We start from the raw sequence: 144,179 nt of genomic DNA, 5'->3' as shown, positions 1-144,179 counted from the left end.
TGTGCCTGAACTGGGACCTGCCCCAACTCACTTCTGACAATAGGAAATGGCTGGCTGAGAAGATTCTCATCCATGCAGTAGGTTTCAGTATTTGCCGTTGAATCAATTGCCCTTTGGAGATTGCTGTTGTAATCAGGTTAGGCTCATGCCTTAACCAAGGCATTGGCCATAGAAGTGGATTCTTCTTCTAATAACTATTATAAATATTTTTCTTCTAATAACTATTATTGTAGGTCCTTGGCCGGAGAAGGGAGCAGGTGAAACAGCTGAGGAAGGGGCTGAAGGAGTGTCAGGTCCTTCACCTTTTAAAGGAAAGACCGGAGGCAGTGGAGGTTCTTCTTCCAAGATCGTCAAGCGTTAATGTGGTCCCAGAGGTATTAAAATACAGTGAGCACTCGATGCCTCACACCAGTCAATACCTGGCCTTGTCACTCCTTGCATGTCCAAGAGTACAGTATACTCACTATGTCCCATGTTATGGAAGTGTACATGACAGTTTTAACTGGTCCTATAATCCAAATATTTTGAGTAAAATCGTCTTATTTTCATAGATGATTCTAGGGCGAATTGTGTGGCCAACAGAAGAGAGCGAAGACTCGGACGACGACTACTCACCCAATATCTCGCTACTTGAAATCCAGTGTCGTGTGACTGGGTTCTTGAGGGAATATATTGAGAAAGGTAAGAAATTGATTTGTATTGCTATTTATTCTAGACCGTTGTGTACGTGAATGTTCTGTTGTCTGACTTGCAGGTAAATTGAAATGTCCAATTGTATTCGACAGAACATTTCAGGGAATGTAGTTACATTTTACAGCACTGTGGATGTCCAGTTGTCAAATAGTCAGTTTGTTAAACGCGTGTCTTTTTTTCTGCAGCCACATCAGAAGAACTGAACCAGCTTTTGAAGTTCTGGGTAGGGTGGAGTGTTCTGCCAGAACAACTTCATGTTGAAGTTTGCTCGGTCCAGATGCCCACTTCAGCCACATGCTCAGAACTGTTAAAGCTACCTGGTCGCTACACATCCTTCCAGGATTTTGCAAATGATCTTGTGGCTTCTGTGTCCACAACTGACACTGGATTTGGACTTCTCTAGTCACTCCACCTGCCTGACCCCCAGCCTGTCACATTGCCACTGTGTAGATGTTAATAGGTAGGGTAGTGGTGGTCTAGTGGATAGTGAGTTGGACTTGTGATCGGAAGGTTGTGAGTTCAAATCCCGCCTGAAGCCACACCACTACTAGTGTGCCCTTGGGTAAGGCACTTAGCCCTCAGTTACTCCAGGGGGAATGTCCCTGTAATTCGTAATTGTAAGTCGCTTTGGATAAAAGCGTCTGCTAAATGGCAAAAAAAAATAAAAAATAGAACTGTCTGTAACATTGCCACTGTTTAGATTCAAATGGCAGCTTGCCCTGATGTACCCTCATGTATGCTGTCCAAATGCGCTCACATGCACAACGATGTTTACTGCTTGAAGGATTAACGAGGGGGCACAGAAACCACAGTACTTTTCTGACCAAGTAGTGTGTATAAAGTAACTATCTGACCAGACAGGCCATTTCAGGACATCTCTTACCTCCTAGACCTAGGACAAATCTACTGTAATTCACAGAGCCATAACAGGATGGAACTCTTAACCATGTTCGCAAGGACAAACAGACTGAAGCTCAGCTTCTACCCCAGGGCCATTCAGGCCCTGAACACAGCAAAGACCTAGGTTCTAGGCCCTGGACAATCTAGACATTTGATGGCAGCTACTAGATTGAAATCAAGTGCAATACTGAAACACAACTGTGAACATTTCAAACCTGCAAACTGCGACACTTTAAATGAATGTGCAATAACACTATGTGCAATATGACAACCCTCGGGTACATAAGGTTCAGAGATAGGAAATGTTAGAATAGGTATAGCATAGAGTACAGCACAGTGTTTATTTGTATAGTATAGTATAGTGGACAGTGTACATAGCCTTTATTTATGTAAACCAGCTCTTTTCCCTTCTTGTTTTTAGTTTTCTTTCCTAGCACCAGGGGAGCCCCCCCTCCCAAATGTCGTTATTTGGTACTATATCAATGACAATAAAGACCATTCATTCATTCATTAACCCAAGCATGTTAGTAAAACTAATTCTAGATGCACTTTCAAGAAAACAATAAAAGAGCACTTGATACAATTAACTCTGAATGAACAGTAGATTATTTATCTCGTTTGCTGATCTGTTGTATTTCATTATTTTATTTTTATTAAAATGTATAAATGTATTTATTCTTATTAATTTATTGTTATTATGATGTATGTTTACAATTTTTTACAAAAAAATAAATAAAATTCTCTGTTGCAGTCCTTTGTCTTCAAGTGCTCCTTTGTTCCACACGACTATCTATACTTTAGATCAGGCCTATTCAAATAGCCGCCCGTGGACAGGTGTAGGTGTGATAGAGTTGATATGGAGGGTTAGGGTCTGATAGTGTTGATATGGAGGTCTGATAGAGTTGATATGATTGATTGATTGATTGATTGTACTTTATTGTCCCCGAGGGGAAATTTGTCTTGGGCATGGTACTTTCATGCTTCAAGTGCAACAGTGACGATACATACAACATACAGTAGACAAAGTAAACAACAGGACAGCAACAAACATTGAGTGACATTGGCAGCAGTTTCCACCTGGACATGGCATCATTTGGTATAAATATATATTGCACATAACCCTTCAAGTGGTGTTTTCGAATATTGCACATGGCCCTTCAAGTGGTGTCTAAGATAAAGTGCAGGTGCTGGTGATCATGTCCTAATCATCGTTTCTGCTTGAGAGAATTGATTAGTTTAATGGAGAATGGGACAAATGATAGTTTTAAGAGCTTATAGTTACATCTTGGCATGCGAAGCCTTCTACCTAGGGGGAGAACTTCGTATTCTGTGGAGAGCGGATGTTGGGGGTCTGCGATTATCTTGTTAGCCTTGTCCAGGACAGCTTTTTCATATAGTTTATTTAGGATCACATAGTCTCTTTCACCTACAATTTTCATGGCTGTTTTGTGAATGCTGACTAGTCTGTTTTTTTGTTGTACAGTTAAGTTGCCAAACCACACAATTATTCCATATCTGATTACACTTTCAACAATGGACTGATAGAAAATTCTCATGATCTGCTTTCTCACCCCATAAAGTCTGAGTCGCCTCAGGTGATAAAGCCTCTGCTGTAGTTTGTTACATAAGCTGTCTAAGTGTGTATTCCAGCAGAGATGGTTGACTAATTGAATACCTAAGTACTTATAAGAGGGCACCTGGATGATTGTTTGGTCTTTAACGACCACAGGCTCATGGTCAGTTACCTGCCTTGGGTCTAACACAACCTCCTGAGTTTTGGTGGGGTTTAAGATGAGATGGTTGCTGTCGCACCATTTGGAGGTCTGATATGGAGGTCTGATAGAGTTGATATGGAGGGTTAGGGTCTGATAGTGTTGATATGGAGGTCTGATAGAGTTGATATGGAGGGTTACTGTGGGGAACATGGCGCGTTCCGACCTGCAGGGGGAGCCACAGGACGGTTGGTGAAGGGATGGGGGCGCAATTGGCACCGGCTGATCACCAACCGTCCTGTGGCTCCCCCTGCAGGTCGGAACGCGCCATGTTCCCCACAGTTACGGTCTGATAGAGTTGATATGGAGGTCAGATCCTGGTGGACGTAACAGTTAGTCACTGGGTCAGATAGCTATAGCTAACATTATTACCTAGCAAGGTATTACCTAAGCTAATTAGCCAGCTTATCATTATGGAGGCTTTATGGTTGTTGTAACTATTATTCTTTTAATGATACAAAAAAGTCTTGAATCAGAAAGAGAATTTATTTTAATAACATGCTGTGCAAACACAAGTAAACAAGTAATGATAAGTAATAACGTTTTGCCAGTCGTAGCATTGAACAAGCACGGTGCCATTCTCCAGGCCTACAAGCTGGGGGATGTTGCCGTGTTTCACTGGAGAGCTGTCCCTCACGACTCTAGCAATGTCATCCAAAGTCTAGCTCAACAGGGTAGTCAAGACTTCCAGTGTTTGCAAATACAAGTGCACCCCATAATCTTTCACTGTGTTATCAGGATGAGGGAGCTGGTCTAGCTCTGCCTGAGAAAGTTGCTGTGACAGTTGAATCTCAGGCACTTGAATTCCAGCAGCGTCTTCTCCAGGGTCACTGGGTCCAATCCAGTCAATGCCGTAGTTAATGTCCACCTAAACATCAGGTTAAACAGAATGGATAGGGTTATTGGTTTTGAGAGGTATCTGTATGACAGATGACGTCACAATCTCATGCTACAACCGGACACACACAGACGGACACATGTCATGTATAGAAGTGGCTGCACCACTTAAAAAGACGGTTACATTTTTAACAGCAATGTAATATGAGAATGTCAGCCTATTTCAGCATGAGTTGAAGGATCTTCCATTAGTGATCTACTGTTTCCAATAAACTCCAATGACAACAACTGTCTATTTTGGTATGATTTTAAAGGTATATAAAAACAGTGTATCCGCTCACTGTTTCTGTTGCTTGTTGGTTGTTATTTTATGTTGTATGTTGTATGTTTTTATAGTATAAATAAATAATAACAACATCTTTTTTTAATTAAGTGCTGCTTTTCTTGGCCAGGGCTCATTTGAAAAAGAGGCTACTGTCTCGATATGACTACCCTGGTTAAATAAAGGATTAATAAAAAAGTATAGAAACCTGCTGTAGATCTGGAGCGCCTGGGCTGTTTCAGAACCTGTGCCATAGCTGCATGGGTGACTGATTTCGGGCAGTGCGGATTCCATGGTGGTTCCACCCCTGGACAAAGAAGTCCAGGTGCATCTGAATCCTGGGCAGGAACACCCATTGAAGAGCAAAGAGGTGTGTCTCATCGTCTGGACACAAGAGTCCTTCACACTCCAAGTGCCAAAAGAGTGAGTGGAAGAGCTCTGTCACACCGATGAAGACATCCCTCCAGAGTCTCTCTATTCTGTTGGGGGATAAAATATACACCATATGTATGGTGTAAACCACAAAGAGGGATGCATATATCAAAATATACTGCATGGGTAGGCTGCTCATTAACCCTACCCATGAAATATATACAAACGCCTCAGAGTGCTTCATACCATGGTCACCATTACAATAATATGGGTAATAGGTGTTGAACAATTGTAATTGGTGTAAGGTGTTACAGAGTATTGTTACAGAAATATGACTACTTGTGAAAGAAATACCTCTGGTTATGCACACTTCTCCCAGCAATGTGGGAGTGTCTGTCGATACCTCTGTTGGCCACCATGTAGCTTGCTACATCCCAGTTCTCGCCCCCTTTATCGCTGCGAACCCTGGATGGCAAGCCGTGTGCATGGACAGCCTCAAGAAAATGGGAACAGACTGTCTCGGCACGGTTGTTGTTGGATGCTTTCAGAAACACAACCATTCTGCTGAAACCATCTATCCCTCCATGGATAATGATGCGCCACCTTCAGAAAACATAAGAAATGAGACACATTTATGATGAATATGATTTTGTTTTTCTCAATTACTTGTTATTCATCACTTCTGACCAATATTATCTATGGATACCTGATAAGCTTATGATTCCCATCAATGTGCCACAAGCAGTTTGGTGCGGGGACACTGTACACCCTTCTTCTTATTGTGTTCAGACGTAATGTACGCTCCAATACTCCCTCTGGGTCAATGCGTCTCATTGCTTGTTGGACTCGGAGACCTATGATCATAATATCCAATAACAGTGATCATTAATACAATTTAAAAGGACAATATGGTTACAAAATACATCACATAACCTTGTTTTGTGGGATTTGGAGCTTTGTATACTGTTCTGCACTAACACCACAAGCTACTTTCCAAATCCCCCTCCCTCAATACACTGTATACAGTCATGCTTGAAAGTCGTCATCAGACTATGGGACTCATATGAAGATCAAATAAAAGCATAAAATGTGTGGAAATTCCAACAGGGTTCACAAGCGTTCAAGCATGATATACGGATCCTGCTGTGGACTCATTTTCACCATCGACCTTTTTCAATGATTGTCCATTGGATGTAAACATGATTTAAACTTTCTTGATGGCAAATGTATTCATGTGATAAAACCTTTGGTGCCAAGATAGCTGTAGGTTTGCCAAACTCTGAATCAGACTACATACTCTGAACCCTGATGCCTCTCCCTTGAAGATGTCCTCGCACCATCTTGTACCCACAGTTGGGAAACATACTGGATATCAGAAATAATGGTGTCCAGGTGCTCATCTTCCACATCAGAATAGAAATCTGATACCCTATTGTGAAAAAAAGATATATTGTAATATTTATGACATACTTATATGACGTTACATACAGTTTACAGTGATGTCTGTGTGTGTCCGTTCGTAGGATTGATTGGACAAGAGGCATTCCATGACTGCTGATCAGATTTCCAGAGGGAATTTACGAACGCAGCCGAGTACCCAAGTACCCACTTGATATAATAAACAGCAGTTTAACGATCACAAAATACTCATACTTTGTGGATACGTTCGTTTGGGGCTGTGTGATCATCTAATTATGTGTAGTTATGTGTTTCTAGCATGTCGATGTTCTATCAGAATGTTGTGATGTTATCAAAATTAAGAAGATGAATGGCTGAAATGGCGCAAAGCGGGGAAAAACAGATACGACATCTAAAGTCTGGATGGAACGATTATATTTCAAAACAAACTTTAACTCCCCGAGGGCTCCGACTACTGCCAAGTCTATCTGGGTTTATTTGCAAGGACCTTCGCCTGTAGGCCTACAGTGTTATGGAAAACGAAGGTTTCTGCCGAATGCTGCAACACTGGAACCACGATATTACATACCAGTTAACACAGATATCTGCAAAATCATGCAATGCCTACCAAATACTGACATGTCAATCCGGACGGTAATATAATTATCAGAGTTTGGTTTTAGTTTTAGTATTCAGTTCAATGTGTGACTGACCTCATGTCGTTTTGCTCCATTCTTCTTCTGATCGTCCTCAGCGAAACATTGAGTATACCGGCAACATCTGTCGCTGATATGCCCAAGCTGACGTAGAACTCAATTAAACTGAACGGGACGTCCAATTTTGGACGGCCCGGTCGGCCAGTGGTGATGATCCCAGTCTCGGGTGCTGTTGCGTTTGGCATCGTTAATGTCAACAAATGTTCCTGTTGAATGGTCATCAAGGCGGTTACCGTTACTTGAGGAAATTCTACACCCATAGCAGCAGAGATTTGCCCCATTCTATCCAACAGCCACTCTACGCGGTAGAACACAAAATCGTTAGACACTGTGTTTTGCTCCGTCTGAAGTTGGAGGCCACGGATTTCTCGTCGTACAATCTCAAATGCGTCCATGTTGTTAACCTTATGATATGATAAAGGCTAGGCTAATACTATAAGGCTATTATAAGGAAAAGGCTCGTGGAAAGGCTGGAGACACACAACAGGCAACACGTGCAGCAATTGATGAAAGGGCAAACTCTACAGATGTCACAGTTTTTATACTCTCTTGAAGCTCCCATAGCGAATCACAGCGCCACTTATGGCCGGAAAGGGCAGAACCTATGGCTGGAACCGGAAGGTTGTATTCCATTCCGATGTAGGTGCCATAATACCTACATCGGAATGGAATACAATGCAAATTAGATCGGATTTACATAGGATATCGAAAAGCAATGCAAATGAGTAACCGGATATCGAAAAGCAATGCAAATGAGTACCCAGAACCTATGGGCGGATACTAATTTGCATATGGGCGGATACTAATTTGCATTGTATTTGCAAGTGCCTATTTGCAAGTGCCATAATACCTACAGCGCTCAAATGTAATACACATGCAGAATGGAATACACTCGTGACCAAATACAATACACATGCTAGAATGGAATACGCTGCGCTCAAATGTAATACACATTGCTTTTATTTTGGCACAAACATTCCGTATTTTTGCATTGTATTTGGTGTTACACGTGTATTCCATTCCGATGTGTGTATTGCATTCCGATGTTTGTATTGTATTTAAATACGGCATGATACACCCTCCATAACTATGGTGGACTAGTTCACTTGCTATAGTAGGATTGACCAGGGTAAGAGGGTCAAATACTATTTCAATTCCCTTAGTGCCTTAGTTTCACTTGAAGTGAAGGTTCAGTTCATAAATGGACAAATCCTCATGGAGCCCATTAGGCAATGTATTTTCAGTTCATGAAAGGGAATTTCAATTGAATTACAATTCAAATTCATCCCAACCCTGCCAGGAAAAGGGTGTTTCCTTTGACACAATTCCCCTCTCTTCACTGTAGTGTGAGGCCCAACATCTTCCTGGCCGTTGGGGAGGACTCGGCCCAGTACAGGAGGTGGTACTATGAGCTGGCTGTGGATCAGTCTGGACGGATTGTATGGCAGCTGCTGGACTGAAAAAATCAGGTGTAGTGCTGAGGCACAAACATGTACATTTCAAGCCTGCAAACTGTGACACTTTAAATAACGTGAAACAATACTATTGTGCAATATGACAACCCTAGTCGTCTATCTGTACAGTATAGTACAGTGGATTGTGTACATAGCCTTTATTTATGTAAACCAGCTCCTTCCCTTCTTGTGATTTTTTTTTTTAAAGTTTTTTTTCTTTTCCTTTCCTAACACCAGGGGAGCCACCCCTCCTAAATTTCGTTGTTTGGTACCTGTACTGTAGCAATGACAATAAAGTCCATTCATTCATCAGGTGGAGCCCTTCATCACAGCTGAACCCACACACCTGCGTGTGGGCTGGGCCGGCACTGAGGGCTACCAACCCTGCCCCGCTGGCGGAGAGGGCTGGGGGGGCACCGGGGTGGGAGATGACCTCTGCTCATACGGCTTTGATGGGCTGCATCTGTGGTCAGGTGAGGGGTGACCAGGTGGAGTGGGGGGGTGGGGGGGGAACTCTGCACTGACTGTTATGGACCATAACTCAACTTTTAAAGGCACATTCTGTAACTTTTGTTTTCAGTTAAAAGTGGTGCACATGCCGTTGTAGTAGTAGTTGTAAACTATTCGTTTATTTTTGCTTCTTGGGCAAATATATTTGTAATCCATAGAGTTACTATCCAAAGAATTTAATTATATAAAAGTTAAAGGAATGCAACTTTACCTCTCGTATACAATCTACAGTATTTACATCAGGGGAGGCTGGTGGAAGTAGACATCGGAGGACGAGCTCATTGTAATGTATGGAACGGAAATACGACTGGTATCAGATACCACTCCTCATTCCATTCCATGCACTACAATGAGCCCGTCCTCCGATGTATACCTCCACCAGCCTCCCCAGGTATATGAAAGTGTACATCCACTGTGGTGTTTGTGTGATGCTGCCCCTCACCTCAGGCTCTGTGGGGAGGAGAGTGAGCTCTCCCTACCACCACCTGCTGAGGGAGGAGGACGTGGTCAGCTGCTGCCTCGACCTCTGTGCCTCCTGCATCTCCTTCCGGGTCAACGGCATGCCCGTCCAGGGCATGTTGGAGAACTTCAACCCAGACGGACTCCTCTACCCAGTGGTCAGCTTCTCTGCTGGTGTCAAGTGAGGCTCTGGTCTATATGGTTCTATCTGGCTAACATGAATTTCTTGAACTTATCTAGTCTGTGCCCCTGTGGAGGTAGAAATCGGAGGACAGGCTCATTGTAATGCATGGAACAGGATGAGGAATGGTATCAAACCAGGGTTTGACGCTTACCTTTTCCCCAGGTAGCACAGTGCTACCATGTCAAAAAATGTAGTAGCACACCAAGAATTTCAGTAGCACAATGAAAATTGCGCAATTTTCGTATGACGACAACAAATTATCATAATCATAACATATCAGAATTATCATAACCGGCTTTTGGCCGTAATAAAAATGGAGACTCACACAATGTAAAGGGGAAGTAAGAATATTCATTTATTAATAAATGATTCATGAATAAATAAATAATTAAGCCCAGGCTTTCATATAAAATTCATAAATTCTGAGCAATTAAATGCAAAGAATGTCTGTGGTCCAGCAGTCTTGATAATCTGGTCGCCTGGCCCGCTTAGAGCTATCAAGCCATCTTTCAACCGCTGGACTTGGATCAAACTGCTCAAGCGGAGGCCCCTCCAAACTGATTCGCATTAGGTCTTCTGTGGTAGAAACGGCCAGCCTACTTCTGGTTGCACTTTTAATGCGGTTCTGGGCTGAAAACCCCCTCTCACATTGGGCAGCCGAGATTGGGAGCACCAACATAATTTGGACCAGTTCCAGTATGTTCTAAGGGGAGAACAATTTTCATTTTTAATTAATTTTTAACCCTCACCTCTCACTATTCAAAAACAACATACATACAATAAACATGAATGTGTTTAAGTGTAGGGCTATCTGGATCTACTTTGCCTTACTTGGTAGTCTTTCTTATAGGGGTCCTTTGTGAGGAGAACCTCCCACAGCTCAGCATAGCTTTTGTCGCTGAAGTTCTCGCTTACGAGTAAGGGTACCCCTACCTCCCCTGACACACTTTCTGACCGGGCGCTCTCCTCCTCGCTTTCCCCGTCTCTGTTTTCTTCGTCACTCTCGTCTCCAGCTGTAATGTTGACTCCACTACCCCCCTCTACCTCCTCTCTGTCTGGAACGGTGCTAACATTAGCCTTGCTAAAGTATGCCGTAATCGGATTCATTTTAACAGCGGTCTTTTTCTGACAGTTTTTTCAAATGTAAATGCGCGCTTGTTGTGCTTGCGGGTCACGTGTCTGTTTTTTTTTTCTTCTGTTTTCAAAGGATTGCATTGGTTTAGATGCGCTGTGATCTTATTAACGAACATAAGATTGACTGCGCATGACAGTAGTTCAGCTTTTTTTTTTTTTTTTTTGTCGCACTGGTGCGATTGAATGTATTTCCAAGTCGCACAGAAATATATTCACTCGCAAATGCGACCAAAACAGTCGCACTGTCGAACCCTGTATCAAACATGTGTTACCATTCCTCATTCCATTCCATGCATTACAATGAGCCTGTCCTCCGATTTCTACCTCCACCAGCTTTCACTGCTGGGTGGGACCCTGTCTGATCTGGATGTCTTTGTGCTTCCTGTGAACCCAGGGTGCGTTTCCTCTTGGGGGGGCAACATGGAGAGTTCCACTTCCTGCCTCCCCCCGGGTTCGCCCCCTGTTCCGAGGCTCTCCTCCCTGGAGTGATGCTGAGGGTGGAGCCCTGTCAGAGTTTCACTCGGGTCCAGAGGACTGGAACACAAGTGCTCTTGGGACCAACTGTACCCCTCACACCACCAACCTTCACCCCCATGCCAGTGGACATCAGCCAGGTACTGAACACTCAACCTAGCTCGCTCCCCCCCCCAGTAATAAGTAATTGATGTTACTAGCTTTTGGTTGTGGTACCCTGGCAAACACAGCTCAGTAGCACCACCTGCTGGACGGTGCAGCTTGTTGCTACAGAAGCCATTGGGTTTCTAGAAAGAGGTTGTGTACTTTGTAGATGCGGGTGTCTGTATAGTACATCTGGAATTCCTTTCCTGTTCATCTACAAGTTTCAGTAACATAGAGCAGCATGACCCCCATGTTCTCACAGCACAGTGGCCAGACAGATGCAGAGTGTGACCTCTGACCCCACTCTGTGGTTGGTTAGGTGGTGTTACCCCCACAGCTGGAGCACATCCGCGAGAGACTGGCGGAGAACCTTCATGAGCTGAGGATGATGGAGGAGATTGATCTGGGCTGGACGCACGGCACGGTGAGTAGGACTGCCCACGCAGTCAATTTCTACAGCAGGGGAGGCCGGTGAAGGTTGAAATTGGAGGACGGGCTCATTGTAATGCATGGAACCTGCCTCCACTGTTGTCCAAAACAATGAGTGTCAGTTACAGCCGTGTTTATCGTTGTTCAGTGAATGTCAGTGACTGCGGTCACATAGTGTTAGTTCAGTAGCTTGTCTTGACAGTGGCCAGTGTTGTCATGCAGGTGAGAGATGAGAGTAAGAGGCAGGATCCCTGTCTGGTGGAGTTCTCCAAGCTGACGGAGCACGAGAGGAAACACAACCTCCAGATGTCCCAGGACGCGTCCTAACGATTCCCACCCGAGTTGGGGTAGACCACGCCCTCCGCCACGCCCGCCGCGCGCCCAGCGGGCTCGACTCGCCGCCCCCAGGCTTTCCTCGCTGCAAGATGTCGATGCAAGACTGCCATACTTATGCTGCGCCCGCGTAGGTTTCATTTATCAACGTTTCTAAAGTTAAAATATGAACTCCATGTGCATTGTGAATGAACCTATCCTAGTTGGAGTCCAAAGTACATATTTGGATCTTTCATTCATGATTTTGGTTATTTGATTAGATGCCTTGATGACTGAACGAGCCAGCTCGCTGTTGGTGAAGTTTAACGTTCGTTTACCTAAGGTCCGTTTTCCACAAATTACAAAATAGATCAGTCGTTCAAAGTGTAACTTAGGTTATAGGCTCCTACGTTTTGAACACTTCTTCTTGGTAATTTACAGACCATCAGTGAACCCTGTCACTGTCAGTAGCACTGGCCCTGGAGTCAGTACACCAAGGTAAAAATGTGACTTAATCTCACAAGATTGTGAGATTGATGTGTCATTAATGATTATTCATAACTGTCGCCTTTCAACTTTGTACTTATTACTTATTTGTACTTATTTCAGCCAGGTCAGTGTGTGCTCAGATGTCAGGGAAAACGTGGAGGAATATCCTCAATTGAAGGTATAACGTTAAAGTTTAGCAGGGCTTTTTCATGTACTGTAGCCTACTTGTCCTTCAGACAAGTGAACTCATCACAAGGAAAAAGTAATGTGTTCACACATAATGTAGGCTACAAAGTCAAGCCCTTCAAATTACATTGCTGTTAGCATGTAAATATGAAATATGATGACAGTTATGACCAGAGAAGACCGGATTGCTTATTGTTGAGTACTAGCTTGTTATTGACAGATTGAGCCCTAAAGTGTTTATTTATGAACCTAGCAACTGGAAGAAGGGAACTGATGAGAATCGCAATAAGTCATCATTGTAGGATAAGGTTATGAGATAAAAGTCCCAATGTATATCCGTCCATACTAATTGTATTTTCTTCCTCTGTGGCTTCCATCTGCAGAGTTGGCTACCCCCTGATCACACATACCATGTGTGCAAATACATGGACCTGCCATCACCAGGGGATCATGCTTCATTTGAGGCACAAATTAGAGTCCAGGTCAGGACAGAGGACGAGGCAAGGGAGTGGGTGAAGGCAGCAAAACACTCCGGGGTAACATGGAGGGTCCAAAGAACCATTCCATGTCTGGCAAAGCGCGTTCTTTTCAAGGTAACAGTTAAAATGTCTTGTGCCTGCTCCAAACAGTCACGTATCAGGCGGATGGCATTCACATAGGTTCTCAACTCCTTCCACTTTACGTTTATATAGTGAATACAATGTTTTGTTTAGGTGGACTACAAGTGTCAGCACCATGTTGATGTGAGGTCTATGACGGCCAATTCGAGACCTTCATCTAAAAACACATGCTGTCCAGCCACAATGTCTCTCACCCTGAAACAGTGCCAGCCTCTAAGTGGGCGGATTAGCCGGTGAGTTGAGAGATGTATGCAGGTCTACTGTACGCTGATAATCATGTTGTTATATTCATCCTTGGCTTAAACTTAACATCCTCGTTAGCAGAGTATTTTTTTCCATTTTAAACTGTCCTGTATCAGCTTCTCTCACTCCAACCATCTGCAGGTCCACCCTCACCACACCATATACCTTCTTTTAGGCCTCCGCCTTTTCCTTCAGCTCTATCTCCAGCATCCTTACCCCTACCAGCTTGTCTCCTATCTGCCATGTCCAAAACCAAGCTCTGCCTCTTGTTTAGTTCTTTGTCAGACAATGCCACCACGTGTAAACTTTCCTTTTCACTATTGGTGGTAGAATTCTGGTAGCATTCTGTCACAAATCATTCTTAAGACACTTCTCCACCCACTCCACCCAGCTTGCACTATCTTCTTCACCTCTATTTTACGCTCTCCATTACTTTGGATAGTTGACGCCAAGTATTTCAACTCATCCACATCCTCCTTGTTACCTCACCAATCCACTGATTCCCTCATTCACTGGCTCAAACTTAACATAATGTTGATATGATTCTGTCAACAGCTGCAAGGACAGACACATGCCTGACTTCCCATTGGAAGTCATGGTAAAGAACACCCACAACCACAACCTGTTTGTGGCCGAGGCCCTTGGGCACGTCCATGTATTGTCAAAAGACCCCTCACATGATTGGGGTTGAGACTGTATAATACTATGTTGATGATGGTTGTGTATGTGTCACACATTTGAACACATATGAGCAGTGGAGTGGGATGTATAGTTTGAAACGGTATACAGCATGCATATTATAACTTTATTGGCTAACATTTTTTTGTTCAGACTCTTCCAAAAGGTGTGCAGGGGAGAGTATGGTGCACAGCATCTGCTGGAGGGAACGCCACATCAGTCACTTCTGGGTAGGTGATCACAGTCAGGTTAGGTCACACAATACACTGTGTCAAAGTAGCAACAGGTTCTAGTAGAAGAATACATTTTCGACTACAGCTGTGTTTGCTCTGTGTTCCCTAGTAGTGCACCATATAGTTTGTTTGCCATTCTGTGTGAAGCTGCAGGAGGTCCAGACCAGGATGTTCCCCCAGAGAGCGGAGGTGCAGAGGGGACTGCTGGACAATGGAACCCTGCTTTTGAGGAAACAGGTGTCCTTGTTAAACGGTGTGTGTGTGTGTGGGGGGGCAAATCCGCTCAATCATGTGTGTTGGGTATTCTTTGTGTTGAACCCTCACCTCAGAAATGAATAAAATGTTTTTGGATGTTTAAAAAAAAAAAAAAAAAAAAAAAAATCATGTGGGTGGGACTGACAGTAATACTTATGCACCTTTTTAAAAGCAGTGTGTGCAGACGTGAATGTCCTGCTGATGAGGGAGATTCTTTTGGTCCAATGGAAGAGGACCCTGAAGTACATGTTCCTCTGCCTGGTCCGTATCATCCTGTATCATCATCATTGTTAACAGTGTTTGTTAATAGTGGTGAATGTGGTTCAGTGTGACTGCCATACAGACAGAGCACTGTAGTATTCAACGATTCTGCTGAGATTGGGATAGCATTGCGGATAATGGACATTTTTAGAACTGTTCCTTCACTGTATGTAAATTAATTCAAACCTATTTTCTTCTTGGATATCACAGATTCTGGTGGTGCCTCCATCGTGGAAAACATGATGGAGGATCTGAAAAGAAGAGGCCAAGAGGATCCCCTCTTCCTCGCTGGGTTGGTGAAGATGGCCAAACAGCATCAGCTGCTGAAGAACAACCCAGCTGCACTACTGTCAGCTGTCCACACCTTTGGAAGGAGCAGTACTCTGACCAGCAGACGGGCAGTCACTTTGAGGCGGGCCGCCAAACGGCCAGGCCCAATGATTGGCTGCCAGCCCACAGCTGTGGCACGGAGGAAGCAGAGCTGCGGCTCAAAAAGGCGCTTGTCTGCTGGGCGACCAGTCAAGCGGCACAACTTGACTTCTGCAGTGGCCTCAAACACCAGCCTGGCCAAAAAGCACTGAGGAACTGCCCCTCATCCACTACAGAGGCAGGACGCTACCGTACAGTGCCCCTCATCCACTACAGAGGCAGGACGCTACCGTACAGTGCCCCATATCCACTACAGAGGCAGGACGCTACCGTACAGTGCCCCTCATCCACTACAGAGGCAGGACGCTACCGTACAGTGCCCCTCATCCACTACAGAGGCAGGACGCTACCGTATAGTGCCCCTCATCCACTACAGAGGCAGGACGCTACCGTACAGTGCCCCTCATCCACTACAGAGGCAGGACGCTACCGTACAGTGCCCCTCATCCACTACAGAGGCGCGACACAGTGGATTACAGTGCCCCTCTCTCATCGTTCCTTCGAGGCAGGACATAATATTTTGGTGCTCCTCTACCCCTTTGTATATATTGAAGACCCAAAGGCGGCTCAAAAGGACAGTTTTGACTGCCATTGTATTTAATAGGCCTGCTATTGAATGAATGAATGGACTTTATTGTCATTGCTACAGTACAGGTACCAAACAACGAAATTTAGGAGGGGTGGCTCCCCTGGTGTTAGGAAAGGGAAAAAAAAAAAACTTTTAGAAAAAGAAAAAAATCACAAGAAGGTAAGGAGCTGGTTTACATAAATAAAGGCTATGTACACAATCCACTGTACTATACTGCACAGATAGTCGACTAGGGTTGTCATATTGCACAATAGTATTTTTTCACGTTATTTAAAGTGTCACAGTTTGCAGGCTTGAAATGTACATGTTTGTGCCTCAGCACTACACCTGATTTTTTCAGTCCAGCAGCTGCCATACGATCCGTCCAGACTGTCCAGGGCCCAGAACTTAGGTCTTTGCTGTGTTCAGGGCCTGGACGGCCCTGTGGTAGAAGCAGTTCTTCAGTCTGTTTGTCTTAGCGGCCAGGGTCCTGAACCTCCTTTTCGAGGGCAGCCTGGTAAAGTGTACGTGCCCAGGGTGGGTCGGGTCCCTGGAGATCTTTGAGGCCTTCCTGAGACAGCGTGTGTTGTACAGCTCTTCCAGAGAGGGGAGGGGGGCGCCGGTGATCTTCTGTGCTGTTCTCACTACTCTCTGTAGCGCATTTCTCTCCGCTGTTGTGCAGCTGGAGAACCAGTTGCAGATGCCGTAGGTGAGGATGCTCTCCACTGCGCCGCGGTAGAAGGCCACCAGTATCTCCTGCTTGTTGTGTTCCTTCCTGAGGCATCTCAGGGTGTATAGCCGCTGTTGTGCCCTCTTGATGGTGCCTTTTGTGTTGTCCTTCCAGGTCAGGTCATCCCGCATGTGATGTCCCAGGAATCGGAGGGTTGAGACTCTCTCCACGCTCTCTCCGTCGATGAGCAGGGGCTGGATCTCGGACTTTTTCCTCCTGAAGTCTACGATGAATTCCTGGGTCTTTGACTTGTTCAGCAGCAGGTTGTTAACCTTGCACAGCTTGCTCAGTTGCTCTACCTCATCCCTGTACGCCGCCTCGTCCCCCCCCGAGATACATCCCACCACGGTGGTGTCGTCTGCAAACTTTACGATGTAGTTGCTGGGGTGGACGGGGGTGAAGTCGTGGGTGTAGAGGTTGTAGAGGATGGGGCTTAGCACGCAGCCCTGGGGGGACCCAGTGCTGAGGCTGAGGGCTGTGGAGGTGTGGGGGCCCACCCGCACCCTCTGGGGGCGGTCGGTCAGGAAGTCCTTGATCCACGCACATATAGAGTGTGATAGACCCAGGTCTAGTAGTTTGGTCACTAGCCTGTCTGGAAGGATGGTGTTGAAGGCGGAGCTGAAGTCCACGAAGAGCAGTCTCGCGTAGCTGTTTCCCCTCTCCAGGTGGGATAGAGTGGCGTGGAGAGTCGTCGCGATGGCGTCCTCTGTGGACCTGTGGGCTCTGTAGTCGAACTGGTATGGATCCAGGTTGGGCGGGAAGCGTTTGAGTATGTGGGCCCGGACTAGTTTCTCGAAGCACTTCATGATGATTGGTGTGAGTGCCACCGGGCGGTAGTCGTTTAGGCAGCTCACCGTGCTTTTCTTCGGGACTGGGATGATAGTTGAGGTTTTCAGGCAGGGTGGGACGGTGGCCTGGGACAGGGACTGGTTAAAGATGTTGGTGAAAACCCCGGCCAGCTGGTCGGCGCAGTCTCTCAGCACCCGTCCCAGGACGCCATCCAGCCCTGAGGCTTTTCTGGGGTCCACCGCCTTCAGCACGCGTCTCACTTCATGCTCTGTGAGGGTGAGGCTGCTGAGAGCTGGAGAGAGTGGTGTTTGTGTTGTGGTTACCTCCGTTCGCCCCTCGTCGAACCGGGCGTAGAAGGAGTTCAGCTCTTCCGCCAGCAGGGGGTCGTCCTCAGCGGCTGTGAGCCTGTTGGCTCTGAAGTTTGTCATGTGCTGAACCCCCTGCCACACCCGCCTGGAGTCGTTGCTCAGGAAGCATTCCTCAATCTTCTCTCTGTGGTCTGCCTTGGCCTCCCGGATGCCACGGTTTAGGTTAGCCCTGGTGGTGCTGTACAGCAGTGTGTCCTTCGCTGAGAAGGCGTTGTCCCTCTCCTTGAGCAGTTTTCGGACCTTCTCAGTCATCCATGGCTTCGTGTTGGGGTAGACCCGGACACGTTTGTCCACGGTGGCTGAGTTGGTGCAGTTCACTATGTGGTTCAGAACCGACGACGTGAACTGTTCCAGGTCCTCATGCTCATATTCCTGCCATGAGGTGTCATTCAGGCAGATCTGCAGTGGAGCGGACCCTGCTGGCCAGGTTCTGACAGTCTTAGTGGTGATGGGGGCACTTTTCCTCATGGGAGTGTAGGCTGGGATCAGGAGGATGAACACGTGGTCAGACATGCCTAGATTAGCTAGCGGTCTAGCCTTGTAGGCAAGCTTGATGTTGGTGTATACCTTGTCCAGTGTGTTCCTCTTGTTGCACATTTAACATGCTGATAGAACTTGGGTAGTACTACCTTCAGGTCAGCATGATTGAAATCCCCCGCGATTATATGTACTGCTTGAGGATCTGTGCTCTGTCCACCACTGATGACGTCATGTAGCCGGGCTAATGCTAAGCTAGCATCTGCGCTAGGTGCTATGTAAACAGCTGTTATGTACACCGCGTTGAATTCCCTCGGGAGGTATGTGGGTCGGCATTTAACAGTCAAGTATTCCAGGTCTGGGGAGCAGTGGCTACTTACAGTTTTTGTGTTTAAGCACCAGCTGTCCTTCGTAGATATGATCAGGCCGCCTCCGCGCGTCTTCTCGCTAAGCAATGTCCTGTCCACCCGGTGTAAAGTGCGGCCTTGTAACGCGACCGCGGAGTCAACAATGGAAGCGCTGAGCCAGGTTTCTGTGAGAATAATCACACAGCTATCCCCCACGGTGTTGTTGGAAGCAACCTGCAGTCTCAGTTCGTCCATCTTGTTAGCTAGGGATCTTACGTTAGAGAGGAATATACTCGGCAAAGCTGGTTTGTCCGGGCGCTTCCTCAGCCTAGCTAGCAGGCCTCCTCTGCAGCCTCGTCGTTGCTTACGGTCCCGACGCCGTCGTTTGCGCCTCAGGGTTAGGATTGTGTACCATTGTACCAACGTACGGAGCTCCCCCAGCCTCGCGTGTGAACGCGCCGCCATCTTGGAGTACATGCTCACATCCAGTCATCCGCTCACTGCTCTCCATCAAAAATGGCACATCCATCAATAATATTACATAATAACAACTGTTCTGATTAGATTGCTTAGATTGTTTAATACATCAACGGGGGGGAAAGCGAGATGAACTCTGAGCGAATATTATGCTTCCTCCATTGAACGGAAAGTCCTATCTATTCCATTCAAAGTGTTTTAGCCTTCCCCCTTTCCACTGGTAATAAGGAATTGGCAAGAATAGATCGATATAAATAGATCAACATAATGCAGCACTATCATGCACAGATCAGCCTTAAAACACGTTAGATATATAACGGAGACATTTATTTCTACGGAAAGGCTGACTGACGCGGGGCTCATACAATCTCCGCGTTTCTTATAGATAGATAGATCTTGCTGGTAGTCAAATATATTTATTTATATATACAGCATATGGATGTTACGTGCCTGTTACCTGCCGCTTTCAGTTCTAGTAGTTTAGATATCGCAACCAGGGAAACGCCGACATGTGTTAAAGGGAGCAAGACGCGAATCTACCGGCATTTGACTCATGAGTGAACGGCGAAAATGGCTGGACGGCACAGCTTGGGATTCCATTGAAGTTACAGGGAACTATGTGTGAAAGAGGCTTAAATGTTGAAATAACTACATCGTAATGATTACAAAGATGCCACTTGAAATGCATGAAATCCAAGTTTATTACATATTCACCTAGTATTTTGACTGACTGTCAGTCACGAATGGTCCCAGTATTGTGTCTTCAGTTGGGTTGTAATTGTGCTTGCTGCAGAGCACGATGTTATTGCTGATATTTTTGTTTTAATCCTGTTCTTTTACCAACTGCTAAGACAACAATAAAGTAAACTAGTTACTTTAGCTAGCTAAAGATATTGGCCCCCCAAATCATTTTACAACTTGTTATAATTATGTTACGATGTTTCTCCGCATTGAAGGTATATAAGCAACGCAGGGTGTGCTCGAAATTCGCTCTGAGAGCGCCGGAGCGCACACTGGGTTCAACGTCATAAAGGGACCAGGTAATTTGATTGGACAAGAGGCATTCCATGAGTGCTGATCAGATTTCCAGGGCGAATTTACGAACGCAGCTAGCGAACAGAAGACGAAAAAACCGTCAGATCAGATATATAAACAGGTTATTTTGATAAACTGGACACATTTTGGGAATATATATGGTTACTTTCTCGCCTGAAAACATATTAAAACTTAATAAAATGGCATGTTAACACTTGTATTGCCAAAATTACAGCTTTTAGCCAATGGAGGTTTTAAATGGACGATTTAAATTGCCCGCTGCTAGCCGGTGCGAAATGCATTCTGGGAAAAAGGCGGTGAAGGCTGCGCTTTTTTCCCATGGGTTGTATGTAAAAAGGCGGTGAAAAGGCGCTGAAGGCTGCGCTTTTTTCTAAAAAAAAAAGTCATGTGTGAACACGGCCTAACTGCCTTTTTATAACATCACAACATGCTGAGAGAACATCGACACACTAAAAACACATAACTACACATAATTAGATGAACACACTGTCCTTGCTTTTGAACACGTCCTAAAATATATAGTATGTTTACAAGTCATTATCACTTACCGGTAGCCTACGGCATACGAGAACAGTGAATCCAATCCACAAATGTAGTGATCCTGTAGTGATCGTTAAACTGTTGTATATTATATCGAGTGGCTACTTTAAAACTTCAAGTTGCCTGTTATGAAAAAAAATAAAACCAGATGTTGTTGACACAATAAGTTTCACTTTTCGACCCCTTCTATTCTGCAACTGGTTTCTGGTCTCACCAGCGGGTATCACCAGGCTACACTTTATAAAAGGGTGCTATATTCCGTTGCCATTTGTAAGAGAAGATAAATAGAATAAAAACCTGAAGGCACTAAAACTAGAAATCAGAGAGTAACAAAAAAAAAATCTACAATGCTGAATGCTGCTAAATAGTTTTAACTTTAAAGCAGCTGGTCACTGAGTACTGCAGAGTACTTTTTTGTTACTTGAATAAAGGCTGGTAGTCTTTAATAGCCAACTGTTGTTGTGGACTATATACTGGGGAAGTATTTGTTATTATTCAGTTAAAAAAACTAAAAACAAATATCGGATCGGTATCGCAGATACCTGAAGCCCAGGGGCCTCATTTCTAAAGCTTGCGTACGCACACTAAGGTGCGTAAGCAAATTTTCCCGCAATTTTGGGATTTATAAAAACTGCACACCTCTAGGCTACACACACTGTGATCCATGCGTACGCATAGAAACTCGAGAAATGTCAACTGCGACTCCGCTGGCAGAAGGATGAAACAGGAGAAACGCTTTGAAATGGATACAATTTCCACCAACGTAAATCGAAATATTACCTCACATATTATGTGAGTGCACACAAAGAATATACGTGCACACTGCCCATATCTTGTTCTCCCTTGTCCTGTACCCATCACAATGTAGCCTACATATATCTTTGTTCGTATATAGATATTCATGCAAATATATTAACTTTTTATATTCATATTCATTGCACATACCGCGAGGCTGGACAAGTTGAGCACCGTTCCTGATTCACTGTTCCCGAGTGCTCAGTGGGTAACGTCCCGATAAGTCCAATGATCGCAATATCCATACATTGAAGAACATGAACAAGCCCACTGTAGACAATTGACTCATCCCCAAGCACACCTCATCTATACGGACTACAAACATTTTAAGCGCACAGACACTTTATTACTGAGCTATCTATTATTACTAATTGCACCACCAGTGTATCTTGTCTAACTTAATCTGTATTTGATTAAACAATACTTGGATGTTATGACATGTATTATCATGAATAGTAAGGTGAACAGTAGGACGAATCACGTTTAAACTGACTCCGTTGTTGAAGCAGTCTATATTATATAGACGAGAGAAGAGAGTTTCGTCGTCAGCAAAGCAAGAACATTTGGATTCTGATTTATAAAAGGCGCACCGCAAGCGCACCGCACGCAAGTGGAATTTGCAGGCCACTCTTCCCACACCTGCTTCCCTTTATCCCAATCAACCCTAAATGTTGCGCCCGGGAACGAGCGTCTCGCCCCACCCTTTTTAACACCCATGCTTTGCCTATTATTGGTCAGTGAAATGCCCGGAAGAAGAAGGCGGAAAAAGGCGGAAAAGAATGTCACCCACTCAATTTCTGCGCAGTAGTTCCGCTTAACGAACACATAACAATATGAAACTCTCGTATAATATCTATACCCTAACCCTATGTTTCAGACTGTATCGACAACGTGTTCACCTTATTATTTATGATAATACATTTCATAACATTCAAGTATTGTAGAATAATTACAGATTCAAATAAATATGATTCCCGATTAAACTGTACAACATATCTCCCTTTGTATTTATTATGTTAAATCATGTTTTTTCTTTTAGATTAGATTCATACTTATTGTCATTGACAAAGTACCAAGGTTGTCACAAGGAAATGCAGTTCGTCATCTAACCTGCATTGTAGAAAAGCCAAGCATGTTTCAAGTTTATTGTTACGTTACATTAAGAGTAAAATTCGACATTGCAGCACAAGACATAAGGCAATAGGCAGTGATCCAAGATGGCGATACGTTGCAAGTCTCGTCCATGTCTCGTCCATGTCAGTGTATGACATCTTAGTTTGTTTATCGTTTACTGTTTGTTTTATAGCAAATCAGTGCGCTGTCTGCTTAATCGTTCAGTTGTGCGTAGTACATGAAGTTAAGCTGCTGATAAACAGGATTTACAATCGTTACTCGCTAATAATTAAGCAGCCACTGTAGCCAAGACGCCAAGTCCACCAACTCCCTAAATTGACGGATTTCACCTCCCAGCAACAATCCAGCAAACCGGAGACCTCGGTTATCCCTAATATCACCGGCGCTCCCCCGCTACTCACCATCCCCAGCGCAGATCTCCGCTGCTTTTCCAGCGGCCTCCTGAACGCCTCGTCCCCCAGCTCCAGCTCTACCGGGCCGGCTAACCAGCTCCAGCTCTACCAGGCCGGCTGACCAATCGACAACGCACCCACGTTGTAGGACCACGTCAGCTGGACTCCAACGGGGCTATTCTCCATCTCCGTTTACATCTAATCATCGTAGCGCGTACAGTGCTGTACTCGGAAAAGTGGAACTCCGCGCACCCTGAAGGTACTCTATCCCAATGGGGTGTCATTATTTACTCTCTCTCCTGCTGTTATCTTGCGCTGTTTCTGTCAAAGACATGTCTCACCCTGAACTGCCTCCCGGGCTGTCATCGCCCCTTCATTGGGGTGAAACAATGCCTCCCCCTTATCAATGTAGGGACGTTACTTCATTTATGGTAACTCAGTTGCTCGGACTACCTATTTGGAATATTTTGTACATTGCCCCAATGCTTGCTTGTTTGCCATTGAGTCAACTATGTCATGTGTCACCCAGTGGCGGATACAGAAAGTGGCTGATGGGTAGGCCTGGAAAAATCTGGGTGGGCCTGAGTGAAACTCATCACCGCACGTTTTAGACCTATGTATGAGCAGCCAGATGGATGGAACACAACCGGGCTCGCGATCATAGGCGCCGATTTATGTTTCTGCCCGTGGGTGCTCGAAACATTTGGGTACGACCAACACGCATGCACACACACGCACACGCACGCACGCACACACGCAAAATATTCGCAGGGACTTGAGGAGATCACTATGCAGACCATGAAACGAACGGAAAATAAATAAAGTACCTGTCTACCCAGAGAATGCAACGGACAGCCAAACAAGTTATTATAATACACACACGCAAGGCATTCAAGCGCACGCAATAGTCAATGAATTAACCAATAACCATCAACTATGGAGGACCAAGTCTGACAGAATTAACAATAAATATATAGGTACATAAATGAATGTATGAACAAATAAATGAACGAATACACACAGTATAACGAAATACATAGTCCTACCAGTTAGCTCTTCACAAGCCGGTGGCAATGTCAGTCGCTTCGGTGGAGCTTTAGGGCCAATCCCAATTCACCCCTAGCCCTTCGTTTTCACCCCTTTGGCTCGATTTGCGCGTTCACGTTTAGGGCGAGGGCTGTCCCAATTCATATTTCATCGAGGGCTAGGGGTAAGGGGGAGGGCTAACTATTACTTCGTTTCGAGCGATTCCAGGACCACACTAGCTTCGAAGGGCTAGGTGTATGCTACCCCTTGATACCAGGATGCATTGCGAATCATCTACAGAAATCTTATGTCGCTCTATTCAATGCGGAAATGTCATTTTAATTCTCTGTAATTACTTATTAATAAAGATTTGAAAAATTATGATAACCATCTTATTGTCTTAGTTTAATGTCATTACAATGCATTATAGACCTTTTATTTATAACACGCATAACCCAAAAATCGCTTTTATGTCGGTGCTGTGTCTAACGTTACAGTAACGCAACGCTGCATGACAGTCGAGCATTTCAGAGATGTACAGTCATAAATCAATTATTACCTGTGGCGTTTGACAGCGGATGATGGTACACATATGTAAAGTTATCTATCAAACGTTCGGCTGACTTGTACATGATGCGCATTTTGACCTATTTCCACCCGCAATCTAATCCGAGCAGTTGTTATTATGTAATATTATTAATGGGTTGTATCATTCATTTCAATGCATTATAGACCTTTTCTTTATAACAAGCACAACAACAACAACAAAACGTTATCATGCCGATGTGCTGTGTGTCTAACGTTACAAGCTGATTTGTGCATGACAGCCGCGCATTGACATATTTCCATGTCTGATGTCTAATGTCTGATGTACTAATGTCATTTCAATGCATTATAGACCTTTTCTTTATAACAAGCACAACAACAACAAAACGTTATTATGCCGATGTGCTGTGTGCTGTGTGTCTAACGTTACAAGCTGATTTGTGCATGACAGCCGCGCATTGACATATTTCCATGTCTAATGGCATATGACACGCGAAATGTAACTACAGTTAAGGATACGCGTAAAGGATGATGATCTATCACCGTTCGACTCTACTGAGAAATGTTTCCGCTTATTTGTCATCTCTCCTTCACGGGCAAATGTGGCTGCGTCCCCAAGAGATCCTCTTTCTACGTTTTTGACCACCACTATGATGGATTGATTTTTGGATTCTAGACGACGAATTGTTCTGAGAAAGGCGCTTGGTAACGTGATTTTTGGACAACGTTTTATGACTACTGATGGACTGGTTGTTTTGGTTGGAGTCATTCATTGTCATTAAATTCATTGTCATTATTGCGATGTCCACAAAAAAGACATCGCTGACGGAAGAGACAAAAAAAGGAACGTCTAAACACTACAGTGTGTTGATAACAAACGAAAATAGATGCTTATAGCACACGCAACAGAAATAAACACAGCTGAAGAAGGCATTGCGAGATGTGAGAATTCGCCGGCAACACAACGCGTCAACCGTACCGCGTGACGTAGGCGCCGTGAAGGGCTGTCCCAATTCATAGGGCTTAGATTTCAAGGGGTAGGGCTTGTGACGTGTTCGAAGGCCTTGCCTTCGAATCGAGTGACACTCGAAAACGAGCCATAGGGGTAGAAAAGGGAATTGGGATTGGCCCTTAGCGTGTATGCTCAAGTTAGCATTAGATGTTGAAGCTGTGGCCGTTTCTCCTTCTTCATCCCCAGGGCCAGCACACATCTCATCACAATCCTCCTCTCTGTCTTTGGACAAGGCCTGGTCCAAACTTTCATTATTTTCACTGACTTCCAGACGTGGCTTTTTAAGAAAGCGGGACAATGTTAGCTGTTTAGCCATCGTAGCGCGCACACACACACTGAACACTTGACAGACACTTGACACTTGTCACTGGTCACGGTCAACTGAACAATCAGAGTAAACGTAAAAGAGGAAGCCATGTAAACGTAAGAGAGGAAGTTGAATATTATTAGTATTAATACATACTTTTAATCATTTCCAAGACAAAACTATTCACATTGCAGTTAGTTAGTGAAAATTAAACTTTAAAAATATTTTATTATAAAAAAATATGTATTTTTATGAATCTGACTGGGTGGGCCAGCTGTCAATCTGGGTGGGCCTAGATCCCACCCATAGATCCGCGCCTGGTGTCACCCTTCAAGTCGATTGTGCACGCTGTCTCCCGCGCACAACTTTCTAAACGCACCGTGTTCAGCCGTGGTTTTATTATTTTATTATTGATGACTTCTGGTAATGTGCATTTAAACCCTGGCCCTGGCGTTTCCCTTGGCAATAATTATATCTCCTTTTCTCAGTCCTCTGACGCTGGTGCGTTAACTTTTGACGGCTTTTGTAACCGCAAAAGTTTTGGTCTTATGCATTTAAATATCCGAAGCCTTCTCCCCAAACTTGATGAGCTGATAGCAATATGCATACATCAAATCCTGATGTTTTAGTCATCTCAGAGTCCTGGCTTAAGAAATCTGTCACTACCTCTGCTGTATCTATTCCTGGCTATAACATTTCCCGCCAGGACAGGCTCACTAAGGGAGGGGGGGTTGCTATTTACTGTAAGAACAGTTTGCAATGTTCTGTCAGTTTATCAAAATCTGTGTCCAAACAATTTGAGTTGTTGATTTTAAAGGTTAATCTATCTAAAAATGTATATCTCACTGTTGCTGGCTGTTATAGACCACCTTCTGCCCCTGCCTGCTCCCTGACAGCTCTCAGTGAATTAATTGCCCCTCATACTTCCTCTGAGTTTGTGCTGTTAGGTGACCTTAACTGGGACATGCTTAATCCTCCCCATTCTGTACAACTCCAGCTGGACGCTTTAAATCTCTCCCAGATTGTACAGACTCCTACCAGATTCAACACTACATCTATGGAAAACGGCACACTCATTGATGTCATTCTCACCAATACGCCGGCCAAGTATAACCCTGCGGTTTTTTGCCGAGACCTTAGTGACCATTGCTGCATTGCTTGTGTACGCAAAGGCTCCACTGCCAAACGGCCACCGTCTTGTATAAACGGTTGCTTAAAAACTTTAATGAGCAGGCCTTCTGAATGAATCTCATCCCCACTGTTGAGGATGGATGGTCCCTTTTCAAAAGTACTTTTTCCACCATTTTGAATAGACATGCCCCCTTTAAAAAATTCAGAACCAAGAATCGCTACAGCCCCTGGTTTTGCACCGAACTGTCTGAGCTGATCCGGCAAAAACACCTGCTATGGCGTAAAGCAAAGGCCTCCAAAAACACCTCTGACTGGCAATCCTTCAGGGAGCTAAGGAACAAATGCACCCAGTCGATCAGAAAAACAAAAGCAGATTTTTACAAACATCAATTCTCGACATGCGGATCCGACCCCAAACAGTTTTGGAAGACTGTCAAAACCATGGAAAATAAAAACACATCCTCTCAACTACCCACGGCAATCAAATCTGAGGACATTGTCATCTCAGATAAAGCCTCCATGGTGGACTGTTTTAACAAGCACTTTGTTAGGGCTGGTCATGCTTTTGCAACTGCTACATCCACTCCCACTGTCAACCATGCTGCCTCAACCCCTAGCACTGGTCCCCCCCCAAGCACTCCGTGCTTCTCCTTCCAGCCAGTAGAGGAGAGTGAGGTGCTTAGGGAGTTGCTTAAACTGGACCCTTATAAATCAGCTGGGCTGGATGATCTGGACCCTTTCTATCTGAAATTAGCAGCTCACATTGTCTCAGCCCCCATCACCTGTCTGTTCAACCTCTCCCTGCAAACCTCAGAATTCCCCATGGACTGGAAATCTGCTGCTGTCATCCCACTCTTCAAGGGAGGTGACAGGTTAGACCTAAACTGTTACAGGCCTATATCCATCCTACCCTGCCTCTCCAAAGTCTTAGAGAAACTAGTCAACAATCAGCTCACCCACCATCTGGAGTCCTATAGTATCTTCAGCACTACGCAATCCGGCTTTAGATCTGGCTACAGTTGTGTCTCTGCAACACTTAAAGTGCTAAACGACATCATATGCGCCTTTGACTCCAAGCACTACTGTGTAGCTGTATTTATTGACCTGGCTAAGGCCTTTGACTCCGTGGACCACTGCATCCTGCTTGACAGACTCAAGGATGTTGGACTCGCAGAGGAATGCCTGGCATGGTTTAACAACTACTTCTCTGGTCGTGTGCAGTCTGTGAGAGCTGAAGGCCTGCTGTCTGACCCAATGTCCCTGTCCATGGGTGTCCCCCAGGGCTCCATTCTGGGTCCAACACTATTTAATATAATAATAAATAACATTGCTCACGCGGCTGGAAACTCTTACATCCATCTGTACGCTGACGACACCATTCTTTACACGTCTGGCCCCTCTCTGAACACCGCCCTGACCGATCTCCAACACAGCTTTAATAGCATCCAATATGCCTTCTCCAACCTCCATCTTCTCCTAAACACAGATAAAACTAAATGCATGATCTTCAATCGGACCCTACCCCAAGCCTCCTGTCCCCCAAAAATCACCTCACTGGATGGGTCAGTACTAGAATTTGTCAACACATACAAATATCTAGGTATCTGGCTTGATAGTTCACTCTCCTTCCAAACCCACATCAATAACCTACTCACTAAAGTCAGAACAAGAATTGGTTTCCTGTACCGCAACAAAGCCTCCTTCACCCACTCTGCAAAACACACTCTGGTAAAAATGACCATCCTGCCAATTCTGGACTATGGAGATATCATTTACAGGATTGCCCCCAAAAACCTTCTCAATAAACTGGACATCATCCATCACACTGCCATCCGCTTTGTCACCGGTGCCCCTTTCAATACACATCACTGCGACCTGTACTCCCAAGTCAACTGGCCATCACTCCACACCAGGCGACTGACCCACTGGTATCAGTTCATCTATAAATCCATCATCGGCAAATCCCCTCCCTACCTCTGCTTACTACTGAACTTCTCATCCAGCACTCGCAATCTCCGCTCCAACAAATATATCACTCTGGTCCCCCCCAAAGTCCGCACCTCCTTTGGCCGTCATTCTTTTCAGTTTGCTGCCCCCACTGACTGGAATGCGTTGCAGTTGTCACTAAAACTCACCACTTTTATAGCATTACCCACTTTTAAACACTCACTTTCAGATGTTGTCTCGGATCACTGCACTTGCTTTTAAGATAACTTCCCCCTGCTGTAATGTATAGATATTTTTGATACTGTATTGCACTCATGTTTTATATTGTATATATCGTGTTTTGTATCGTATATACTGTGTTGTGTTCTGTGTACTGACTTGCCTCTGTTCTGCCAATTGGCCAGATCGTCGTTGCAAATGAGAATTTGTTCTCAACTGACCTATCTGGTTAAATAAAGGTTAAATAAAAAAATAAAAAATAAATAAAAGATAAAGGTGACAATATTACAGCTAAGACAGGATACACTAGTGATCATGCAACTAGTAATAATAGATAGTTCAGTAATAAAGTGTCTGTGCACTTAAAGTGTTCGTAGTCCGTATAGCCTACATGGGGATGGGGTGTACTTGGGGATGATAGTCAATTGTCTACAGTGGGCCTGTTCATGTTCTTCAATGTATGGATATTGCAATCATTGGATTTATCGTGACGTTACCCACTGAGCACTCGGGAACAGTGAATCGGGAACGGTGCTCAACTTGTCCAGCCTCGCGCTATGCCTCACACCCTTATGAAGAGGTACATTAAGCCCAATTACTGTGAAGCCAATGCGGACGGTGGTCAACCTCGCGCTACGTGCAATGAATATGAATGCAAAAAGTAAATATATTTGCATGAATATCAATATGAAATGTAGCCTACAGTAAAGATATATGTACAGTATATAGTGTGATGCGTACAGGACAAGGACGAATAAGATATGTGCAGTGTGCACGTATCCTTTGTGTGCACTCCTTCATAACACGTGAGAGGCAATATTTCTTATGTCGGTGGAAATGGTATCCATTTCAAAGCGTTTCTCCTCTTTCATCCTTCATCCTTTCATCCTTTCATCCCTTTGCAAGATTGTATACCTGCACAAGGCTGGAATGGGCTACAAGACCATCAGCAAGCAGCTTGTTGAGAAGGAGAAACAAATGACAAAGACACAAAATAACCATCAATCGCCCTCGGTCTGGGGCGATGATCATGAAATGCATCTGCATTTCCTTGTCTTAGTACTTCTCAATGACAGTAAGGTTGAATCTAATCTAATCTAAAAGATAAATGATTTAGTATAATAACTACAAAGCAGTAGTAGTGCTCCACAAACACTGTTCCACGGCTATAGAATCCCTATTCATCCTCTGCCGTCCATTCTATTCCCCCCGTGAGTTCAGCTCATTCATTCTCGCGTGTGTCTACATTCCACCTGATGCTGACGTCACCGCAGCAGTAGACACACTGGCAGAGCAATTGATGAGTGTGGAACGTAGCTACCCGGACAGTTTTGTTGTTGTTTTGGGGGATTTTAACCAGGCTAATCTTAGCCGGGCGCTCCCCAAATACAGGCAGCAAGTCACGTGTCCCACCAGGGGGGTGAACACTCTGGACCATTGCTACTGTACAGCTCGTCAAGCCTACCATTCTGTCCCCCGTGCTGCACTGGGCTACAGTGACCACATCCTCATACACCTGATCCCTCGCTACAGGCAGAGGTTAAAACTCTCTAAACCTGTTGTACGGCGATTCAGGGTGTGGTCCAGTGAGGCATGTGAGCGACTCTGCGCCTGGTTGGAGAGTGCAGGCTGTGACCAGGACTTGGTGGAGTGGGCGGGGCCAGAGGCTGGTAACAATCTGGATGTATACACAGACACTGTTACATCATTTATCAGCTTTGGCGAGGAGGTGTGTGTCCCCCTCCGCTCCAGGAAGTCCTTCAACAACGACAAGCCCTGGTTTTCATCCCAACTCAGGCGTCTGAGGTCAGAGAAGGAGGTGGCTAGGCGCAGTGGGGACGTGGACCGGGTCAAGCAGGCCAAGTACAGGTTCGCCAAAGCGGTGAAGGAGGCGAAGCATCGCTTTTCGGAGAAGCTGCAGCAACAGCTCTCTGAGGGGGATTCCGCCTCCGTCTGGAAAGGCCTAAAGACCATCACCAACTACAAACCCAGGTCCCCGCTGATGTCCGACAACCTCCCTCTCGCTAACGAGCTGAACGAGTTCTACTGTAGGTTTGAGAAAGAGAGGTTCCCGCCCACCCCCGCCCTCTCCCTCCATACCCCCCGGCTACAACCACCACCCCCGTCCCCCAGGGGGGCCAATGTCCCTCCTGCTACCCCCACCCTCCCCCCTCCCCCCCCCTCCCTCCCCCCTCCTCACCCGCCCCGCCCACCCCCACCCCCCTTTCCCCACCCCCTCTCTCTGTCACAGTGTGAGAGGTAAACAGACTGTTTAAGAGGCAGAATCCCCGGAAGGCAGCTGGTCCGGATTCCGTCTCTCCCTCTGTCCTGAAGCACTGCGCCGACCAGCTGGCCCCGGTGTTTACCCACATCTTCAACGCCTCGCTGGAGCTGTGTCACGTCCCAGCGTGCTTCAAGGCATCAACCATCATCCCCGTCCCCAAGAAGGCCAAGGTCACAGGCCTCAACGACTACAGACCCGTTGCTCTGACCTCTGTCGTCATGAAGGTCCTGGAGCGCCTTGTCCTGGCCTACCTGAAGCTCATCACGGATCCTGTGCTGGACCCCCTGCAGTTCGCGTACAGAGCCAATAGATCCACGGAGGACGCCGTGAACATGGCTCTGCACTACGTACTAGAACACCTAGACACTGCAGGCAACTACGCCAGGATCCTGTTCGTGGACTTCAGCTCGGCCTTCAACACGATCCTCCCACACATCCTGGAGCACCAGCTATCCCTGCCGCAGGTGCCGGTCTCCACCTGCAGGTGGATCACGGACTTCCTGACTGACAGGTCTCAGCGGGTGAAGCTGGGGAAGAGCATTTCCAGCTCCAGGTCCACCAGCACGGGCTCCCCGCAGGGCTGCGTCCTGTCTCCAGCACTATTCTCCCTTTACACCAACAGCTGTGTCTCCCGCCACCCCTCGGTCAAGCTCCTGAAGTTTGCAGACGACACCACCCTGGTGGGCCTCATCTCCGGGGGGGACGAATCTGCCTACAGGGGTGAGATCGAGGGGCTGCAGAGCTGGTGCAGTTTAAACAATCTGGAGCTAAATGCTCTGAAAACAGTGGAGATGGTGGTGGACTTCCGAAGGAAAGCAGCCCTGCCCCCTCCCATCACGCTGGGAGGTACCCCGGTGGCCTCCGTGGAGTCATGCCGCTTTCTAGGCATGACCATCTCCCGGGACCTAAAGTGGGAGCAGAACACCGAGGCCCTCACGAAGAAGGCCCAGAAGAGGATGTTCTTCCTCCGGCAGCTGAGGAAACTCAGGCTGCCGAGGTCCATGATGGTCCAGTTTTACACGGCCATCATAGAGTCCATCCTCACCCACTCCATCATCACCTGGTTCCCTGCTGCAACGGCCAAGGACAAGGCCAAGTTGCAGCGGGTGCTACGTTCAGCAGAGAGGGTGATCGGCTGTCCCTTGCCCTCCCTCAACTCCCTGCATGGCACCAGGGCTCTGAGGAGGGCAAGGAAGATCTTGGCAGACCCCTTCCACCCCGGCCACGGCCTCCTCACCCTGCTTCCCTCTGGAAGAAGGTTGCGGCTGCCTAAGGCACTGAAGGCCCGCCACAGGCTCAGTTTCTACCCCTCAGCCGCCAGGCTGATAAATGACTCTGGCTTCCCCCTCCCCCCCGCCCCCAAGTCCGCCCAGGACTGAATATGCACTGGACTCACTGTTAAAACTCTGCACTGCACTTTATACCGCACTATCCAATGCACTGTTGTCTGTCCTGTGTTGTTGTTGTTGTGTTGTCCTGTTTTGACACGTGAAAAAAAAAAGTATAAACGCACTTGCTGTGGTGACGAAGCAAATTCCTATATGTGTAATGCATAGTGGCAATAAACGTTATCTGAATCTGAATCTGAAGCAAGGTATCTGATTTTGCAAAACAACCTCTCAAATGTTGTAGTTTAATCGGGAATCATATTTAATTGGATCTGTAATTATTATACATATTATACCAATACTTGGATGTTATGACATTATCATAAATAATAAGGTAAACTGTAGGACGAATCAAGTTTAAACTGATTCCGTTGTTGATGCAGTCTGGAACATGTTATATATGGTCTGGCGAGAACGTTCGTTGCGCGGAAATTGACTGATTGGGTGAAAAGTATTTTTTTCCGCGTTCTGTCGAGCGTTTGACTGACCATTTATATGCAATGTTTGCAGGAAAAGTGCTATACAAATACAAAGTTATTATTATTATTATAGGCAACTATGGGCGTCAAAAAGGGTGGGACAAGACGCTCGTTCACATGTGCAACATTAGAGTTGATTATGATTCATAAAGGGAAGCAGGCGTGGAACTTGCAAATTCCACTGGCGTGCGCACCGTTTTATAAATCCGAATGTTGGTGACGTAAATATTCTTGCTTTGCAAAGGTGCGTAGGTACGCAAAGCTTTATAAATGAGGCCCCAGGTATCGGTAGTGAAAAAGTTGTAAAAACCTTATAATCTAACACTTCTATCAATGTATTTTTTATTCATTTATTTTATCTTATTCGTTATCTTATTAAATGTTTATACATATTCTTCATTCATTAATTTTGCTTTTTAAATCTGCTTACTATTCTCCTCTTGTATTCTGCAGACCCCAGAGATGTTGTTACATGGCACTGTGAAGCCTATGGAACCACTTTGTTGCTCTCATCTTGTTATAATCCTGCGTATGTTCCAAATTTTACAGGAGAGAGGCCATACTACTGCTCCCAGTGTGGGAAGAGTTTCACTACATCCATGAACCTGAAGGTCCATGAGAGAATACACACAGGAGAGAAGCCGTACACCTGCTCCCACTGTGGGAAGAGTTTCACTACGTCCATCAAACTGAAGGTCCATGAGAGAATACACACAGGAGAGAAGCCGTACACCTGCTCCCACTGTGGGAAGGGTTTCACTCAGTCAGGAAGCTTAAAGGACCATCAGAGAATACACACAGGAGAGAAGCCGTTGTGACGGCCCTGGCCCCATATATTGTCCTGGCCTGTACTAATATCTGTTTCCCTGTCTGCAGAGAGGCCTCCTGCTGGACAGGGTTACTAATCAGTAGAATGCAGGTCAGCTGGTGGACAGCTGATTGTGCCCCACCTGGTTCCAGGATCCAGGGCATAAGAGACCCATGCAGGCCTCAGTATGGAGGCCCCCTTCTAGGCACCATTATTTTCTATCTTATTTGTTTGTTCCTTGTTTCACACCATGCAACACTCACCTCACCACTTTCCACTACACTCACATTACACCACTGATTTACTGACTACCACACCTCATCTTATTATTGTTATTAGCCTCATTTAGTTTATAATAAAACATTTATTTTCATTACTTTAAGATCGTGTGTGTGTCTCCCGTCTTTTGTCATGGTCATGAGCCTGGCCGTGACACCGTATACCTGCTCCCACTGTGGGAAGAGTTTCACTACATCCATGAACCTGAAGGTCCATGAGAGAATACACACAGGAGAGAAGCCGTACACCTGCTCCCACTGTGGGAAGAGTTTCACTACGTCCATCAAACTGAAGGTCCATGAGAGAATACACACAGGAGAGAAGCCGTACACCTGCTCCCACTGTGGGAAGGGTTTCACTCAGTCAGGAAGCTTAAAGGACCATCAGAGAATACACACAGGAGAGAAGCCGTATACCTGCTCCCACTGTGGGAAGGGTTTCACTACGTCCATCAAACTGAAGGTCCATGAGAGAACACACACAGGAGAGAAGCCATACGTGTGCGCCCACTGTGGGAAGAGTTTCAATAGGCAAGACACTCTGAAGGTCCATGAGAGAATACACACAGGAGAGAAGCCGTACACCTGCTCCCACTGTGGGAAGGGTTTCACTCAGTCAGGAAGCTTAAAGGACCATCAGAGAATACACACAGGAGAGAAGCCGTATACCTGCTCCCACTGTGGGAAGGGTTTCACTACGTCCATCAAACTGAAGGTCCATGAGAGAACACACACAGGAGAGAAGCCATACGTGTGCGCCCACTGTGGGAAGAGTTTCAATAGGCAAGACACTCTGAAGGTCCATGAGAGAATACACACAGTAGAGAAGCTGTACACCTGCTCCCACTGTGGGAAGAGTTTCAATAGGCAAGACACTCTGAAGGTCCATGAGAGAATACACACAGGAGAGAAGCCATACACCTGCCCCCAGTGTGGGAAGAGTTTCGCTACGTCCATCAGTTTGAATGTCCATGAGAGAATACACATAGGCAAGAAGCCGTACACCTGCCCCCAGTGTGGGAAGAGTTTCATTAGGCAAGACAAGCTGAAGGACAATCAGATAATACACACAGGAGAGAAGCCATACGTGTGCGCCCACTGTGGGAAGAGTTTCAATAGGCAAGACAAGCTGAAGGTCCATGAGAGAATACACACAGTAGAGAAGCTGTACACCTGCTCCCACTGTGGGAAGGGTTTCTCTCGGTCAAGACACTTGAAGGTCCATGAGAGAATACACACAGGAGAAAAGCCATACACCTGCTCCCTGTGTGGGAAGGGTTTCACTCAGTCAGGACACTTTAAGGACCATGAGAGAATGCACACAGGAGAGAAGCTGTACACCTGCTCCCAGTGTGGGAAGAGTTTCACTACGTCCTTCAACCTGAAGGTCCATGAGAGAATACACACAGGAGATAGGCCGTACACAAAAAAAAATTCACCCAGTCAATTTCTGCGCAGTAGTTCCGCTTAACGAACACATAACAATATGAAACTCTCGTATAATATCTTTGTTCCAGACTGTATCGACAACGTGTTCACCTTATTATTTATGATAATACATTTCATAACATTCAAGTATTGTTTAATAATTACAGATTCAATTAAATACAGTGGTGTAGTCTACGTGATACGCAGGGCTACGCCGTATACCCACTAAGAAAGGCCAAGGATTTCCGTATACCCACTTAAAAATGTGCGAAGATACGTAACAGCGTTTTGTGACAGAACTTTCACACTTTCATTCAAATTCACCCCGTCTGTGTCACGAAGCACATGACTTTTGGAGCATTGGGACTGACTATAGCGTCATATACCATCAACGGGGGGAGATGCGACATGAAATATGTCAAAATGCAGCACTATACCATGCACAGATCAGCCTTATAACATGTAATGTTAGATATATAACGTCAGGCAGGGAACGCAGATGTATTTTTTATGGCGTTCCGAAATGAACGATATGAGGCTGGGAGGGAAAAATCACAGTATACCCACTAGAAAAAACTAGACTACACCACTGATTAAATATGATTCCCGATTAAACTGTACAACATATTTGAGGGGTTGTTTTGCAAAAACAGATATCTCCCTTTGTATTTATTATGTTAAATCATGTTTTTTTATTTTAGATTAGATTAGATTCAATCTTATTGTCATTGACAAGTACCAAGGTTGTCATAAGGAAATGCAGTTCGTCATCTAACCTGCATTGACAGTTTTAACTGCAAACAGAAATCCTTCTGGGAATTTTTATCATTTGAATATCTTTCAGTTGTTTTTAAATGTTCCACTCGAATTCTTTTTATAATTTTATACAGACCACCCCAATACTCTACTAGCTTCTTTAATGAACTTACAGAGCTTCTCTCCATCATTACTACTGAATTTAATGGTCTGATCATTGCTGGTGATTTCAATATTCATGTAGATAACTCAGAGGACAACAAATCCAAAGAACTCTCTGTTCTGTTAGATGTTTTTGAACTTCAACAACATGTGAACCTCCCTACTCATAATCGAGGTCACACTCTGGACCTCATCATCACCAAAGGCCTAGATATTTCAAATGTTGTTGTAACTGACATTGCCTGACACGATTTCAACTTAAAAATCACAAAAACCATTGATGATATTGCACCCATTAGATCCAAATGCATCTCTGGTAAGCAAAAAGCTCCCTGGAGAACTGCCCCATCCGTAAAGACCCAAAAAAGAGAATGTCGTAAAGCAGAGCGCAGATGGAGAAAAACAAACCTTCAAGTCCACTATGATATCTATAAAGAGAATCTTCAGAACTATAACTTAGAAATAAGAAGTGCCAGGCAATCATTTTTCTCTAAGATCATAAACAATAACATCAATAATGCCCGCATCCTTTTCAGAACTGTTGACAGACTAACGGCCAAGCTCCACCTGCTGCGTCGCGTCAACTCGCCATCGACGTTGCGTCAACTTCCCGTTGTCCAAGCTCCACCTGCTGCGTCGCGTCAACTACTTCTACTCTAGCTCCACTGGCATTTTTTGTATACGGGAGTAATTTCACCCTTGACTGCAATTATGTCCACAACAATAACAACATCATACAGAACATTTTCCAATCAGGGTAATATTTTATCTACATATTCCCAAATAGATAGTTGCTAGTTCAGTAGATGTTCAACTAACTGTCAACAACATTTCAACTAACTAACCACTAATCCTAAACCTTGCCCTAACCTTAAATCTAACCCTATCCTTAACCATAAATCTAGTTACATATCAACAGAGTTGCAGTTGATAGTTTGAGCAGCTGTGGATCATCTATAAGGGAATAAAGTGTGACCGCAGTCAAGTAGGAAATGTCATACTGTCATATGCTCCACCGAGCGCGAGGAGAGCTCAGAGCGCGAGGTTATTAACAAAGACGTTCATAGTGGGAATTTCTGGATCAGGAGAGCACCTACATTCTCTTACATCTCTTTCATCAATTATGGGTACGTATAGCTTAATTTATCCACATCTGCTAGCGGTTTTAATACACTTATTGAGGACACAAGTTGGGTTGTATTGACATAGAGCTGAATGTCGTACTTGGAGAGTTCACCACAGGTGCGGTGATTGACGCCCCACGTGGGGCGTCTCATTGTGACGTCTGCGTCCATCCACCGTCAAAAATCAAACTTTTTTGAAAGTCTACTTTGGACGCAGCCATCGGACGCAACGCTGACGCGACGTAACGCAGCAGGTGGAGCACCTTTCATTGATTACAATGCATTTGATCCCAATTTCGGCCGCAACGCACATTAGACGCAACGCTCGATGGCCATGGTGGAGCTTGGCCGTAACAAATCCCCCAACACCCATTGCTCAGGAATTTCACTCAACTAGTAAATGCAATGAGCTTGCATCCTTTTTTAACAATAAAATAGAAACCATTAGACAAGGCATTAGGTCTTCTGTGTCAGGCATGAAAAACATGTCCCCATTAACAACCCCAAATAGGGCGGACATAACAACCATGTCACAATTTAACACCATTGATTACAAGACCCTAGATAAAATCATGTCACGTCTTAAACCATCCACCTGTGCCCTTGATGTCCTGCCAACAAGCTTTTTTAAAAACATATTTAGCTGCACGGCAGGCGAACTAATACAAATAATTAACACATCCCTTTCATCAGGAATCTTCCCTGAAGCCCTGAAAACTGCAGTTATTAAGCCTCTACTAAAAAAGAACGGCCTAGACCCATTTGTACTAAACAACTACAGACCCATATCAAACCTTCCCTGTACAGGAAAATGAAATTTGAAATGTTTGCCCACGAACAACTTTGAAATGGTTGCCCACGAACAACTTAGCAATTATTTGACCCTAAATGATCTCTTTGATTACTTTCAATCAGGCTTTCGCCCCCTACATAGCACTGAAACGGCCCTTATTAAGGTCCTTAATGACATTCGCGTAAACACAGACTCCGGAAAAATCTCAGTTTTGGTCCTACTAGATCTTAGTGCTGCCTTTGACACTGTAGACCATGACATTCTAATAGATAGACTAAAAACCTGGGTAGGACTTTCGGGCACTGCCCTAAACTGGTTTAGATCCTACCTACAGGACAGAAGCTACTATGTCTCCATTGGCAACTTTGTATCTGACCAAATTAAAATGACATGTGGGGTTCCCCACCATCAAGAAGGCACAACAGCGGCTATACACCCTGAGAGTCCTCAGGAAGGAACACAGCAAGCAGGAGATACTGGTGACCTTCTACCGCGGCGCAGTGGAGAGCATCCTCACCTACGGCATCTGCAACTGGTTCTCCAGCTGCACAACAGCGGAGAGAAATGCGCTACAGAGAGTCGTGAGAACAGCACAGAAGATCACCGGCGCCCCCCTCCCCTCTCTGGAAGAGCTGTACAACACACGCTGTCTCAGGAAGGCCTCCAAGATCTCCAGGGACCCGACCCACCCTGGGTACGAACACTTTACCAGGCTGCCCTCGAAAAGGCGGTTCAGGACCTTGGCCGCAAGGACAAACAGACTGAAGAACAGCTTCTACCACAGGGCCGTCCAGGCCCTGAACACAGCAAAGACCTAGGTTCTGGGCCCTGGACAGTCTGGACGGATTGATGGCAGCTGCTGGACTGAAAAAATCAGGTGTAGTGCTGAGGCACAAATATGTACATTTCAAGCCTGCAAACTGCGACACTTTAAATAAATGTCAAATAACACTATTGTGCAATATGACAACCCTAGTCGTCTATCTGTACAGTATAGTATAGTGGATAGTGTACATAGCCTTTATTTATGTAAACCAGCTCCTTCCCTTCTTGTGATGTTTTTAAAAGTTTTTTTTTTTTCTTTCCTAACACCAGGGGAGCCACCCCTCCTAAATTTCGTTGTTTGGTAACTGTACTGTAGCAATGACAATAAAGACCATTCATTCATTCATTAGTTGTTGTTGTAGGCATGTGCTAACTAAAAATAAAGACAATTAAAATGATTGTTCACTCAAAAATAGATATTTTAATGAACTTTGCAGATTTATTTCTGGCATCACTTGCATGTAATGTAATGTAAAGAGTAGTAGAGAGTGCAAACTGCTGAGTAAAATGAGGTAGGCTAGGCACTAGGCAACCAAAAGAATACAAAAACAAAAATAAATACTTGTACAGAGTACAAAAGTTTTGTTTTGCTTCACTCATCTCTGGCATCAAACATACATTTTAAATGTATTGAATAGTGCTGCAAAATAAAATGAGGTAGGCACTAAGGCAACTAAAAAAGAGCAATTATCCACAAAAAGAAATGTTTGTAGAGAAAAGGTTCGTCAGCAACCATGGACAAGGGTCTCATATCCTTAACCAGCATGTTCAGGATTGATCCGGTCAGGACGGTGGCTTGCTGGGGTGTGCACGTTGGCATCTTGACAAGATAACTATCCATAGTAGAACGCGCCTTCTTAGCACTGTAACGTTAAGACAACATTTTTAGCTATTTGTATCGCTTTGATGACAACGTTACAGCACATAACGTGTGCTTGAATGTCTTGTCTCCCCGGCATGTTTGTGCTTGCTCCAATTATGCTTGATATGTTTGTATGTCCTGCTCCATTTATTTGTGTTTGCTGCAATTGTAATTTTTTAAACTAATGTATTTTATTTTAGGGAGCCTGTTGTCAACTGGCCCGGGGACTACAGCTGGAAATTAGCCATGTAGGCTAAAGCTGCTCCATTTACTGTTGTTACAGTTAATTAATGAGGACTGTAACGACATCGTTAGCCAATAACAAGCTCACTAGCTTACCGAGACGAGCCATCGTCTTCCTCGTCATCTGCCACAACGTGCTTCCTTTTGAGATGCTCGCGTATCATAGACGTGCTGCCATGATAAGCGAGTTCAGTTTTGCAAATTTTACATTTCACATTCTTTTTTTCAACGTTGTGGTTGAAATGCCCCCACACATTAGACGTAAGAGGACGGGAAGACATTTCTCTGTTTGTTTTTCCGGGGATGTCACGTGTGCCCCGGATGACCGACACTGCGCATGTACATCAAAGACACTGGGAGACGCTAGCCAGTGGCAGCTTCAGGGAAGAAAAACGAATGCTTATCGCTTATTTCAGCTACAAAAAAACATGCGACGACGTCGATTACCAAATATGTCGGCGACGATTTTGGTAATCGACGTCGTCGCGACTAGTCGACTAATCGTGGCAGCCCTAGTCCTAACAAAAATGAATACGTTTGAACACATTACACAAATCCTGAGATCCCTACACTGGCTACCAGTCTCTCACAGAAAATGGTCTTGGACCAAAATACATATCAGATCTCCTCCCACCCTATATTCCCGCAAGACCCCTAAGGTCAGCTGAGACTAATCAGCTAATAATTCCAAAAGTAAAAACAAAACACGGTGCAGCAGCTTTCAGTTGCTGCTGCATGCTCCTGGAACAAACTCCCTGAAGAAATCAACAGGCGCAAACCCTAAACATATTTAAATCTAAGCTGAAAACCTTCATGTTTTGCAGCAGTTATGATTAAACACTTCTATCAATGTCTTTTATCCATGAACTATTGTCTTATTAAATGTTTTATCTATTTACCTCTTATATTTGCTTTTATTCAGTCGTTTTTATTTTCTTGCTATGCTCCTCTTGCTGTATTTTAAATAATGCATGTAAAGTGTAAACTTTGAATTGCCGCTGTTGTATGAAATGTGCCATACAAATAAACTTGCCTTGCCACTGGCAGCATTGATTTTACAGCAGTGCAATGACCCTCACCACTATACAACAAAGACTTACCATCCGTGTCTTCAATCTCCACTTCTACTTCGCCCTCTTCTTTCACCATCCCTCCCTCCTCCCTCATTTCTTCTCCTCCATCTTCTTCTTTCACCATCACACCCTTCTGCATTACAGCTGCACCTCCATCTTCTTCTTTCACCATCACTCTCTTCTCCTCCACTTCTTCTTTCACCATCACTCTCTTCTCCTCCACTTCTTCTTTCACCATCACTCTCTTCTCCTCCACTTCTTCTTTCACCATCACACCATTCTCCTCTACATCTTCTTCCTCCAGCTTCACTGCCACCATCTCGGGACCCCACCATGTGATTTTCAGGGCTGGAAAACCACAGTCACACCCGGGGGACTCTGTGGACTCTGGTTCATACATGGTTACATGAGCTGAAGAGGACCTGCAGCTAGAAACAATGGAGGCACAAACAGTGCAGAGTCAATTATAAATGACAGCCAACCAGTTCACTGAAAGCCCATCTAGACTGACAGGACATGTCCTGCAAATGCAATAATCTATGGATTACTGATTGCATTTCTTTGTAATTAAAGGGTCTGGAAAATAGACATTAAACGGTTCCAATTGTATTTTGTGTCCCAGGCTCAACTTCCTGGTCAGACAGAGGGCTGTATGGGCATGGACTTCGCATGATTGACTGGCAGCTCCCTTTCAAGCAAGCTTGCTGCGTTATCATACATGACATTCATCTATTAGATGTGCTTATACAGTATATCTCAAAAGTGAGTACACCCTTTAGATTTTTGCAAATATTCTGTTATATCCTTTCAGGGGATAACATTATCCTACTGAAACTTTGATATAACTTAAAGTAGTCAGTGTGCTGCTTGAATAACAGTATAGATTTATTGTCCTTTGAAAATTACTCAGTACACAGCTGTTAATGTCTAAACAGCTGGCAACAAAAGTGAGTACACCCCATAGTGAACATGTCCTAATTGTGCCCAATGATGTTGTTTTCCCGCCCTGGTGTCATGTGACTCGTTAGTGTTACAAGGATTCAGGTGTAAATGATAAGCAGGGCTGTTAAATTTGGTGTTTTGGGCACAATTCTCTCTGAATGCTGGACAACATGGCACCTCATGGCAAGGAACTCTCTGAGCGGCTGAAAAAAAGGATTATTGCGCTTCACGAAGATGGCCTTGGCTATAAGAAGATTGCCAACACCCTGAAAATGAGTTGCAGCACAGTGGCTAAGATCATACAGCGGTTTTCCAGGACAGGTTCCACTCGGAACAGGCCTCGCCAGGGTCGACCAAATAAGTTGAGTCCACGTGCTCAGCGTCATATCCAGAGGTTGGTTTCCAAAAATAGACGTGCGAGTGCTTCCAGCATTGCTGCAGAGGTTGCAGAAGTGGGATGTCAGCCTGTCAGTGCCCAGACCATACGCCGCACACAGCATCAAATCGGTTTGTATGGCCGTCGCCCCAGACAGAAGCCTCTTCTGAAACCGATGCATAAGAAAGCCCGCAAACAGTTTGCTGAAGACAATGAATCCAAGAACATGAGTTACTGGAACCATGTCCTGTGGTCTGATGAGACCAAAATAAACCTGTTTGGGTCAGATGGTGTCCGGCGTGTGTGGCGGCACCCTGGTGAGGAGTACCAAGACAAATGTGTTTTGCCTACAGTTAAGCATGGTGGTGGCAGCATCATGGTCTGGGGCTGCATGAGTGCTGCCGGCACTGGGGAGCTGCATTTCATTGAGGGACACATGAATTCCAATATATACTGTGACATCCTGCAGCAGAGCATGATCCCCTCTCTTCGGAAACTGGGCCGTAGGGCAGTTTTCCAACATGATAATGACCCTAAACACACCTCCAAGATGACAACGGCCTTGCTGAAGAAGCTGAAGGTTAAGGTGATGGACTGGCCAAGTATGTCTCCAGACCTAAACCCAATTGAGCACATGTGGGGCATCCTCAAGAGGAAGGTGGAGGAGTGCAAGGTGTCCAACATCCGTGCGCTCCGTGATGTCGTCATGGAGGAGTGGAAGAAGATTCCAGAAGCAACCTGTGCAGCTCTGGTGAATTCCATGCCCAGGAGGGTTAAAGCAGTGCTAGATAACAATGGTGGTCACACAAAATATTGACACTTTGGGCACAATTTAGACATGTTCACTATGGGGTGTTAGGGATGCTCCGATTTATCGGCCACCGATTTAAATCGGCCGATTTCACTCCAAATGACTCGATCGGTGATCGGCAAAAATGGCCGATCGCAAAAACCGATTTTTTTATTATTTTTTTTTTCCCTGGGGAAGACAGATAACTGAACAGAAAACATAGGAGGACGTAACAGTATGTAAACCATGAAGGCCACGTTTATGATGTCTTTTATACAGCCATATCGACTGACTTGGGCTTCAGGCCCTAACTGGGTGATAGGCAAGACCTTTACTATGCCATAAAAATGGGTCTGCGTTTGCTTGGTGCCTAATGGATAAAAACTTTTGTCTAAAAAGCAAAAAATATGTAGGCTATCCAGTCAGTAGGCCTACAGTTATGTATTTTTTTTAAAATCGGTATCGGTATCGGTATCGGTTGATCTTTTGTCGATTGACTGAACATTTTCATTGTGTGAAGCGCATTGAGTTGCATCTTGTAAGAAATGCGCTATACAAATAAAATTTGATTTGATTTGATTTGATCTTGAGGAAAAAAATTGGTGATCGGTATCGGCCCCAAAAATCCAGATCGGAGCATCCCTATGGGGTGTACTCACTTTTGTTGCCAGCTGTTTAGACATTAACAGCTGTGTACTGAGTAATTTTCAATGGACAATAAATCTATACTGTTATTCAAGCAGCACACTGACTACTTTAAGTTATATCAAAGTTGAATTAAGATAGTCAGTGTTTCCTCTATATGCATTTATTGGTGGCGGGCCGCCACGAATGAATTTCCTCCGCCACTAATTGATTCAGTCCACAAAAAAAAAAAAAAATAAAAATCCACCTCTGAACATTTTAGCTGATTAAAATATATCTGATCCTAGATCAGCGCTATAATGGATGTTGACTAAAAGTGCACCTAAATCCACGCCCATCTCTCTCTAACCGCTGATCCAAAATCAGATTAATTACATTAAACATTCAGTTGACGACGTGACACAAGGGCTACTCCTGATTGGTCTAAATGTGAACCATCTAAAAGATACAAAAAGCTGATCTAGCTAGCTAGGTGCACAAATAAGATATCACGTTAAATAAATTAAACGAAAACAGCGACAGATGGATGGATTTTTCAAGAAAAAATATGTCCCAGACACTTCAAACATTGCTGAAGCTAGCAGTGGCTATGAGCGATCTGAAACTGCATGGCTGGCAGGAGCAAAGGAGCTAGGTGGTGGATCCGCTAACAACGTTTATGGCGGGGTACCACCACCACCAGCTACAACTACAGCGGGAGAACAAGCAGTGTTATGTACACCATACATACTTACATACATACCATACATACCATGCATACTGTGCGCTGTGGTATGTACACCAACATATATTACTTTCGTTTGTTATTTTTATTTGGACTTTGGATTTTAAGACCACTTTCATTCATGAAAAGGTCCAGAGTTTCTTGTTGCAAACGGAGGAAGGACAAACAACAGGTGCGTTGAAACCAACACCCAAGCATGCCAGGACGATGGCTCATTTGATAATTTTGACAGACATGATAGACATGATAGACATGATAGCCATCACATCTAGTTGAAAAACTGTCGCAAGTTGAAGAACTCGTGCAAGTTGGAAATGCTCTGAAACTTTCGCCAAGTTGGACACACTTTTCCTGTTGTGTTTGAGACGGAGCCAAGACTGCGAGGGGTAGTGGTGGTCTAGTGGATAGTGAGTTGGACTTGTGATCGGAAGGTTGTGAGTTCAAATCCCGCCTGAAGCCACACCACTACTAGTGTGCCCTTGGGTAAGGCACTTAGCCCTCAGTTACTCCAGGGGGAATGTCCCTGTAATTCGTAATTGTAAGTCGCTTTGGATAAAAGCGTCTGCTAAATGGCAAAATTAATTAAATTAAATTATTGCTCGTTCGGAAGGACATTGGATCCGTGAGTAACGTAAACCTTCAGAGCTGATGGATGGAAACCGGTATCACAAGTTTATATTCTGTATATATATATATTTTTTTGCCATCCTCCCTCTAGTTTTGGTTGAAATTAGGTCGTTGTTTTGAGTGCGCGTGCGCTGTGCGCACGGACAGGGCTCTCCGCCACTAATGTAAAAATTCCTGGAGGAAACACTATGCAACGCTACATGCAACCCTGCAATGCTACATGCAACCCTGCAACGCTACATGCAACCCTGCAATGCTACATGCAACCCTGCAACGCTACATGCAACCCTGCAATGCTACATGCAGTCCTGCAACGCTACATGCAACCCTGCAACGCTACATGCAACCCTGCAATGCTGTATGCTATACTGCAACACTACATGGAATCCTGCAACCCTGCAACGCTACATGCAGTCCTGCAACACTACATGCAGTCCTGCAACGCTACATGCAGTCCTGCAACACTACATGCAGTCCTGCAACACTACATGCAGTCCTGCAACGCTACATGCTATCATGCAAGACTACAAGCAATCCTGCAATGCTACATGCAATTCTGCAAAGCTACATGCAATACACAGCTACATGCAATAGTGTGGTAGTGGTGGTCTAGTGGGTAGTGAGTTGAGTTGGACCGGTGATCAGAAGGTCATGAGTTCTGGGAACACCTCCACTAGTGAGCCCTTGAGTAGCCCTGAGTTACTCGAGGGAAACTGTCCCTGTAATGTCTAACTGTAAGTCGGTATGGATAAAAGCGTCTGCTAAGTGGTTAAAATAGATAAATCAATAATCCACTATATGATAATGTCATATACAGGATTATTCTTGGAAATACTTGGAAATGATTTCTGAGTGGGGCAGTCCCATTCATACTATACATTCATTTATATTGGACAGATACAGTGAAGACAGACAGGAAAGTAAGGAGAAGAAGGGAGAGAGGGCATGTCAACTAGGGCTGCAACGATTAGTCGACATAATCGACGACGTCGATCATAAAAAGTCGTCGACGTGGAATTTTAGTGTCGACTAATCGTATTTTTTTTCTTTTTAAAAAAAGGCTTTTTATTTTTTAATTTTTTTATTTGTTTAAGCTTGTTATAAAAAAAGGTAACATTAACATGAAACATGAAATTATATTAAACTAAGATAATGCGACGGTTATCTTAATTTTTCAAACCTGCTCATTACAGAAAACGTAAACAACATTTCTATCATCGCTTGCGCATTCAGGCCGACGAGGCAGTCAGAAACATGTCAGAGTCACGTGCTACCAAGCGGACCAATCACGTGCAGTGCGGTCTGCGTTGTTCTGCGTAGCACTAGCCCCTTTTTGAGATTCTGGGGAAGGTACGCGTCGTGCGTCGCTCTGCGTCGGTGTGATGCAGAAGCATAAATCCGTTTATTATTTATTTTGTTTCATTGAAACAAAGATTGATTATTGTATGTATTAAATGTTTTGGAAGGTCCAAATTCAAATATTTCATGAGTCATTATTTGAATTTGCAATGGGAACGTATGTTAAGCCAGAGAGACTGGACAACAGGGTGACATTCACAGGTGTGCAGACTTGAGAAGGTGAGGTACAACATGCACTGGAGCCCGCGGCCACTGCCGCGGCCACACGACTAATCGAAAAAATAATCGACAGATTAGTCGACTACCAAAATAATCGTTAGTTGCAGCCCTAATGTCAACAGGGCATGGGTCGGACTCGAACGCATGCCGACATGGGCATAATATGTGTGCACTGTAGACCGCGGTGCTGGACCACTGGACCACCCCAGGCCACAATACTTCAACGATTTACCTCAAATTATTGAAAACATTGGGTTTTGTGCTGCAGAGATTAATATTCTGTACAGAGAACAAATTCCAATTCTATCTATCTATCTAGGCCTATCTACCTAGGCCTATCTACCTAGGCCTATCTATCTATCTATCTATCTATCTATCTATGTATCTATGTATCTGTGCAATATGACAACCCTCGTGCACATAAGGTTCAGAGATAGGAAATGTTAGGATATTTATAGCATAGCATAGAGTACAGCACAGTGTTTTATTTGTATAGTATAGTATAGTGGATAGTGTATATAGCCTTTATTTATGTAAACCAGCTCTTTTCCCTTCTTGTTTTTAGTATTTTTTTCTAGCACCAGGGGAGCCCCCCCTCCCAAATTTCGTTGTATGGTACCTGTACTATATTAATGACAATAAAGACCATTCATTCATTCATCTATCTATGTATCTATCTATCTTTCTATCTCACCTGATTCGCAGACGACCGAGCCGGGCTTCAGCTCCAGCATCATGGTGATGGTGGCGATGTTGGTGGTGTAGAGGATCTGTGTGCGGTGGGGCAGGTTCAGGGTCCACAGCTCCGGGGTGGGGTGAGAGACACTCCTACCACAGGGGTCTGTATGGGGGGGTGGGAGACACTCCTACCACAGGGGTCTGTATGGGGGGGTGGGAGACACTCCTACCACAGGTGTCTGTATGGGGGGGTGGGAGACACTCCTACCACAGGGGTCTGTATGGGGGGGTGGGAGACACTCCTACCACAGGTGTCTGTATGGGGGGGTGGGAGACACTCCTACCACAGGGGTCTGTATGGGGGGGTGGGAGACACTCCTACCACAGGGGTCTGTATGGGGGGGAACATAGGGAAGAGTTGTAGGTGACTACTTACATTGGAACAAACATGCATGAAGCTAACATGTGAGGAGACAGCACCAATGTGACGATAGATAGATAGATAGATAGATAGATAGAAAACAACAACAACAACCTAGAAATGATGACACTCAATTCTAACCCTTGACCTGCAGGCAGAAATCTCCTCTCTCAAAAATAAACATTCTACAAAATGTTGTTAATCATCAAATGCATGCGGACACGCGCCACACACGCCACGCGCCTTGTTTAGATTCAAACATTGTATCATTTAAAAGTGACAGTTTATCATCATAACTCTGATTAACTGGCAGTTTATTTTCACCTGACGGCTTCACCTGAAACAGCCACAACCACGGCAGAACATATGGAGAAACTGTAAGTATATAGAATATAGATATAGAATATATCCTATTTGAATATTATCCTATATAGATATAGAATATATCCCAGTGGAGTAAACTAACCCTAACTAAACTAAACTAAACTAAACTAAACTAAATTTTACCCTATTCACCTGCCTTAAAGGTTACAGGTATTTTGGATTTGGCCCTCTGGCAAAAAAAAACGGGATTTTTGGGAGGGACCTGGAGGCTACATTTTTCATAAAAGGTCCCTAGAAGTCAAATAAATCATCAAAACATGTTAGCCAGAGAGTGGTCACGGAATTTTGGTTTTGGACCCTACTATGTAGGACTGGAGGATGGCACAGCCCTCCACCAAAGTCCCACTAGATGCATTATGGACTACAATGATAAATGCATACACATGGACACAACATTATTCTTTTTTACTATTCTATTATTGTACCTTATTGTTTCCATACAAAATATTACCATTTTGTTTTCTCTTGCTGCTGCAATGTTGACTGGAACTGAAGCCATAAGAGTGAATGTACTTGTATAATGGGATGTAATTAACTTTTAGGGATGCACGATATGCATTTTTTCCAACCGATACCGATGTTTACCCGCTTCTCGTGGCCGATAACCGATATGATAACCGATATGAGAACAGATATAATTTCACAGCTGATAATCTGTAGTTCATGCACACCTGAAGGTAAGAAAGGCTATGTAGTGAGCAAAGATTGATTATTTAATAGTGATCTCACTAAATCTAACTTACATCACTATTGTTAACACAACAAAGGGAACACTTCTGACTCTTCAAATGTTCATTTATTATTTCCTCTAACAAACAGAATCTGTTATAGACAGTGCACAATGCTTTTTTTAGCCAAGATCTGGCCTCCTTTTATGAAAACAAAAAAGGCTCACCTTAAGGGCTCTGCACACAGCGTGCGATTTCTGTTGCGCGTCAACATTCCATTTTGAAGTTTGAATGGAAGTCTATGAGAACATCGCATCTCAACACACACGGCCCCGATTTTAATCGCACGGCGAAAATTCGATTCCATTCATTTTGAATGGGACAAAGCACACGGCGTGCGAGTTTTGTCGCACTGTCAAATTTAGCAAATGTTGTAAAAGTTTGTGGTGCGACGGATTATTGCATCACAATGGGACAATTGGGAAAACTTCAACTGGTCTATCTAAATTAATTGAGTCACTCATAACGGGGAGAGAGACTGGAGCATACATTTTTGACTGTCTCCTTTTTTGAAAGAAGTTAAAGGCTGAAGGTCTGACCCAAAAGGTCTGATACAGTACATACACCTACGGTACATGAAGGGTTTAGTAAAAGTTCGTGAATGTATTAGTTTTATTAAAAAACAAAGATGAACCGGAAATTGTGTTGTATGACAGTGGTCTAGTCTATTGCAAACTAAAACTGTTACGTTAAAAGTGTCACTGATGTCAACGGTTACAGCTCGAAGTCGTGAGTTTAGAATGATAAGGTTCTATCTCCGTTTAGAATGATAAGGTTCTATCTCCGTTTAGAATGATAGGGTTCTATCTCCGTTTAGAATGATAAGGTTATATCTCCGTTTAGGGCAGTTCAGAGATATCGAGCGTCAAAGTTTTTACATTCCATTATGTTTTGTGAGATGGAACCTTTGTTTTTTATGAATTACTAACTCAAAAATGTCAACATAAGACAAGTCTGCTGGAAGAATCACCCAAAGAAGGGGAATGATAACAACGACGTACCGACACTACTTCCGTTCCGTCCACTAAAGTCTTCCGTTCCTGTCTAACGATTTGGCTGTGTGTTTTGTGCGCTCCCTCTCCTGACATTTTACCAATACCCCTAAATCAGGGGACCCACATATTTTATCACAATATGTCCAGTTGTATCTTGTAGAAATTGTGGAAGCAAGGCAAGCAATATTGGTAGAGCCTATTGTAATCAGCCTGCCTGGTCCGACTACGTAACAATTGAGAATGGAATGTTGAGGTGCAACAGAAATTGCATCGCACGCCGTGTGCATTGGGATGCGATTTTTTATGATTTTCTCATAGACTTCAATGGTGTGAGTTGAAAATGGAATTTTGCGGCGCAACAAAAATCGCATCGCACGCCGTGTGCGTTGCAATGGAATGTTGTCGCGCAACAGAAATTGCACGCTGTGTGCATTGGCCTTAAGAGTAATTAGATGCGTTGTGCGACCCTCCCTCATCATTGTCCGAGTCTCTCTCATAGCAAGCAGCGGTAAAGCTGTCAATTCCCTTGTCACCCAGTACAGGGAAACCGATGTCAGGGCTATGTGGCACTAAGTCCGCCCAGCATGGTGTCGGTAAACCTGGAGACATGTCCGCGTTAGACTGTGATGGCAGCGTTTCGGCTGCCTTACACAGAAGCGGATCTTCTCCCGACAGGCTAGCCATGCGACTTAGCCGTCAGCGGAGAAGTTTCTTGGGGAACACTGCACAGTGGATACACTCATCGGTAGAGATAACAGCGGCCTGGGCGCGGGTTAATCCCAGACACGCTGCGCACTTAGAGTAAGTGTCCCAGCTAGCCATTGACTTGCTGCACGAGCAGGTCTTCCGGCTAGTCTCGGCTGTGCTAGGTCCGCTAGCCTCAACGTTAGCCATTGCTGGCTAGGGGTTGTAGGCTAGCTGCTAGCAGGCCTCGCTACTTCACCCGTTAGCTTGTCAGCTATCAAGGGAAAACAGAGGGGCCAGGGGAGGGATATTACTATCTACCCGCTACAAGATGTGTCGTTGTGTTGTAACTCGTAGACCTTTGCCCTCCTCTCCGAACTTTTGTCGAACATGTGTTGCAAATTGCAAACGCACTATCTGCCTCAGAAACTCTGCAGAATGTCAGACACACCGGGGAAGCTCTCATGTTTCGCTCTCGTCTGTACGCAGGCGCAGCAGCATGAGCGCGGAAACCGGAAGCAGAAATATTTCCGGCTTCATATTATCGGCTCTATATCGGCTAAAATGTTATAAAACCGATAAAAACCGATAAACATTAATTTCCCATTATCGGGCCGATAAATATCGGTGCCGATAATATCGTGCATCCCACATTATGTCAAGTTTGTTTCCTGAGGGTTAGCTGACAACCCCACTGACAGATGTGTAATGGGGGAGTGGTTGTCCTGGGGGAGTGGTTAGTTTTTTTTTTTTTTTAAGATTATGAAATTACCAAACAAATACTCACAATGTAAGAACTGGGCTCTGGTCTTGGGCTCTGGTGCATGTTTTTTCTGGTAGCAAAACACCCACTGCATTCACTACAGACACAACAAAACATTCAGAGAGAGAGAGACAGAATTCAGATCATACCATATTACACATGTATGTACTGTGAAGTGATGACTGGGACCTTGGATTTCTCTAATGTAAATTATATGAAGGGTAGAGTTTTTATCCCACCTGTAGTTGAGATCTTGGGCCATCCCTTTTTTAGGATGTGGTCTAGTTTCTCTCTCAGCTCAGACACAGCTTCACTCACATCTCCAAAGTACTGAAGAGGACGGACAATGATGATGGATAAGTCTGAAGATACACTGGGACTGGAGAGAGACTGATAACTCTGGAGAGAGAGAGAGAGAGAGAGAGAGAGAGAGAGAGAGAGAGAGAGAGAGAGAGAGAGAGAGAGACAGAGAGAGAGAGAGACAGAGAAGTGGGGGGTCAGGGTATAGATGGAAAATGAGAGGCAGAAAGACAGCCGGCAGAGAAAATAAGAGGATTAATTACATCGTAAATAGTAAATGGACTGCACTTACATAGCGCCATTATCCAAAGCGCTTTAAAATGGCCTCTCATTCACCCATTCACACACACATTCACACACCAATGGCGGCAAGCTACCATGCAAGGCGCGCTCACTGGGAGCAATTTTGGGTTCAGTGTCTTGCCCAAGGACACTTCGACATGTGGCCAGCCGGGGCTCGAACCGCCTATCTGCCAACCTTGCGATCATTAGACGGCGGCTCTACATCCTGCGCCACAGCCGCCCCAATTACATGAATTGGAAGCAGTTTCAGTATTCCAGATGGAGTGGTAATTGCAGTGTAGTGACCTGGAGGATACATGGAGAGGTAGTTGCAGTGTAGTGACCTGGAGGATACATGGAGAGGTAGTTGCAGTGTAGTGACCTGGAGGATACATGGAGTGGTAGTTGCAGTGTAGTTACCTGGAGGAAATGGATGTGATCCTCTGTGTGTGAAAGCTGCTCCAGCTCAGCGTCTCTCCTCCTCAGCTTTATCCTTTTAGATGACCTTGTATGTAATATGTACTTCCATGTACCTACTTCTGCAAATCTTCTAATAAAGTTTTCAATCAATCAATCAAAAAGCTCAGCGATCTCCTGCTCCAGTCGCTCCACGAGTACATGAGCCTGACTCACTGCTGCCTCCTGCTGGGCTATGATCAGCTGCTTCACCTCAGAGAGCCTTCTCTCAATGGAGCGGATCAGCTCAGTAAAGATCCTCTCACTGTCCTCCACTGCTGCTTGTGCAGAGCGCTGTTAGGACACACACAGAGAAAGAGAGAGAGAGAGAGAGAGAGAGAGAGAGAGAGAGAGAGAGAGAGAGACAGAGAGACAGACAGACACACAGACACACACATACACACACATACACCCACACACACCCACACACACCCACACACACACACACACACACACACACACACACACACACACACACACACACACACACACACACACACACACAGAGAGAGTGTGTGATTGGAGTGTGACCTGCTGACTAGAAGAGAGCAGTGAAATGGTGCGTCTCCTCTGGTCAATACTCACAGTGAGAGACTCCACAGCCTGTTGGAGCTCCCTCAGGTCCTTCTCTCTCTCCTGGACTCTCTGCTGGACTTTCTGCTGACTCATCCCCAGCTGCTTCTGTAGACAAACACACTTTATTACAGCAGGCTATTGCACGTGGTGTGTGGCTGATATCACACAAATCCAAAGAACACCTGAACAGTCAATTGCTTCAAATAAATATAAGCCATGTTGATAACAGTGATGATAGTCATCATCATATTGAAGGAAGACATTTTGTTTCCATTAAAAATGTTATAGACAGAGAGAATAGGAGTCTAGACAGGACATGCAGGGTGTCTTTAGTTAATCATTCTACCTGTGACAACCTGTGATAAGAACTAGATTGTAAAACAATAACACCATCAACCTTTACCCTCTCCATTCCAATACACCAACATAGTAGTGTGGAAGAGACTATGGATCTTTTGTCATGCAAGTTTATAATATGGTCCCATATCAGATCAAATCAGTTATCATTCTATGTTTTTAAATTTAAACAAGATTGAATAGCTTTACTAACTTCAGTTCTACATGTATCAGAGTCACCAGTGAGAAGCTCAGGTTCTTACCTGCTTCTCAGTCCTTTCTGCTGCAGCTGAGACGGTATCATGGCCTTTATGTTCATCCATGGAACACAGCACACAGATACACTGCTGATCAGTACGGCAGAAAACCTTCAGCACTTCTTCATGACGAGAGCAGATCTTCTCCTGCAGTTGTGTGGAGGCTTTGACCAGCTTGTGCTTCTTAAAGGCAGGAGATTCATAGTGAGGCTGGAGGTGAGTCTCATAGTAAGAGGCCAGACAAACCAGACAGGACATGAGGGCTTTCTGCTTTCTCCCAGTGCAGACATCACACACCACATCTCCAGGTCCAGCATCACAGTGAGCAGGAGGAGCAGCTTGGAGTCCTGACTTCTTTCGTTGTTTCTTTCTTTGGGAACGTGTCTTCTTTTCTTTCTTTTCCACCAATTCAGCCAACAGTGTGTTTTTCCTCAGAACAGGCCTAGAGACATAGCTTTCCTTGCACAGGGGGCAGCTGTAGATCCCCTTCTGGTCATCCTGGTCCCAGCAGCCCTTAATACAGCCCATACAGTAGCTGTGTCCACAGGGAATAGTCACCGGATCCTTCAGTAGATCCAGACAGATCGGACAACTGAAGGAGTCCGAACTCTCTGCCATTCTGCTGCACGCACTAACCAGACTGAGCAGTGAGTCCGTTTTTATTTCTGTGTTTGTGTCTGTGGGCGGGAACACTTCCTGGTCCTGTACCTGTAGGGGGTGTGGTGTGGGACAGAGGCCAGGAGGAGAGAGGTTGTGATTGGAGCAGACCACACTGAGGTGGGTGTGTGAGAGTCATTTAGACGACACTAGGGCCAGATTGACAAGGCGTCTGAGTGTCAGAGATAAGTTTCGTGGGCGGGACTACTTCCTGGAAATGTTTGTGTCTGCATGTGTGTCAGTGTGTGTGTGTGTGTCTGTGTCTGTGTGTGTGTGTGTGTGTGTCTGTGTATCTATGTGTGTGTGTGTGTGTGTGTATGTGTGTGCGTGCTTGCGTGTGTGTGTGTGTGTGTGCGTGCGTATGTGTGTGCATGCAAGTGTGTGTGTGTGTGTACTCTGTACCTGTAGGAGGTGTGGTGTTGGACAGAGGCCAGGAGGAGAGAGGTTGTGATTGGAGCAGACCACACTGAGGTGTGTGTGTGAGAGTCATTTAGACGACACTAGGGCCAGATTGACAAGGTGTCTGAGTGTCAGAGATAAGTTTTGTTTCTCTAGAATTGTTCGTGGGCGGGACTACTTCCTGGATATGTTTGTGTGTCTGCATGTGTCTGTGTGTCTGTGTCTGTGTGTGTGTGAGTCTGTGTGTGTGTGCTTGAATGAATGAATGAATGAATGAATCGTGTGTGTGTTTGTGTGTGTGTGTGCGTGCATGCGTGCGTGTGTGTGTGCATGCGAGTGTGTGTGTGTGTGTGTGTGTGCGTGTGTGTGCTTGCGTGTGTGTTTGTGTGTGTGCGTGCGTGTTTGTGTGTGTTTGCGTGCGTGCATGAGTGTGTGTGTGTATGTGTGTGTGAGAGTGTGTGTGTGTGTGTTGTATTTTAAATTCTATATGTTCAGTAGATAATTCATATTTCACCTGGCCAGGCTACCTGTGATTTACATAATCATCAGGAATGGATCATTTATTTTAATCCAATTGTGTCACAGTGTGTGTGTGTGTGTGTGTGTGTGTGTGTGTGTTCCTCCAGCTGCCCCAGGTGTGGTGTTGACCAGAGGGAGGTACCAGGAGGTCTCATCCACTGCTGTACAACAGCTCCCCCTGCTGGAGCAGAACAGCACTACGCCGGCTGTGCTCCCTGTCTCCCCTGCTGCTCAGACTGTGTCTGCAGGTCGCCCCTTGGTAGATGCTAAGTGGGATCCTTACTGAGTCCCAAACCCCCCCCCCCTCCCTAGCCCAGTGGTAGGTGGGATCCCTGGGACGCCCTATACACTGTATATGCGTGCGGTCCGTTAGGATGTCTACATGCAACATGAGGACACAGAGATCTGGACAGTGGTGTTATACAGTGCTGTGAAAAAGTATTTGCCCCCTTCCCAATTTCGTGTGTTTTTGCATGTTTGTCACACTTATATGTTTCAGATCATCAAACCATTTTTAATACTACACAAAGATAACCTGAGTAAATAGAAAATGCAGTTTTTAAATGATCATTCCATTTATTGAAGTCAAAGAGTTATTTAAAACATACCAAGGACGTGTCGTCCATATAAGCATAGTAAGCAGTGCTTACCCAACGAAAAAATAAAAAAGGACAGTGAAAATATTAAAATAAAAGTGCATGTAACCGTTTGTTTGTTTTCATTAAAAGAGTCGTATTTTAGGTCCCAGGGCAGCAGGAGTCATTCATTTTGGCGCCACCTGCAGGAGTAAGCACTCGCTATTCTGCTTGCTTGCATTGCGTTGCATTATAAGCACTTCTCTCTCTGCTTTCCCTCGCGTACATTCGAATGCGTGATTTTTTTTTTTTTTTTTTTCGATGCCTCAGCCCGCTGTTTAATGTGGCCAGGGTAAGCATGCTTACCAGCCAATCAGTAGTTCGTTCATTCCGATAAGAGCTACTGATTGGCTCTTATCACTTTCAAGTTCACTTAACATTTCACCTTACTTTCTCTCGCCCGGCAGAATAGCTTATGCCAGCTATCTCAAACGATCTAAATAATAATAATCAATAAGGATAACTTGCTTGATTTTGTGAATATGGACATTACTGTCAGCGACCTAAAGGGATTTCGTAGACTGGACTGGACTGGAAAAACACAACTACTGGCTAAAGGCCGCCCGAAGCCACCACTCACCGATCTTCACACCCAGAAAGGGAGAGTCGCTAGGGGTTACAGCAAGCCTGGTATCGTATGAGCGGTTTATATGATTCGCGAGGCTGGTGGCGATCTGTGCTTGTTTATATGGTTTGAGTACTGCTGTACTGCTGGCTATGGCTCCTTATTTAAGACTTCCTCTGCTTTTACCTTTGAATGTAGGCCTGTGCCGTTGTGTTTGGAGAGAGAGCTGCTTAATCAATCGCTGAGATAGGCCTAATGTCGCTGTCCGTGCCAGTGGTTCTGGACCAAAAGTGTTTGAGAGAGATAGAGAGGGAGGGTTTGTGATGTGATGTCAAGTGCCTGTGTGACAAAAGTGTGAAAAGAAAGTGTGTTGTGAGTTTACTATGGAGGATGGAAACGGTGTGTGTCTGTGTTGTGCGTGTGTACGTTTGCGATGTTGAAACTGGACTTGTAGATTTCAGCAGGTTGGCTACTTGAAAAGATCTTGGTTCAAAAAAGATTGAACAATGAGCACCCCTGATATAGTCGAAACTGGCAACTGTTTTTTTTGTTTTTGGTAATCTGATCACAAAGTGACCCTACAGTTTATTAGCGGGTTCTAGGGCATCAAAATTGCATTTCCTTGAAACTGCATTCACTGATAGCGTGTATGTGTAATTATGTGTATTTCTATATCTTATGCTTACCCAATCTAAAAGCTCACGGCACGTGCCTGGTGTGTGTGTGTGTGTGTGTATTTATGTATTTTATATAGTGTGTGAAAGTCTGGGCTTGACCCCTGTGAAAGTCTATGGGCTTGACCCTTGCGAAAGTCTATGGGCTTGACCCCTGTGAAAGTCTATGGGCTTGACGGCCCGCCTGTATTAATAGGATACAGCTTTTTGGCACGTTGCACCTGTCGTCATGATAACTGATGCTTCTTCAATCACAACGTGATGTCAACACCAGTCACTTGTGCAGCTGAAACAGCCTCACAGTCACCCGTGAACTCATAGTAATTATATTATAATTATATATATATATATATATATATATATACATAATCTCACATTCTCTTCCTTGTTTTTCATATTGTAGACATGGATGATAATATATATAATATTAGTGGCAAATCGAGGCGAAGTAAGAATAAGGGGATTGCCAACCTTATGCAGACATCTGACCGGTTACAGGCTGCTAAGCGGCTGACGGAGGACAGCCCTACTGTAAGTGTAACCATCACTATTAGCACACACGTCCCTGCAGTTATACCAGTGTTTTGTAACCATGCAGCCATGAATGATGCCACACCTCCCCTGTTCTGTCCTGCAGGTCTCCTGTGTGGGCACGGCCGCCCCCATCCCGGCTGCCCCCAGGGACAAAATCGCCCCCTGGAGCTACGACCAGGCCTGGACGACTGGTGCGTAAATTACCGGAGAGTCTTGAGTTAGAGATTTGCGCGTTAGAATTTTTCCTTGTCTAGTAAAAAAGTCTTTCCCGCAATCTCAATACCAGTCACTTTCGCAGCTGAAACAGCCTCACAGTAATCCGTGAACTCATAGGGGGACAAGTCGTTATATAATAAGAATATATGAATATACGTCATTTCACATTCGCTTCCTTGTTTTTCATATTGTAGCGGCGAACAGGAAGACTCCGAGGCAGGACGACTGGGAGGCCACGGCGAAGGACAACCCTGTTCCTGTGAGTGTAACCACTTTACATTTTTGGCATTTAGCAGACGCCTTATTCCAAAGTGACTTACAATCAGTACATTTGAGTAAGCAAGTGAGTCATCAATCCACCAGTCGTAGCAAACGTATTAATTAATAATAAAAAAAAAAAAATATATATATATACATGTATATATATATATATATATATACTGGAGAGACAGTACGGAGCCCCCCTGGTGTCACATGGTAGATTTTTTTTTTTGATGTGTGAATTCGTTCCCTCGGTTTAGTAATCCGTTCCCTCTGTTTAGTAATTCGTTCCCTCGGTTTAGTAATTCGTTAGGGTTAAAGTTAGGGTTAGGATTAGGCCCTACGAGCCAGAATGATCGCAAGGATTAGGGTTAGGGTTAGAATCCTTGCGATCGTTCTGGCTCGTAGGGCCTAACCCTAACCCTAACGAATTACTAAACCGAGGGAACAGATTTACTAAATCGAGGGAACGGATTCACACATCAAATATTTTTTTTCTAGTGTGTGTGTGTGTGTGTGTGTGATGGGGGGGACCTTTTTCCGGATGGAGGTCTTTGAAAGAGGTGGTGACCAGGGTGGGAAGGATCACCGATGATCTTTCCTGCTCTCTTATTAATTTTAGGGACAAATATTTGTGATAGTAACACATTAGCCTATAGTTACACATTAGTTTAACTCCAAAATATATGACTCATAATTGGTGACATCCACAGAAGAATTCTCACAGGCCAAATCAACAATTTCCGCTACTGCAATCAATGGGGTTACAAAAGGTTCAAAAGGTTCATAAAAAAAAAAAAAGTTCATCAAAAGGTTACATCACACATCAACTCTGCATGTAAAGACTAGTATGTTGGCATTTACTTACTTATCTCAGACTCCAACACCTCTATGGTCTAATCAGGAGTCTGTCTCCTACATACATACATACATATTAACCTTTTTACGGGTAGACTACATACAGGTTAATATAATTTGTTTCTTATTCTTCTTCTGTTGGATTTAATGGCAGCTTGCATTCTTTTTTTTTCTTTTAATTTGTTTTTCAGATTTTATCCCTTTTTCACCCAATTTGGTATCCAATTGAACCCAACCTAGCATCCAATTATCCCCTGCCTATTGCGTAGGATCCGCCGCACGACCCCGTGGCCGGCAGCCCCAGAGGAGATCGCCAGGCAGACTAGCTGACTGGCTCCTCGAGCCCGAAACCGTTATTCCGGCACCCCGGGGGCGCTGTTGCGCGACGGATCCTTGTCCGGAAATAGTCCTATACCGCCCTCGGGAGCGGCCGCTCAATATGCCGCTCCCTGTGTGCCTCGGCCATATCCGGGTCTGGCGAGACCGGGATTCGATCCCAGTCCCCGGTGGGCAGCTTGCACTAGTGGCTAGTGCTTAGACCGCTACGCCACCGCAGGGCATGGCAGCTTGCATTCTTAACGTTGCACTACTGCTATCTTCTGGATTTAGCTAACTCCTACATTGTCCGATTTGTCAACTTTTCCATATCAGTCCTGTTCTCTTGAGAAAGCTGACCTGACCCTTCCTGCCCTGTCCACCTCCACCACACTCCAAACCTTCTCGTCAGTCCCTATCTTTTCAGTCCCTCCATCATTTCCTTTCTTTCTGACGTATATTTCCTGCAGTTAACAAGTGCATGTTAAACTGTTTCTTTTACCTGACAATAAGTCATAGTCCAGATGGATGCTATCCTATAATGTAGAGTTCCGTTCAAGTTACTATGCCCTATTCTTAGTCTTGTCATTACTACCTCCTCTTTTATATTTCCTTTCCCCACCCATCCACACATCCACACACACACACACACACACACACACACACACACACACACACACGTTTCAAAATCTTAGTAAAACAACACTTGGCAAATAGAGAAATTGACATTCCCTAATGTATATTAAAGGTGTATGTAAATGAAAATGTTTGTTTTTAGTTTAGTTTTAAGTTTAGTTTTAGTTGAGTTTAGGTTAGTTTGACTTTAGTTTAGTTTTAGTTATTTTCTTCCATTTTCTTTTAATTTTCTTTTAATTACACTCTGTTCTCTGTTCTTTGTAATCATTTGTTTGTATTTGTGTTGTTATTGATTTCATTTGTATTGTTATTTTTGTGGACCCCAGGAAGACTAACTGTCACCATGGTGGCAGCTAATGGGGATCCTAATAATAAACAAATACACACACACACACACACACAGCCAGCGAAGCCGTGTCTGAGATGTGTCATGGTGTGCACATGGTATGAGGCAGGCAGCAGCTGCAGCAGGCGGCTTGTTGATGTGTTGAATACTTATTTCCCCCACTGTATATAGTCTGGCGTGAATCTGTACTCAGCTGGACAGACGTTAGCTATCGGGGGACTTTCAGAGGAAGTGCCAGTCGTCTTCATGCAGGAAGCTTGGCTCTGCGTGACAATGACACGTGCATAGAAAGGTTTCAGTTCCGGCAGAGTTTGATTTCAATCATACTGTTATTTTACCCTCTCTAACTTTGTAGTTATTTTACATTGTAACACACAGCTATACTCACTGTAACTATAATCTATAGTAGTCCCAGGTCTAAACCTCAGTGAGTAGCCCTCCTGTGACTCAAGTTCAAGTTCAAGTTCAAGTTTATTTATCATTATATTGAAAGAAACAAGTATAAAATGCAACAAAATGCTTGGTGCAGAACAGCTCTTCAACATCAACATCATGAACAGTAAAGTGTAATATAAGTTACAATAATAGCAAAATGTATAAAACAGCAGGAATATAGTGCAAAAGATGTACAGGTCAGATGTAGATCGGATGGCATTTCTTGTGATTGAGTTTCATCCTGCAGGTTGGACAAGTCTGTGATATGGCAAGGCTCTCACTAATGCATGTTTGGCAGAACAGGTGACCACACTGGGAGGAAACAACAATTCTCCCACTCTCGACGATCTGAGGGGAGACAAAACAGAAGCACTCGTGTTTTCTGATGATTCGGAACCTCACATCCCCTACTATTATGATACAGTACAGTACACCCATTTCTCCATACACTTCTACAGACACTTCACTTTAATGGAAAAGTGGAGAGGATTTCACTCACTTTCTCATAGCTGTCCAGACAGATGGGACAACTGATGGTTCCTGCGGTTGATCTGTGAGCAACATAATCCATGTATCTTTTAAACCATAGTTTCATGCAGAGGAAATAATGCTACTATTTGCCCAAGTTATGGTTATGTTAGCCAGGTGGTTGGTCTCACCTGGCAACAGACTCCCGTTCTTCATCACTGCTCAGCACATAACTTTCATCTACGATCTGTAACGGGACGACAAGCCCAGGAAAATTAGGCCAACAGGAATTAAGAAAATGAAAATCAGAGGCAATACAAAGTGTCAATCAAATAACACGTGTTAAATTGCTGAGGTTTATACTATAGGATGTAAAACGTTTAATAATTATTTAATGAACTGCTGAATCATACTCACCACAACAGGTCCAGAGTCATCATTGGTGAGGTCCGCCGCACACGGATCCGCCGCACGACCCCGTGGCCGGCAGCCCCAGAGGAGATCGCCAGGCAGACTAGCTGACTGGCTCCTCGAGCCCGAAACCGTTATTCCGGCACCCCGGGGGCGCTGTTGCGCGACGGATCCTTGTCCGGAAATAGTCCTATACCGCCCTCGGGAGCGGCCGCTCAATATGCCGCTCCCTGTGTGCCTCGGCCATATCCGGGTCTGGCGAGACCGGGATTCGATCCCAGTCCCCGGTGGGCAGCTTGCACTAGTGGCTAGTGCTTAGACCGCTACGCCACCGCAGGGCATGGCAGCTTGCATTCTTAACGTTGCACTACTGCTATCTTCTGGATTTAGCTAACTCCTACATTGTCCGATTTGTCAACTTTTCCATATCAGTCCTGTTCTCTTGAGAAAGCTGACCTGACCCTTCCTGCCCTGTCCACCTCCACCACACTCCAAACCTTCTCGTCAGTCCCTATCTTTTCAGTCCCTCCATCATTTCCTTTCTTTCTGACGTATATTTCCTGCAGTTAACAAGTGCATGTTAAACTGTTTCTTTTACCTGACAATAAGTCATAGTCCAGATGGATGCTATCCTATAATGTAGAGTTCCGTTCAAGTTACTATGCCCTATTCTTAGTCTTGTCATTACTACCTCCTCTTTTATATTTCCTTTCCCCACCCATCCACACATCCACACACACACACACACACACACACACACACACACACACACACACACGTTTCAAAATCTTAGTAAAACAACACTTGGCAAATAGAGAAATTGACATTCCCTAATGTATATTAAAGGTGTATGTAAATGAAAATGTTTGTTTTTAGTTTAGTTTTAAGTTTAGTTTTAGTTGAGTTTAGGTTAGTTTGACTTTAGTTTAGTTTTAGTTATTTTCTTCCATTTTCTTTTAATTTTCTTTTAATTACACTCTGTTCTCTGTTCTTTGTAATCATTTGTTTGTATTTGTGTTGTTATTGATTTCATTTGTATTGTTATTTTTGTGGACCCCAGGAAGACTAACTGTCACCATGGTGGCAGCTAATGGGGATCCTAATAATAAACAAATACACACACACACACACACACAGCCAGCGAAGCCGTGTCTGAGATGTGTCATGGTGTGCACATGGTATGAGGCAGGCAGCAGCTGCAGCAGGCGGCTTGTTGATGTGTTGAATACTTATTTCCCCCACTGTATATAGTCTGGCGTGAATCTGTACTCAGCTGGACAGACGTTAGCTATCGGGGGACTTTCAGAGGAAGTGCCAGTCGTCTTCATGCAGGAAGCTTGGCTCTGCGTGACAATGACACGTGCATAGAAAGGTTTCAGTTCCGGCAGAGTTTGATTTCAATCATACTGTTATTTTACCCTCTCTAACTTTGTAGTTATTTTACATTGTAACACACAGCTATACTCACTGTAACTATAATCTATAGTAGTCCCAGGTCTAAACCTCAGTGAGTAGCCCTCCTGTGACTCAAGTTCAAGTTCAAGTTCAAGTTTATTTATCATTATATTGAAAGAAACAAGTATAAAATGCAACAAAATGCTTGGTGCAGAACAGCTCTTCAACATCAACATCATGAACAGTAAAGTGTAATATAAGTTACAATAATAGCAAAATGTATAAAACAGCAGGAATATAGTGCAAAAGATGTACAGGTCAGATGTAGATCGGATGGCATTTCTTGTGATTGAGTTTCATCCTGCAGGTTGGACAAGTCTGTGATATGGCAAGGCTCTCACTAATGCATGTTTGGCAGAACAGGTGACCACACTGGGAGGAAACAACAATTCTCCCACTCTCGACGATCTGAGGGGAGACAAAACAGAAGCACTCGTGTTTTCTGATGATTCGGAACCTCACATCCCCTACTATTATGATACAGTACAGTACACCCATTTCTCCATACACTTCTACAGACACTTCACTTTAATGGAAAAGTGGAGAGGATTTCACTCACTTTCTCATAGCTGTCCAGACAGATGGGACAACTGATGGTTCCTGCGGTTGATCTGTGAGCAACATAATCCATGTATCTTTTAAACCATAGTTTCATGCAGAGGAAATAATGCTACTATTTGCCCAAGTTATGGTTATGTTAGCCAGGTGGTTGGTCTCACCTGGCAACAGACTCCCGTTCTTCATCACTGCTCAGCACATAACTTTCATCTACGATCTGTAACGGGACGACAAGCCCAGGAAAATTAGGCCAACAGGAATTAAGAAAATGAAAATCAGAGGCAATACAAAGTGTCAATCAAATAACACGTGTTAAATTGCTGAGGTTTATACTATAGGATGTAAAACGTTTAATAATTATTTAATGAACTGCTGAATCATACTCACCACAACAGGTCCAGAGTCATCATTGGTGAGGTCCACAAATGAATTCTCACAGGTCAAATCAACTGCAATCAATGGGGCATCCATCAAAAGGTTACATCACACATCAACTCTGCATGTAAAGACTAGTATGTTGGCATACTTACTTATCTCAGACTCCAACACCTCTACAGTCGCATCCGGAGTCTGTCTCCTGTCTCTACCGTCTGCATATTGCATTAGCATTTGAACTGAGTCCACTATATGCTTCCATAAGAAACGGGGGACGTTCATTGTTTAACGTGTCAGTTTGTACTGAAGCCCTGAAGGGTGAGACAGAGGAGGTTCATTATTGTCTAACCAGAATCAGGAGCAGTTAGCTACATGAGCAGCGGTGGCTAGCTAGCCAAGGGTGCAAGCATAGCCTAATAATAAACAACCTGTATGAGTAACTGTACACATCTTTAATCTACACAGACAAGCAAACTAGCCAGCTAGTGTTATTATCCGGCAAGGTCCCTGTGCACAACTGAACTGGTCTCAACGATGCTAGCTATAGTAGCTACGCTTTCACCTCTCACACCGTTCATCAGCTTCTTGACCCACCTTCTGAAAAACAGCTGGATTAAAACATCAAATAAAAGGTCGCTGTTGATATCACGGTGTTTTCCAAAGGAGTATGGCGATCCAGGAGCTCTCACGTCAGTCTCCGCGTGTCCTGGTTGGTGAGTGTTGTAACTGGGCGGAGGAGGCGCAGGTTTACAGACTATCACATCGTGTTTGCTTCAGTTACATTGACATCTGAAGTACGAGGCGGTCTAGATGCGGTGCAGATCTGTGAATCGGCGCAAACGCTGCGCTTCGTAGATGCGATCAAACGACTGAAATGTGTTATTTTCGGCTCCAGTTGATGACGTCGGAATCTTTTAAAAAGACAGGAGGAGAAACTGTATAATAATAATAATAACCATTATTTGTATAGCACTTTTCCTGCAAACGTTGCAGCTCAAATGCTTTAATCTTTATGTAATCATCATTTAACCATTTAGTAATTTAAAGGCAATATTAAAAAGATGGGTTTTAATGATTTAAATGGGTTTTAATGGTTTCAATGGGTTTTAATGGGTTTTAGTGGTCAGTTAACAACTGGGAATCGTGATTGCATTGATGCATACATAATACTGCTCTTCTTCTACATGGAGACATTGACAATCCCAAACAAGAATACGCTCATTAGGCAGGTAACCGGTAACAAGTAACAACCATAGAAGAAACAACTCACTGAGGTTGCGTTCGTAAAATCACTCTGAGAGTGCCGGAGCGCACACTGGGTTCAACGTGACTGATTGATTGATTGATTGAAAACTTTATTAGAATGTTTGCAGAAGTAGGTACATGAAAGTACATATTACATACAAGGTCAACTAAAAGGATAAAAACCCAACTAAAAGGATAAAAACCCAAGAAAGCCACTGGCTTATTTCAATTGGGGTCCTTGAAAACTTAGGCCAAGGAACCTTAGGCCAAGGAACCAAGTCATTTGATTGGACAAGAGGCATTCCATGAGTTCTGATCAAATGTCAGAGCGAGTTTACGAACGCAACCACAAGAACTTTGAACGTTTTCGTTCGTTTTTGTTTTTCTGTCCCAATACAAACCTGCATTTCTGAAATAACATCAGCAACGAGCAGCTAGGCTAGGCCACACTCGTTTATGTAAGTGGCCGTGTATATATATGTGTATATATCTGGTTGATAAACAGTGAATAATATGTCTGTTATTATGTGTTATTATCATATTATGTGATAAATGCTAAACTACAACCAACGTTACCGTGGCAACCAATGGTAGCATAGCAACCCTACTCACCTAACGACAGATAACGGTTAGTTAGCAAGCTAGCTGCTAACTAGTTAGTTAGTTAGTTAGTTAGGTAGTTAGTCAGTTAGTTAGGTAGTTAGTTAGTTAGTTAGTTAGTTAGTCAGTCAGTTAGTTAGGTAGGTAGTTAGTCAGTTAGTTAGTTAGTTAGTTAGTTAGTTAGTAAGGTAGTTAGTTAGTTAGTTAGTTAGTCAGTCAGTTAGTTAGTTAGTTAGTTAGTTAGGTAGTTAGTTAGTCAGTTAGTTAGTTAGTTAGTTAGGTAGTTAGTCAGTTAGTTAGTTAGTTAGTTAGTTAGCCAGCTAAGATTCATACGGTTTACAGAGGTTTACATTAGTTAGGCAAGGCAAGTGTGTTTGTATAGCACATTTCATACAACAGGGGGCAATTCAGTGCTTTACATAATTCAGTGCTTTACATACAGAGTGCTTTACATTCATTCTTTTAAAAATACAGCAAGAGGAGCATAGTAAGAAAATAAAAATGACAATGAATAAAAGCAAATATAAGAAGAAAATTACATAACACGTTCAATAAGACAATAGTTAATAGCTAATGGATTAAAGACATTGATAGGAGTGTTTGTGTTTAATCATAACTGCTGCAAAACATGAAGATTTTGATTTATTTCGCTTTGATTTAATTATTTTGAGGGTTTGGGCCTTTGTCAACATTGCAGGCAGCAGCAGAAGCAACAACCAATCCAGGTCAAGTACCAGATGATGATGGACAACAAAGTTACCAAACTAAACCCAACCCAAGAGGTTAACATGGAGATGCAGGAGACGGCTGTACTAGTAGAGGTAAAGTGTTGTCTTCACCTGGCGAGTTCATTGCAACTTTAAAGAATTTTAAGGTTCAGTCAACTTTGGAACCGTTTAGGTCTTCGCACCTTCTTGCCCCCCCCTTAACAGCCTATCGTTCCCCTCGCCGTTCCATCAGGGTCCATTCTTCTCAGTGAGTCACGTACTCTTGAAACTTGTACAAACAAAAGAGATGATCATGATCTAATGGATTGATATCTTAAACGGAAGAATTACAAACGACAATGCGTCTATGAAGTAAATAAGAAAATCAGTCTTGGTAGCCTACATTTCATGCATAAAGTATTATAGGCCTAGTACTAATAGACCTAGACCTACGATGCTATTAAGAATGTGGAAAGATTTGAAGATTTTATGTTAATACACATTACATTTGACCACTTATGGTGTCGAACCAAATATGGTGTCGTCCGGGTGATGCGCGTGTAGGATGCAGCTGGATATACTTGAACAACAACAACAGCAGGAGGACAGTTGAACACAGAGAAGTTAGTCTGGCCATTGGTTCACATTGTTGTTTATGGTGTTTTAGTCACATCTTTTACTCCGCTATTTCAGCATCATGCGGGTAAGAATTTTATTTGATTAGATACACATTTTGCAGCATTTAGTGATCTCCGGTAAAGTGCCATTCGTGTAGTTAACTTAGCTAGCAGAGAATGAATGGCTGGCTACGCTGGAGAATCATCCTGTATTTGGACTGATCTGATCTCCTCGGGCTATGAAGGTTTTTTTTGAATTAATTTGTCTTTTTCTTTTCGCAGAATAAAGAGAATAGCGATCCTGAAGTGCTCCTAAGACCGGTAAGGGTTTCACCTCCACTGATATGTGTCAACAACTATAACAACTGACATAATGTAGCTTAGCTACTTCTTATTCCATTTCACATTTTAATGACTATCCAACATTAATTACTGGGCTTGCTTTCTCGTACTTCAGCATTAGCACCATTGGTTTCCTATGCTACTTTTTGAAACGCACCGTCTCTTTCATGTTATAAGCTTTGACACCTCAGTTCAGCTTTAACATGTGTAAACTGAGTCTGACTCCATTAAAATAACTTTCTTTCAGATGTTTTTATAGTGTTCAGACATTTTAAACTCTAAGCATTTGAGGTCTATTAGGTGTAATAATTAACAGGTTTCTATGAGATGTCATTGGTTTCCTATGATGCACGTTTACAATTCACATCATATGTTAAGCTTAAAACCTCAATCCAACTTTAACATGTGGAGACTTACCCCACTTAATTCATTTCTTTACATAGTATTGGCATTTCTGAATCTACACGTTTAACGTTGAATTTTCATTGTTTCTTCAACAACTGGTGAATTGATGATTCACTTGCTTAGTTGAATGTACCGTTTGTAAGTCGCTTTGGAATAAGGTGTCTGCTAAATGCCAAAAATGTAAATGTAACATCCATTTCTATAATGCTGTCCTACCATGTTATGTCTAACGCTGGGTGTATGTTTTGATGATAGCTTACAACTCCACTGGGTCAGGGTCCACAGCAAGTTCTAGCGAACCCTCGGCCAGAGGCTGCAGACAAAAATGCCATCACAGGTAGGCACTGCCATCATAAACCATTCTACATGTGCAGTCTTTTGATATTTTTCAGATGGCACAGCAGACTTTCTTTGTGTAATTCATTGTCTGTGTATCCCCATTTCCCCACAGGTCCTGGGAGGGAGCCTGTCAGTTCCTCTTCTAGTTCACCTCCCCAGTAAGCATGCTTTCCCACAACACTCATGTCTTGTTAAAGGCTTAAAAATGACTCGGATAACAAGGATTTAAGAATATTCTAATGTGAGGTATTTTGCTCTGTGCATTTCATGTCTTCTGTCATTGTTTACATCACTGACACTTAGGGAGATGACTGGGTGATGGTTTGTTTGTTTGTTTGTGGAAGATGTTTGTCTTAAATAGAACCGTAGGCCTATTCTGTAAAGGTTGAATCTCCCTGGTGTTGTGTTTAGGTTTCCAACAAATGTGCTTTTTATTTAAACAGTAAATTCACCATCAAAGACTTTGACTTCGGACGGCCCCTGGGGAAGGGCAAGTTTGGGAACGTGTACCTGGCGCGGGAAAAACAGACCAAGGTTATTGTGGCGCTGAAAGTTCTGTTCAAGTCACAGATGGAAAAAGAGGGTGTCGAGCACCAGCTGCGAAGGGAGATCGAGATCCAGTCCCATCTTAGGTCGGTACCCGGGTTTTGAGTTTAATTCACAACCTTGTGATGGAATCCTGTCTGTTAAATCTCCTCAGCATTTGTGTTGCCTTGATAGCCATTCACATCTATATTTGTCCTATGTCAGTTAAATAACTCGTTTTATATATATTTTTAGCTAGGATTGTTGACATGAGTGTGCTCTCCAGTCATCCCTATCCCAGTGTGAGTGGGGCATAATTGGTTGATTGACACCAGCTGTGTGACATGAATGATTGAGCCAGCTGATCCTATATATGTGACCATTCCCACAATAAACGTTGCTTCCTTGATAACATGAACCCTGTCTGACAGCGTATGATTCCTCCGTTCAGTGTGTAGTCCGATCGTTATGGTCTTAGCCAATACGCAATAACCAACGTTTAACAGGTTATGGGCCCAGAGTGCTACCATGGCGAGACAATCGGAAAGAAGTTCGCGTTGGTCTCGACTAGCGTTTGACGGAGATGAGGAAAGGTACGAACTGTGGGAAACAAAGTTCATGGGCCATCTCCGGCTACAGAAACTGAAAGACACTCTCAAAGCAGACCTTCCCTTAACAGCTTCGGCTCAGGAGTTGAGAGAAGATGAGGAGAAAAATGCAGAGATTTACGCAGAGCTCATTCAGTTTCTAGATGACAAAAGTTTGTCGCTCATAATGCGAGACGCACCAGATGACGGACGAACAGCCCTAGAGATATTGCGCAATTATTATGCGGGTTCAGGGAAGCCAAGGGTTATAAGTCTCTATACAGAGTTGACCACACTGCAAAAGTCTAACAGTGAAACAGTGACCGACTATATCATTCGTGCAGAAAGGGCAATAACTGCACTGAAGAATGCAGATGAGACTTTGAGTGATAGCCTACTTGTGGCTATGGTATTGAAAGGACTGCCCGAGTCATTTAAACCCTTTGCGATACATGTCACACAGAGTGACGAGACCATGCCTTTTTCTGTGTTTAAAACTAAGCTCAGGAGTTTTGAGGACACTGAGAAAATGCGCGTAACGGCGTCGGAGGACAATGTTATGCGAGCCCAAGCCCTGTCTGACCGGGGTGCCCAGAACGCCCAAAGCGCACGTAGCCAGAGCGCACAGCGAACAGACATTGTGTGCTACAAATGTGGCCAAAAGGGACGTATCAAAAGGACCTGTCGACGCAAGGTGTGGTGTAACCACTGTAGGAGCTCCACACATCAAGGAGCCGCCTGCAGAAGGAGACCGGACCAGGACGACGCGCGAGGGGTGTCCGAGCAAGTGAGCGGTCATGACAACACTTACGCGTTTCTGGCTAAGGACAAGCCAGGACGCAGTGTTACGAGGGGCCTGATGGTGGACACCGGTGCGACTGCGCATATTATCACCGACCTGGCCAGGTTCAAGGTGTTCGATGACGGTTTCCACGCCGAGACGCACTGCGTGGAGCTGGCGGACGGCACGAGGAGCAAAGGGGTCGCAGAGCGCAGAGGAGATGCGGAGGTGTGCTTGATGGACAGCCGAGGGAGGCGACTGACTACAACGCTGCGAGGGGCGCTGTACATCCCCTCATTCCCCCAGGACATCTTCTCTGTGAGAGCAGCCACAGACACTGGGGCAACTGTGATCTTCAGAACAGGAGAAGACATCCTACAGCACAGAGACGGTACTGCATTTCACATCCATGAGCATAATAGACTATATTATTTGCCCACAGTGGATGACCAATGTGATCAAAGTAAGAGCTGTTTTGATCTAAAGACATGGCATGAAATTCTAGGACATTGTAATTTTGAGGATGTTCTGAAACTCCAGAATGTTGTTGATGGTATGTCAATTAAGGGAAAAATTGATAAGTCTAACCTGAACTGTGAAGTGTGCACTCGGGGAAAGTTTGTACAGAGCTTCAACAGGAAGCCTGATAGAAGGGCCAAAAATGCTCTAGAGTTGGTGCACACAGACCTAGCGGGTCCAATTGACCCAGTGTCCATAGATGGACATAGATTTGCACTTTCGTTCACAGATGACTATACTAGTACTGTGTTTTTCTACTTTCTTAAGCACAAGAGTGATACTGTACAGGCGACAGAGCAGTTCATAGCTGACAACGCCCCGTATGGTAGGATCAGACGTATCAGGTCAGATAATGGTACTGAATTTACAGGGAAAGAGTACCAAGGGCTACTGAGAAGAAATGGTATCAGACATGAGACATCATCTCCATATTCGCCACATCAGAATGGCACTGCAGAACGCCAGTTTAGGACTCTCTTTGACATGGCTCGATGCATGTTATTAGAGAGCAAGCTACCCAAGGTGTTATGGCCTTATGCAGTACAGACTGCATCTGTAGTGAGAAATAGGTGTTTTAACAATCGCACAAAACAGACACCTTACATGATGCTGACAGGGAGACGTCCCAATATGTCTAGGATGCAGAAGTTTGGAACGGTGTGTTATGCCTACAAACAGGATAAGAAAAAGCTAGACCCAAGGAGTGAGAAGGGCTTCTTTGTAGGGCATGACAAGAAAAGCCCAGCTTACCTGGTTTTCTATCCTGACAGTGGAAAGGTGAGGAAGCACAGACTGGTCAGATTTATGCCAAAGACGATGGGTGAGCAGCAGACACAGACTGAGATATCAATAGATGATGAGGACTGTGATGTGCCACAAAGGGCCAGCACGACTAAGCAAAGGGACGCGAGTCCAAAGACAGCTGAAGAGCATATTCCAGTGACCAGGCCCGAACAGGTGCAGACTAGGGAGAAACAGGAGTCTCCACGCTATCCTCCCAGGGAGAGGAAGAGACCTGATTATTTTGGGGACCGTGTCTATGAAGTAGGAAGTCAGGACCAGGCACAGGTAAACATTGATTACTGCTACGCTATGTTGTGTAACGTACCTTTGACCTACAGTGATGCAGTGAAGTCACCCAAGTCTAAAGAATGGGTCAGTGCTATGGACGACGAAATGCAATCATTGAGAGAGAATGGTACGTTTACTTTGACTAACTTACCCCAGGGCAAAGTTGCAGTGGGGGGTAGATGGGTGTATACAATCAAGAAAAATGCAGATGGTTCAGAAAAATACAAAGCACGATATGTTGCAAAAGGCTACAGTCAGAGAAGGGGTGTTGACTATGAAGAGACCTTTTCTCCCACAGCCGATTTAACCAGTGTTCGAGTGTTGATGCAAAAAGCAGCACAGGAGAATTTGATTTTACATCAAATGGATGTCAAAACTGCCTATCTTCATGCACCGATAGATTGTGAGATATACATGGAACAGCCAGAGGGTTATGAGCAGACATCTGGCACAGAGACAGTGGTGTGTAAACTAGAGAAGTCACTGTATGGTCTAAAACAGTCTGGCCGAAATTGGAACCATTTATTACACGACTATCTAATGGTGAATGAGTTTGTGCAAAACCCTGCAGATCATTGTGTATATACTAAAGAAACGGAACATGAGAAAGTGATCATGATTATATGGGTCGATGATTTGGTTATTGCTGCCAGTAACGAGAATGCACTGAATGTTGTAAAAGAGATGCTCTCAAAGAAATTTCAGATGAAAGATATGGGCAAATTGACACATTTCCTGGGAATCGATTTTGAACAGTGTGATGGATGTGTAACAATGTCACAAAAGCAGTGTGTAAAGAACATGCTAGAGAGGTTTGACATGCAGAACTGTAAACCCCGATCGACGCCTTGTGAGCAGACACTCAATTACACTGAAGGGGCAGGATTAATGAGTGATGTCACTCGGTACAGAGAGGTCGTCGGTAGCCTCATCTACCTGACTATGTGTACTAGGCCAGATATTTGTTTCATAGTGAGTAAACTGTCCCAGTATTTTACCAAACCAACCGAGGAGCATTGGGCCACTGCCAAACATGTATTGAGGTTCTTAAAGGGCACCAGTGATAAAGTGTTGTGTTACAAAAGGTGTAACTCTGATTTGAGATTACAGGCTTTCAGTGATGCTGACTGGGCAGCAGATGTCACAGACCGTCGTAGCACAACAGGTTACTGTGTTAGTCTACATGAGAATGGTCCATTGGTCTCATGGAAGACCAAAAAGCAACCAACGGTGGCGTTGTCCACATGTGAGGCGGAGTACATGGCATTAGCTGCAACCACCCAAGAGTGTTTACACCTGACTCAACTGTTGACACATATGGATGCATGCAAGTATGCACCACCCATTGTCCATGAGGACAATCAGGGAACGATTGCATTAGCTAAGAACCCAGTCCGCAGACAAAGATGCAAACACATAGATATAAAGTACCATTTCATCAGGTCTACAGTACAGAATGGACAGATCTGTTTGCAATATTGTCCCACAGATCAAATGGTGGCTGATGTGTTTACCAAACCAGTAACTAAGGACAAATTGGTTAGGTTCACAAAGGTTATGTTTGGGAGAGAAACCACATCAGTGTGAGTAAGGACCAAGCGGTACATTTTTGTTTTGGTTTTCTTGCTTTATTTTTTCAAAGTGTTATAAGAGAATACCAGTGAAAAACTGAAGACTGTTTGTAAATGATGATGATGATGTATATTCTTGTTTCACAGGAGAGGAACAATATCAGTGCCAGCTTTTGTTTGTTTGATTGATGGAATGACAGCCCCAAAGAGTGTTATGGAAATTGTAGGCTACTGATTGTTATTGATTTGTTTATTTTTCTCTCCATCTTGGTCAGGTGAGAGCAAGTGGGGGTGTTGACATGAGTGTGCTCTCCAGTCATCCCTATCCCAGTGTGAGTGGGGCATAATTGGTTGATTGACACCAGCTGTGTGACATGAATGATTGAGCCAGCTGATCCTATATATGTGACCATTCCCACAATAAACGTTGCTTCCTTGATAACATGAACCCTGTCTGACAGCGTATGATTCCTCCGTTCAGTGTGTAGTCCGATCGTTATGGTCTTAGCCAATACGCAATAACCAACGTTTAACAAGGATGCATTCATGTCTAGAGACTATGTAAACTAATTTTTTAACTAAATGCTAGCAAGTGGCTTTCAGCCAGCTTTTGTTGTGAACACAATTCTTGCTTAACATAACCACATGTTTATGTATTTACGAAGGTCAGTGAATTAATCTTTCTTTCCCCTTTCTCAAGACATCCCAACATCTTGCGCTTCTACAACTACTTCTATGACCGCACGCGGGTGTTCCTGATCCTGGAGTACGCTCCCCGAGGGGAGATGTATAAAGAGCTGCAGCGAGCTGGGCGCTTTGATGACCAGCGCACTGCCACGGTAAAAGCAGTGTCCATGTGTGAATCGCAAATCGTGACGTTAGAATTATAAGGTTCTATCTCCTTATTTGGTCAAAATTTTGTTTTTTACATAATCTGATCCATTAGGTGTTTATTAATGCCTGTGTGGTGTTATTTTTAAAATGTTTACATTTTTTAGTTAGTAATTACAAAGGTTCCATCTCACAAAACATAATGGAATGTAAAAACTTTGACGCTCAATATCTCTGAACTACCCTAAACGGAGATAGAACCTTATCATTCTGAGCTCACGAAATGTCTTTCCTCAACACCATGCCTCCTCCAAAAATGTTATATATAAGATGGTCCCAGTGGAGGAACCTCTGATCTTCTATGATGATGTTGGAGAAGGTGAGAGGATTTGGGATTTGGGACAGCCCTGTCATTTCTTAAGCCAAGACGATGCAACAGCTGAGATGAAAGTGCCTAGTTTCGAAACTGCACTGATCTAAACCGTATAAGATGATGAAACTAAAATGATCGTGCTATCTCCCTATTGCTAATTCCCTCACTGTAACAACACATGTTAGCCAAGCTAACACCATTTTGCTAAATTCAGCCACTTCATTAGGCACTCCACTAATACATGTTTATTCATTCCTAAATAGCCATGAGTTTAATTTGCTCTGGAAAAACCCAATCACAGATTTTAGATAATTTTGCAATGTGAGTCTGGAAAATAAGTCGTAAATAAGTGCAGATTTCACCCCCCCAAAAAATCTAAATTCTGAGTAATCTATTGGTTTTCTTCTCTATCCAATCACTCGAATTGTAACGTTTGTAACAGGATGTTGTATACGCAGTTGAGTTACCATGGCTGGCATTATGGCCTGATTATGGCCTCAGTAAGTTTGGGCCAGTTTTGGGAACGAGGCACGGCACATGAGGTTTGACATGTCTTTAATTTGATTAAAAATGTATTGTTCAAAGCTGACCAGAAGTGATCTAACATCTGCAAATGGCCTTTTTTTTTCAGTACATGGAGGAGTTGGCGGATGCGATGATGTACTGCCATGAGAGGAAGGTGATCCACCGTGACATCAAACCAGAGAACCTCCTGCTCGGCTTCCGCGGAGAGCTGAAAATCGCTGACTTCGGTTGGTCCGTCCACGCACCGTCCCTGAGGTGAGAGGTCACTGAAACCCATTCCAGCCGCAAACTGGACTGAGTCGATGTGTGCTGTGCAGTCAAGGTCTTGGCCACGGCTGGCTAGCTTACGCTCTCAGTCACTCACTGCAAATCTAACACCCCCCCCCCCCTTAATGTTTTGAGTTAAGGTGTATTTCTATTATGTGGAGACAGTGGTGCTTTGTAGACAACCGTATGTTACCCCCCCCCCTCTAGACGCCATACGATGTGTGGAACACTGGACTACCTTCCCCCAGAGATGATTGAGGGGCGCACCCATGACGAAAAGGTGGACCTGTGGTGCATAGGGGTACTCTGCTACGAGTGTTTGGTTGGAAAACCCACGTTTGAAACTGCCAGCCACTCTGACACGTACAAGAGGATCACAAAGGTTCGCATATTTTGGAGGGAGACGGATTGAAAAGAATGTCTTTTTGTCATTTAGAAACATTTGCTGACAAGTTGAGAATGAAATCATTATTTTACATCTCCCTTGCAATGGATATAGATATGCAACCAAGGCTGTTGTAGATAGTGAGACTGACTGATTACTGATTCCCTGGGTTGTAGGTGGACTTGCAGTTCCCCAAGGTGGTGTCTGATGGGGCGCGGGACCTGATCTCAAAGCTCCTCTGCTACAGCCCGGCCATGCGTCTGCCCCTGCAGAGTGTGATTGACCACCCATGGGTGCGAGCCAACTCACGGCGGGTCCTACCCCCAGTCTGCACTGTGTATCCCCATTTCCCCACAGGTCCTGGGAGGGAGCCTGTCAGTTCCTCTTCTAGTTCACCTCCCCAGTAAGCATGCTTTCCCACAACACTCATGTCTTGTTAAAGGCTTAAAAATGACTCGGATAACAAGGATTTAAGAATATTCTAATGTGAGGTATTTTGCTCTGTGCATTTCATGTCTTCTGTCATTGTTTACATCACTGACACTTAGGGAGATGACTGGGTGATGGTTTGTTTGTTTGTTTGTGGAAGATGTTTGTCTTAAATAGAACCGTAGGCCTATTCTGTAAAGGTTGAATCTCCCTGGTGTTGTGTTTAGGTTTCCAACAATGTGCTTTTTATTTAAACAGTAAATTCACCATCAAAGACTTTGACTTCGGACGGCCCCTGGGGAAGGGCAAGTTTGGGAACGTGTACCTGGCGCGGGAAAAACAGACCAAGGTTATTGTGGCGCTGAAAGTTCTGTTCAAGTCACAGATGGAAAAAGAGGGTGTCGAGCACCAGCTGCGAAGGGAGATCTAGATCCAGTCCCATCTTAGGTCGGTTTTGAGTTTAATTCACGACCTTGTGATGGAATCCTGTCTGTTAAATCTCCTCAGCCTTTGTGTTGCCTTGATAGCCATTCACATCTATATTTGTCCTATGTCAGTTAAATAACTCGTTTTATATATTTTTTTTTGCTAGGATGCATTCATGTCTAGAGACTATGTAAACACTTTTTTTAACTAAATGCTAGCAAGTGGCTTTCAGCCAGCTTTTGTTGTGAACACAATTCTTGCTTAACATAACCAAATGTTTATGTATTTACGAAGGTCAGTGAATTAAACTTTCTTTCCACTTTCTCAAGACATCCCAACATCTTGCGCTTCTACAACTACTTCTATGACCGCACGCGGGTGTTCCTGATCCTGGAGTACGCTCCCCGAGGGGAGATGTATAAAGAGCTGCAGCGAGCTGGGCGCTTTGATGACCAGCGCACTGCCACGGTAAAAGCAGTGTCCATGTGTGAATCGCAAATCGTGACGTTCGAATTATAAGGTTCTATCTCCTTATTTGGTCAACATTTTGTTTTTTACATAATCTGATCCATTAGGTGTTTATTAATGCCTGTGTGGTGTTATTTTTTAAAATGTTTACATTTTTTAGTTAGTAATTACAAAGGTTCCATGTCACAAAACATAATGGAATGTAAAAACTTTGACGCTCAATATCTCTGAACTACCCTAAACGGAGATAGAACCTTATAATTCTGAGCTCACGAAATGTCTTTCCTCAACACCATGCCTCCTCCAAAAATGTTATATATAAGATGGTCCCAGTGGAGGAACCTCTGATCTTCTATGATGATGTTGGAGAAGGTGAGAGGATTTGGGATTTACACAGCCCTGTCATTTCTTAAGCCAAGACGATGCAACAGCTGAAATGAAACTGCCTAGTTTCGAAACTGCACTGATCTAAACCGTATAAGATGATGAAACTAAAATGATCGTGCTATCTCCCTATTGCTAATTCCCTCACTGTAACAACACATGTTAGCCAAGCTAACACCATTTTGCTAAATTCAGCCACTTCATTAGGCACTCCACTAATATACATGTTTATTCATTCCTAAATAGCCATATGTGTTTAATTTGCTCTGGAAAAACCCAATCACAGATTTGAGATAACTTTGCAATGCGAGTCTGGAAAATAAGTCGTAAATAAGTGCAGATTTCACCCCCCCAAAAAAATCTAAATTCTGAGTAATCTATTGGTTTTCTTCTCTATCCAATCACTCGAATTGTAACGTTTGTAACAGGATGTTGTATACGCAGTTGAGTTACCATGGCTGGCATTATGGCCTGATTATGGCCTCAGTAAGTTTGGGCCAGTTTTGGGAACGAGGCACATGAGGTTTGACATGTCTTTAATTTGATTAAAAATGTATTGTTCAAAGCTGACCAGAAGTGATCTAACATCTGCAAATGGCCTTTTTTTCAGTACATGGAGGAGTTGGCGGATGCGCTGATGTACTGCCATGAGAGGAAGGTGATCCACCGTGACATCAAACCAGAGAACCTCCTGCTCGGCTTCCGCGGAGAGCTGAAAATCGCTGACTTCGGTTGGTCCGTCCACGCACCGTCCCTGAGGTGAGAGGTCACTGAAACCCATTCCAGCAGCAAACTGGACTGAGTCGATGTGTGCTGTGCAGTCAAGGTCTTGGTCACGGCTGGCTAGCTTACGCTCTCAGTCACTCACTGCAAATCTAACACCCCCCCCCCTTAATGTTTTGAGTTAAGGTGTATTTCTATTATGTGGAGACAGTGGTGCTTTGTAGACAACCGTATGTTACCCCCCCCCCCCTCTAGACGCCATACGATGTGTGGAACACTGGACTACCTTCCCCCAGAGATGATTGAGGGGCGCACCCATGACGAAAAGGTGGACCTGTGGTGCATAGGGGTACTCTGCTACGAGTGTTTGGTTGGAAAACCCCCGTTTGAAACTGCCAGGCACTCTGACACGTACAAGAGGATCACAAAGGTTCGCATATTTTGGAGGGAGACGGATTGAAAAGAATGTCTTTTTGTCATTTAGAAACATTTGCTGACAAGTTGAGAATGAAATCATTATTTTACATCTCCCTTGCAATGGATATAGATATGCAACCAAGGCTGTTGTAGATAGTGAGACTGACTGATTACTGATTCCCTGGGTTGTAGGTGGACTTGCAGTTCCCCAAGGTGGTGTCTGATGGGGCGCGGGACCTGATCTCAAAGCTCCTCTGCTACAGCCCGGCCATGCGTCTGCCCCTGCAGAGTGTGATTGACCACCCATGGGTGCGAGCCAACTCACGGCGGGTCCTACCCCCAGTCTGCACTGCCAAGAAACCCTAAAGACAAGCACCCTGCCTTCGTCCCCGGGTCGTGTTATTGTGTGAATTTTTATTCAGATTTTTCTGTCAACATTCCATTTACAAATGAAAGATGAGCACATGCTAAAACAAAAAATAATATTTTAATAAAGCATGATTTAAAAAACAAAACAAATATAAAACAACGTTCATGTTAAAAACGAAAAGTGCATGTTGAGTATACACATTACATTTGACCAGTGGTGTGCCGTCAGGGCCAGCAAGGCCTTCTCTGCTGGCCTAAACATCATCAGAATATACATTTTATTTTAATATATTTTTTCCACAAATATGTATTAATGATTCCCCATAGTCTATTCTCTTCATTTCATAGCTTTCCTCTTGGTTGCGCTGCTTCCAGTCTCCGATTGAGATTTGGAGGGCTGGCCTTTATGTTAGAGCTTTTATCCAATCAAAATGTGTTGCTAGGGGGCTCCAAAATCTGCCTGCCTGCACGTTAAGCGGTGCCGCGGATTCGACCTGTAACTTAACGTTGGAACGAGAAAACCTGTGGCGTTCCTAGTAAACCTACGTAGATGCGAGCAAAAGCAACAACGGCGCCTGCTGGAAGGCTCAATGATGTCAGCACCCAGCACGTCTTTTGATTGGATACGCACTATTGATACGCACTATTGATACGCACTATTGATATTCACTATTGAGATGCGTATATGCCGGTAGATGTGAAACTTTTGAAAGTGCGCAGGGAAACGGAGCATCACAACGAAAGCTTTCGTTGACTGATCGATAATACTGATCGATTGTGTCCTGTTTTTGGGTAAACAATAACTATCATTTAGGGGACACGATGAAAGCACCGAGTCCACAAACAGAGGAAACTACGTTGAGCTTATTTCTTTTCTGGCTGAAAACAACCCAGATTTACATTACCACCTGTCCACAAACAAAGTGTTTACTGGGACGTCAGGCAAAATACAAAACGACCTGATTTTTGCTATTGCTTAAGTGATGGGAGAAGAGATCAAAATGGAGATTAAAAAGGCACCCTTTGTCGCTATTATGGTGGACGAGACGACAGACGTGGGTAATGTAGCGATCTTAAAGATGTTAGTTTAACACTCTTCATTGTAAATGCGGATTTATTGATTAAAAATGCTTCGGAAATATTAATATAACTCTGTTGTACTTGTCTGACTATGTTAAGGTGATGCAACGCCCGGTTATACTGTGTTTCTGTCTAGTTTCTAGAGCCATGGCGTCATAACGATGGTATTAAGAGGTAGAATAATTCAGGTAGGAATGTGTCGGACATCACTGAAGGCCTAGGTGTGAAATGCACCGCCCGCCACTGCATTTGACCACTTATGGTGTCGAACCAAATATGGTGTCCATGCGTCCGGGTGGCGAATTTGCGAAACCTAGGATGGTAGGGGAAGGCAGGGCAATACCGCTACCTGATTGGTTGGCGAAGCACTCGTGATGAGCCCCCTCATTGGCTGGCGAGTCTACCATCTAATTAGCCAGACTCCTTGCTATAAGCTAGCAATATTGGGCTAACGTGTGAACGGGTTGAAATGCGTGTGTCTCACGCCCAGAGAAGTTAGAAGTCATAAGGAAACATGTTTATTGACTGGGCAACACAGTGTAAATACAGTAAACATCTGAAAGAAAGTTATTTTAATGGAGTCAGACTCAGTTTACACATGTTAAAGCTGAACTGAGGTGTCAAAGCTTATAACATGAAAGAGACGGTGCGTTTCAAAAAGTATCATAGGAAACCAATGGTGCCAATGCTGAAGTAGGAGAAAGCAAGCCCAGTAATTAATGTTGGATAGTCATTAAAATGTGAAATGGAATAAGAAGTAGCTAAGCTACATTATGTCAGTTGTTATAGTTGTTGACACATATCGGTGGAGGTGAAACCCTTACCGGTCTTAGGAGCACTTCAGGCTCGTTATTCTCTTTATTCTGCGAAAAGAAAAAGACAAATTAATTAAAAAAAAACCTTCATAGCCCGAGGAGATCAGATCAGTCCAAATACAGGATGATTCTCCAGCGTAGCCAGCCATTCATTCTCTGCTAGCTAAGTTAACTACACAAATGGCACTTTACCGGAGATCACTAAATGCTGCAAAATGTGTATCTAATCAAATACAATTCTTACCTGCATGATGCTGAAATAGCGGAGTAAAAGATGTGACTAAAACACCATAAACAACAATGTGAACCAATGCCCAGACTAACTTCTCTGTGTTCAACTGTCCTCCTGCTGTTGTTGTTGTTGTTATTCAAGTATATCCAGCTGCATCCTACACGCGCATCACCCGGATGGTAGGGGAAGGCAGGGCAATACCGCTACCTTATTGGTTGGCGAAGCACTCGTGATGAGCCCCCTCATTGGCTGGCGAGTCTACCATCTATTTAGCCAGACTCCTTGCTATGTGTGACGTGTGTGTCTCAGGTACATCTCTACAGCGTGTTGTGTGACGTGTGTGTCTCAGGTTCATCTCTACAGCGTGTTGTGTGACGTGTGTGTCTCAGTTACATCTCTACAGCGTGTTGTGTGACGTGTGTGTCTCAGGTTCATCTCTACAGCGTGTTGTGTGACGTGTGTGTCTCAGGTTCATCTCTACAGCGTGTTGTGTGACGTGTGTGTCTCAGGTTCATCTCTACAGCGTGTTGTGTGACGTGTGTGTCTCAGTTACATCTCTACAGCGTGTTGTGTGACGTGTGTGTCTCAGGTTCATCTCTACAGCGTGTTGTGTGACGTGTGTGTCTCAGTTACATCTCTACAGCGTGTTGTGTGACGTGTGTGTCTCAGGTTCATCTCTACAGCGTGTTGTGTGACGTGTGTGTCTCAGTTACATCTCTACAGCGTGTTGTGTGACGTGTGTGTCTCAGTTACATCTCTACAGCGTGTTGTGTGACGTGTGTGTCTCAGGTTCATCTCTACAGCGTGTTGTGTGACGTGTGTGTCTCAGTTACATCTCTACAGCGTGTTGTGTGACGTGTGTGTCTCAGGTTCATCTCTACAGCGTGTTGTGTGACGTGTGTGTCTCAGGTACATCTCTACAGCGTGTTGTGTGACGTGTGTGTCTCAGTTACATCTCTACAGCGTGTTGTGTGACGTGTGTGTCTCAGGTTCATCTCTACAGCGTGTTGTGTGACGTGTGTGTCTCAGGTTCGAGCACTTCAGCGTGTTGTGTGAACTGCTTCCCGTGGCAGTATATATATATATATATATATATATATATATATATATATATATATAACATATAACCCACATATTAGTGGGGAGAACAAGTATTTGATACACTGCTGATTTTGCAGGTTTTCCCACTTAGAAAGAATGTCGAGGTCTGTAATGTTTATCATAGGTACACTTCAACTGTGAGAGACGGAATCTAAAACAAAAATCCAGAAAATCACATTGTATGACTTTTAAATAATTAATTTGCATTTTATTGTATGAAATAAGTATTTGATCACCTACCAACCAGTAATAATTCCGGCTCTCACAGACCTGTTAGTTTTTCTTTAACTGCTCCTCCTGAGACATCTACTACCCCCCAGCACTGTGTCTCCTGAGACACCTGCATCCCCCCCCCCAATACTGTTTCTCCTGAGACATCTACTACCTCCCAGCACTGTGTCTCCTGAGACACCTGCATCCCCCCCCCCAATACTGTTTCTCCTGAGACATCTACTACCTCCCAGCACTGTGTCTCCTGAGACACATGCACCCCCCCCCCCCCCCCCCCCCCATACTGTTTCTCCTGAGACATCTACTACCCCCTTGTACCATTTCACCAATGTCTATAAATCTTTGTTCTTCTATGGCCCCTAGCCTATGCATAGACTACTTTTCCTGCTATGACTGTTGGGTAGGTGAATGTATGATTGTAAGTTGCTTTGGAATAAGGCGTCTGCTAAATGCCAAACATTTAATGTAGTGCTGGGCTGTGAGTATGGTGGATATCCCTGTGGGGGATCACATTGTTAAGCTTTAATTGAGTTAATATTGTAAATATTTAAATTACCTTTGAGGCACAGGAACTGGGGGAGGGGTCCATCTGAGCAAATCAGCATAAGTAATCATTCTACACCTGAGACCATGGAGACCAGTTCATTCTACACCTGAGACAATGGAGACCAGTTCATAAGAAAACATTCTACACTTTAGACAATGGAGACCAGTTCATAAGTAATCATTCTACACCTGAGACAATGGAAACCAGTTCATAAGTAATCATTCTACACCTGAGACAATGGAGACCAGTTCATAATCATTACACCTGAGACAACAGAGACCAGTTCAGTAATCATTCTACACCTAAGACAACAAGACACAAGTCCCAGTAGAGGACTTGAGTTGGGCCCTCATGCCACCCTCATGGAGTCAGTTTGGTCAGAAACATGCACACAAGTAAGTCTCTGGAGGTCATTCTGTAGGGCTCTGGCAGTGCTCCTCGCATGATGGCCCGTCTCCCGGTATCTCCTCTACGATGTTGAGACTGTGCTTGGACACACAGCAAACCTTGCGCCGGCACATATGGATGTGCCATCCTGGAGGAGCTGTACTACCTGTGCAAGCTGAATGGGCTGGAGGTAGCGCCTCATGCTACCAGTAGTGACAAGGGCACTATAGCAACATGCAAAACTAGAGAAAACTCAGTCAGGAAGGATAAGGAGAGAGAAACTGTCTGTGGCCACCACCTGCATGACCATTTCCTTTTTGGGGGTTGTCTTACTGTTGCCTCTCCTGTCCACCTGTTGTTGCTTTCATTTGCACCAAAGCAGGTGAAATGGATTAACAGAAAAATGTTTAAAGGAATAACTAATGAAGGGACAGATGGACAAAAACACTGAAGTAAGTATGGACGAACAGAGGGATGGAAGAACAACATAATGAACAGAGGAAAGAATGTAAGAAATGAAGAACAAAATAATGAACAGAGGAAAGAATGTAAGAAATGAAGAAGAAAAGAGTTGAAGAACAAACCAGGGCCAGCCCAAAGCATGTAGCCTGTTGTTTTGTTGTTAACATAGTTAACTATTTTCTAGGGTTCACTTTATTTATTTGGAATATTTTAGACTCTTAAATTGATTGTTCACTGCTATTTATGTCAAAAAATATTTTGGTGTTTATTTGTGTTCATTTGTCATTGTCTTTAGTTATAGACCTTGATATGTGCAAGATTGTTGCTTTTATAGTTTAAATGTTGACTATTATTTTGAATAATTTGCAGTTGTAAATTGTTATTTAGTTTCTACAGTAGCCTATAGCTGTTTTGTAGTTAACAGAACAATTTTCTAGGGTTCACTTTATTTATTTGGAATATTTTGCACTCTTAAATTGATTGTTCATTGCTATTTATTTGTCAAAAATATTTGGGTTTTTATTGGTGTACATTTGTCATTGTCTTTACTTAAGGCGCTTTTCCACTACGTTGCAGACCTGGTGCTGACCTGGTGCTGACCTAGGTCTGCCCGCTTCGGTTCCCTTTTCCATTCGTCGGTCCGGGTCGCTTCAGTCCAAGGTCCCAGGTACCACATCCGAGCAGGGTCTTTTTAATTTCATATCCGGGTGTTTGCCAGGCTGCGTGTGACGTGTGACGCTGCACACCGTTGATTGGTCAATGGACAATCGTCATCCCATGTCCCATCCCATATTATTTCTTCACAACCGCCATCTTGAAAATACCACATTCACTAGGAAAATGTCACTACATTTTCTGTAATAGCTTATTAATAAAGATTCGGAAAATTATTCTGACCATCGTATTATCTTAGTTTAATGTCATTTCAATGAATCATATAACTTTTATTTACAACAAGCACAACACAAAAATCGCTATTATGCACCGTGTTTGTCCGTGAATAACACCGGCTGTGGAGGTGGTAAAAAAACACAATACTCCTTTGCTAACTTCACCATCACGTTTGCTGTGTTTTAATTGTATTTCACTACACTTTGCACCTTAATAAATACCGTGATCTAATCTCTGTGTGTGTGTGTGAACCTAACAATGATGCCACAGTGACCTAAAGTAGTAGCCATCTCATATGCTGAGCATAACAATGCTGCTACAGTTCATAAAGCAGACAAGTGAAGGCAGTGGTTTTAAGGGTTCAAAAAACATGACTTTATTATGTGTAGAACAACATCTGTGCAGAACAATGTCCACTAGCAATGATTCAAACAGGCAGACAATCACAATGATGCTACAGGGAGGTAAAGTAGCGCATCAGCCCCTGACTACCAAAGTCTACCAAAGGCATTCTCAACAGCAACCCTTGCTCTGCTTGTTGTACTGTAGTTGTTCTTCAGTCAGTCGTCCGTTATCAGAAAATGGCTTCAAAAGCCAGCTTTGCAGGGGATATGCAGCATCCCCTAGAAGGTAGTAACCAATGTCACATCCACCAATGTTCCTTGTGCGACCTGAGAAAAGGTTTCTAGTGCTGGCTTGCTCCCACAGCCTGGACCGACGGAGAACACGGGCATCATGCATACTCCCTGTAAACCCTGTGCAGACATCCCAGAACAATCCCTTTCCATCTACAACGGCTTGCAGGATGATTGAGTGCCAGCCCTTACGGTTGAAATAGTCACAGTGGTATTCTCTTGGTGCCAAAATGGGGATGTGAGATCCGTCAATAGCACCAACACATTGTGGAACCCCCCATCTATGCTCGAAGTAGTCAGCCATTTCCTCAAACTTTGCCTGGGTTGGAACATGAATGAGTTCTGGTACTAGTATCGCTTGTACACAGTGGCGGGCGGTGCATTTCCCACCTAGGCCTTCAGTGATGTCCGACACAGTCCTACCTGAATTATTCTACCTCTTAATACCATCATTATGACGCCATGGCTCTAGAAACTAGACAGAAACACAGTATAACCGGGCGTTGCATCACCTTAACATAATCAGACAAGTACAACAGAGTTATATTAATATTTCCGAAGCATTTTTAATCAATAAATCCGCATTTACAATGAAGAGTGTGATCTTTAAGATCGCTTCGCTTGGATACTGTCAAAACTTTTAAATAAAAGGCACTTTTATCGTCAAGAAACGTGACAAAACAATTCAACAAGTCTCCTTGAGTACTTTTACTGCACAGCTGATTCACGTGCGCCACCCACGTAATCTCCACATCTCTTGCAACCTGCAACAGACGCATCAAACATTTATTTTATAAGCCTATATTTGTCATTTTAATTACCTATATATTAATTCGTTAATATTGAAACGAAAATAAAATGAATTTTAATTACCTATATATTAATTCGTTAATATTGAAACGAAAATAAAATGAAATAACGAAATAAAATGACAAAAATATATACAAATAAAATAAAAAATAAAATGCTTTGTACCTGCGCACTTGCTCGTTGAGCTGTAAATCCACTCGAGTGTCCCCAAAGGTGTTCAAAAGCACTGTTGCTTGTAAGTGCCCAGCCGTGCTTTGGTGTCTCGTTGCTCCCTTGGTTAGACAACTCAAGTTTGCAAAACCAGTGTGGCTCCAAACACCCGATCGATCTGTTGCAAATAGCAGGCATTGCCAGCAGTACAATTTGCAGTGCCTTTCGGAGCCTGTGAGCCAGGGGTACCGCTCGTAGTTAGCGATCTGAAAGTGCCGGACAAACCCTTTTCCCCGCTGAGAAAGGCTCGCAAGAGTCGGGGTTGGCCGTTCTCTGATAATGTCTATCTTTTCCTGGAAAGTTCTTCTAGAAAATGGCGTTGTTTTAAGATCTGCCACCACATCTGCCTCTTCTCCCCCTTCCGCCATTGTAGCTGATTGCAGACGGTATAAAGATACGCAAATTACCTTGCTACGCATCTCAATAGTGCGTATCCAATCAAAAGACGTGCTGGGTGCTGACATCAGATTGAGCCTTCCAGCAGGCGCCGTTGTTGATTTTGCTCGCATCTACGTAGGTTTACTAGGAACGCCACAGGTTTTCTCGTTCCAACGTTAAGTTACAGGTCGAATTCGCGGCACCGTCTGTTGTGAAGGCGGGCAGATTTGGGAGCCCCCTAGCAACACATTTTGATTGGATAAAAGCTCTAACATAAAGGCCAGCCCTCCAAATCTCAATTGGAGACTGGAAGCAGCGCAACCAAGAGGAAAGCTATGAAATGAAGAGAATAGACTATGGGGAATCATTAATACATATTTGTGGAAAAAATATATTAAATAAAATGTATATTCTGATGATGTTTAGGCCAGCAGAGAAGGCCTTGCTGGCCCTGACGGCACACCACTGCTTGTACAGCAGCGCAGAAGTCTCTCACACACCGCCACACAGTTGTGATACTGACACCAAACAGATGTGATACACTTCTGTACTCGGAGTTGGTCGCCAATTTCCACAGTGCCATCGCTACTCTTTTGTTGAGGGGGACACACAAACGGAAGGCTGTGTCTCGTCTCTCCATGGCTGGTCGAAGTTTATGGCACAGATACAGGAATGTTCCCTCCGACATTCTGAAGTTCTGTACCCACAGAGCATCGGTGAAAGAAGGGACCACGAAATCCCACCACTGGTTAGCTCTGTTGATGGCCCACGCTGACGGGGCGCTGCGAAGATTTCGCCAAACATTAAGCATCTGGAATAGATCAGAGATAATGTGTTTTGTCAATTCGGAATAAACCCAAACCAGTCATATACTAGAAATAGCTGTGAAGGATAACAAAACCCACCTGTGTTTGTTGTTTACGCCGACGATCAAAGCTCCTTACGACAGCCCACATCAGTTTCTTTCTCTTTTCAGCATTCCTCTTTAGAGCATCCTTCATTCGGTCTTCTCTCTTCTGTCTTCTGTAAAGTCTCTTCTGTCTTCTGGATTCCCTCTTCCGTCTTATCTCTTCTGTGTTCTGGATTCTCTCATCCAAAATACAATGTTTAATGATATACCACAGGCATAGGATAACTGCAACTTCCTCCATGCTGCTATTGTTGGCGCTGTGGTGTGTTGTGAAACTGTCTCGTGGAAATATACGTCACCACCATGGCGCGCTGTTATGACGCGTAACTCCGCCTACTATCGACGACTCCTCCTACTAGTCCGGGTCGGTTTGTGTAATGGAAACCAGAACAGATCAAAAGTGACCCGACCTGACCCGACCCGACCCGACCCGACCCGACCCGGGCCGGTCAATGGAAAAGCGCCATTATAGACCTTGATATGTGCAAGGTTGTTGCTTTTAATGTTTACATTTTGACTTCATTATTTTGAATAGTTGTAAATTGTTATTTAGCTTCTACAGTAGTCTATCGCTGGTGTTTGTTTTGTAGTTAACAGAACAATGTGTTCACTTTATTTATTTTGAATATTTGTATTTACTTGTCAAAAATATATATTTTTATTGGTGTTCTTTTGTCATTGTGTTTATTTATAGACCTTGTTATGTGCAAGTTTGTTGCTTTTATAAAACAATCTTGCTTAGAGCCACAAAAGTCCCAGGGCCGGCCGAATGAACAAACATGAACAAGGAAGAACAACAAAAACGAACTAACAGAAGAATGAAAGAATGGTTACACAAAAGAAAGAACAGGAGAACAAACAGAAGAATGAAAAAGATGAAGAACAGACAGATGGAAGAACTGGCAGAAAACAACAACTGAGGAACGAGCTGCTATCGGGAGCCAGTGAAGGGTGTGAAGGAGGTGGGAAATATGAGAGAATTTGAGGAGGTTGAAAACCAGACGGGCAGAAGCATTCTGGATGAGTTGCAGAGGTCTGATGACGGAGGTGGAGACTCCGGCCAGGAGTGCGTTGCAGTAGTCAAGGCGAGAGATGACCAGTGACTGGACCAAGAGTTGAGCTGCTTCTCTGGTGAGGAATGGACGTATCCTTCTGATGTTGTATGTAGAGGATGAATCTGCAGGAGCGCACTGTTGCTGCGATGTTGTCCGCACAGGATAGGCGGTTGTCCAGGATCACTCCAAGGTTCTTGGCTGTCTGGGAGGAGGTTGCAGTAGAGTTCTCAACTGTGATGGAGAGGTCTTGGAGAGGGCAGGGTTTCCCAGGGAGGAAGAGTAGCTCAGTGTTGTTAAGGTTGAGCTTGAGGTGGTGGGCTGACATCCATGTAGAGATGTCAGCAAGAAACGCAGAGACACGTGTTGCCACATGTTGGTCAGAGGGGGGGGGGGGAGACAGGAAGAGTTGAGTGTCGTCTGCATCGCTGTGGTAGAAGAACCCATGTGAGGAGATTACCGAGCCAAGAGACTTGGCATAGAGGGAGAACAGTAAGTCCCCTAGGACAGTCGTGCAGCTCGATTGTCATTTGCCAGAGAACACCAGGATTGGCATGTTCGCCATTGGCGCCCCGTTCTCACCACAGATAAGAACAGGTTCACACTGAACACATGTGACAGACGTGAAAGAGTCTGGAAACACAGTGGCAAACGTTATGCCTTGCTGAAATGCCTAACCAAGGCCTTGCTAAAATGCTTACCCAAGGCCTTGCTAAATGCCTACCCAAACCCATGCCGAAATGCCTACCCAAGGCCTTGCTGAAATGCCTATCTACCCAAGGCCTTGCTGAAATTACTACCCTAACATCTTTCTGAAATTACGACCCTAACATCTGGCTGAAATAACTACCCTAACGTCTTGCTGAAATTACTATCCTAACGTATTGTAGAAATGGCTACTCTAACATCTTGTTGAAATGCCTACCCTGACTACCCTTTCTTGCTGAAATGATGCAGAGAGAGTAAACCAAAACTACGGGACTATGGATGAAACTATGGAACTATGGATGAAAAATTGTGCTGAAATGATGCAGAGAGAGTAAACCAAAACTACAGGACTATGGATGAAACATTCTGGTGCATTCTTTGATGTACCCTGTCAATCCCAAATACACAATAAGAAAAATAATTTTAAAAATAAAAAAACCTACTCATTCTACTCTCACAGCTTTAGGTAGAAAGGTCCAATCCATGAATGCATGGTTGAAACCAATGGTCCTACCTGGTGATGCTTCCCAGTCTACGATATGTCATTATTTGAAGACCTGGAAACAAAATACAGGTTCAATTACTATCTCAGGGTGATTTTTTGGCATGTGTTACAATTCTCAGCTCTCACTGATCTTTTTTTAGCATCCTTTTAAACCAGATTTTAATATTTAACTAAACCCCCTCAAAAAAAGTTCGGAAACGTTATTTTGGTTGATTATTCCTCCCCTTTAGTAATACCAATTGGTATTGTATTTTATATCGTTGGAAAGACTGATTAGTCACCTTTACAATGAGGTACAACTTGTAAGGATCATGCATTCGTGGAATGAGCAACACAGCTAAACATGTGGGTAGCGGCCCAAAAATATTTGCCAAAATCCCCTATATTCTTCTGTTGGTATTCACTCTCGTTTTGAGTTGCTTGGTGGATTGGATGATGGCACTCTCCCACAGTAATAAGGAAAAAAACACATATTGGCCATTTTTACACTTTATTAATTTTACACTGTCAGGGACCTCAGTAGCGTGTGGAAGATCCATACGCAGTCACAACAGCTTGGCACCTCCTCATGCAGGTCACCAGCCTGGTCACACACTGCTGTGGGACGGCATCCCATTTCTCAACTAGGATTTGCCGCAAGTCAGCCAACATGGTTGCGTTGGTCACTCTGGCACGTACAGCACCCAAGCTGATCCCACAAGTGTTCAATTGGGTTGAGGTCTGGACTCACGGCAGGCCATTCCACCCTCTCCACTCCCAAATTCTGGAGGTGCTCTGTGATGATCCTGGCTCTGTGGGGGCGAGCGTTGTCCTACTGGAGGATGGAGTTAGGTCCCAGATTCTGGAGATATGGGATCGCCACTGGCTCCAGAATATCATTCCTGTCAATTAGGTGCCATTCAGGTGCCATTCACACACCTGTGACTGGCATACACCTGCCAGCACTTGAAGCTCAAAACGAGAGTGAATATCAACAGAAGAATATTGCAGGGGATTTTGTCAAAAACATTTGGGCCGCTACCCACACGTTTAGCTGTGTTACTCATTCCACGAATGCATGATCCTTACAAGTTGTACCTCGTTGTAAAGGTGACTAATCAGGCTTTCCAACGCTATAAAATACAATACCAATTGGTATTATTAAAGGGGAGGAAGAATTTACTGAAATAACGTTTCCAAACTTTGTTTTAGGGGTTTATTTGTATTGATGTTTTTTACTATCTGTGCTTTTGTTTTACTTTTTATTTATCCATCTATTCTTGTTCTCATGATTTGAAGGTGACATGAATTGAAGCTATATATAAAATGTATTACAACGTTTTGCTCTTACTGCATTCTATCGACAAATAGTCAAGACAGCACTTTACAGACAAACAGTTCAGTGTACCATTAGAACACCTGTGAAATGTATCCATTTTGGGGTTTTAAAACAAACATGTGTCCAGTGTGGTGGTAAGTTGACACCTACCATAAAGGTCTCCACCAGGACTGGGATTCTCTGAACCAGAACAGGAGCCATGAGATGCTGCAGACCTGAGGGAAAGAGACAACATTACCAGGGGTGCACATAACTGGTGCGCCAGTGCGCATGCGTCACCAAAATGCATCCTGCGCGGCAGATCAGCCGCATGAACGCGCTCTTGCGCACCAACAGCTGGAAGCGCTGGGAGAGGAATTTACTTCCTCAAAATACAACTGCTGACTGCTGCATCACTAAGTAACTATTTGCCGTCCCCGACGAGTAATCCATCGCAACAGTCGACCGACGACGACCACGGTGACTCCCCTCACGAAAACATTCGGAAAGTATCGTAAATCGTACTTTCATTCCGCGTATCGCGTATCGCACGGTTATCACGCCGCGGCGCCGCCACGTGAAAATTCAGTCCCGAACGACTCGGCGCTAAAAGGAAAAACAACACCAAGGGACACGTTTCTTTTCTCTGAAGCTTTCAAACGTTCAGACGTTTGTTTTACAGCTTCATTATCGCACCTCGACCCCTGACCCAGGGAATATGGTTGGGAATTCTATTAGGAAAAAATATATAAAAGACTTTGTTGCACAATCAAAATAATGAGCTATTTAAAGTGATAGCCTAACATCCTCTACCATGGTTGAAATTGAGGACAGTGATAACAGCAGTCAAGAGAGCAGTGATGATGATGATTAAGCTTGTAGCATAAATAAATGCTTAGGCTGTAACTTTTTGTTGAAAAGTTGATTTCAGTGTTTACAGAACAGAGCAGTGCTTAAAGAGATGGCAGTTGATTTCATTGTGTTTAAAGAACATACATTCAGTTAGTGCTTAAAGAGATGTCAGTTGATTTCATTGTGTTTAGGGTTAAAGGTTTAAAGGAGTCTGACAGACTTTCATGCTTAAAGAGCAGTCATTTGATTTTGCATTTGTTTATTTTGTTTTGCACACAATCATTTGTTCGTTCATCTTTATTTATGAATAAATGTCGTTTTGCTAGTATAAGTTATCCATGTATCCCTTTTTTATCCATCCTGTGGGACGGGTCGTGACTCGCGAGCTCGGGGAGCACCAAGCAGCATCCCTAGGTGCTCCTCTGAGCACTGGCCCCAAAAAGTTATGTGCACCCCTGAACATTACACTATAGGACACAACTTAACACTGTAGTGGTTTATTACATTTCGGCTGGGTTGCACCAACATAGATTAAATGAATGCTGTTTTAGACTTAAAATAGGGTTAGTAAATCTAGGTTTAAACTGGTTTATAATTGATCAGAGACGTTGTGTGTACATCTTAATTTTAACCCTGGTTAGTTAAACCTCTTTAAACAACGGTTAAAATAGGATTAGGCTAAATAAATATGGCCCTAAATAAAGTTAACGCTCAATCTTGTAAACTAGACACTATTTGAACAAATGCCTTTTTTTTAAACAGCATAGGCCTACTGGATGAAACTAAACTCCTAAAAAAAAGTTCGGAAACGTTATTTCGGTTGATTCTTCCTCCCCTTTAATAATACCAATTGGTATTGTATTTTATATCGTTGGAAAGCCTGATTAGTCACCTTTACAACGAGGTACAACTTGTAAGGGTCATGCTTTCGTGGAATGAGTAACACAGCTAAACGTGTGGGTAGCGGCCCAAAAAATGTGCCAAATAATTTTTTTGCCAAAATCCCCTGCAATATTCTCATTCTAACACAATAACAGTCAAACAGAGAAATAAAACGGCCGTTGGCTTCAACTAAACGCGGCCGTACCTCCGGTCAGCACACCTGCCAGCACACCTGCAAACTCCTCAACTTTCAAGTAGTCCCATAATAGTCTATTTACTGGAGGCTGAATGTTGTTGAAAAGTTGAGTTGTTCATGACGGACGGAATAACTAAGCTTGGACGGAGGTCTGAGGAGAACAAGACACAGGGCAGGAAGCGGCGACGCAGCTGCCTCTTGTAAACCTGAGTTAATGAGTCTCTTATGTAGGCGTGGTCGATGAATCCTATAGGTTGACAGTACCCTAGTTAATCATGTAACCACAAACTGTCAACTTGCCCCAAGGCCTTCTGGGACCTGCAGTTCTACCTATTCTTAGCCCAAACAAATTTTGTGTGAATTGATAAAAGTATATAAAAAGAGAGAGAGAGAGTGTAAAATCCTTTAAAGCCACACTGAGGCCAAGCTGCGCAGATGGGCAGATGGGCTATGGTGGGCAAGATGGGCTATGGTGGGACTACTCAACTAAATAATGAAGTTGCCAGACAACGCCACCCTGGGAGTTTCACCCAGGGAATTCAACAAAGGCACACAGGTTCGTTTCACTCAGTAGGTCAGAGACGTGGTTTAGAAATATAGAAACTTTATTTAGAAAATGTCAGCTTTAAGATCAAAACATACAATCAACTGTGTAAACATAACTTATAATACATACGATCATAGTCAAAGGTTCTAGAAAAGTAAAGATTGGAAATACAATCTGTCTAAAAAGACTACTCACATAGGAGATTCAAAGTCAGATTCTGAGAACAGTGTATACCAGTCCGACCTTTTATCAAATGGGGAACACTCACTGGTAAGTTATCACAACAAAAACATTCAATTTATAAACAGTGTTTTCCACAGGAACATCATGAGCTGACTGACCATTGGCTGAGTTCCTGTGGAACGTTATTTAAAAAATACACAACAAAACACTGGAAAGAAACATCACACAACAATAATGAAAATTACATCAAAATGTAAAAGTGGATTCAAGCAAAGCAAAACACAGGATACAAACTAATTCTGGGCACAAGTGAGGACGAGATGCGGTGAGACAAAGCGCAGATACAGGGTGGCGGGGTACATGACACTTTTAGTATAGGCCTCCGGTCTGTTGCTGGAAAGCATCGATTTGATCTTCATCCTCCATTTCCAACTGTCAGTTACAGGGTGGAGAGATATCACATCTGTTAGCTTCTGTTAGCTTAACTTAAACCGACCGATCGACATTCATGACAAACGTTTAACCGAAAGTAGCTAATACATGGAAAAACGGAAAGCTTGCGTTACAAAAATGTATTCCAGTCAACAGATTATTCCTTACAGCTCAGTACGGTGAGAAAATGATGAATGTTTTCTATTTCAACAACAATCTTACTTTTCTGGCAAAAAACCCAGAAAACTTTTATTCAACTGGGGGGTATTTCATAAACGTCGCTAAAGGAAAATCCAGGCTTATTTTTGATAAGTCTCCCGTTTCGTGAGACTTAAGCAAGAAAATAAGCCTAGATTTTCCTTTAGCGACGTTGATGTGATACCCCCCTTCCCGTTAAAGGCTCCAGGCGTACCTGTGCAGGTGTGTCCGTCTCCTTGATTGGCTGTCCGTCGAACCTGAACCGGATCCGTGTCATGGTCAATCCCTGCGGACACAGACAGACACGCGATTGGCTGTTTGAAACGGTTCGAAATGGTCCAGATAGCATGGATGGTACTGGTATCAGCTAGCTACCTTATCTGTACGTACATAGCTCATAACTGTACATAGCTCATAACTGTACATAGCTCATAGCTCTACTCTACTCTACCCTACTCTACTCTACTCATTGTTTACATTTTTCAATCAGATCGAAGAGATCAACAGCAGGATGTGTGTGTGTGTGGGGGGGGCGGGGGGGGGAAGCTCAACACTCGTTCACTCTGCCAATAAAACAATGTAGAGAACAAACCAGGCTTTGACAGGGGTGGAGCTTTGACAGGGGTGGGGGCTTTGACAGGGGTGGGGGGGGGGGCTTTGACAGGGGTGGGGGGGGGGGCTTTGTCAGGGCAGCTGTGTCTCAGGAGGTAGAGCCGGAGTCTAATGATCTCAAGATCGGCAGTTCGAGCCCCGGCTGGCCACATGTCGAGGTGTCGTTGGGCAAGACACTGAACCCCAAATTGCTCCCAGTGAGCGGGCCGGCGCCTTGCATGGCAGCTTGCCGCCATTGGTGTGTGAATGTGTGTGTGAATGTGTGTGTGATTGGGTGAATGAGAGGCCGTTGTAAAGTGCTTTGGAATAAGGAGCTATAAGTCAGTCTATATTAGTCAGTCTGTTTAGGGGCGGGGCCAAGCTCAGATAACAGACCCTTTGTGCTGCAGAACACTAACCTGCTGTGTAAACCAGTTCTAACTGAGTCAGGCCAGGCTAGACCACACCCACCACATAACATAACATCACACCCTCACATCACCTGTCTGTCTCTTACAGTAACTCACCTGTCTGTCTCTCACAGTAACTCACCTGTCTGTCTCTCACAGTAACTCACCTGTCTGTCTCTCACAGTAACTCACCTGTCTGTCTCTTACAGTAACTCACCTGTCTGTCTCTCACAGTAACTCACCTGTCTGTCTCTCACAGTAACTCACCTGTCTGTCTCTCACAGTAACTCACCTGTCTGTCTCTCACAGTAACTCACCTGTCTGTCTCTCACAGTAACTCACCTGTCTGTCTCTCACAGTAACTCACCTGTCTGTCTCTCACAGTAATTCACCTGTCTGTCTCTCACAGTAACTCACCTGTCTGTCTCTCACAGTAACTCACCTGTCTGTCTCTCACAGTAACTCACCTGTCTCTAATAGTAGACTGGGTTCAGACTCATCTGTCTTTCACAGTAACAGACTCACCTGTCTTTCACAGTAACAGACTCATCTGTCTTTCACAGTAACAGACTCACCTGTCTTTCACAGTAACAGTCTCACCTGTCTTTCACAGTAACAGACTCATCTGTCTTTCACAGTAGACTAGGTTCAGACTCATCAGTCTTTCACAGTAACAGACTCATCTGTCTTTCACAGTAGACTAGGTTCAGACTCATCTGTCTTTCACAGTAACAGACTCATCAGTCTTTCACAGTAACAGACTCACCTGTCTTTCACGGTAGACTGGGTTCAGACTCACCTGTCTTTCACAGTAACAGACTCACCTGTCTTTCACAGTAACAGACTCACCTGTCTTTCACAGTAGGCCTTCATCAGCTTGCTGAGCGGCGTGTGTCTCTTGATCTTGAAACGGACCACAGACCCGTCCTGTCCCGCCACCTTCAGGTTGATGTGGTCGTTGTTCTTCATCTTCACTCCCTCCTGGGGAACACAGACGTGGGGGGGGGGGGGGGGGGGGGTAGGGTTACCAAGTCTGTCAGAGACACCCGCTTTTCCCCTTTACTGTGTCCCCTATGACCTCTACTGCCCCCCTTGTACTGTCTCTCTGTTCACCAGTGTCTATATCAGGGTTTCCGTTCGAAAAAATTGGTGCCGGTCAAAGTGTCCGGAAAGATTTCAATGTGTCGGACAAACGGGAGAAATTACGGTCATCATATTCAAATATAATATAGGTGTTTGTCGCGGTGATTAGCTGTTGTGTAGCCTATATATGCCATTTAATGTCTATTTCTCATCCGATATGATTAGATGCAAACTATATAATAATATAGGCTTTCATGATTCGCATGCGCTACTGTCACCTAGCTCCTCTGTAATTTTTGCAGCTGTAATGTGTGAGAGCAGATCACCAAAAATCAGATAAAAATTGTATAAGTCTTGCTTGGCAATTGCAGCAACAGACTGCAACTGTTAGCAAAGAGACCATAGGGAATTATGATCAGGGGTGCCCAACGTTTTTACACTTCAGATCTACTTTTACATGTTTCAACATCACAAGATCTACCAGTCCCAAGTCCCAGTCTCTGTCCCATGATAAGTTGCATAAAGCTACTGTTCTACGGAATTTAAAATAAATAAATAAAATGTGAGGGGCGGCTGTGGCTCAGGAGGTAGAGCGGGTCGTCCAATGACCGCAGGGTCGGTGGTTCGAATCCCGGCTCCTCCTGTCCACATGTTGAAGTGTCCTTGGGCAAGACACTGAACCCCAAATTGCTCCCAGTGAGCAGGCTAGCACCTTGCATGGCAGTTGCTGCCATTGGTGTGTGAATGTGTGTGTGAATGAGAGGCCATAGTAAAGCGCTTTGGATATAAGCGCTCTATAAGTGCAGTCCATTTAGCACCCCACCGACCGTACCCCACGATCGACTGGTTGGGCACCACTGCTCTACATAGCCTATACTCTAAAGATATGCACAAATGATAGATGTCAAAATAATCCAAGAGATTTACCTTCCCCTGCAGTGAATCTTTGAGCGACTGGGCCTGCTTCTCCAGCATCCTCTTTCCTGAGAACACACACACACACACACACACACACACACACACACACACACACACACACACACACACACACACACACACACAGTTTTACTTGTGTTGGTTACTGGGGAAGTATTTGTTATTATTCAGGAGTACCTGAAGCCCAGGTATCAGTATCGGTAGTGAGATAAATCATTCAGAGCATGAGCATTTCCACAGGAATGTTATTATGTTTAATCGACCCCCCCCTGGTCGATTAAACATCCGTCTATCGAAAACTTGTGTGTGTGTGTGGGGGGGGGGGCACATTAGAAATCTTGCTTCGATTTTAGATTGTTTTCCTCAAAAGTCCTAGGACCGGCCCTGGTTAGGAGCCCTTTTAGCATCTAAACAGATATTAAGCCAAACATGAGTCAGTCAGGGGTGACAAGGAGTAACAGAGGTTTGGGTTACCATACCATGCAGCTTTTTTAGTTCAGTCACTAAACTGCTCAAACTTGGGTTCGACGTTGCCATCTGCAAAAGACCAGTTAACCCTGTAACTAGTCAATACAGTATTACTCCATTTAGTTTATCCTAGCCTGCAGCTACAACATAATATTTTTGTACAAATACAAACCTACCTACCTCCTGAAGTTCTTATGATATCCTCGATGTTGAAAGATGAACCTGTAAACAATGTTTCAAATAAATGTGAAAGACCCAAACTCTCACACAATAAACTGTAACCTGCAAACGTGCTAGCGAGTTAATGTTTGCTAACTAGAGTTAGGTTTGTTAACTACAGTTAGATAGATTCAGCTGGCTAGTTACTTTGTCAAATGTCAAACTCAATCATGACTAACCAAGAGATAGGCTAATGTTTCAGTTTCGACCACGAAGGTAAAGTAAAGAATAGGTCGTTGTCGTTGGTGGTTTGTGGCGGTTTGAGAGAGAGGAGCGCCTGGGCGAGCTTCAGCTACTGACTAAACGGCCGTTCACAGCGCGCGCCTCACTACGAAGCAGAAGCGAGCAGCACCGACCTCGGGACTAGGCAACCATGGCACAGCTATGGCAAGCCGTTTTAACATTTATTAGCTACAATCAGGGCTGGACTGGCCATCTGGCATACCGGGCATTTGCCGGGCATTACCGGTGGGCCGCGGTAGTTTTGGGCCGAGCCGGCCGGCATTTTTTTTCACAACAAGGTTTAAATGACGCTAGCAAAGGAAAAACGCACCTTATTCTGCTTCTTTTCGATGAACAACTCACCTACACGACGTCTAGTTGGAACACAGAAACGTTTTTGATTCAATTACAATTAACTCATTGACTGCCAAAGACGCCATTTGGCGTCTTATAAAATAGTAAAGTTGACTGCCAAAGACGCCATTTTTTTTTTCCGGGGATGGCTTTATTGACATCTTATACACCTGGTGTGTGAATTTCAGACTTGGGTGTAATGTATTTCTGTCCCAGATGGGGGCAGCAGTTCGATTTAGCTCAGCTATAAAACGCTGGACACGGAACTGGCTTTTTGTGGGTTGTAGTAATGGCGAAACGGGTAGCGAAGACAGCGAGAGGTTCAGGAGACAAGCATTATAAGCAGTTGACACTGGCACAGAGCTTGTCTGGCAGTGGATCTGCAAGGAGTGTGGTGCCGATCAGGTCAACTGCAAGCAGATCTGGTGTAGGAGATGCGCCAAACGTGGCGCGGAGCAACGCGCGGCCATCGGAGCCAAACAGTTCTTCAAACAGTTCAGAATCGGAGGACGACGTAGAACCAGACCCCGACTCGTCGGACGAGTGGTTGCCATCCGGATCGGCTAGCAGCAGGGGATCCTCTCCAGATCAGCGCAGATCCACGATCCAAGACAAAAGTGTGAAAAGCAAAGGTAAAAATGTGTTGAATGAATGAATTAATGAATGAATGAATGAATGGTCTTTATTGTCATTGCTACAGTACAGGTATACTGTTGCATGTGTTGCTGTGTGTGTGAGGTGTGTGTTGTCCGTGTTGTATGCAGATGTGTGTGCTTTGGACTGCTCATGTGCTTTATGTAAAGCACTATGGGTCTACATTTATGTGCTACACAAATACATTTGCCTTGCCTCAGGTCAGAGAGGCTATGTTTCACCTGTGCTGACTTGTGTTTACTAGGAGTCGCGTGTGTGTGCGTGTGTGTGCGTGCGTGTGTGCGTGCGCGTGTGTGTGCGTGCGATGTCTACCTGTGTTGATGTCTACCTCTGTGTTGATGTCTACCTGTGTGTTTGAAGTCTACCTCTGTGTGTTGATGTGTGTGTTGATGACCTGTGTGTGACCTGTGTGTGTTGATGTCTACCTGTGTGTTTGAAGTCTACCTCTGTGTGTTGATGTCTACCTGTGTGTTTGAAGTCTACCTCTCTGTGTTGATGTCTACCTGTGTGTGTTGTGCTGAAACTATAACCATCACTAGAGCAGTATAACACCCAGGACTTGTTATTGAATCCTAATAGACAGTCAGTACCCCACCCTGCTCTGCTGATGTCTTTATATGAGACTGCTGTATCAACCCCCCCCCACTCCACTCAACCTCCCAGTAACAGCGTCCAGACAGACCCTCTTTACACCGGATGTAAATGTATATATAATACACATATATATTTCTATATATTTCATATATAGAAATATCATTACACTACACTACACTATTACACTACACTATTACTATTACACTATTACACTACATCATTACAAAGCAATAAAACATGCCTTTTGTATATATATTTTGTATAAAATGGTATATATTTCAATATTTTACAGTCCCTGAATCGAGCAGAGGACGTGCCTCAACCAGAGGGTGTGCTGCAAGGAGACGGCTGTCTTCAGAGAAAGCTGCTGGTTGGGGTGACGGTGACTGGCAACCCACAAAGGTTCCATTCACGGCAACCCCTGGACCCCAGAATGCTACTGCAGAGCTGGAATCTGACCTGCCGGTTGATTTCCTGGAGCTGCTTATTCCTGATGAGCTGCTGCAGCACATTGCAGATCAAACCAACCTGTATGCCCAGCAGTTTTTACAGGCACATCCCGACACATCCCGACACTCCAGAGGGAGGTCATGGAAACCGGTGACAGTCCCAGAACTGAAACGATTCTTTGGACTCACTTTCATCACCGGTTACATAAAAAAGCCAAAACTAGAAATGTATTGGAGTGTGGATCAACAGGACGCCACTCCATACTTCAATAAAACCATGTCCAGGAACAGGTTCCAGCTCATCTGGAAGTTCCTCCACTACAACAATAATGCATCACAGGACGCCACAGATAAAATGTATAAAGTGCGTCCTGTTTTAGATCATGTTGTAGCCAAATTCAAAGAGCTGTATCAGCCCTTTGAAAGTATCTGCATTGATGAAGGAATGATGCAGTGGCGTGGCCGCCTATCATTCAAAGTGTATAACCCTCAGAAGCCGTTGAAGTATGGAATTAAATCCTACATACTGTGTGACTCTTATCCTGGGTATTGTTTTAACACGAAGCCTTATGTTGGCCAGCATAACACACTCCCAGACACAGTGTTCTCCCTCCTTGACCGTCTCACAGGACACGGATACACACTGTACATGGACAACTTCTACAACTCTGTTCAACTGTGTGAGCAGTTGATCAAAGCCAACACCAACGTCTGCGGAACACTGCGAAAAAACAGGGGGGAACCGCAGATCATAAGGGAGCCGACAAAGGCCGACTTGGGTGTGGAGGGGAGGCTGGTGCGGCACAATGGCAGGGTGCTGGTTATGGCATGGCAGGACAAGCGTCTGGTGAGGATGGTGACAACCTGCCACCATGACAGCATGCAGAGGGTGGAGGTGTGGCAGAAGGGGAAGAAGGAGAAGGTGGGTCAGCTCAAACCGCAGTGTGTTGTGGCATACAATGCCTGCATGAATGGGGTGGACAAACTTGACCAGAACATTGCATACTACCCATTCATACGGAAAACACTCAACTGGTCAAAGAAGTTTGTGGCATACTTATTTCAGCTTTGTGTGTTCAATGCATATGTGCTGTACAAGGCCAGGAACCCGGGGAAGTGCAAAACACACTTGGAGTTCATGAGGAGGGTGGCGAGGTCGTGGACTGAAAAAACCTATGTAGCGGAGGAGGAGGAGGAGGAGGAGGAGGAGGAGGAGAGAGGAGGAGGAGGGGGAGGAAGAGGAGGAGAGAGGAGGAGGGGGAGGAGGGGGAGAGAGGAGGGGGGGGGGGGGGGGAGGAGGAGGAGGAGGAGGAGGAGGAAGAGGAGGTCCGACAAACCAGGGCAGCAAGACAGAGAGACCCAGACAGCAGGCTGGATGGCCGGATGGCCAGGCATGAGTTGGAACGCTTAAGGCCCACCAGCAATAACACACAGCCAGCAAGAAAATGTAGGGTCTGCATTCGAAGGGGTAAAAGGAGAGAGACCAGAATGTGGTGCAGGTCCTGCCATGTACCCCTGCACTCAGGAGAGTGCTTCAAAGCCTACCACACAGAAAAAAAATATTATTGAGTGATGATGATTCTAAATGTTCTAAATCTGTGAATAAATGTAGTTATTTTGTCATCAAAAACCTTTTTTCCTGTGTTGTTTTTATTGTTTCATAGAAGTAAACAACTTTTCAGATGTTTGAGGTGTCACTAAAACTAAAATATGTGGACGTCAGTCACCGTTTTGCTTGAATTTGCTTCTCTGCAGAAAAAGCTAGTTTTCTCTGTTTATTGGTCAAAATCAGGTGTTTTTGCTGAAACCACCCTATGTTCTACGGCCGATTTCTAAACACTGTTGGGAATTTGTATTAAAATAACTAGAAGTGATAAATCATGTACTATGTGCTCATTTAAATAATATGTGAATGCGGTCAGTTGAGAACAATAGGAAGGTCACGCAAAGCCAAAAGAGAGGTTCTGTTTTTGAGCGACAAGAAGAAATACAAGCTCCTGACTAAAAGAACGTTTTATGATTCAAATTGCCTGTAAATTACTTATTTTTACCTATGTGCTAACAACCATTTTACACCTGCTGTTATAATATTCGATTTTTCTGTACTTTCATAACTAATGATTAATGATAAGTCTATTCTTCTAACTTGTAAATCAAATCCTAATATTACTGTGTAACTTCAATAGTTGTGTTTTCACAAGACATTCTGATAACAAGACATTCTGATAAGGACACTGACACAATGCTCTGCTCATACAAGTACGGATATCACCATGACAACGGGAGGCCAGCAGGACACACTGCTGATAACACACAGTACACTCTCGCGCACCCACACAGAGAGAAGTTGAAGGCCATGCTAACGAGCAGCTGCAACGGATTTTGTACGGACAATTGGAAAACTACTAGATAGGGGGGGGGGAGGCACCACCCAGCCCCAAATGTTAAATCAAATGTATAAAGGACTATGTACGGAGGGCAGAGGGACTCTGGTTTGGTGGAGCTCCTGCAGTTAACTTGTTGACGGCTAGCTGAGACGGGCCTGCAGAGGTGAAACTAGATGAGACCACTTTTCCATGGAAATGAACTATTATTGCTTGCTGATGTGCTTGAATAAATATTATCTTAATGAACAGTTCAGTAGTGGGGCCTAATATTTGATTGGATCATATCATCTTAAGAAGTGATATCAAGGACGTCTCGTTGAGATTAAACGAACTCGCTTGTAAGTGACGACTCAATTAAATCGATTCTGGAGAAGTTGATCGCCTTACAAAATTGGTGACCCCGACGTGATCTTCAACGGGATGCAAGGAGGAGTGGGCGAGGCTGGGTTCGGACTGAGCACTTCCACGGTACCAAGACAAAAGAGGTGAGCAGAGCCATTTAATGAAATCTGCTTAGGTAGACAATAGTATTCTAGGTGGAAGTGCTGGGCCTGAATCGTGTGTCAAACCCATTCTGATCTGTGTCTGTGAAGATCCGTCAAAAGTAAGGATAATCATTAATTAAATTGACATTCTATACATTATTGAACACCACTGTCTGATATTTAAGCACATCTTGTATTAACGTGTAATAGACCCGCCGAGGTCTAAAGAAGGGACAGTAGCTAAGTCCTGGAAATAAAAAGGGGTAACCAGCCCCCAGGATAGACCCGCCGAGGTCTAAGGTAAGGAAAGACACGACAGTCCTGGATATTAAGAGGTAACCAGCCCCCAGGATAGACCCGCCGAGGTCTAAAGAAAGGACGGTGTCCCGAAGGTTGAAATACCTTGCAAACCAAGTGAGAAGTGAGGTCATTGCGAGTAGGGTAGCGTCTACGGCAGGACTGCAGTCCGGTAGAGGTCCTATATTAGCGTGCCTCCTCTCACAGCGGGCGCTAAAACAATTGTGACGTTAGGATTATAAGGTTCTATCATCATTTTAGTCAAAATTGAGTTTTTTGCATAATCTGATCCATTAAGTGGTTTATTAATGTGTGGTGGTATTTTTAAAATGTTGACATTTTGAGTGGGTAATTCATAAAATACAAAGGTTCCATCTCACAAAACATAATGGAATGTAAAAACGTTGACGCTCAGTGTCTCTGAACTACCCTAAACGGAGATAGAACCTTATAATTCTAAACTCATGCAAAGGTGTTACGTAATATTGTATGTAAATCATAGTTGGAATTGTTATTATTATTGTAATTATTACTATTAAAAGGGATAGTTGAGGGAGGCGCCCTGGAGCAACTGGGGGGTGTTCCATCGGCGTCACTGGGGGAGAGTCCGGGTTTGGTCTGACGGGTCTCGCGAGAGTTCCTAAAAATATCCAGGCATATTCTGGGTCTCGCGGGAGTTGTCGGAGGTGGGCCGGGTTTTTTCCTTTGGCGGCGTTGATGGGGTGCTCCCCTGGTGCTGAGTGCTCCCTGGCTTGATATCGCTCAAATATCACTTGCAAACGTTGTAAAATAATGTTATGCCTCGATTGAGGAGAAAAAGAAAAAGAAAAAAAGTGTTGTGGAGCGAGTGTGTCACACCATTTGAGCGCGGACAAGAGAAGGAGAAGTGGCTCCGCTAGAAGGAGTGTCTCTATTGACGCACGGTGATCGCCGTATGTAATAGTAGTATTTTGGGGGCAATAATAAGATTGGTGGACCCCTTATGGTTTGGAGATGGTTAAGAATTTCATCTCAGACTGTGATGTGTGTAACAAACACAACCCGTTAAAACAGTACTTAAATGTACACATATCCGATGCCTCCCTGTCCATTCCAAGTGATTATTGACTTCACGGACATGGGAGTGATTGATAGATTTTCAAGGTGGCCTGAAGCATATCCGTGTAAACGGGAGGATGCTGCAGTCTGTAATAAAGTGCCTCTTAAAGGAATTCATAACACGGTTTAGTTTCCCTAATCTATTAAAAGAAAGCTTGCCGACATGATACAGAGACAGAGGGAGGTGGCTTCGACCTCCTCTCCATGAAAATGAATATGTCAAAACTCTAACTAATCTCAATCGAGTTTTCTCTTCACAGGAACTGAATGCTGCGGAGAGAGCAGACAACGGCGCAAAACAGACTCCTATTTTAGACCCAGGCGACGTGGTGGACAAGACCGTGGGAGGTATATTGACCACCTCACACGCTGTCACAGTCGAAGGTAAACCGGGTACAGAATGGCCTCTCCTGTCACACTGTACCAAAGCAGACCCACCACATGTATAACATTTTCAAATTCCTGGCGACTCTGTCAGCATGCACTTAGCCTCAAATAATGTGGAAAGTAACACAACAAGTGTATTAATCCATGATATTAGCGATCACCTGCCTGTCTTTTCATTTTATGAATGTAATTATAGAAAGAAGAGGGAGGAAATAACATACAAGAGAATAAGAATTGAGGAATCCATATCTGCTTTTAGAAATGAGTTATTAAAATGGAATTAGAAGAGTATATATGAAGAATCAGATGTGGACAAAGCGTATGGGTTATTCCTAGAAACATTTAAAGTTCTATATGAAGAAGAAAAAAACGGCCCATGCACTAAAACAACGTGGCAGGGGTTAAATATAAGAAATACAAAAAACAAACGAATTAGTATTATGAGAATATGTAAGAAAGATTATTATACCAGATTATTAGATGAGAATAAAAAATAATGTTAAAGAAACAAAGTAGAACATTTTACAGACAATGACGGGAAAATTAGCCTTATAAATTAGGTGGTGGATGGATTTAAGAAAAAAAAAAAAAACATATATATATATATACAGTATATATAAGTATATATATGTTGTTGATATGGGGCCAAAACTAGTTAAAGAAAGAAACGGCACTGGAAAGAGATTTGCTGAGGAGGACTGTGGAGAGAGAATCACTGACTCAATATCGATGGGAACTATAGGAAAAAATAAAAATATTTTACTGATATGGTAAACAAATGTATGAACAAACCTTCAACAGATAAACACCTCTTCACCAATTACAGACCGGTATCCTTATTATAACAGTTAGAATTAGGGTTAGGGTTAGAGAAACTATATGATGAAAGACTGGCCAATTTCATTGAAAAACATCAACTACTAATGGATAGTCAGTATGGTTTTAGAACAGCTAGATCTACTGCCATGGCATTAATGGAGCTAGTAGAAGCAAATAACAACTTGTACAGAGAGAAAGAAATATGCATTGGGCATATTCATTGACCTTAAAAAAGCATTCGACACAATAGATCATGAGATTCTACTTAAAAAAAAAAAAAAAAAAAAAAAATGGACAGGTATGGTGTCAGAGGGGTCGCACTTGAATGGCTTAAAAGCTATATTAGTAATAGACAGCAATTTGTTCAAATAGGCCAGAACAAATCAAGGTGCTTAAATATTACCTGTGGTGTCCCACAGGGGTCGAATAGGTTGTCTTGGCAGATGACAGAAATATGTTATGTTATGGGGAAGATCTGCAGCAGCTTTTAAAGGTGGCAAAGAAGGAATTGTACAAATTAAAATGCTGGGTTGAGACAAACAAGCTATCATTAAATCTGAATAAAACCAAATTCATGCTATTTGGAAATTGCAATATAAATACAGAACTCCATCTGGAAATTGAAAATGTCTAAATCAATAGAGTATATGAAATCAAGTTTTTGGGTGTCTTAAATAGACCACAAACTCTGCTGGAAACAAAGTGAAAATATCTGTGCACAAAGATTGCGAAAAGTTTGGGAGTTCTGGGTAAAATTAAATACATCTTAAATCAGAAATCACTATACACTCTATATTGTATACTCATTGTACCCTATCTGTCATATTGTGTTGAAGTTTGGGGAAATACATATGAAACCAACCTATAAAAGATATGCACATTGCAAAAAAGAGCTATAAGAATTGTACTTCATGCCAATTATAAAATAAAATAAAAAGTCAAACTCTGAAATGTTGAGATTTGGGTAAATTCAGAGCTGCACGATTCATGTTTAAAGTAACACAACATAAGGTCCCTGGCAACTTAAAAAAATGGTTTTGTTCATGAGCAGAGATGGGGGTTGTAGTCTAGGAGGGAAATTGAATGTAGAACAGCCTGTTGTCCGTGCAGCGCTCAGGGGCAGGTGCATCTCAGTTTGTGGGGTGTCCATTTTGAATGGCCTTGATGTAACAATGAAAACAAGTAATACTATTGAGTGGTTTGGAGGGATATAGGTTGGAGGAGCTTGAGAATGATGTGAACTGGTATTTTTGTGGATATTTGGTTCCTGGTTAGCTATAGTGGATAGCCATATTATTATAGATATTGATAGATAATCTATTGCGTAATGGTATGATATTGTGGGGAAGGGGCAGGACCAGGTGGGTTTTGTTTCTTTCTGTCTTTTATCGAACAGGGCAATTGCCGACTGTTGCTTCCATGTCGAGGAAGATATATTTTATTTCAATTTATATCTTATTTTATTTGTATTTTTTATTTATTTTTGGGGGTTTGTTTTTGTTGTTTTTTGTTGTTGAAGATTTGTGTGTTTTTGTGGTTGAAATGTTCGAGATAAATGGAGAAGCAAATCAAATCAAATTAAAATGTTTGGTACAACTGGGTTATAGCCACAATTATTTATACAATTAATTAATTAATTATTAAATTAACTGGGTTAACTACACAATATCCACCATTTCTAATGTGACATGTTTAGTCTGCTTGAAACCACCTAGAGAGAGTACACTGTTTCCCTCCCCCTACAAGCCTGATGATTGTTCAAATTCTCCAGTAGAGATGGGACGAGGGGGAGAACATGCTGCCCCGGTATGAATAGAACTAAAGGCCCCATGATATATGAGGGACATCACCCTTTACACTTAGAAAAAGCCTACGACTGCCTTCACAGGACGGGAAAGGGGGGCGACGTGGGACGCCTTAATGCTACGCACTTCTGCAATATGTTCATGAGTGCATGGTCAAGACAGGGAAACATTTGTGAACAGGACTTTACTTGCGCATGTTGGCGGGGGGGGGTTCAAGGATACCAAACAAGGGCTGTGTTTATGCCTCTGTTTTTATACTTGTTAATCATCTTATTTTTGTGATTTTTTTAGTCCTTTTGGTGTGCTGCACATTTTCATTTCCTTTTCGGCGGTGTTCCATGGGTAGGCTCCTTTAACTGTTATACATCTTTGTTTTGCATTTGTTTTAATCTTTGTTTTCATAAATATACATATTCCTCTGAGTTCGTAATTAGTCTGTCTAACTTGGAACAGTCTCTGGATAAAGTCTGGAAGCATCTTATATATTTATTTTTTTTACTTTGTAGAATTACTTGTGCCATTTTGAAGTCCACCAATTCTTTAAATTTGAGATCATAGGGATTTATGAATAATTTGTTAGTTGGGTCTTGATAGGCAGCTCTGTTTATTTACGGTAATAGCATTCTACTTACTATTTTACTCCCAATTTCATTGGTAAAAATGTTATCTATTAAAGTAGCACTGTTACTTGTTATTCTAGTCGGTTTTAAGATTGTAGGAAATATACATATACTGTTCATTGTGTCCATGATGTCTGTAACATTTTTTTGTGTGTTCATTTGGGTTCAACAAATCTATATTTAAGTCCCCTCATACAAAGACCGTCTTTCTGTCATTTAGTTTATCATACATATCAACCATCATATCTTTGAATGTGTCAAGACAGGATCCTGGAGTTCTATATACACAACTTATTATTATGGTCTTCGATTTCTCCATATTTTATTTCTACTGTGACACAATCCATAATGTTTTCTATTGTTATTGACATATTTTTTTTTACTATTTTACAGTCAAAGTCATTATTTACATACAAGGCAACTCCTACTCCTTTCTTGCTTGTTCTGTTGGAGGTAAATAGTTCATAGTCCTCATGTTCCACATCGGCTTCTTTTTCTTTACTGAGCCATGTCTCCGATACAGCAATGATGCTGAACTTGGTGAACTGTCTCAAATAGTCCTTAGTTTTCTTAAAGTTTCTATAAAGACTTCTACTGTTGAAGTGTATTGTTGATAAAATACCATCCAATATTATATTACTTTTGAAGTGTTCCTCTGTGTAGTGTGTCACAGTTGCAGACGGTTATTATTGTTGTAGAAGTGGTTCGATGTTATTATTGTTGTAGAGGTGGTCGATGTTGTTCTCAATGTCATACATGTTGTCCTCTGTAAAGTCAAAAGTTTTCAAAGTTCAACTCTTCATAGTTTTTAGGTGCAGCTGGATTATAATTCACACAGTCCAGTGATCCCATTTCTCCAAACTCATCATCATTTATATCGTTTAGTGGAAATTAATAATCCTTGTCCATTCCCATTTTTACAGTCATTGTCTGTTCAAGTATTTCCACTCAGATTTGAGTCAATTGTCTGTTCAGGTATTTCACAGTCATTATTTGTTCTCTCACCATAATCCCTTTGGAGGTTTCAGGAGATCCATTGGGCCTAATCATCACTTTACAGTTTCTTGTCCAAATGCCTTGCAATTTGTTTTGCTTCCTTAGAATGCGTGACTGCCAGGCAATTTCAGTAAACCTGTAGCAGACATGTTTGGAAAGGTGGGGGCTCACCCCATAGATATCTGCTTTTAGATTAGAGGCACCGCTGAAGGGACACTCAAAAGCCGACACAGACGAAGAAAAAGGAAATTATGCTGCAGATGCAGCCGCTAAATCAGGAGGGGGTGGCTGTGATGCAGGAGGTAGAGCCGCCCTCTAATGATCGCAAGGTTGGCAGATCGGCGGTTCGAGCTCCGGCAGGCCACATGTCAGAGTGTCCTTGGGCAAGACACTGAACCCCGAATTGCTCCCAGGGCCGGCGCCTTGTATGGCAGCTTGCCACCATTGGTGTGTGAATGTGTGTGTTGGTGAATGAGAAGCCATTGAAGCGCTTTGGATAAAGGCGGTATGTAAGCGCAGTCCATTGATATGTCCCCAGAGAACATCAGCTGGTCTCAATCCAGCTAGACAAACCTAAATGCTCTGTACAGACTATAGATGACATACAGGGGGCCGCCTCCCCCCAAGAAAGGTCAGTGTGGGTAACAAGGGGGGTGACGCAAAGCTGGTCCTCTGAAAAGGGCTACGGGTTGTGGAGAGCGCATGACGGAAGAATAGTGGCCCGTGCAGGTCTAATGAATGTTATGGGTGCTGAGGCACATGGTCCCACTCGTGGGTCGGTGCGAGACACTTGGCCGCTGATAATGAGAAATTTGGTAGATGGTGATGAGGATGTTTACAAGAGGTGTATGCAAACGCTTGAGTTAGCACTGTTATTGGTGACTGTTTTGTTAAATGAAAAAATCTGGCTATGTCTATGCTCACTGCCCTCCTCATCTCTGCCACATTGTTGATCCTGTTTGATCCTGTTTGGCTATCCCTTGCATTAGAGGCCTGACCCAGCGACTGATTACTGCGGCCCTAACCAAGGTTGATGTTGGTACACAGAGACAATTACAAATGCTTATTGCTGAACAGCAGCAGTCACTGTTGGAGGGTGAGGAGATCATGGATCATGATACAGGAGTTGAAGATCTGTTGTAATTATGGAGGTTTGTGAAGGAATGGTGTAAATAAAGGCATTTGCGGTCTACGACCCATCTCACCATTTCTGGCTACAAATTCTCTGTAATGGTCATAATTTTGTTTAATGACCAAAGGGGGGATTTGTTGGGAATTTGTATTAAAATAACTAGAAGTGATAAATCATGTACTATGTGCTCATTTAAATAATATGTGAATGCGGTCAGTTGAGAACAATAGGAAGGTCACGCAAAGCCAAAAGAGAGGTTCTGTTTTTGAGCGACAAGAAGAAATACAAGCTCCTGACTAAAAGAACGTTTTATGATTCAAATTGCCTGTAAATTACTTATTTTTACCTATGTGCTAACAACCATTTTACACCTGCTGTTATAATATTCGATTTTTCTGTACTTTCATAACTAATGATTAATGATAAGTCTATTCTTCTAACTTGTAAATCAAATCCTAATATTACTGTGTAACTTCAATAGTTGTGTTTTCACAAGACATTCTGATAACAAGACATTCTGATAAGGACACTGACACAATGCTCTGCTCATACAAGTACGGATATCACCATGACAACGGGAGGCCAGCAGGACACACTGCTGATAACACACAGTACACTCTCGCGCACCCACACAGAGAGAAGTTGAAGGCCATGCTAACGAGCAGCTGCAACGGATTTTGTACGGACAATTGGAAAACTACTAGATAGGGGGGGGGGAGGCACCACCCAGCCCCAAATGTTAAATCAAATGTATAAAGGACTATGTACGGAGGGCAGAGGGACTCTGGTTTGGTGGAGCTCCTGCAGTTAACTTGTTGACGGCTAGCTGAGACGGGCCTGCAGAGGTGAAACTAGATGAGACCACTTTTCCATGGAAATGAACTATTATTGCTTGCTGATGTGCTTGAATAAATATTATCTTAATGAACAGTTCAGTAGTGGTGCCTAATATTTGATTGGATCATATCATCTTAAGAAGTGATATCAAGGACGTCTCGTTGAGATTAAACGAACTCGCTTGTAAGTGACGACTCAATTAAATCGATTCTGGAGAAGTTGATCGCCTTACAACACTCAAAGAGGCTAGAAACAAACTTTCTTTTTCTGATGAAAGAAGAGAGTCTAAAGTCTTGGTAGATATGTTCAATGTTTATGTAGTCAATATTTGGTGGGTCTTCAAAGTTCAGCGAAAATGCCCCAAAAGTCTGGCAGTATGGAGCTCTCCGCTCTGAACATGGCTGGCAGTCAAAGAGTTTTAGTTACCGTAGTTGCAGCTGATCGTTGTAAAGACACAGGAGTAGTTTGGTAGCGGCCGTTATCTTCGAGAGCGCCCGCGTGACTGACACTAATGTCCAATCATCTTCTTCTTTTCAATTTGAATGGCGGTTTGCGACCAACTTGAGGCGCATTACCGCCACCTACCGGACTGTGTTTGGTAATGTAAAATGTAATGTAAATGAGTGGGAGTGAGCAGGGTTGCCAGATGGGAAGGTTGGAAGGGGACGGCAGGTTAATGCAGGGTTGCCAGATGAGATTGACAATTTTCCAGCCTAACCACAGTCTAAAATACGGAAGAGTATTAGGGCCACCAACACGAGTTATTTATTTTTTTCCGAAAGGGGGGGGGGGGGTTATATTCTGAGTTTAAAGTCAGAATTTCTGAGATTAAAGTCAGAATTTCTGAGAAAAAAGTCAGAATTTCTGAGTTAAAAAGTCAGAATTTCTGAGTTAAAAAGTCTGAATTTCTGAGATTAAAAATCTGAATTTCTGAGATTAAAGTCAGAATTTCTGAGATAAAAAGTCAGAATTTCTGAGATTAAAGTCAGAATGGAATGTTGGAGGATAGGAGGATAGGAGGATATGAGGATGGGAGGATAGGAGGATGGGAGGATAGGAGGATAGGAGGATGGGAGGATGGGAGGATAGGAGGATGGGAGGATGGGAGGATAGGAGGATAGAAGGATAGGATAAATAAGATTGCAAACAAAATATATTCAAGTAAATGCTGAGTTCAAATGAAAAACGATGTATGAATGCTTTTGTGGTGAGTAATAGTCAAATAAAAGTAATCTGGTGTGAGATGTGTTGGCCACATGTATTTACCAGTCATACCCAGGGCTTGGCCTTATGAGTAACAATAACATGGAGAAGTACAGCTCGATGGAAATTCTTAATATTACATGGTTTGCCCTGTGGGATGTGAACTTCATGATTACTTTCAAAGGCGTTAGACTTATTGAGAATAAGAGTAGCCATTCTGCTCTGCTCTGCGAGAGATGGAGGAAGAAGAAGGCTCTCCCTTGGCTGCTGCTGATGATCTACAGCTCTGCTTGTGACTGTTCTTCACCTGAATCCAGCTGAAGGTGTGGTGGTTCACAGGCCCTGCCTCTGCACCACATGACCTGCTATTGGGAGCTGTCAGACAAGCAGAGGAGAGAAGCATTGATGATGATTCCCTCCTCAGACTCTTATCTTCATGGAATAGACATTAGTGCTTTACAAATGTAAACATTGTGTATGCAATCATGTGAGAGTGTGTGTGTGTGTGTTTGCCTGTGTGTGTCCATGCCTTTCTCCATGTCTCACCTTTACACAGGACCTTCAGAGTCCACTTGCAGACAGGGTTAGGAGTCTAACCCCTATGATAGATGGGGCCTCAGACAGTGTAGTGAGGAGAGATTGGTGGTTGTCTGAAAATATAGACCACACAGAGGCAGACGTTAAGACATTAGAAGGTTCAGCTGGAATGTTATTGACTTGGCATTATTATTATTATTATTATTATTATTATTATTATTATTATTGTTATTGACTTGGCATATTGAGCCTACATAAGGTTAATACGGTTTCTAGCTATCATTGTTAATCATTGCGTCCAAGCCATGGTGCTTGTTAAAGCTAAATTAATCCACACCAAAACACCCAAAGTAACGTTAACACCTCTATTATGAATACATATAACACTATAGCGTATAATCTAACATATTTATTCATAAGGAAGTAGTTTACATAGCAGAAATAAAGCTAAATTAATCCACACCAAAACACCCAAAGTAACGTTAACACCTCTATTATGAATACATATAACACTATAGCGTATAATCTAACGTATTTATTCATAAGGAAGTAGTTTACATAGCAGAAATAAAGCTAAATTAATCCACACCAAAACACCCAAAGTAACGTTAACACCTCTATTATGAATACATATAACACTATAGCGTATAATCTAACGTATTTATTCATAAGGAAGTAGTTTACATAGCAGAAATAAAGCTAAATTAATCCACACCAAAACACCCAAAGTAACGTTAACACCTCTATTATGAATACATATAACACTATAGCGTATAATCTAACGTATTTATTCATAAGGAAGTAGTTTACATAGCAGAAATAAAGCTAAATTAATCCACACCAAAACACCCAAAGTAACGTTAACACCTCGAACAAACCCCCTCCTTGTCAACGCCCACCTACGTCACTGACAAGTCAATCCGTTTTCGTTTTCGAAAGGAAAATCGAAATGACAAAACATACACGTGATCATCTCTGTTCTTGTTTATGTTCTGGAAATAGAAAATCAACTGCTGTTATACTCACGCCGTCTTCGTTTTCAAAAGGAATATCGAGCTGATAAGTCAATCCGTTTTCGTTTTCAAAAGGAATATCGAACTGACAATATTTACACGGACCGAGGGGGTGGCAAGGTTAGGGGAGATGGTTAGGGGTAGGGAAGGTTGTATGCATGTATGGGAGAACAGGTAGGTTTTGAGTTGGGATTTAAAAGGGGGAGAGTGAGGGTGAGTGGCTATATTGTGGATATTTTGTGAATGGAATTGATCCCCAACCTTAGTGTGCAGCCTTGTTACCTCTGCAAGGAGTCTGGACAGCTGTGCAACTGTCTGAGGGAGGACCCCTGCATGGTTACCATGGGGACAGCCAACCCAGAGAGCTTGTGTGGAGCGGTCCCTTCGCTGCGGTCTCTCCCCTGCCCTGCACCGAGGTGCTTCATTTGCCTGTTATCTTCAATTTGATTTCCTATATTTGATTTCAGAGGTTCATTTTTAAAACATCTCTCCAAAGAGCTAACATGGGTGTTAGCGATAACAAATGTGCCTTATACTGGTAACTGTGAGAGCAGTCTTGAATGACTGGTCTTTATTCCCCCATACCGAGAGGATCGAAATGTCTTGAGACAAACAAGCAAAAAATGGCAATTGAATTCAAAGACATAGGTCACTTAAATTCAACCAGAGACCTAAAGAATAAGAAATCTCACAGTGTGTGAGATGCAGCTGTTAATGTAACTGAGTTTTAAGAGTGGTAAGAGTGTGTTGTTTTGTGACATGGTGTCTGTTTGTCTCCACCTGATTTGAGGTCTCATCCTGAGGATGAGAGAGAATACAGCACCAGACAGAGACATGTCACCCTCACTTTCATACCAGACCACTAGGAACATACTAAACATTCAAATGCTGGCATTAGCTTCCGCAAGAGTTCCGCAAGATCGAAATTGGCCCAATCCAGCCATTCACACAGAGCTTAAAAGGTAGTAGTCACTGCAGTGTCATGACCAACCAATAACAGAAGCCAAGATCTTTAGACATGAATATACATTATGTCAATAGAACAGATAACGTGTTATATACTGTATGTTAACCTTTATGTCACAAGGATGAATACAAAATTAAAGGGCACTTTTCCAGATTTCGATGGGGGTCCCGGTATTAATGGAACGGTTACCGTAGCTGGCTTGTTTTCAGTCCCTGCGGTTGTTATGGTCGTTGTCTTTTGAATGGCCGACGTTGATGGGACCACTACCGCTACCACTACCTCACTTGGTCTGTGGGACCTGGCCATTGATGGACCTCTGATCTCCTGGGGATTCCCTCCAATCCACTGCCCTACCTTCCCAGTGAGGAGCTGGGTCCTGGAAAGGCCAGATGTTATACTGGCTGGTGTCTCCATGGTTGGGGCAGCTGACTGTAGTGTATAAGGCCCCCTTCCATCCAAACCTACACAGTGACCAGACAAAACAGAATTACCCTCAACAGATATTGAAAACGTTCTCCTTCTCCAGTCTCTTTATCTTGATATCAAATTCAAAGTCAAGCCACTATGGACAAAATCATTGATATTTGTCCACTTCACAATCATTGCCCTTGTTCCAAACACATCAAAAACCTCTACTCAGGTAGTTCAGTCAGTTCACCGTTCTCATATCAGTCATTGAATACTGAATTATGGCTGAACCTTATTGAAGTGTTGCGATTCACACAATTCTGTTCTTAAGTGTTCTGTCTCTGGCTGCGTTAGTAGATTCGCTCTGAGAGCGCCGGAGCGCACACTGGGTTCAATGTCATAACCCATAGTCTTGATACTATGGACGACACACTACACTAACACAGCTGTTCATCCCTGTCTAATGTGATCACTCTACCTTTGCACTACTGATGTTTACATTACTACCTTTGTACTACTGTATATTGCACATTGCCTCCTGGCATAGCTTTTTTATACTCTGCACATTAGATACTATATATAAACTACCTAACTGTACATAGCTCATAACTGTATATACCTCTAACTATACTGATGTTTACAATACTACCTCTGCACATACTGTATATTACATAGTTACCTATCACCACATCTTATTCTATTTATATCATGTTCTTATATCACTATTTGCACTTCTGGTTGGATGCTAAACTGCATTTCGTTGTATTGTACTTGTACTCTGCGATGACAATAAAGTTGAATCTAATCTAATCTAAAATAAAGGGACCAAGTAATTTGATTCGACAAGAGGCATTCCATGAGTGCTGATCAGATTTCCAGAGCGAATTTACGAACGCAGCCTCTGTCTCTCCTTTACCCCTTGCATCCTTCTCAAAACTCTATGGAGGAGAAGGTCAAAGGGCAGGAACCTTCGATGTTGTCCAACACTTTTTGAGAAAGAATTGAGGAGAGAATCGACCGCAGGTATGGTATGTGGGTAAACTACCCCTTTAAGTAGCCCCTAGACAGACAGGCAGGAAGTAGGCTTATCTGGATCTGGGAAGCGGCCCTGATTGTTTCAGAGCAAGCTACTTAGTACTGGACCTTTGGACAGTCCCTCTAGGGTCCTCTGCATCTTTGCAACCTCCTTTTCCAACTTCTCTAGAAGCCTGGACTGGCTTGCCAGTTGTCTCTCTGTGGCCCCCTGCTGGTTGGAGTGCAGACTGCAGGTGGAGCAGATGGGGCAACAATCATTTCTTCGAGAGAAGATCTGCTCCAGTGTGCGAGCCAGGTGATCTACTTTGGCCTCTAGTACAGGCTGGTCTACAGTAGAGGTGGCTGGCGGAGACTTCATTGAACCCATAACGAATGACGACCGGGAGTCAACAGGCCTTCTCAAACAGGAGGAAGAGGCGGCGCTGACAAGCAGTCAACAAAGTGTTTCTGGCCTCTAGATGAGAGAAATGTAAGAAAAGTCACTATAGGCCACAAGACAAGCTCAGACACAACTGGTCAGATAGTTACAGATCCTCCCAAGTAACATAATACACTACTAGGTCAACTGTCCTCTCCTCTCCCATTATGTTCAGACTTACCTACCTGGTAGATCAAGGAAAGCTTGCAGAAAGCCCAGTAGGTACAATTAGGTTGTCCTGTCCATGAGTGAACGGAGTTGTGTGGATGAGACGGTCCGGTTGGTCCTACCCAGAGAGAAGCTGCCGTGTGCTAGTTGGTTGACTTCTTTATCTCTAACAGTTCCAGCTTCGGATCCAGAAATAGGCATGTGGGTGGGGGTGCTGGTGAATAGTAGCAGATAACTGAGGCATGCATGGCAGGGCAGAGACGTCAAGAGCAGGATTCACATGCAAACTTTGACACAGAAAAAAAGATACTGAAAACACACTCCAGGCTCAATTTATTTGCCAAGCTTTTTTGTCACCTTTTATTTGAGCACACAACAATGTTTGATATTAGCTTGATTTAGTAGTCACTGCTGGCATGGGACAACTTTGTACTAACTAGTTAAATCTGCCTTTGGTTTAAGTCATTCAATTGTGTGAATTGACATGTATTTAATGAATTGGAGGTCTATAAAGTATGGCTCTGCTGAAGAACACTGATCTCAGCCCCCTGCCTAAACAAAGGCTTCAAAAAGGAGGAAAAAGGTGATCTTCCAGCCACTTACCAGACCTCACTACTCCTAAGGAATAAGGAAATGCAGGGAGGCGCATCACATAGCAACTTGATGTCAGACATGCAATGACTGGCTGAGGTGCTGAATGTCAGTCTGGAGAATTTGAAATGTATTAGAGGTCAACACGTTTTCTTTTAAGTAATTTTTCTGAGTGGGGCAGTCCCACTCGTATAAATATATATATTTCTCATTTTATTGGACAGATACAGTGAAGACAGACAGGAAACAGACAGGAAATAAGGAGATGGGCGAGAGGGCATGTCAGCAGAGCATGGGCCGAATTCGAAACCATGCCGACATGGGCATGTGTGCACTGTAGACCGCGGTGCAAGACCACTGGACACGTCATCTCATTTTAACTGCCAGAAAGCATGTCCACTGCTTGCTACATTGCAGCATTAACATATTGTATGAAACAGTACGACAAAGTCTAGGGCTGCAACTCAAAATCATTTTTGTAGTTATTTTTATTCAGCTTATAAAACACTTTCATACAGTAAAAACATACATGAAGTTGCCGCTACTTTCTAAAAACAAAACATGACTTAGTTAAATAAGTGAAATGAAAAGTAGACAAATGTACAGGGCATAAAACAGTCTGCAGTCAAGACTAGATAGAAACCCAAGAAAATAACCCCCCAAAATTAAGTAGTTAAAAATATAAACAATTAAACATCCATCTCCCAGCCATCACATTCGGAAGCGGTCTGAGAAGTTGGGAGTCAGGGGCATGGTGAGCGAGACCTCACTCTTCTTCAGAACCACTGGCTTATAGTGCCGGACTGGCTGGGCCTTGTGGACCTGTAGGGAGAGATTGAAAGTCTGGTTTCAAAACATCCTGTGCTTTCCTACGAATAGAAATAGTCCAAACAAAACGCAATATGGGGATCTCGGAACCTGTTCAATTTCAAGTGCATCCTAAATTAACTTTAAAAAAGATTCAGCCAGCATCAATGAGAATAGTCTGCCCTCAAATGCAATGCTTCCATAATTCCTGCATTATGCATCGGTCCTTCCCAAAAGCAAACCAAGTCATTATCACGACATTGACGTAAGTCTCAAACTAACTGAAAACAAGTCGGAGCACCATCTCTTCCCAGTGACATCACCTGTTCTTGGCGCAGCAGTGCGGTCTCCTCGTTCTGCCGCTGCTCCGTCTCCCTGCGCCTCGCCTCATCCATGGAAGCACACAGCGCCTCCCTCTCACACAACCATTGCTCAAACTCCTGACGCTCCTTGGCCCTCCTCTCCGTGGACAACTGGAAGCCCTCTAGAACTGTGGAATTGTTAATGTCTTCTGAAGAGCCAAACGGAGGAGGGGTTTCCAAAGATAGGTGGGGGGGTAGCAGTGAGGGGAAAATGAAACATGAAAGGTGCGGTTAGGTGTGAGAAGCAGGGTTAACCAAACAAATCCCTGTGTAAAGTAGGCAACCCTGGTCCATCAGGAGTTTTCTGGCATGTTTTGGCTCCACACTTGCATACTGAAACATTCTGCGCTTGAGGTGGCTTATGATCCAAGAGGCAGCTGTGATAGACATTTATACAGCTGCGGACAGGATCCCTGTTCTACTATGCATTTCAACCAGAAGGTTCTGGAAGGAAGAGGCCCTTGTTTGGAGGGACTGTTGAGCCCCTGCAAGTGAAGGAGGGAACCATGGCTGAAGGGTGGGGAGAATGTAGGCATGTCTGACCAGGGTTGTCTAACACTGCCACCGTGTGAAAAGCAGAGGAGCTCAGGCTGTGGACACAGAGGTGGGTGTTCATGCTTACCAAGGGCCGAGCGTCTCGTCTTCCTGGGGAGGAAAGGCTCCTTGTGTGTGACCGTGTTGGGCCGGGCTTTAAAGGAAGCAGCCTCGGCCTGACGCTTCTGCTCCTCCTTCATCTAGAGGGAAGCAGCATTAGTGCGTTTCATTCAATTCAACTTTATTCACCATGTGCAGTGCACTAGGAACATGGTATTTACATACGACAACACAACAATACTCAAGACAATTTATACAGTACTAATATGAGTGAATAAATATATTGTACAACTTAGTGCAAAAACATGTAAAGTGCAATGATCAGGAGTTATTGAGGAGGGCTATGGCTTTGGGGAAGAAACTGTTCAAGTGGCGTGATGTTTTTGACCTGATGGCCCTGTACTGCTGTCCAGAAGGGAGTCATTCAAACAAGCTGTGAGCTGGATGTGAGGGGTGAGCCACAATTTTGCATACTCAGGGCACTAATACAGAAGGGGAGAAGCTTCTGGGTCAAGTCATTATTTGACTAATATAAAATAGCTGCTGTACAGTTTCAAGTCCTCTTATACTGATAAGTATAATATTACACTGCATTTGGTTCTGGTTTCGCTATTTGGTCTCCCACATGAAAAGTTTAAACCAAACTGAATAGGCAGAGACCTTCAGGTTGAAAACTCATTTAAATGGAGATCTACTTTCTTACCTTGAGCTCCATGCGGTCATTCTTGACCGCCCCCCTCTCGTCCGCCATCAGCCTGAAGGGCTCAGGCTTGGTGGGCTCCGCCACCTTCTTCTCAGGCAGTACCACCTCAGAGAAGTCTGGCAGGGGCTGGGCCTTGAACGTCGGCACCTGGGAGGATCCAGAGGAACATCATGACACTGTCTAAAGCCTGGTACACACAAAGATAATCTGGCCCATTTTCAGGCATGAAAACAGGTCGGGGTGAAAAAGGTGAGAAGGATATGAGACCCGGATCCTGCTAGGGCAGTCGGAGACTGAGAGCCAAAAAAGATTATTGGGGTACCAGAAAGAGACACATCATACATGCGGGCTCACAAAAGCTCTCCCTCTCTCACACACACTCCAATAGGCTACGAGACCAGTGGCGTCATTTCAGCAAAAGCCACGATATGGCATGGTACCGAATGGGGGGGTAGAGGTGGATATTTTCCTCCAAATCAGTTATGCAAGTCAATTTTAGTGAGTTGTTTCTGTACAAAAACGAAAATATGAATGTATAATTAAGTGCAAATAAAGTATCTTTACATGTTCACATGTAAACAAACATACACATATGTTGTATAAGAAACTAGACTGACAACTTCTCATGAAATGCACAACAGTGCAGCTTTAATATAAGCTAGTACAGTGTTTCCCAAACTGTGGGGCGTGGGGGGTACTGCAGGGGGGGCGCGAAAAAAAAATAAAAAAAAGAATATATACCGTATTTTTTTAAAAAGTCGCGCTTTTTTTCATAGTTTGGCTGGTCCTGCGACTTATATATCAATATATATAATTTCATACTGACTGACATGAACCAAGGAGTAAACATTACCGTCTACAGCCGACAGAGGGCGCTCTGGGCTTGTGACAACTATATGCTCCTCCTATACCCCTGAAGAAGTTATCTAAAACATTAGCTTGTTGAAGCTAAGCAAACGGTAGCTTGGTGAACTTGCTTACTGGTAACTTGCTTGTTGGACTCGCTGGCTTGTTATTGTGACCCGTGCGCTCCTAGTCAAGGGATTACTGGTCCCTGAATGCAATTGATTTTCCACAAGGAAAAGCTGGTTCGGGGGAACCTGCCTGCCCAGACGGAACTTTTGCCGCAGGTTACATCAGAGACGCCTGGGACAACTGGCGTCTCGTTTGCTTGGCAGTCATGTCGATTGAGGACGTGGAAGATGTTTTCATTTTTGGATTTATGATAGTTGGACACATTGGACTCGGTTTGAGTGCTGCCATGATCTATCGGAAAATTAAAAAGATGGGAGCAGTGATTAGAGATCTGCGCGAACTGCCCCTCTTGATCAAAGAACTGGGGAGAGTGGCTGGAATGCAGGGCGCTGCGCTTACGGATCTGAACCATAGGGTTCTGGATCTGGATCGCAAGGTGGGCAATCTTGCTGCTCCCCGAATTGGCGAATGACAGGAGACCCCAAATTTTCGAGAGGTTTGATTCTATGGAATGCTGTTTTTCCTCACAGTGAACCCATTCACCTGATTATGGCTCAAAAGCTCCCCCATGCCCTGAAGCCTCCATGCAGCGTGCCAACCCACCCACCCCCCCCCCCCCCCCTCTGGTGAACTTTGTGCCGCCTTCTGGGGCAGTGCTCAAGGCCGTTGTCCATGGCGACACTGATTGCTGCTCTACGAAGACGGGTCGGACTGACCCAGAACATCCTCCCTCCCCCCACCCATACCTACCCCCCCCTCCCCCCGCACATGCCACCCCACCACCCCCCCCCTCCCTTCTCTACAGTATTCTGTGGACATATATGGCGCCGCACATGGCAGCTATGGTTTTACAGTTTGTTGTGTTCTGTCTGCACTGCTGTCTGTCCTGTGTTGTTTTGTTTGCATTGCATTTAGAAATGCTCTTACTGTAACGCCAAATCAAATTCCTATATGTGTATGCTTAATGTGTATGCATAAATGGCAATAAACGTTATCTCATCTCATCTCATCTCATTACGGTTAACAGGAGGCCGGGGGTGAAAAGGAGGAAGTGGAGCACCAGTTTTAGAAGTCCGAAATTCGGTGTGCACGCCGAGTAGCAGCCACAACACGGCGCATTGTTTGTTCAGTGTGTTCGGGGGCTATCTATCTCATTAGCCATGTCACTGTTTCCTTGGAGCTAATAACCTAGCACGTAGCACACAGCACCTGATCTGCTAACTGAGAACAGCCTTTTATTACAACTGTGTAATAAACTTGAACTTTTTTATAAGACGCTCTCAGTGCCTCTTTGTTGAGGGGAACCTGGAATTACTGGAGGTTACATTATGTTCATTTAGCCTATTCAGCCTCCCAGGTATGTTCTTTATGCTATTGTGTAGTTGAATAAACTTGCCTTTCCAGATTAAATGTCTGTTCTTGGTCTTGGATTTTGTGAAATATATTTCTAAATAAATGCGACTTAGTCCAGTGCGACTTATATATGTTTTTTCCTCTTAATGTCGCATTTTTTGACTGATGCGACTTATAGTCCGGAAAATACGGTGTATATATATACACGCGATCCATGTGCACCCAAGCTCAACACATATATACCATATATCATACTTCCGTTATATATCGAAAAATACATATAAAACGGAGGTATGATATATATGGCAGTCTCACGCGCCTGTCACGTCTCCAGTACATTAGAACTTCGCATCCTTTGATACATATGGCGGGATGTAAGGATCTTGTAACTTCGCAAACAATGGCAAAATTGAAATAGTTTACTCTATGTTCAACTGCCGCGGCGAAGTTACAGATCCTTACATCCCGCCATATGCATCAAAGGATGCGAAGTTCTAATGTACTGGAGACGTGACAGGCGCGTGAGACTGCCATATATGTGCCGTTTTATATGTATTTATCATCATATTTATATCATCAAGGATCTTGACGGGATGTAAGGATCTTGTAACTTCGCAAACAATGGCAGAATTGAAATACTTTACTCTGTTCAACTGCCGCAGCGTTGCCTTTAATATACAAATATTGTATGACCCTCAGCCTGCTCACACGGCGCGGCTCCACGGTTCTTTGGTGGAAAGGCATTTTTAAAACACGAAAATCATCTGTCACTACCTTTTCCAGTTGAACATAGAGTAAACTATTTACATTTTGCCATTGTTTGCGAAGTTACAAGATCCTTATATGTATCAAATGATGCAAAGTTCTAATGTAGCTACTGGAGACGTGACAGGCGCCTGAGACTGCCATATATCATACCTCAGTTTTATATGTATTCATCATCCTATTTTTCGGGCATTTAGCTCATTAAACGGCGAAAATCACTGGCGGACCAGGGTTGCGATTCCATTTAATTTACAGGGAACTATGTGTGAAAGGGGCTAACAGCTTGCAAAATAGGCTGACAACGCTAACGTTAGTAGTTATCTGTACTGTATCTGTACTTAGTAATGTTAGTACCAAATGTTAGTACCAAAGTTAGCCATCTATCGTTAGCTAGCAATTTGTATTTTGTTAATGTTACATTCTTATCTCAGTATTTGCGACTTCAGTCCTTGCTTTCTCTCAGCATACAAAAACAGCGGCTGACGTTCTGTCACCAATTTCTTCACCAAGGAGTTTCACGCGCACATTACAGTTTCAGCCCTTCACGCCTGCGCACCTGTTCGCTACGTTGCTTCGCTTTTCTGTAGCCCTGGTAGGGCCATCAACGGCCCATCAAAATGTTATCGTTCGAACGTTCAACGTGCGCTCCAGACTAATGGGCCGCTCCCCCCCCCCCCCCCCAAAAAAAAAAAAACTCATCGGAACTATATGATTCAGGGAAGTCACCTATTTTGGATTCAAAATGGCTAATTTCGACGAAAGGTGAGCGATTATCATGCCTGCATTTTGGTCCCATTTCCCCCCTTCCAACCAAGGACAGCAAACGGCCGATTATCGGATGGCTCTAAAGATTATCCTACAAGATTATCCTGTGGTGTAAGGTGTGTTAAGAGTCCATTTCTCCCGACAATCTGCTCAGAAAATTATCAGGGCCGACGATTGTTAAATATTCTATAAAGATTAAACGTGTTTTAGATTTAGAAAATCTTTGTGTACCAGGCTTGAGGCAGGTGTGGCTCTATGTTTCCAGGAGGAGTCTGGTGTGTGTGTGTGTACACATGGGGTTGGGAACAGGCAAGGACCATTGCTGTCATTTAGTAATCTCTGGTGCAATACTTGCCTGGTAGGTAGGGAAGGCATATTCTGATACTGTTCACTATTCATCCTGTAGTTCTATTGCTACTTCTGTATTCTACCAACCTTCATTATTTGTCAAGGCTTAGCATGAGCACCGAAGGTGCAGTACACTATTGGCAGGCCATTGGTGTAATATGCCATTTAGCTACACAAAGCAGTGAGCGCATACATTTCAGTATATGGTCCCAGTGGGAACCTTTGTCCAAGTCAGCACTGTCTTGAGCCCAGTCATCAGTTTCAAACATTTCCCCTCACTTTATTCAGGGTTAGGGTTTACAACTGGTTCAGGTGATGTGTTGGGCGGACGACGTACCTCTTCATTTCGCAGGTCATCCATTCTCTTGTCTTTCAACACCTTCCTCTCCCTCTCCCGCTCATCGAAGGAGAAGGGGCATACCTCCACCTGGTTCTTCTCCTGGAGCCTGGGCTGGAATGGCACGCCATAGAGGGGAGCAGCGTGGGCTTTCATTGGGGTGAACACCTTCACCTGCAACCAGAGTTTGGGGTCAGATTCACTCACAACGTCAAATCAAATCTGTAGGGACTCATCCCTAAAAAAGGTCAGTCCGAAAAAAACAAGAAATTAGAGCATGCCCATTTTGAAACAGCTCAACCCAGAAGGTGTGGGCCGTGGAGGTCCACACGAGACCACTGTTGAGGTCAGAAAACGCCAGAGAAACTAGTTTGGAAGTGAAACATCACTTTGTCTGCCCTCACCTCCTCCACCTTTCTCTCGATCCGTACCCTCTTCTTCAGGGCAAAGGCAGGGGATTCTGGGACTGTGGGATTCGCCAGCTTCTTCTCTGGGACACCCTGTCAACAAGTGTGGGGAAGAGACCATTAACGTAAGCATCCCAGCGTTATGGACCATCTTCAGAGTGGCGTACGGTTGCAGAACCACGTCAGCCAGACAAATGACCTGACAGTGAGGAGTCAGCTCTATTTAAAGCATGTCGATCTACAACAACTGACTTTTTGAAGGCATTCGATCGTGGGTCATGTGCCAACGTCAGGCCTGGCTAGCAGCACTCACCACCACCTCATCCAGGATGCGGAGGGGCACCGGGCGGGAGTGGAAGGTGAACTGCTCCTCGGGCTCCTCAGGCTTCTTGTTGGCCTGCCGCGCCTGAGCTCTCTTCTCCATCTGCAGGTAGAAGCCCTCAGGCTGGGTGGGCTCCTTCACCGCCGGCTTCTTGGGGTTCAGCGCCGCCTCCAAGATCTTCCTATTCAACTCGAGGGCTTTGAACTTGAACCTGGGGAGAACCACACAGGTTAGAGCACCCCAAGGACTGCCAAATCAGGACTGTCACAATCTGTAACATTGACATTTTGGTCTACCAGCCAAGGTGTCTGGTGAATGAGAATTCTGGCCGATTTTTCTTTTAACCAATATTAAAAAGGCAAAGGTCACAATGAATACATTAGCACGACTTCTGACACATTGAAAATGATTGCCTGCACAGAACAAACCTCCTGTAGGCTTTAAGTATAAATATTTTCCCCTGGATGTTATGTTGTGATCTTGTGCTCCATTTGGTGGGTGTTAATTGTTTACCCTTTCTCCATGGCTGGTTCACAACTAGACATCTGAACACATCTGTGTTCAAATCTACATTCACTGACCTGAAGTGCATAACAACTATGCACCCGTTTTCCCCCGACAGGGCTAATAAAACGACGACAACCAAGATCGAAAGACAGAAACGTGAGAAAACTGGGAGGCAGACCAGATGAAGCTAAAAGTGAACCAAACTACACGTACTGTTGCTGCTTCTGCAGCTCCTCATCCTCCAGCTCAGCGCTGCTCTTCACCAGGGTGGACCGGGCCCTCTGCCGGGTCATCAGCTGAGGCGTGTGAGGGATGGTGTTCCTCAGCTGCTCCAATTTCACCGGAGACGGGCCTGGATAGAGGGGAAGGTGAGGTACCGTATTTCAGTTGGAGTGTCAAAAGATCTGTGTTGCCTAGGAATCCCCAGCCATGATCGGGGACACAGAATTGATGATTGAAGAAGCAAAATCAGAACACGTACCCTTATCCTGACTCTGCTGGCTGCGCAGGTGATAGCGGTCTGGGGTGCGTCTGTGGAACTGCTCGATCTGCTGGGCGTAGGGGACGTAGGCAGCCTCGTCCGCCCTCCGCTTGCCACCAGTCGACAGGTTGAAAGGCTTTGGCACGGTGGTGCCCTTTGACACCTTCATCTGAGAGAGAAAAGTAGATCAATTCAGATAGGGGGGGACAACAATTACCCAAGAGGATGGCAATAAACTAGTATAGTCCAAAATGTGGATCTCCACCGGCCACGCTGCAGTAATAAGCGACCAGTTAACTTTTTTAAGAATGAAAAAGCAGCGAGAGACAGGACCGATGGCAATCCAACAGCCTTCATTTGATTGAGAACGGTGTTTCCAATACACCGCGACATGAAGTCATGATTTGAATCATTGCAATTTTGTGTTTCAACTGCAATGCCAATGCCTATTTGAACCTGTACCCAAGAACTTCACTCCTTGTATCCGTATATTGATGTAATAAAAGCAATTCTGATTCTGATTTAGGGCTAGTATGGGCATAGCCCAAGAGCAGTTGTGGCAGGTGTCTAAAATATGGAGGTTGAGGTTCTACCGGAGAGATGGGGTGTTTGCGGAGCTGGGCGTTGAAGTCCATGGGCTTGTGGACGTCAACAGCAGGGCCTGCCTTCACTCGGCCGTCCGTACTGAAGTGGAACTCCTTTGGGACCGTGGTGGAGAGAACCAACTTCTTAGGGAGCTGGCCTGATGACACAAGTTGGAATATCTCTTTACAAAACAGACAAGACAGTTGCAACACTCAACTTTAATACCCAAATCTGAATTGAAACCCTAGACATTTGAGGTGATCTCAGGGATTGGATAGGCATAAGCAATGCATTAGTAGTCAAGAAAAAAAACCTGTACCACCACGCTGCCTACATCCACCCAATCCCAGGGGTTGATGGGGGGGGGCACGGGGGAGATGTCAGGGCTACTCACTGCCTGCCATAGCAGCCTTGTAGCTGGCCGCGGTCCTCCTTCTCTGGTCCGCTACTTCCTTGTGAAGGCTCATGCGCTCCAACTCCTGTTGCTCAGAGCTCTTTTGCCTGGGGTAGACATAAGTCATTATAGAAACTTTTTAAAGGCCGTTGAGGTTTGCTGCACAGGCCAGCCCAAACATGGCCCCAATATTGTTTAAATTACATTTTTATATTTCACATTCTAACCAGCGGTAAATAAGTGGACCGTTTCAGTCCACGTCAGGGTTTTAACAGAGTTTACTATTCATTAGAAAAATCACTCAACTCTTTGGCTAGCTGTCATAATGCTACCTCCCGTCTCCATTTCTATGTTCTCTCTGGTTTGTGACTCATAACGCATTATGTACAACATTTCTAAAAAGAAATCAAACCAGTCCATGGCCGCCTCTCTGCACGACTCACTTGGTGTTGTTAGCTGCTGCTGCTGCTGCCCGGGCCTTGACTGCCTCCAGACGCCCGCTGGTACGGGCGCCACTCCTGCGGCCGCCACTCCTGCGTCTGACCAGCTGAGACGAGGAGGCGCTCCTGGGAAAACAAGCACAACAAGGGTCAGGTTACTGTATTCTACCCCCGCAAAAAAAATAATAACTTGATTAGAAGCATCTCTATTCAAAGCTGATTGCATACTCCTAAAAAAAGAAAAGGTGCCACAAAATTGTACCGGTATGAGAGAATACAGTGATAAGACCATGTGTCCATTTCAAAAGTTCTGATGGCCATTCCAAGTCAGTGCATTATTGATAAAAAAACAATCCCTTGAAAAGAACGTTTGCCACCACCGTGAAAGATAAGACACTGCAGATTTACCTGGACAGACGGACAGCTGTTTTTACAATGGATGGTTTAATGCTGTAGTGTAAAGAGTAACACAGTCAATAATAATAATAATAATAACTTTAATTTATATAGCGCTTCTCAAAAACCCAAGGACGCTGTACTGTGTCTGGCTCAAGAGGGTCCAAGTCTGCCATGACAACAGCAAACATGCACATCCTATAGTCTCAGGCGTTGGACAGAAGCAAATGTAAAGAGGATTGTCCTCCACTCTGATATAATACACCCACTGGGATCTTCACCAGGGGGAGCAAATAATATTCCCCTTTTCTGCCATGACAACATCCAAGAGTATGTCGGTTTAGAAACCAAGCCACACGTTCTGGTGATGATCCCAGATAACGGTGGCTGAGGGCAGGAGAGAGCCAGACACTGAGGAGGACAGGAGAGAGCCAGACACTGAAAACTGTACTGACCTTCTTTGCTTCTTGGAAGGTGGTGCGTTCTCGACGGTGGCATTCTTTTCAGGTTGTGGCACTCCTTTCATTTTGCGCTTCGACACCCTTTAGTGGAGAACATTTAATTTGTGTGTAACAGAGGTGTAATACAAAAACTGAGGTGACCAAAGCTTTGGGGGGAGGGAGAGTTCAAAAGGAGCCATTTGTTTATTCTTGTCCATTACATCTGAAAAACAATTGTATTTATTTCACAATTGTGGGGCTCCAAAAATGAAACAGTTTAGCAATAGCATTAGTCTAACAATTGTATGTACAATAGGCACATTGCCTACATCCCATATTCTGGAAATGTGGCTTGTGGAACATCAGGAGGGTGCGATTAACTCCAGGTTAGATCCAGGTTTAAATCCGATCCGGGCGCTAATTTCAGCTTGCATTCGGTTCCATCAATAAGGCTCAAATAATTCGCTGCAATCCTGTTGAGTAATTCTGGTCACGAGCAGACTTACAGGCTGGTTTAGGTAATGCGTGCGTCAAAAATGTCTCACAGGGGGAAACTACATCCCGAACGATAGTTCCTCAAGTGTCTTTTAGGAAATATTAGTTCCCACTTTTTACGAGATAGTTTGACCGATAGATAGATAATTTGATATTTTGAAAGTGTGATCGATCGATAGATATTTTGAAAGTGTGAGATATAAAACAATAAATAATAATAATTGGTATGTCTATCAACTTGCATTGGCGTCATCACAGCGGTGTGTTTGTCCATGGGCTTGTGGACGTCAACAGCAGGGCCTGCCTTCACTCGGCCGTCCGTACTGAAGTGGAACTCCTTTGGGACCGTGGTGGAGAGAACCAACTTCTTAGGGAGCTGGCCTGATGACACAAGTTGGAATATCTCTTTACAAAACAGACAAGACCGTTGCAACACTCAACTTTAATACCCAAATCTGAATTGAAACCCTAGACATTTGAGGTGATCTCAGGGATTGGATAGGCATAAGCAATGCATTAGTAGTCAAGAAAAAAAACCTGTACCACCACGCTGCCTACATCCACCCAATCCCAGGGGTTGATGGGGGGGGGCACGGGGGAGATGTCAGGGCTACTCACTGCCTGCCATAGCAGCCTTGTAGCTGGCCGCGGTCCTCCTTCTCTGGTCCGCTACTTCCTTGTGAAGGCTCATGCGCTCCAACTCCTGTTGCTCAGAGCTCTTTTGCCTGGGGTAGACATAAGTCATTATAGAAACTTTTTAAAGGCCGTTGAGGTTTGCTGCACAGGCCAGCCCAAACATGGCCCCAATATTGTTTAAATTACATTTTTATATTTCACATTCTAACCAGCGGTAAATAAGTGGACCGTTTCAGTCCACGTCAGGGTTTTAACAGAGTTTACTATTCATTAGAAAAATCACTCAACTCTTTGGCTAGCTGTCATAATGCTACCTCCCGTCTCCATTTCTATGTTCTCTCTGGTTTGTGACTCATAACGCATTATGTACAACATTTCTAAAAAGAAATCAAACCAGTCCATGGCCGCCTCTCTGCACGACTCACTTGGTGTTGTTAGCTGCTGCTGCCCGGGCCTTGACTGCCTCCAGACGCCCGCTGGTACGGGCGCCACTCCTGCGGCCGCCACTCCTGCGTCTGACCAGCTGAGACGAGGAGGCGCTCCTGGGAAAACAAGCACAACAAGGGTCAGGTTACTGTATTCTACCCCCGCAAAAAAATAAATAACTTGATTAGAAGCATCTCTATTCAAAGCTGATTGCATACTCCTAAAAAAAGAAAAGGTGCCACAAAATTGTACCGGTATGAGAGAACACAGTGATAAGACCATGTGTCCATTTCAAAAGTTCTGATGGCCATTCCAAGTCAGTGCATTATTGATAAAAAAACAATCCCTTGAAAAGAACGTTTGCCACCACCGTGAAAGATAAGACACTGCAGATTTACCTGGACAGACGGACAGCTGTTTTTACAATGGATGGTTTAATGCTGTAAAGAGTAACACAGTCAATAATAATAATAATAATAATAACTTTAATTTATATAGCGCTTCTCAAAAACCCAAGGACGCTGTACTGTGTCTGGCTCAAGAGGGTCCAAGTCTGCCATGACAACAGCAAACATGCACATCCTATAGTCTCAGGCGTTGGACAGAAGCAAATGTAAAGAGGATTGTCCTCCACTCTGATATAATACACCCACTGGGATCTTCACCAGGGGGAGCAAATAATATTCCCCTTTTCTGCCATGACAACATCCAAGAGTATGTCGGTTTAGAAACCAAGCCACACGTTCTGGTGATGATCCCAGATAACGGTGGCTGAGGGCAGGAGAGAGCCAGACACTGAGGAGGACAGGAGAGAGCCAGACACTGAAAACTGTACTGACCTTCTTTGCTTCTTGGAAGGTGGTGCGTTCTCGACGGTGGCATTCTTTTCAGGTTGTGGCACTCCTTTCACTTTGCGCTTCGACACCCTTTAGTGGAGAACATTTAATTTGTGTGTAACAGAGGTGTAATACAAAAACGGAGGTGACCAAAGCTTTGGGGGGAGGGAGAGTTCAAAAGGAGCCATTTGTTTATTCTTGTCCATTACATCTGAAAAACAATTGTATTTATTTCACAATTGTGGGGCTCCAAAAATGAAACAGTTTAGCAATAGCATTAGTCTAACAATTGTATGTACAATAGGCACATTGCCTACATCCCATATTCTGGAAATGTGGCTTGTGGAACATCAGGAGGGTGCGATTAACTCCAGGTTAGATCCAGGTTTAAATCCGATCCGGGCGCTAATTTCAGCTTGCATTCGGTTCCATCAATAAGGCTCAAATAATTCGCTGCAATCCTTTTGAGTAATTCTGGTCACGAGCAGACTTACAGGCTGGTTTAGGTAATGCGTGCGTCAAAAATGTCTCACAGGCGGAAACTACATCCCGAACGATAGTTCCTCAAGTGTCTTTTAGGAAATATTAGTTCCCACTTTTTACGAGATAGTTTGACCGATAGATAGATAATTTGATATTTTGAAAGTGTGATCGATCGATAGATATTTTGAAAGTGTGAGATATAAAACAATAAATAATAATAATTGGTATGTCTATCAACTTGCATTGGCGTCATCACAGCGGTGTGTTTGTCCATGGGCTTGTGGACGTCAACAGCAGGGCCTGCCTTCACTCGGCCGTCCGTACTGAAGTGGAACTCCTTTGGGACCGTGGTGGAGAGAACCAACTTCTTAGGGAGCTGGCCTGATGACACAAGTTGGAATATCTCTTTACAAAACAGACAAGACAGTTGCAACACTCAACTTTAATACCCAAATCTGAATTGAAACCCTAGACATTTGAGGTGATCTCAGGGATTGGATAGGCATAAGCAATGCATTAGTAGTCAAGAAAAAAAACCTGTACCACCACGCTGCCTACATCCACCCAATCCCAGGGGTTGATGGGGGGGGGGGCACGGGGGAGATGTCAGGGCTACTCACTGCTAGGGGTGTAACGGATCACGGAAATTCCGTGATCCGTTCGGATCGCCCTCCACGGTTCGGAACGCGTGTGTACCGCGGATCAATTGCAAAAAAAATTTTTTTTTCTTTTTAAACCTTTATTTTACCAGGAAGTCACATTGAGATTAAAACCTCTTTTACAAGAGAGACCTGGCCAAGACAGGGTCAAAATAGTAGCTTAAAAAACAGTTCAGATAACAAGACAGGACATAAGACAGTGGCAACAATACAATAGACAAACAATGGTAGGGGTATTTACAAGGTGATTAAAACATTGAGAAGTCTAACCAAAGCAGGTACAGCGAGCGGTGACCACATCCTTTAATCTACGCTTGAAGATACTTATGGAAATAAGGGCCTCTAATTTAAAAGTAGTCTGTAGGTCATTCCAAGACCAAGGGCCATAATAAGACAAGCTTGCCCTTCCAACATTGTTCATGATAAGTGGCACCTTGTATTGTAGCCATCTACGAGACCTGAGACCCGAGCCACTCGGTATAGGGATGAACTTCAGGCCCAGATAATTCGGTAAGAAGCCAGAGATGATTTTAAACACAAGAGTGTACCAGTGTTGGAGCCTTCTGACAGAAAGAGATGGCCATCCAACCAGACTATACAGTGTACAGTGATGGGTCCTGAAGGCACTATTGGTGATGTATCTTAGAACCGAATGATACAGGGGGTCTAGCTTGGATAAAGTGGACAGAGAAGCAAACCTATACACGATACGATACAGTAACTGTATCACTGTTAACAAGTAATAATATTACTTAATATCTTACTTAATATCTCTTGTAAATCACAATGTAGGGTTGCCATGAAAAGATAGACGCGACAGTTGCGGGCTTTGTTTTACTCTAAAGCGCAATGATAGGTTGATAATGCGAAAGAAAAAGAATCCGTTGTTTGCTCACTACACGTGAAGCTGGGAATCCACAACAACAAGGCTGCGTTCGTAAATCCGCTCTGGAATCTGATCAGCGTTCAAGGAACGCCTCTTGTCCAATCAAATTACTTGGTCCCTTTATGACGTCGGACCCAGTGTGCGCTCCGGCGCTCTCAAAGCGAATTTACGAACGCGGCCCAAGTGTATCATGTTACGTTGTTCGGCGGAGAAGAACTCGAAATGCCTCCCTCGTCATTTAAATCCCATGTATGGGAGCACTTTGGCTTCTCTGTCAACTATGACGGGAGGCACGAAAAAGGTAGCTCGACAACTTCTGATAATGTAGGCATTTTTTTCATACCATGTTCAAAATAAGGGTTCACTTTATTATTTTGTTAAAAGTGGCATAAAACATGTTTATTCATCTGCTTTAAAGAGCCCAGTGATTCACTGCTGCAACCAGGCGCCTCCTCCCCCTCTCCTATCATTTAAATTGAGTGTATTTCAGTATAATTATGTAATGTTTGAGTGTAGAATATGTTATATATATATTATATATATGTATATATATGTATGTATATATATATATATATATATATATATATATATATATATTACCAGTTTTGACATCTTGAATGTTGTTGGTTTTTGTCACATAGTAAAAGTGGTGTTTTTACAGAATTCAAGGAAAAAGCAGTTTTTATAAAAACAAAAATGTTTTGTGTTGATCCGAAAAATGATCCGATCCGTGACTCAAAAACCGTGACACGATCCGATCCGTGAGTTAGGTGATCCGTTACACCCCTACTCACTGCCTGCCATAGCAGCCTTGTAGCTGGCCTCGTTCCTCCTTCTCTGGTCCGCTACTTCCTTGTGAAGGCTCTTCATGCGCTCCAACTCCTGTTGCTCAGAGCTCTTTTGCCTGGGGTAGACATAAGTCATTATAGAAACTTTTTAAAGGCCGTTGAGGTTTGCTGCACAGGCCAGCCCAAACATGGCCCCAATATTGTTTAAATTACATTTTTATATTTCACATTCTAACCAGCGGTAAATAAGTGGACCGTTTCAGTCCACGTCAGGGTTTTAAAAGAGTTTACTATTCATTAGAAAAATCACTCAACTCTTTGGCTAGCTGTCATAATGCTACCTCCCGTCTCCATTTCTATGTTCTCTCTGGTTTGTGACTCATAACGCATTATGTACAACATTTCTAAAAAGAAATCAAACCAGTCCATGGCCGCCTCTCTGCACGACTCACTTGGTGTTGTTAGCTGCTGCTGCTGCTGCCCGGGCCTTGACTGCCTCCAGACGCCCGCTGGTACGGGCGCCACTCCTGCGGCCGCCACTCCTGCGTCTGACCAGCTGAGACGAGGAGGCGCTCCTGGGAAAACAAGCACAACAAGGGTCAGGTTACTGTATTCTACCCCCGCAAAAAAAAAAAAAACTTGATTAGAAGCATCTCTATTCAAAGCTGATTGCATACTCCTAAAAAAAGAAAAGGTGCCACAAAATTGTACCGGTATGAGAGAATACAGTGATAAGACCATGTGTCCATTTCAAAAGTTCTGATGGCCATTCCAAGTCAGTGCATTATTGATAAAAAAACAATCCCTTGAAAAGAACGTTTGCCACCACCGTGAAAGATAAGACACTGCAGATTTACCTGGACAGACGGACAGCTGTTTTTACAATGGATGGTTTAATGCTGTAAAGAGTAACACAGTCAATAATAATAATAATAATAACTTTAATTTATATAGCGCTTCTCAAAAACCCAAGGACGCTGTACTGTGTCTGGCTCAAGAGGGTCCAAGTCTGCCATGACAACAGCAAACATGCACATCCTATAGTCTCAGGCGTTGGACAGAAGCAAATGTAAAGAGGATTGTCCTCCACTCTGATATAATACACCCACTGGGATCTTCACCAGGGGGAGCAAATAATATTCCCCTTTTCTGCCATGACAACATCCAAGAGTATGTCGGTTTAGAAACCAAGCCACACGTTCTGGTGATGATCCCAGATAACGGTGGCTGAGGGCAGGAGAGAGCCAGACACTGAGGAGGACAGGAGAGAGCCAGACACTGAAAACTGTACTGACCTTCTTTGCTTCTTGGAAGGTGGTGCGTTCTCGACGGTGGCATTCTTTTCAGGTTGTGGCACTCCTTTCATTTTGCGCTTCGACACCCTTTAGTGGAGAACATTTAATTTGTGTGTAACAGAGGTGTAATGCAAAAACTGAGGTGACCAAAGCTTTGGGGGGAGGGAGAGTTCAAAAGGAGCCATTTGTTTATTCTTGTCCATTACATCTGAAAAACAATTGTATTTATTTCACAATTGTGGGGCTCCAAAAATGAAACAGTTTAGCAATAGCATTAGTCTAACAATTGTATGTACAATAGGCACATTGCCTACATCCCATATTCTGGAAATGTGGCTTGTGGAACATCAGGAGGGTGCGATTAACTCCAGGTTAGATCCAGGTTTAAATCCGATCCGGGCGCTAATTTCAGCTTGCATTCGGTTCCATCAATAAGGCTCAAATAATTCGCTGCTTGGCTATGCAACCAATCCTTTTGAGTAATTCTGGTCACGAGCAGACTTACAGGCTGGTTTAGGTAATGCGTGCGTCAAAAATGTCTCACAGGCGGAAACTACATCCCGAACGATAGTTCCTCAAGTGTCTTTTAGGAAATATTAGTTCCCACTTTTTACGAGATAGTTTGACCGATAGATAGATAATTTGATATTTTGAAAGTGTGATCGATCGATGGATATTTTGAAAGTGTGAGATATAAAACAATAAATAATAATAATTGGTATGTCTATCAACTTGCATTGGCGTCATCACAGCGGTGTGTTTGGCGCAGGGGTTATGGCAGCCAGCGAGAAGTCCGAAGGTTGCTGGTTTGAGGCTTGATTTAATTTAATGTTTTTATTAATTTTTTTACATTTAACCGAAGCTCTGCCCAAATATCGGCAGCAGGTCAAATGCCCCACTCGGGGGGAGAGGACGTTAGACCACTGCTACTGTACCATCAAGAACGCCTACCACGCTGTCTCCCGAGCTGCGCTGGGCAAATCTGACCACGACATTGTCCATCTGATCCCATCCTACAGGCAGAGACTAAAAGTGTCAAAACCTGTAGTTAAGTCGTTCAGAACATGGGACAGCGAGGCTAAGGAGAAAACCAGCGCCTGGTTAGAGCGGGCTGGCTGTGACGAGGGCTATGTGGAGTGGGCGGGGGCTGAGGCCGGTAACGACTTGGATGCGTACACTGACACTGTGACGTCATTCGTCAGCTACTGCGAGGAGGTGTGTGTTCCAACTCGGACCAGGGTCAGTTATAATTAGTGTTGTTCCGATACCGATACTAGTATCGGCATGGCCACCGATACGCACAAAAATGCTGGTATCGGTATCGGCGAGTACTAACAAATAATAACACCCGATACCAAATTTACACAGTGTCGGAAAGAGACAACAAATATGCAGTTTGTAATGTCTGCTCAAAAGAAATTCCTCGCGGAGGAACGCACGCAAGGACTTTCAATACCACGAATATCATACGGCATTTGCTGCATTCGTCGATTCGCTCCGAGAGCGCCGAAGCGCACACTGGGCTCGACGTCATAAAGGGACCGAGTGCTTTGATTGGACGAGAGGCGTTCCACGAGTGCTGGTCAGAGTTCCAGCGCGACTTCACGAACGTAGTGTAGGTAGTGTTCAGCGACGTCATGTGACCCCGCAAGCAGGAAGTCACTAAGCTAGGCTAAGGCCCATAGCAACAACAACTATTAGCGCGAGAGTTTTAGGTCTTCCTCTGTGCACCTTGCACAAGTGTAGATAGCGTGCGACTTTTCAGCATAGCAGGACATATTTTAGATGATAAGAGGAACAGGCTGAGTGCCAAAAACGCTGAGATGCTTGTATTTCTCAAGGCTAATCTGCCAGTGATGCTGCTTAATCAGAAGTAAGGTTTGAGTGTTTACTTGCTGTTGCACTACTACTACGACTGTTTTATATCTTAAAGTTATTTTGTTTGTAAATGTTCACTTGCTGTTGCACTACTACTACGACTGTTTTATATCTTAAAGTTATTTTGTTTGTAATTGTTTACTTGCTGTTGCACTACTACTACGACTGTTTTATATCTTAAAGTTATTTTGTTTGTAAATGTTAACTTGCTGTTGCACTACTACTACGACTGTTTTATATCTTAAATGGATATTGCACTGATTGGCATCTGTGAGAGCCACATTTCAGGTTTTATAAGGGGGTGATTTTCTTGTCACCATACCAGGTAGACAATAAAAAAAAGTTCTATAGCATTCACTCTCTGTTGGTATTTTTTCCTGTTTTACAAAGGTTTTGAGCAGTGCCAGACTAAGTGTTAGCAATAATTTTACATCAAGGTGAGTATGCGGCTCAAAAAACATGTTTTTTTGTTTTGTTTTTTCAAACGCCGTGGTATCGGATCGGTACTCGGTATCGGCAAGTACTGCACGGTCAGGTATCGGTATCGGGATCAAAAAATGGTATCGGAACAACACTAGTTATAATAATGACAAACCCTGATTCACAGCCCAGCTCAGAAGGCTGAGGTTGGAGAAGGAGGATGCCTGGCAGAGGGGTGACAAGAACAGGTTTAGAGACGCCAGGTACAAGTTCGAGGCAGCTGTTAAGCAAGCAAAACATCGCTACTCTGAGAAACTGCAACAACAATTCTCAGATGGCAACGCTGCCTCTGTCTGGAAGGGTCTAAAACAAATTACCAACTATAAACCAAAACCCCCTCAGACCACAGAAAGCACTCTCCTTGCAAATGAACTGAACAAGTTTTACTGCAGATTCGAACTACAGTCTGCCCCCTCTACTACTGTCCCCCCTCCCCCCCCCCTCTCCCCAACCTCCCCTCCTCCTCTCCCCTGAGCCCCACCCCCTCTGCCCGCCCACAGTCTGCCCCCTCTACTACTGCCCCCCCTCCCCCCCCCCTCTCCCCAACCTCCCCTCCTCCTCCCTTCTCTCCCCTGAGCCCCACCCCCTCTGCCCGCACACACCTCTCTGTCTCAGAGAGAGAGGTGAACCGCCTGTTCAAGAGACAGAACCCCCGGAAGGCGGCCGGTCCGGATGCTGTCTCACCCTCCATGTTGAAGTTCTGCGCTGACCAGCTGTCCCCTGTGTTCAGCAACATCTTCAACTCCTCCCTGGAGTGCTGTCAGGTACCAGCCTGCTTCAAGACCTCCACCATTATCCCTGTCCCCAAAAAGTGGAGGATCACAGGCCTGAATGACTACAGACCCGTTGCCCTGACCTCTGTAGTCATGAAGGTCTTTGAACGCCTCGTCCTTGCCCACCTAAAGTCCATCACAGACCCTCTCCTAGACCCCCTGCAGTTCGCGTATAGAGCCAACAGGTCCGTGGAGGACGCGGTCAACATGGCCCTACACCATGTCCTAGAACATCTGGACACGGCCGGGACCTACGCCAGAATCCTGTTCGTTGACTTCAGTTCGGCATTCAACACCATCTTGCCACCCATACTGGAGTGTGGGCTCTCTGCACTGCAGGTGCCTGACTACACCTGCAGGTGGATCACGAACTTTCTGTCCAACAGGACCCAGCGGGTGAAGCTCGGGAAGTCCATCTCTGAGCTGAGGACCATCAGCACCGGTTCCCCGCAGGGCTGCGTCCTGTCTCCCCTCCTGTTTTCCCTCTACACCAACTGCTGTACCTCCAGCCACCAGTCGGTCAAGCTCCTCAAGTTCGCGGACGATACCACCCTGGTAGGGCTCATCTCCAGGGGGGATGAATCTGCTTACAGGAGCGAGATTGACTTGGTGGTCTCCTGGTGCACCCGGAACAACCTTGAGCTAAATGCTCTTAAGACAGTGGAGCTGATAGTGGACTTCAGGAGGAACCCACCCCCTCCCTCTCCAATCATACTGGGAGGCACTCCAGTCACCACAGTGGAGTCATGCTGCTTCCTTGGGGTGACAGTCTCTCGGGACTTGAAGTGGGGGCCCAACATCGACGCCCTCACAAAAAAGGCCCAGAAGAGACTGTTTTTCCTGAGGCAGCTCAGGAAATTCCACCTTCCTAAGACCACGCTGGTGAACTTCTACACGGCCATCATTGAGTCCATCGTCACCTCCGCCATCATCATCTGGTTCCCCGCTGCAGCGGCCAAGGACAAGGCCAAGCTGCAGCGGGTGATACGCTCGGCGGAGAGGGTGATTGGCTGCCCTTTGCCCCCCCTTGAGGCCCTGTTTAAAAGTAGGGCTTTGGGGAGGGCCAGGAAGATCATGGCTGACCCCGCACACCCAGGACACGGTCTCTTCGCCCCGCTCCCCTCAGGCAGGAGGGTCAGGGCTCGACAGTGCGACCATTTCACTCGCAATTGCGACTAAAAATAAATCTGTGCGACTAGAGAAATAAATTCACGAGCACAATGTGCGAGTACATATATATATATATATTTTATTTATTCTAAAAATAAATCTGCGCGAACCGGGAAAATAATTCACGAGTGAAAGATTTCAGCCCACTATTGACGGCAATAACTGGACGATGTAGTCGCTTCCTACTGGGTCTTTATGGAGGACTAATGAGTTGAGATGTAGAGCAGCTGAGCCTGACTCCCGCACACCTGACAACAATCCTGCTGATTAGGGGGAAAGAGGGAGAAGGAGAGAGAGAGAGGCACTGCCAGTGTACTGTGTGAGTGTGTGTGAGTGTGTGTGTGTGTGTGTGTGTGTGTGTGTGTGTCTGTGTCTGTGTCTCTGTGTGTGTGTGTGTGTGTGTCTGTGTGTGTGTCTGTGTGTGTGTCTGTGTGTGTGTCTGTGTGTGTGTGTGTCTGTGTGTGTGTGTGTGTGTCCGTGTCTCTGTCTCTGTCTCTGTCTGTCTCTGTCTCTGTCTGTCTCTGTCTCTGTGTGTCACAGTCATAGTGAGGATCTACAGCAGAGTCACAGTCATAGTGAGGATCGACAGCAGAGTCACAGTCATAGTGAGGGTCTACAGCAGAGTCACAGTCATAGTGAGGATCTACAGCAGAGTCACAGTCATAGTGAGGATCTACAGCAGAGAGAGTCACAGTCATAGTGAGGGTCTACAGCAGAGTCACAGTCATAGTGAGGGTCTACAGCAGAGTCACAGTCATAGTGAGGGTCTACAGCAGAGTCACAGTCATAGTGAGGGTCTACAGCAGAGTCACAGTCATAGTGAGGGTCTACAGCAGAGTCACAGTCATAGTGAGGGTCTACAGCAGAGTCACAGTCATAGTGAGGATCTACAGCAGAGACACAGTCATAGTGAGGATCTACAGCAGAGTCACAGTCATAGTGAGGATCTACAGCAGAGTCACAGTCATAGTGAGGGTCTACAGCAGAGTCACAGTCATAGTGAGGATCTACAGCAGAGTCACAGTCATAGTGAGGATCGACAGCAGAGTCACAGTCATAGTGAGGGTCTACAGCAGAGTCACAGTCATAGTGAGGATCTACAGCAGAGTCACAGTCATAGTGAGGATCTACAGCAGAGAGAGTCACAGTCATAGTGAGGGTCTACAGCAGAGTCACAGTCATAGTGAGGGTCTACAGCAGAGTCACAGTCATAGTGAGGGTCTACAGCAGAGTCACAGTCATAGTGAGGGTCTACAGCAGAGTCACAGTCATAGTGAGGGTCTACAGCAGAGTCACAGTCATAGTGAGGGTCTACAGCAGAGTCACAGTCATAGTGAGGATCTACAGCAGAGACACAGTCATAGTGAGGATCTACAGCAGAGTCACAGTCATAGTGAGGATCTACAGCAGAGTCACAGTCATAGTGAGGGTCTACAGCAGAGTCACAGTCATAGTGATGATCTACAGCAGAGTCACAGTCATAGTGAGGATCGACAGCAGAGACACAGTCATAGTGAGGGTCTACAGCAGAGTCACAGTCATAGTGAGGGTCTACAGCAGAGTCACAGTCATAGTGAGGGTCTACAGCAGAGTCACAGTCATAGTGAGGATCTACAGCAGAGTCACAGTCATAGTGAGGGTCTACAGCAGAGTCACAGTCATAGTGAGGATCGACAGCAGAGACACAGTCATAGTGAGGGTCTACAGCAGAGTCACAGTCATAGTGAGGATCTACAGCAGAGAGAGTCACAGTCATAGTGAGGATCTACAGCAGAGTCACAGTCATAGTGAGGATCGACAGCAGAGACACAGTCATAGTGAGGGTCTACAGCAGAGAGAGTCACAGTCATAGTGAGGATCGACAGCAGAGTCACAGTCATAGTGAGGATCGACAGCAGAGTCACAGTCATAGTGAGGGTCTACAGCAGAGTCACAGTCATAGTGAGGGTCTACAGCAGAGTCACAGTCATAGTGAGGGTCTACAGCAGAGTCACAGTCATAGTGAGGATCTACAGCAGAGTCACAGTCATAGTGAGGGTCTACAGCAGAGTCACAGTCATAGTGAGGATCTACAGCAGTCCATTCGTGAGGTCAAGTGTACTGTACTTGTGAACAGCTCACAGCTCAAGGTGAGAGAGGTATGACACCTCCACTGTCAGATAAATAAACACACACACACACACACACACACATAGTTTGAAGTTCATAATTCATGAAGAAACAAAGTTTCTCCTGCGAGCAAGATGACGTAATTCTCTCTTCTCTCTCCACCCCCCCCCCCCCCTCTCTCTCCACCCCCTCTCTCTCTCTCTCTCCCACCCCCCCCCCCCCTCTCTCTTTCCACCCCCCCTCCCCTCTCTCAGCACCAGAACCTCTTTGTGATTTGTACTAATGTGTTAGACTGAGGGGGTGACGGGGGGGTGGGGGGGGGGTTGTAAACTGCTGACACATCGCAAGCGTGTCTTATCCTTGACCGTATGAACCGACTGATCTTACCTACTGACCTCTAAGCGTGCCAGACGGCCAACATACAAAAGCATATGGACAACTGATATCCTCTGCGTCTAGTAGGGCTGTAGGCATGGGCCAATGTGTGATTTTGGTGCAATAATTGCAAAATCACTAATAAAAATGTGTTATTATAAAAATGTTCACTGTGCTCCTAAATTTCTTTGTGTGCCCCTAAATTTTTTCATTTCATAGCCCTGAGGGTGCGGTCCCTAAATACTGTGAAGGCCCGTCATACAAACAGCTTTTCCCCCACAGCCATCCGGCTCCTAAATGCCGCTGCCCCCCCCCTTCCCCCCTGACCTGACCCCTATCTATCTACCCTCCCTCCACCCCCACCCAGAGAGCTTTGGACTGTCTGGATATGAACACTTGAACACTTGATCTCTGCACTTTATATTTATATTAATTATGACTCTTGCATGACAACATGTTTACATGTCATGGCAATAAAAGTCTCTGATTCTGATTCTGATTCTTCATGCAAATCGATTTAAACAATATATATACTGTATATCTTATCTGTCTGTTAATCATCTATCCATCAGTAATCATAAGAAAAAATAATCTATGCCAAATCCAGGGTCCAGTTAGAAGAACATAATTTACTACTCAGAAAGGCTTCAAACACCATTGTAATCGTGTTAGTTCTTGTAAATTAGCCTGCACCATCATTTTATAGCCTACATACTTTTTTAGATGAGATTTTAGATTAGATTCAGACAACAAAATGCAGTAAAAAGTGTGTCAGAAGAGGGATTTGAACCACCGTCTTAAAATGACGAATAAATACTATGGCAGCGGTCAATACCCTATGCCAGTGTTTCCCAAACTGTGGGGGTACTGCCGGGGGGCGCAAAAATAATATGGGAGGGAAAAAAAAAAGTTCCTTTTCAACCCATAATAAAATATAAAACTATAGTTGGATATATGTGTCTTGTTATTATTAGAAGAGAAAATGTAATGTTTTTACAACTTTATACAATTAATTATATCAATCTAGGTGGGGACCGGGTTAGGGGGGGCTCGAAAATATTTCCAATTACCCAAGGGGGGCCTGATTGAAAAAGTTTGGGAACCGCTGCCCTATGCCATGGCATGGTGACGGTACGACTGCATGTAGCCTGCTGCTAATATCACCACAGTAGTAAATATTAATTTATTAAAATATAAACTTATAACAATAAGTGGGGCTAGTATGACCTACGCATTTAATCGGTCAGCAATTTCGTGCCAAACCATTTCCCTCGCCTTGTTAATTGCGGCAGTATTGCACTATTTTACATCTTCATAAAGATCAATAAGTAGGAGTGCTGCGCAAAAAGTAGGACCGCTGTGGAGTGTAGTATCTTCATTTCGACAGTTCGACTCTTTATGGGGCTCTTTATGTCTGCGTGCACACGCCCATAGAGGATTTCTAAGCCAGTGTTCTGTGAACACTGATGACACAAGGCTGATCCTCGAATCCCAGTCACGAGTTGCCTGAACGCGGCTCTTATTTTAATCGCTGATATACTATGAATGAATG

At 44.1% G+C, this 144,179-nt stretch overlaps 3 protein-coding genes and 1 pseudogene across 4 annotated transcripts; 1 reads left to right on the top strand and 3 right to left on the bottom strand.

The window, feature by feature from the left end:
- Positions 1-35,978: 35,978 nt before the first annotated feature.
- On the bottom strand, positions 35,979-55,028 carry LOC308164019 (E3 ubiquitin-protein ligase TRIM47-like; the record flags this gene model as incomplete). Its single annotated transcript, XM_080538184.1, has 6 exons — positions 35,979-35,983; positions 48,245-48,391; positions 48,974-48,986; positions 53,419-53,535; positions 53,827-53,922; positions 54,417-55,028. 6 exons carry the CDS (start codon positions 55,026-55,028, stop codon positions 35,979-35,981), a joined length of 990 nt encoding a protein of 329 aa, XP_080394310.1.
- A 3,305-nt stretch (positions 55,029-58,333) lies between these two features.
- LOC308164018 (aurora kinase B-like) lies at positions 58,334-79,630 on the top strand (annotated as a pseudogene). Its single transcript has 13 exons — positions 58,334-58,390; positions 58,497-58,584; positions 69,095-69,140; positions 69,426-69,614; positions 74,737-74,875; positions 75,872-76,020; positions 76,240-76,414; positions 76,594-76,820; positions 77,105-77,293; positions 77,602-77,740; positions 78,735-78,883; positions 79,103-79,277; positions 79,457-79,630. The product of its transcript is annotated as an aurora kinase B-like (transcript).
- Positions 79,631-89,900: 10,270 nt separating this feature from the next.
- On the bottom strand, positions 89,901-98,233 carry LOC308164017 (small ubiquitin-related modifier 2-like; the record flags this gene model as incomplete). Its single annotated transcript, XM_080538183.1, has 6 exons — positions 89,901-89,978; positions 92,056-92,120; positions 94,925-94,976; positions 95,389-95,460; positions 97,025-97,156; positions 98,186-98,233. 6 exons carry the CDS (start codon positions 98,231-98,233, stop codon positions 89,901-89,903), a joined length of 447 nt encoding a protein of 148 aa, XP_080394309.1.
- A 20,835-nt stretch (positions 98,234-119,068) lies between these two features.
- Positions 119,069-135,913, bottom strand: LOC308164016 (targeting protein for Xklp2-B-like; the record flags this gene model as incomplete). The annotated part of the gene is made up of 13 exons (XM_080538182.1): positions 119,069-119,179; positions 119,488-119,675; positions 120,149-120,260; positions 120,824-120,970; positions 125,367-125,540; positions 125,771-125,866; positions 126,087-126,306; positions 126,816-126,954; positions 127,084-127,252; positions 127,677-127,825; positions 134,554-134,663; positions 135,000-135,122; positions 135,843-135,913. The coding sequence occupies 13 exons, from the start codon at positions 135,911-135,913 to the stop codon at positions 119,069-119,071; spliced, it is 1,809 nt and encodes a 602-aa protein (XP_080394308.1).
- Positions 135,914-144,179: the final 8,266 nt, after the last annotated feature.

Source organism: Nansenia antarctica, assembly GCF_963989245.1.
Source record: "Nansenia antarctica genome assembly, chromosome: 8".
Taxonomy (NCBI): Eukaryota; Metazoa; Chordata; class Actinopteri; order Argentiniformes; family Microstomatidae; genus Nansenia; species Nansenia antarctica.
The sequence above is the reverse complement of the archived record's forward strand: the minus strand, read 5'-3'. Positions and strand labels throughout refer to the sequence as shown.